The sequence below is a fragment of the Thermobia domestica genome, chromosome 5, assembly GCF_964235325.1.
Source record: "Thermobia domestica chromosome 5, izTheDome1.hap1.1, whole genome shotgun sequence".
Classification (NCBI taxonomy): Eukaryota; Metazoa; Arthropoda; class Insecta; order Zygentoma; family Lepismatidae; genus Thermobia; species Thermobia domestica.
The window spans coordinates 13,405,426-13,540,938 of record NC_137458.1 but is presented as its reverse complement, the minus strand read 5'-3'; the positions used below and the strand labels follow the sequence as shown (position 1 = coordinate 13,540,938).

Sequence of the window (135,513 nt, the reverse complement as noted above, 5' to 3'; positions counted from 1 at the left end):
CTAAGCGGTTAGCGTACACGCCTTTGGCGCGGGAAACCGGGTTCGATTCCCGGTGGGAGCTCAAGTGGTTCGGAGTCCACGTTAATCAGTAGGCCCACGTCTCATATAGCCTCGCTGCTGAACATGACGTTAAACTCAAATCAACTCAATTCAACACTATACACTTAATAAGCCAAAAATAAGGACCACCCGCTACTTTGTGAATAAAGTTGTTGGGCTGAGGTATCTTCCCACATTCAAATCGTCCGTGTTCGTTTGAATTCAAGCAGAAAGTATACCGTAACTGCATTCATAAATAACACTACAAACAAGCCATCAATTGCACAAGTGTGATGTCGATGGGACGCGCGTTCTTCAATCGCTAAACTTACACTATAAAAGTATAAATATGGACATACTTCGCTAATATCTATCCATAATAATATAAGTATCACTAACCAAAAAAAAAAAAAGAAAGAAAACATAGTAGTCGTCCTTTTAAATAATCTAACATTAAATCAGTGGCGGAGCCAAAGGAGGGCCTGGGGGCCAGGCCCCTTGCTCATTTTCTTGGCCCGCTAGTGCTCCCCCCCTACATACACAGAATGATACTCATAGGTCGACAAACGGTGAGTTGATAGTGGCCACAACTGAAACTACTACCGAAACATCTCTCGAAAACAGTTACCAACTGCAGAAAACCGTATGTTGCAATAGTCTGCATTCCGAGTAAAAAGCTCCAGGCTCGTTTTTGTTTGAAGATCTAATTCATCGAAACCTATAAGGCCCATGCATTGACCTCACCATCTGTATGTTCTTTTTAACCTCCGTCCCTTACCTGGTTATCTTCTTTGTTTTCGACAAAGAACCAGAAGAAAAGCTAAATCAATCGGCATTCTCATTAGTTTCAATATTGAAAGTCTTAGTAAAATAAGAGATGCTTACTTTCATTCACTGCAGCAAAACATTACACTTGTGTTGGACGAAAGAAGGCTTCGTACACGAAGTAATTAATTTCCATTGATTATGGCAACATAAAACAAATGCATAGCATCCATTAAATAATTTGGTATTATTATTATTATTATTATCAAGCAAGGGCGCCCATCGGGGGGGCAAGGTGGGGCTATCGCCTCCCTTTAGAGGAAATTGTGCTTCGGAAGATCGAAAACCCAATAGATATTTTAGAATAGTTACCGCAAAATTTGAGCCTACATTTGAAAGTCGCTTATAATTGAACCTTCCCCTTGGAAACCACAACATGAGCGCCCTTGTTATCAAGTAATATCGAGCCGTCGTATTTAATATACAGTAAAAGAAGAGAACAGAAGTTTTTATTATTTCTGTCATTTTCTCTGTTGTTCGTATCGTATTTGTTCGAGAAAATTAAGATAATAAATACTACCAACACCTACTGTTTGCTACTGACACTGGTTCTCCTTCTCGACTACCTTCTGGTCTTGTCTCTAGTGTGTCTAGTTTCCTACCGCTCTTGGTCGTTGGAAACTCTGTAGAAACTTTCTGTAGCTATGTTAACAAGCGATACGAGCGATATCCAAGGAAAACGGAGTCAGCACCTGGTGGACCTATACTATTAACTAAAGCCTGGGGAAATGAGGCTAACAGAAACTAATAATTCTTTGTAAATAAATCGTTCAGAAGTATTTTCCTTAAACGATTTTAACTGTAGCTTAATCCCAAAACTGCCACTACTACAGAAATTCCGAAGTTTATCACAGAGCCAGTGCTACAATCTCCTGATTACTAATCATCAGTTAAAATACCGGGATGATACAACTTAGTTGCGGCAGTAATGCTATTTTGTGTACAAGTGGTAGTTATTCCCGTGGTTGTAACATCTCATTATCCGATGTTTAGTAATCAGAGATATATCAGGAGTTTGTGAGACTGATCCACACACATTCTATTCAGTAAGTTCAGTCAGTGAATATCCATTTTTATCACATATTTATATTTGTTCTTCTTCAAAATATGCATTTCTGAGAACATTAAGCAGTAAGCATTTCTGAGAAAATTACTTTGTAGGAATTATGCAGAACACTAAATCACTGGTGACATGAATTTTCAACATGGTATACTAATTAATGCCCCTCCTTCAAATCTAATCTGCAAACTAACAATATTAATTCAGCATCGACTACAGGATAGTAGCGTTAAGTTATTTCAACTAGTACATTTGAATTTATTTTAAGGCTTTGAAACATCCGAGACTCAGAGGATAGAAATGAGAGAATGAGTCAATAGGGCAATACAAATTTTCCTAGTGACACCAAGGAATCTTGGCAAACTCCTCAATCGAAATATTTATCCACGAGGGATCGATCACACCAACTTCCTAATCTTAAGCTGATGTTCTACCGCTGAGCTTTGGCCATTCGGTGTGGGTGTGAAGTGTTTATGTATTTGAATTTACGTCAAATTCTAAAAACTAATGAAGGTAAGCAAACGAAAGAAAAAGGCCACGTATACTTCTTTTGCTGTAAGGAGTCCCGATTGAAATGTCTGTTCTGACACTGTTTGATATTAGGGAAACAAAAACACGTTTCCTCTTTTTGCTTCAGAGAGTGTTCCCTTCATCATTTTAATGAAGTAAAGGCAAATTCATTACTCAGTTTTAGAGCTCAAGGGTAAAATAAACCAAAAATAATTGCACTACGGCCAGATTGAAACAAGATGTTGTAACCGAGGCAGTTGCCCCGGGTGCCAGCAAATAAACCTGTCTGTTTATTGGTGTAGATGCAGATGAAGGGGTGCCAATCGCAAAATATGCCCTGGACACCAAGGGCCTTATGCAGAGTCATTTTGAAATATGTTTAGCGTCATACTAAAGGTCTCATTACTGCAGGAAACATATGTTAGTCTGACTTTAGTATGTCACTAATCACACGTCAGAACGACTCTGCATAAGGCCCCAAATGTCTAGTTTCGTCACTGGTTAGGCTACCATATTTTTAGAGCCTGAAATCAGGACATTTTTTCTAAAATATTAACAATACATGATAATTATTGACAATTTACTTTAAAGTAAAACTTCAGCTTCAAGAGCAAGGCTTAAAATTTAAAGTGGACTGGAACATCAAATCAGTGCCTTGTTAGAATTCAGCTCCTGTTTCTGTGCGGTGTTCGCCTCATAAGAACATTTGTTCTTGTCCATTACTTTTTACTTTATTATTATTATTATTATTATTATTATTATTATTATTATTATTATTATTATTATTATTATTATTACAGTATTAGTAAAGTTTATCTAGCAAACAACTATTTATAGTATTATGCGGTATTAAACCAAATCTGGAATTTATTTAAGACTTACTTCCATCATTCTATCCGGCCAATAGTGTGATATGTATGAGAAGGAATGTTTTCGCGCTGTTAAAATTTGAGATGACTGCTGCCATACTGTAACTTTGAGCTTCACCATGCAGATATGTCGGAAGGTTTGATTCTTGCAGATTCACTAGTTCAAACGCTGTCGAAGATAAGGTCTGGAGAATAAAGTTCTCAAAGAAAAACATTCGAACAAATTTATCAGGAATGTTTGGAGATAGACTATGCAAAGAAAATTGTCTTGAAATCTCAGAGCCGGAAACAGATAGGGGTTCCTCGTGGAAACGAACTAAACATTCGCCATCGAAATATCACAAAATCATTTTTGATGAATCTCTTCCTTCATTGGAGGCAGAAAATGAATTTTCTATAGATAATATACTGAGAGATCTTTTTCTGCCTACAATTGATAAGGTAATCATTGCGACGGAAAAACGCATTGGATCATGTAACAAAATCCAAAATCCAAAATCCATTAGAGCAATCACCAGTCTACATCCAAAAAAATAAAAACTTTCTAAATTACAACATTGTGGAACCTATGGCCCAGGAGCCTACGGCCCAGTATTATGTAAGTGATCTGGAAATATTCAAATGTGAACTCAAAATCCCTCCAAACACAATTAACTTGTATGAAGACGAGAGAAAACCAAAGTTGATTTCTTAATGAATTTCATTGATCTTTTTATGTCTATAAGATGCATTCCTAAAAACCTACGAGCTAGAAATCATCTCTGTGACTATATCAGTTTCTAGTGCTATATGTGAAAGGCCATTCTCATGTTTGAAAAGAGACGTATACGCAATTCAATGACTGATGATAGGTTGAAAAACTTAGGATTACTTTATATTGAAGAAAATTGCTAAATCGTTATATCTTGAAGAAGTTGTTGATAAGTTTGTTGCTGCCCACAAGAATGCAAAGATCATTCTCTTTTAAGTAGAACTTATAAGTTATTTTCTTCACCTGCAAATGTATTTCTCTGCTTCCACTTAAATCAACCAGCCACACATATTTTAAACGCAGTGATTAAGTAACTACTTACTTATATTAGAAATCAATTGTATTAATGTATCCTAGTTGTTTGAAGTAGTAAATTTTTACATTTTCACTGTAAAAGAGTAAAATCCTGAACAACAAAAATGAAAACATTCACTCTCTCTCTTTCTTTCTTTCTCTCTCTCTCTCTCTCTCTCACACACACACACACACACACACACACATATATATATATATATATATATATATATATATATGAATAAAAATTTTTCAATCATTGGAGATGGCCCCTCAAAATTTTCTTGGGCCCGTCATTGGCTCCCCCTGAAAAAATTCTAGCTACGCTACTGTATTAAATACCAAGTGTCATATAATAAGTGAATTATCACTTACTAGTGCATAAAGTTTTTTTTTATTAACATAGAACAAAATGGACAATTAAAATATTTTTCAGTGCGAATAGTCAAAGCATCCAAAAATAAGAATAACCTGAGGCCAAGGTTGTGTGAACTGGAAAATAAACTTTCCCATAACAAGCTATAGCATAACACCTAGCTGACCTCGATAGGTGCATCGGTGATCTCACAATTGTTTGCAGGAAAAGTTAAAAACACAATATTAGTCCAGGAGCATATGTCAGTATTTCCTAGTCCGTGGGATTTTGAATGAAGGGATGTTGCGGGTAGGTGGAATATCTTTATTAGGAGGTACCTAATCATGTGGTACCAGGTGGCAAGCCGAAAACCGTGGCAGGAGACCGGGAGGGGGGAAAACAAAATGGCCGCCAGTGACAGTTGTCTCTCTGGCTTTAAAGTGCTATAACTTCTACAATTTTTATATTAAAACCTTGAAAGTTCTTCAAATATGTAAATAACACATCAAACATTCCATTTTAGAACAATTTGGTGCAATGGCGACGCCATATTTTAAATATGGCGCCCTTAAATCCCAAAATTCGGTATTATTTATTTCTTTTCTTTATATTCAAACGGAAATAACTCGTAAACTGCCACAGATAGGCGAAATCACCTCGAAACAAATGTTGTGGGTCCGTGTAAGGGCTTTCCAACGAGGTATATGTCATTTATGTATCTTTAAAACTAACGGAGCTAGACTAGTTTATGTTACGGTATGTGTATACCTTATAGCTTTTAATATAGGGCTAGTAAAATTAGGCAAAACCTGCATTTGTAAGTTCGTGAGTTTTGTGGGAAGGATCTTTACGGGTTGAGGGAATGCCTTCACTAGAAGGTACCTAATCATGTGGTACCAGGTGGCAAGCCGAAAACCGTGGCAGGGGACCGGGAGGGGGGAAACAATATGGCCGCCGGTGAAATTCGTCTCTCTGGTTTTAGAGTGCTATAACTTCTACAAATTATATATTAAAATTTTCGTGATTGTGCAAATATGTAAATAATACATTATAATTTTTATTTTAGAACAATTTGGTGCCATAGCGACTCCATATTTTAAATATGGCGCGCTTCAGTATCAAAATTAGATTATTATTATTTATCCATTTCTTTATATTCAAAGATAAACAACTTGTAAACCGCCACAGGTAGCCGGAATCGGCATGGAATAAACTTGTAGGCCAGATCGCTTTCTTTAAAATGAGAGATTGATGTAGTATCTTTAAAACTAACACAAAATGACTAGTTAATGTAATGGTATTTGTCAGACTTTGTGGGTTTTAATAGCGAAAGCACAACACAAACATAAACTGAAAAGAAATGCAACATAATTAACCTTGGCTTTACGTACCTATATCTAATATCTTTAATATGATGCTCTGTGATACAATTAGTTTAGAAATATATCCTTGAGTTACACAGTTTTGGATGTAAAAGAGTTACACCTACAGAAAATATATTTTCTTCTGAGACTTTTTATGTAACTAATAAGTATATACTATTGTTTATAATATAGATTAATTCACTTCATTTAAATCAACCTTGGGGTTTGATTTACTTCATTTATCTATTATTTAAAGAACTCACTTTCTATCTGACCTAATTGGTCACTATAAAAAAAAACACTCAGTTCTTTAGTGGGTTTTTACTACTTGGTTTCTCACCTTAGCATTCTTTACACTGTATTTCTAAGGTTTCTCCCCTAAGATGTCACACCTATGATTTCTCACCTGAGCATTTCTTACACAATATTTTAAAGATTTCTACCCTATGATGTAACACTGAGGTTTTTACACCTGAGCATTCCTTACATCATATTTTTAAGGTTTCTCCCCTACGATGTCACACTTATGGGTTCTCACCTAAGCATTCCTTACACTATACTTTTAAGGTTTCTCTCTTATGATGTCACACCGATAGTTTTTCACCTGAGCATTCCTTATATACTATTTATATTTCTAAGGTTTCTACCTTACGATGTAACACGTATGGTTTCTCACTAGCCATCGAGAGTCTCATCACTATCATCTTCTGAATCTTCCCATCGTAAGTTATAGTTTAAACACTGATCTTCATCTCCTCCACAAAGACACAGTTCCGTACACCGCCTGGCCCGAGATAGACATTTGCATGCCAAAGAAGATTTATTTATTGTGCAACCGCAGCGAATCAACTGCAATACAGTCTCTGGAGCGCAAGGTAGTGTGCACATCACAGGAACAATATTATTTTCGTCACTGGTTTCTTCTTCCCATCCACAATCTAGTGGGCTTGGCACATTTGGATGTGATTTTCCGGCGCTTTTCCACACTAGTACTTGGACGTTCACCCTTTTAATGAAAGGTGTAAGAGCCGCCGCTCTGGTTGGAGGAAGACCTGAGCCTTGAATATCCCTTTTCGTGAATAGCCACCATCGTAATTTCCCAATATCTTGAATTTTAGTGTTCGGCACATAAACATTGCAAATGAACTTCTCAATTAGCCTTTCATCATCATCATTGAACTTACTAGAACCGAGGTTTCCAAGAGATGCAAGCATGTCAACTCCAGCGTTGTAAAATGCTTTCCAAAACATCTTCTTTGACTTCCTTGAAACTGCTCCAGTAATATCACACCCTGAAATAGCATGGAATCCAAGTAAGGCTTCTAGTCTAGAAGATCAAAGAGAGGTACGGATAGTATGAATATCTATCTTTCTCCTATTAACTCCAACTCCGGTGACAAACTTCGTATTGGCAGGTAAGTGTCTAGACCACCACACACAAAGAATAAGTATATCAGTATCTTGGGACATTATGTGGATGGTCTGTGCCCCTTAAGACGCTGCATAAAGACTCTGAAGTATTATTTTTGTATCTGCTTCTTCATGAGTACCTTTAACTCATTGATATCCTTCAATTCTGAAGATTTTGCTTCTGTCCTCCAGCCGGCAACTAAGCGTTTTCCGTTCTCAATGTTATGTGAGCATCCACAGCCCTCCTCACATATTTGCCAGCAATAATTTTAGAAAGTACGTTCTCATCGTAAAGTTCATTCAAAAATGTCTCAAGTCCAGTTCCATCCACAAAAGAACCAATACTTCGTAGCATAGACATTAGTATATGAAGCTTGCCGGGTCATGAGATCCATTTCTTCAATTCTTCTTTCTTCGCTATCGATAGTTTCAAAGTAGGTCTGTACAAACCAACATCAAGTGTAACAATTGTCTTTGAATTTGAACCCATAACTGACGTTGAAACATCTTCAAGTCTTTTTATAAACGTAAGCTGAGTTGAAGCATTGGTCGGACTGCTATCAATCAAAGGTAGTCGACAAACTCTCGTTTTGGGCATGGTCTTGCTAAGAATCGAATTGTAGGCCGACCATGTCGGCACCACAGGAGATTCAGAGTTTGTTGTAGTTCTTCCAGAAGATTTCTTATACTGTTCTTCTGAATCTTCAAAATCATTATCAGCATGCGATCGGAGAAATTGCAAACTTGGCATCATCCAGACTATGTCATCTCGTTCGCATCTTTAAATCAACTCAGAACTTTCTTCTGGAGACTATGCTGAACTTACCAGAGAGGTATTTGACGGTCTTAATGATCCTGAGATGACGGGAACGCAAGGTAGCATTTTAGACATTGATTCGAGTATCTTCTTGAATGATCTAGTCGTAGGTTTTCCTGACAAACTGATTTGAGAAGATACATCTTCCTCCTGTTTCTCTTGATAAATAACCATAACAGTACCATGTAGAGTCTCTTTACCATATGGCAAGTATTCTTGGAAGTCAATATTATCTGCCGCGCAATACACAAACCTTCCTGGAAAGGGTTTTGATGGTATATAATGTCCACCTGAGGAATCCATACTCTTGACAATTACATTTGCTATTTGAGTCTCGATACGAAGAATTTTGTTATATTCGATAGACACACTTGCGTGATGTAAAAACTGTACAATAAATTTACTTCGTGTTGCTGAGCGCATAGTGAGCCCAACTGCCACTTGTAATGGCAGATCATGAGTGTGGCGTACAGTGGCTTTAGAGCTTTCTTTTGCATATGCTGCTTGACGAGGAGACAATATTTCGTACATAAACGTCTGTGATAGTCTTTGACTTCTTTCATTGATTGCAAAATCTGCGTTTTCACATCCGATTTTATTCTCTCCTTTGCAACACAATTTGAAAAAATAAGAGATCTCCTCTGGAATAGACTTCTTTACATCACTTTCACCCACAATCCCAGTAAACAACCACTTTTCACTTTGGAAAGCATATTTTCTCAAAACATCTGCTGCTTTAAAAAGAATCTTCATATTTCTTCCAACATCATCAGAGTCCTGCTCAGCGTTAGCTAGAGCAATATCGTTTGTAATCTTTAAAGAAATTCTTTGAGGCTCATTCTTCCTCTTCGGATGGGAAAAAACAACACCAACATTTTCCAATTCTTCCTCTATCAAGGCTTTTAACTGTTTTCTAATCAGAAGTTTATCATCACTCAAATTATTGCTTTTAGCAATGGAATTAAAAAGTTTCTCTACCTCACCCATTGACGTAACACGACCTTCGTGAAGGAATTTGCTTAGTGAATAAATAAATTTTGTTTGGTAGCATCTTCACTCACAGAGCTAAGACCAGAATCCTTCTTTCCTTCGCTTTTCCGCAACATGTTAACAACATGGGTATTCCAGCAAGACTTGTGATAGGATATACCCTGTGCATGAGCATCTCCAGGATCAATGCAGTTACTTAATCGTATTTTGAACACTTTATTCTTTGACAAACTTACTGCTTCTTTCAAACGACTACCGGATCGATCGTAGACGATGACATACAGCGGGTTTCTCCGTTTTCCTTCTTCGTCACAGAAGAAACATTTTGTTTTCTCATAAGTAGTTATTTGTGATCTTGTAATATATGAGTTTGAAGCCTCCGAGTCTTCATAATGTGTAATGAGGATTTCCTGTTCCTCTTTTTCATACGATCTTCTAGTTCTTTCCATCATCTTCTTGTGTGTGCAGTTCTTATAGCAATCAGCATGCCATGATGCATTTTCATTTCTTAGATCTTCACTTGTTACTTCACTCAAACGTCTATTCATTTCAATGTATTCTTTGTCCATCCATTCTGCTCTCAATTTTATACATTGTAGCGCTTTTTCATAATTGGAGGGTTTCTTTGTTTCCACTTGACAAAAAATACACATGGAATAGTTTGTACTTAATATTATTTTCTTCGCCGAAGGAGGTAGATGCACTTGCAGATGACTTTTGATATTTTTCTCATGTTTTTCCACTTTTCTATTTCATTCTACTATACTGTTTATGCCTGCAACAAAGAAAAAATCGTTCAATGCCAAAGAAGTAATGAAAATAAAAACTATTATAAAACTTCACAGAGAGAGAGAGAGAGCGGTGGGCATATTGTTTCCCCCCTCCCGGTCCCCTGCCACGGTTTTTGGCTTGCCACCTGGTACCACATGATTAGGTACCTTCTAGTGAAGGCATTCCCTCAACCCGTAAAGATCCTTCACACAAAACTCACGAACTTACAAATGCAGGTTTCGCCTAATTTTACTAGCCCTATATTAAAAGCTATAAGGTATACACATACCGTAACATAAACTAGTCTAGCTCCGTTAGTTTTAAAAATACATAAATGACATATACCTCGTTGGAAAGCCCTTACACGGACCCACAACATTTGTTTCGAGGTGATTTCGCCTATCTGTGGCAGTTTACGAGTTATTTCCGTTTGAATATAAAGAAAAGAAATAAATAATACCGAATTTTGGGATTTAAGGGCGCCATATTTAAAATATGGCGTCGCCATTGCACCAAATTGTTCTAAAATGGAATGTTTGATGTGTTATTTACATATTTGAAGAACTTTCAAGGTTTTAATATAAAAATTGTAGAAGTTATAGCACTTTAAAGCCAAAGAGACAACTGTCACTGGCGGCCATTTTGTTTCCCCCCTCCCGGTCTCCTGCCACGGTTTTCGGCTTGCCACCTGGTACCACATGATTAGGTACCTCCTAATAAAGATATTCCACCTACCCGCAACATCCCTTCATTCAAAATCCCACGGACTTACAAATGCGCCTGGACTATATCTGGTGATGTTCTGGTGGACAAATACACGGATTTTCCAAAACTGAACGGAAAAACAAAAATAACCTTTATATTTGTATACATAACAATAATGTTTATTAGGAAACTATTTTTTGAGTGGTCTAAGATTCAAAAATATAGTGCCAACTAGTTGTGACAAACAAGAACATTTACGAGTATAAAAAGACAGATTTTATAAACCAATCATACATTCTTTTGGAATCATTCATTCGGAATCCACCATTTCGGATTCACTTCGTTCCGTTCAGAGCTTCGACATGAAGTCTCTGAGTAGCTGTCGTCAGGACATTAAGTATAAACTCAGAAAGAAAGTATAACTAATGTATGGTATAGTATGACAAGTCAAAATTATTTATTAGCAGTCTACATGCTTTTGTAGTTACTATATGCTTCTTTCTTTTCGTGTTTTACTTGTGTATTTGACTTATGTGTAATTGTTTCTTTTATTCTGAATATTAATTAATTACATTGTGCAATCTTATTATTTTTATTCAATCTCTTTTATTTTACTATCTGTCACATCTGAATGAAATGTCATGGATCATTTGGGTAATGGTCTCCATGTGACAGGCAATACACTATAACTCTAATCCCACTATACTTCCCGTTCCATTATTGTGGTATACTAATACACTTTACCCATTACACCGTTGAGAATTAATTTTATATTTATTTTTTATATGTGTTACAAGTTATAAAAGTCAAACGTGTTGACTAAGTTTGTACACTCGAAGTAATATATATTTTCAATCTCAAAATACGTTTGGCAACATTGCACATGCTCAAGGGTAAGAGCATCAGAAGATACTGCAAGATAGATGAAGTATTGGTCATGGCTTGTGTATTTGCCTTCCAGCTAGGTTATATACAGGTTGTGTGTGCCTTTTGGATCTCTTCCTCTATGCCCCTTCCTGTGATTGTATGTTTTTTTCTATGTTCATTGGATTTGTCTTATTGCTTTGCCCACTGTGTCTCTGATCACCCTTGCTACGTGACTCAAGCGCGAAGTTGAGCAATCGGCGGGTAGTGGTGCCCCTGGCATTGACAAACAGAGCTATATCCAACCACATACGGGTGAATATCTGCTTCGGCGATAGGGTTATTCGCTATAGTTGTAAACAAGAAGTCCTCCCAGCTCGGACCCACAGTTAGTGTGTCACGACTTGGGGACTCTTGGTGAAATCAGAGGCGAATGATCCCCTCAGAGAGCTTGAGAGTCCAAATTAGATTTTCCGGTTTTTCCGTCAGGGTGGTCAGTGCTCTTACCTCCTCGTGGTCGGGACTGTCCACCATCCAAGGCAATAATTCCTTGTGGATCGCAGGGACGACCGTGTGATCAGTTAGGCTGATCCCACTCTGGTCTCGGGTGACGCTAAAGGTACAAGCTCCTTGGAGGGCTAAAAGAGCTGTACATACCCCATATACCTTTTCCTTATATCCTATCCCTTTGTCCTTATTTGTACCTTCCTGTAACTCTTTAACATCATATTCTCTCCATAATGAAATTGCCAAAGAACATCAAAGTAGGGTGCTTGACCAGACTTACCGTGTTTTGTGCTGATTAAAATGTAGAATGCAGTTGGTGATTCACACATACTTTGGTTTTAAGTTCGTTAGCGGGATCGATGATTACTTACCGGACACACGAAGTTGTTCGCCGCTCTAACCCTATTCATACTATGATCATTAGGCGCTTTCTTAGACACAGTCACCATCTTGGCGGTCATTTTGAAAACTGTGTACCATCGCGAATACATTCCTACGAAAGCTGTTTAATATTAAGTATTTAACGAAAGTGGAATTACTCCCCCAAATTTGCTATTTAAATTTTTCATTTTCGCCCAGTATACCCTTCAGGTGGTTCCGGAAGTCACCCCGATGTGCCTTACTCAGTTACCTACTCCAGTTTTACTTCTGTTGATTTATCTCCAATCGCTTTCATACTACGGGTACTACATTTTTTCTCTGACACGGATACTGTTTCTGCGGCCTTTTGAGAACAGCGCCATTTCACCTCAATCGTTTTCTCCTGCAAGATGTTTGATTTTGCAAGATTTATCGAACGAGGTACCACTCGACTCATGTTACTATTTGAAATTTTGAAGTTAGCCCCTTCAGGGAGGCCGCTGGGATCACAGGGACCACACCATTCGCTATGCCCTATGATATTTACGTATTTCAATTTTGTTCCATTCATTTACCTTCCATGGTTTTCATACTACGGGTACTGGAGTTTCCGAACCATATCATGGCGGCCATTTTGAAACCAGTGCTCCATATGGAACATCTTTTGATACAGCGTTACTTAGTTGTCTAAGACCTTTCAAACGAGGTATTACTTGACCCATGTTCCCATTTGACATTTCAAAGTTACCCCCATTTAGGTAGGGCGGGGAGGGATGCTTTTGGCGGAATTGGGTTTCCCCCTTAGCAATATATAACGTGTACTTGAAACACTTCTTCTATGTTTTATCATTTTTCAGATATTTCCGTGGATTGATTAAAATGGCCCACCCTGTATATTACGGATAGCCAAAAACTATGCTATTCTAGTTAGGGATGGTACCGAGATCGAGACGGACATTTAAAAATCAGACGAGACCGAGACTAAACTTATCGAGATTTAATCGAGACGAGACCAAGCCAAATCTCGAATAACGGAAAACTGTCTTAAACGGAAATATTTCACGGTCCCATGAATTTTGGAGAACAAAGCGTGTAAAAAGTCCCTTCACTAAGCGGAAACTGTGTTACGCGGACAACGGAAAAAAATAAACATTTAACGGAAAATTCTGAGTTCCGGACTACAGCGTTTAGAAGATGTTTAGACATTTTGTGAGACATATACATTACACTGTCTGCGATAAAATGTTCGTTCTTTTGTTAAATATTTCTGGACAGTGTTTACCTTCCCCAACCACTACTCATATTCACCCCACAAAGTGTCCTTAATTCCCGCAACTTAATCAAGAATCATACGAAATGTCGCAAAGAAGAAAACGAGATAGAGGAAGAAGAGGAATACGATACCGAGTTCGAAGAAGAGTGTAGAATAAATACATATCAAGATGCTCTCAGAAGTTTAAAGGAACTGCAAAAATTTGCCTTACGGAAAAATGATTCTGATTCACTTAGTATAATTACTCAGGCTAAAGTGTATGCGGAAAGTCAAGCAGCCAAGCAGCAATGTACACAGAAAACCCTGCTTGCTATTAGAAAAATAAAGAAAACGTGTGCATAGTATATTTTGTATTCATTTTAATTTTTTTGTGTATTTATTCGTAGAAGAAAGAAGTACTGTAATCGAACAATGTATGTACAGCAATATATTTTCTCAGTATGCCCCTTTATAAGCATGTATTTAAAAAAAAAAAAAAAGGAAAGGTCTACCTCCACTAAGCGGAAACCTGACTTTAACGGAAATTTTTGCAAGTCCCGCTCGATTCCGCTAAAGACAGGTTTCACTGCTTAAATTTCCTCTACTCAAAAATCGTTGTGTTGTTAAGTTATAAAGATAACCAAGAAAGTTCTGTCGCTTTTTCACCCACCACCTTCGAACATCGATATGCCACCTAAGACCACCTGGAAGATCAAAAATAGTCCCTATCAGCATCGACGACCTTCTGCCAACGATTCCTTTGCGGTAGAACTTACCGGACCGTAAAGCGATAAAGGTATCAAGTGCATTTTGCATCTCTACTAGGAATTTGAACGGGCATTCTCTAAAGTAATTCTCCAAGGAATGGAACAGGCGATAATCGGAGGGTGCAATGTTCGGGGAGTATGGCGGAAGCAATAGTGTTTCTCATCCAACGTGTAGAATGGTGTCCCGGGTCATCCTAGCCACGTCAAGCTTAGCTTTGTCCTGTAGCAGGATGATCCCTTTGCGATTAAGAAGTGCTAGCTCCAGAGTTTTGAGTTTTTCTTGAATACGGCTCAACTGCTGACAGTACAGAACTGCATTGATGCTCTGACCAGCTGGTAGCAGTTCCCGATGCACGATGCCAAAACACACAGGAGGACTATCTTCTGGTGCAGTGCTGCTTTCGGTTGTTTTGGAACGATTCATGGGATGGTAACCAATGATGACGGCGCCGTGAAGCTTCGTACAGAATCCACTTTCATCACATGTCAACACCCTGTCCAGGAATAGCTCCTTCCTCAGTCGAAACAGCAAACAAACACAGATGTCTGCTCGCGTTGCCTTCTGATCTGGAGTCAAATCATGTGGGATTCATCGACCCAACTTGTAGTGCTTCTCAAGTTGATGGAGGTGCTGCTGAATGGTTTCTCCACTCACACTGACTTGTAGCCCCAGTTCCACACATGTCTGGTCACTGTTTGCCTCAATTGCTACCTGAAGATCTTCATTTTGTACATGTGTTGGTCTTCCAGCACGTTGTGCGTCTTCGAGTGTTTCGTTACTGTCCTTAAACTTGTTAAACCACCGTTGCACTGTCCGCGTAGTCACGACACTCTCACCAAAGGCCTGGCATATCATCCGCTCCGCTGCAGCAGCGTTTGACCTGTTTGAACTCGTACAGCATAGAAGCCCTTATGACGCTCTATGTAGGTCCCATGTTCCCTCTGTCCCTACGCAAGTTCACGGTGTAACTGAACTGCTAGAACCAGGTAATTTGTTGGATATACCCACACCAACAACTGACTTTTGCCTTATCTTAATTCACATTCAACTCACGGTGTGAGGGCCAATTGAACACAGACCTTCACAAAAAAGCGGCAGAACTTTCTTGGTTACCTTTATATATGTAAGGTGATGGAAAGATTGTTCTTGGTTGGCTGCAGTCATAGGCATATGCAGATAGAAAGAGCAAGTGTCAGTTTGGGGGGGGGGGAGAGCAATTGTCAGTTTTATCAGGTGGTATATCGCAAATGTTTATTTATTTATTTATTTTGAGTTCGGATTCAAAATATTTTATTCTCTTTCCAACATTTTAAATGTACTCAGAGGGCAAGTTTTCAACATATCTTGAAACTTAATTTTGTGAAACAAACACACAAGATCTCAATCCTAAACATTATATTTCTTCACACAGTTCAGGAATTTTTCAAGAAAAGAAGTGATAAAAGATTTCTTGTTCTTTCACTGCAACCGTTCTTATAAGGAAAAAGCATATGAAACTTTGGGAAAATCTTCAGATTCGAACAGACTAAGGGCAAGTATTTCGGAATAACATATTCCAAGATGCAAGAAAGACAAAAAGCATCAGACTAAATCGGAGAATTGATTAGAACTATCAAAATGCTAACACTATATTTTGTGAAGGCCATTATATTTTAAAGAACACTTTATATTTTTAAGAACAATTCCCAGGGATCTCTTCTATTTCATCATCATCATCATCATGATCATCACTGTCTCATGTTTTACTTTGAATTTTTACAATATTCAATTTTAGATGCGAAGTTCTGTACTCTCTTCATATGTTTTTTCTTCAAACAAGTCAGAGGATGCTGATGAAGATTGTGTTCCCAGGGAAAGCTCTGCTCCCACCTGCAGAGGTTCTGTGCTTACAGCCACCAACGATGAAAACTGTTCCCGGTTACTCTTTCACGGATACCAGTAATGGTGTTGCTGACGCAAGCTGAGTTGATTTTGAGTTGTAACGTTCCTTTCAGCAGCGAGGCCATATGAGCCGGGACCTACTGATTAACCACCGAACCGACCATGGAATCCGAACCATATGAGCTTCCGTCGGGAATCGAACGTGGGTCTCCCACGCCGGAGGCGCATACGTTAACCGCTTAGCCATGAATCAACTCGCTGGTGCAAGCATAAACGATAATTTTCGTCCTGCATATTCTTAAATCAAGCGATGCTGATGTCACTTCAACTTCGTACTCCACATTTAATAGTATAAACAGAATTTTCTCAAAAATTCAAAGCATCCATATTTAAATGCGATTAGGCATAGCGTGATCTTATTCTTTAAACCACAAAATTCAAGAATATTTACCCCCAGCTATGATAACCTACATGACTTGATTTATTCTTTCCTCTCTTCTATTAAGCAATTCGTTTCTGCTGAATGATTACAAAATGCTCTTACGAATATATTAAATTAGGAACATGATAAAATATTATTTCCTCCCACGCATGTGTGTGTGATTTTCTCATGGATATTGTACCATGTTTAACGTCGCACTACTACCGAAGATCAATTACTTCCGGCTTGTCAGATTTCGCTATACTTTACTACTCATGTGTGCGTGTCGTGGGGAAAAAATGTTCGTTTTCGCAGCAACTAAATCTGGTAAGCATAAAGCTGATTTTTGAGTTTAACGTCCCGTTCAGCAGCGAGGCTATATAAGACGTGGACCTACTGATTAACGTGGAATCCGAACCACACAATTTCTCGCCAAGAATCAAACCCGGGTCTCCCATGGTAAGCGTAAAGTGCAATTTTGTGGAATTTTAGACAATATGAATTGGACCACCCTGACCTATATGTCAGGGGTGCAATTGCCCAGGGACATCGTTTGTGGAGGATAGAGCAACTACCCTCTTCCCCGAGTCTGAACAATATGTATTTTAATTACTTGTATACTAATAACAAACGTTAAATTCGTATGGTGGTGGAAAACCTTGTCTCCGGAAGCATTACGTTTCTGCAATTGCCCTTACATAATAGAATAGTCATATATTAGTGAAAAACATGAAGCTACAGGAAGGGCGCCCATGTTGTGGTTTCCAAGGGGGGCAAGTATTAGCGACGTTTCAAAAATAGTTTCAAATTTTGCTGTAACTAATGTAAAAATTCTATTCGATTTTCGATATTCTGAAGTACAATTTCCTCTAGGAGGGACAAGCGCTCCACCTTGCCCCCCCCCCTGATGGGCGCCCTTGAGCTGCAGTACTTACATAGTGGAGAATCTTGTGCTCCTCTCCCAAGCAAAACCTGAAATGGCACTCTGCTATGTGTATATCACAGATGCGTCCAAAAGTCAAGCACTTTCGCATAGGTTTCTTGAAAGAGATGGTAATGATCAGCCATGGTTTTAGGGGGTGGAAACTCTCCCTTTTCTCGAGCCAGGGGCATTAGTTCTTGTGTGTGTGTGAATGTGAGTTTTATTGTTCTTAAAAGGTGAAAAAAATCTGTTAGTTTTTCTTTACTTTTTCTGTGTGTGTGTCCCGACAGAGAACGAAATGTAAGCGAAAATTTACATGAAAACCACATTGGCTTTATAAGATATGTTTCCTGGTTTATTGTACTTTTTTTCATGTGTAGCACTTTGACTTTAGGAACCTGTACAATATATGACATTACAAGATATGTAACTTTCAAGTTATTTCATAAAGTCGTTAGGCAACCAAGGAAATGTCAACTTGAAAACCAATCAAAGTTGCCAGCTCCGGACGAAAAATAGGACTCACAAGTAGCGATAGTTGTGAAGGCTTTTTTTTTTTTTTTTTTTTTTTTTTACTTGTAGAACCTACTGCAGGAAACAATGGTAGTAGATAGTTGAAAAAGATCACAAAAAGAAAAACAAGCGAAAATTTCAAGATTTCTTTTTTAAAAAGCTGGCTTCTTTGAATTTCTAATGCTCCCATAGGAACACGATTTCAAGACCAGAGATTGAAGCAGTTCTTCAAAAGATTGATTAGAAAGAGGTGAACAATGACATCAATCTTAGAGGAATCGTAACGCAGATCCAATACAGACGTTGTGTTTGCGTCGCGACTGCCCACGGTGATTTCTGTGGTGGGTACGAGAAATTGGTTTCCGGTAGAGTGTCTGCCGTGTGTTGAACTTCGCTGCCACTTGTATATTCGCATGCCCACCGATTATAAGGATGATGTCAATACGGTCCTCTAAGACCAACATAGCCCTCCTCGCTCGTGTAACGACTAGCATGCGCCTCTTTGCTGCACAAGGTCTTAGGTTCCATTCCAGGTAGGAGACTGAAAAGGCATTACAATGGTTCACATTAAATTGCAGATTTCATCGTATTACTAGTCAACATGTTGATCTTCTTGACTTATATATATATATATATATATATATATATATATATATATATATATATATATATATATATATATATATATATATATATATATACAGGGTGGGCCATTTTAATTAATCCACGGAAATATCTGAAAAATGATAAAACAAAGAAGAAATTTCTTAAGTACACGTTATATATTGCTAAGGGGGAAAACCAATTCCGCCAAAAGTACCCCTCCCCGCCCCCCTAAATGGGGGTAACTTTGAAATGTCAAATGGGAACATGGGTCGAGTAATACCTCGTTCGAAAGGTCTTGGAAAACTAAGTAACGCTGTACCAAAAGATGTTTCATATTGTGCACCAGTTTCAAAATGGCCGCCATAATATGGTTCGGAAACTCCAGTACCCGTAGTATGAAAACCATAAAAGGTAAATGAATGGAACAAAATTGAAATACGTAAATATCATAGGGCATATCGAATGATGTAATCCCTGTGATCCCAGTGGCCTCCCTGAAGGGGTCTTGTGGGCTAACTTCAAAATTTCAATGTCCGACCGGACAACGGTTCGGGCGTACGCTTGACCTACCCAATGCTGTTTAGAAGGCAGACTTCATGCATAGAGAATTGGTGCACTAAGTTAACGCGGATGGCCACAGTTACATTTTGATTAACTACTAGCATGCATGTCATATTGTGAACTTGAGGGACGAAACGGTGTGTACGTATATCCCCGAAATGCTTTCTGAATAACCAGCACTCATTGCATAAAAGTTTCTCTTTTTTTAGTCACTACAGCGTCATCCTTACAAACAAATGTTTCAACCACATCATACCTATTTGTAAGGTTAGCCTTAATTTACGAATTAAAGTAGAGTTCTCGTTTGAACTTTCACTTTACTTTCCACCCCACTTACATACAGAGCGCAGGGAGAGATTATTTTGCAGGACTTGGATTTCTCTCTACACATTATGGCAATTTTACTCTAATATTTTTATCTCTGTTGTATTATTCTCGAGCCTTGGAACGCCTCCGTGGTTTTCCTATTTAATTTTCGTTATTTTCATTTATGTCTAACCGTATTCATACTATGGGCACTAGACGTTTTCTTAGACACAGTCACCATGTCTTTGCGATCATTTTGAAAACGGTGTCTCATGTCGAAAATTTTCTTACAGAAGCTGTTTGATATTAATTTGTCTATGTAACGTGATGTTACTCGCTTCAAGCTGCTATTTGAAATTTTCAAGTTGGCCCCGGATACCTTTCAGTTGGCCCTTGGAGTCACCCCGACAACACCTCTCGATGTGCCTTACGTCAGTTAGCTACTCCAGTTTTTCTTTTGTTGATTTATCTCCAATCGCTTTCATACTACGGGTACTAAACCTTTTCTCTGACACGGATACTATGTTTCGGCGGCCTTTTGAGAACACTGCCATTTCACATCAATCGTTTTCTCCTGCAATATGTTAGATTTTGCAAGATTTATCGAACGAGGTACCACTCGACTCATGTTACTATTTGAAATTTTGAAGTTAGCCCACAAGACCCCTTTAGGGAGGCCACTGGGATCACAGGGACCACACCGTTCGATATGCCCTATGATATTTACGTATTTCAATTTTGTTCCATTCATTTACCTTCCATGGTTTTCACACTACGGGTACTGGAGTTTCCGAACCATATTATGGCGGCCATTTTGAAACCGGTGCACAATATGGAACATCTTTTGGTACAGCGTTACTTAGTTTTCCAAGACCTTTCGAACGAGGTATTACTCGACCCATGTTCCCATTTGACATTTCAAAGTTACCCCCCGTTACCCCCATTTAGGGGGGGCGAGGAGGGGTACTTTTGGCGGAATTGGTTTTCCCCCTTAGCAATATATAACGTGTACTTGAAACATTTCTTCTATGTTATATCATTTTTCAGATATTTCCGTGGATTAATTAAAATGGCCCACCCTGTATATATATATATATATATATATATATATATATATATATATATATATATATATATATATATATATATATATAAATAGGTAGTTTGAGTTGTCCTCACGACATTGGGTGAACGCCGCCTGGTATTGCTCAATGGTTAGTCACCCAAGTACTGACAGATCCAACATTGCTAAACTTGAGCGGCCTCGCAAGTATTGGCTGTCATAAAGATATGAAGTCAGGACGTCTCAAATAGATGGGACATGACGCTCGCTCGGGATATGCAGAGAATTCTTGAAGATATACCTACAGACGAGCGCGAATAGATCAGAGGAAATATAAAACGAAGTAGAATCTTCCGTAGTGGGTAATAATGCAAACTAAATTGGCTCGAAACAAAATAAATACAGACTCCAATAGCAAATTTTGCTTTTGTGATGAGAACATTTACGTTCCTATTTCTTCGTAAATGTTGAATAGGTAAATAAAAACGATAGCTCTCTGCTTTCCTTGACATTCTAGCAACGAAAGTTCAATCGACATAGGCAAAGTATTGGTGTTGCTCTATAAAACTCACGACGTGTAAGTAAAGGCCAGGAAATATTAATTTAACCCAAAATAATTGTTTCGCCTGAGCCCTTGGTCCATTGTACACTTAATGTTGTACTTATAAAAACTGACTGCCTACATTTAACTTTTTTTTTTTTTTTTTTTTTTTTAGACCAACCAACCAACTTGCGGTTACATAAATACGAGGGTATCAAAAATTATCCGCAATTGTGACATAACTCTACTTACATTGTTCATACTGAATTCTGTTCTCATTTACTTTGTTATTATGTTGTTGTGGTCATGCTATGGAAGTTTGATGCTAATTCCTTTATCCGTCTTCCTTTTGTTGCAGATAGATCAGCGTTTCCCAACCTTTTTCAACTTGCGGCACACTATGGGTGTAACTTGAATTCTCGCGGCACACTATGGATATAACTTGAATTCTCGCGGCACACTCATAGTTATTATTCTTTGTAAACATACATAATACCGTGGCATTTTTTCTGTGGTTACTGATCTTCTCACAGAGAAGAAAGCTTAATCGCTGGTTCTTCCCCGTGGTAAATAATTATGCTTATTTTTCATTCTAATTTAAACATAGAAAACAATTATAATGAAATATTATAATAAAAAATTCAGGTTTTTAAAACTAAGCTTTCTTTATCGAAAACTGTATCCAACCTTTCACTAAGAAGAAAGATCACTAAATAACGAACGGACAAACAAATCTCTTTTAGTTTAAAAGCACAAATGTAGGTAATTTGTATGCATGTTTGCTTTGTCGAAAGGATTGAATTATATTTTAAAATTTCAAGTTACGAAATAGTCTGCAGCAATAAAGAGACAATAATAGTCGTAACAATGATAACAAATATTTTTTCAACATTAAAAATGTACAGAAAAGTAACACGGTATGAAACTTAAAGTTGTAGATTCATAGTAGAGGTTCATAATAATGTGAAATACAAGTATACATTTTTCCTTTGTCTTGCAATTTGATTGCTATAGAATTAATAATTTGTTTCGATTTCCTCGCGGCACACCAGCGGCCCATTCACGGCACACTGGTTGGGAAACGCTGAGATAGATCATGGCCACTCTATTAGAAGTTTGCACCAAAGAGGAACAATGAGCAGTATTCCGGTTTTGTGGTCGGAAGGGTATGAGGGGCCGCAATCCATCAAAGACTCAGCACAATAAGGGAATAGTGTCTTGCTGCAACGGAGTGTCTAGGAATGGATTGAAAAATTCAAAAATGGTCGCACAAGTGTTACACACGAGGAAAAAGCCGGACGAGCAAATGATGACAACATTGAGCGAGCACGTGAGATGGTTCTGTTAAGACAGACGAGTGACTATTGATGAAGTGTCACATCGTCTGGAAATTAGTCATAGGCCAAGAAGTGAAGGACGGTGCATGTGTATGTGTGGCTCACTGTTCAGTCGAAAACGTTTTCTGACAACGACGGACCAAGTGCATTGAAAAGCAAGGGGACCAAAATGAAAAATGGTGTTAAAGTAAGTTTCCTATTTGTATTGCGAAACAAGTTATAGTTACATTCTGGATAATTTTGGACCTTACCCTCGTATGTGTATTAATGGTCAAATCTAAAGATGTTACAATCCATGTCCTAATAAACAGCAAACCCCATTCATGTTCAGTATAATCACCATCCACTTTGAAACAATTAAATTGAAATAATACACATCTGGGTTGTAATTAAAATCAGCCAATTGCTTGCAAGCTAGAGATATCTAGTAGCGTGAAGGCAGCGACACCTATTAGCAGAACTGTGTACTATTAAGAATTAGTGTGAAGCTCCGAAAAGTTTTTCCTTTTATAATTAGGATACTAATGATCTCAACTTATATAAACCATGAAACATAATGTGTAATGTTAAGAATTAGTACCAGAACTACATTTGTTACTAAGCGTCATTTTATTAGCTGATGTACTCTACCCTTTGGCCACAAAAAACCGCAACACCACTCCGTCACACTACGTAAATATCTTCTATAATTCCATCAAGTGAATATCCACTATCGTCCCAACAGCCTTTAATATAGTTAAGAGGGCAGTTCGAAAAACAAACCTCCGTTTGCGCATGTGTGAGGAATAGTCGGGAAGAATGACGTCAGTAGTTCAGTAGACAGTGAGCAGTGGAAGGAGGAGGATGTGTTGCAGTTTACTCATCCACTATAACAATTGAAAATGAATGCTCCCAAAGAAAATCACGCCAGATATGAAGTGCATATGGTAATACGATTCCTGAGTCCGAAAAAAAAAAAAAAAACTGTGAGCTGCTCCGATTCATCGCAAACTGTGGTTTTAGGGATTTACATTTCTGGACGTTCAGCATCTGTGGCCATTTAGCCCATCACGTTTGAGGGATGACGTCCCTCGGCGAGCACACAATCCGGTGAAAGGGAAGGAAGAAAGGATTGGGGAAGGGAAGGAAGCGGCCTGGGACCTATAAGTTAGGTGCCACCCCGGCATTTGTCTGATGTGAATGAGGAAAACCCAGGAAAACCTTATTCAGGGTGGCTGACCTGAAAAGGCGTTTACACTTTTTCGACTACGTGCCCTGCACCGGGAATTGAACCTGCCCGCACCAAAGGCGAGAGCGTTAGCGACTACGCTACGCGGGGCCATGCAATTTGTGTGGTGTTTACGGACCAAACGTGATGAGTGAAGGTTTCGTACGTGAATGGTGTCGCATGTTTAAAGTAGGATGAACTGATGTGCACGAAGCGGAAAGAAGTAGACGTCCATATGCAGGCATCGAATTTGGCTGCACCTCTTCAGACACATTGAAACAGTGGCGCACCGCTTCAACAATGACAATGTGCTTCACAATGCTGTTAGCGGCAGATATTTGCAAAAGGAATTTCAAACCTTGTAAAACGTTATGACAATTGCCTCAATTTAAATGGTGAATATGTTAAAAAAAATAATGTAATGTTGCACTTTTCTAATGTATATAATCAAAGTTCTCCATCTGAGAGTGTATATTATTGATAACCAAACGGCGTTTTTTTCCGAATTGTCCAACTTCTATAACAACCACATCATCTTTAATCACAGACTACTTAACACATAATTTTATCATTGTTGCATGTTTTCACAGTTTCCAGCATTCTTTTACACAATTCCACTTATTGTTTAACAGTTCCCATTCTCTCTTCAGGGACGTCCCATTTTACAAACTTCATGCCTCCTTGTTGGTTCAGTAATACACGCTCCACTGGGTCAAGGTCCGTCGACCCTACTGTTCCTTTCCTCTTTTAAGGTCGCGTCATAACTACCCTTCTTTGAAAACCGAAGATGCAGTAAAATTGTGACGTCACGGCGGGAGCAGAAACAGTTTTCGCCCAAGGTCCTTGTCATTCACCCTTGCTTGTTTCTTTTATTTTTGCAGGAAAGTGAATGATTCTTGCTTTCCTGTATTAAGAAAACATTAATTACTGTAGTGCTCGTGTTAGCCTATAAGTATGGCGAATTGTACACTAAGTACTTGTCACAATTATAGTAGAAATACTACGGGTTCCAAAGTTATTTATCATGTATTTCCCTCGGATCCTTTGCGGAAAGTTTCGCAAAAGAAATGCTGTCGGAAAGACATCTTTAAAGTTGAAAACGCCAGCGTTTATTCCGATAATTTTATTCCCGAAGCTTATGGACATAATTTAAAATATGAGCTTCTAAATATTCTACCCAAGAAAAAGTTTAAACAAGATGTGCCTTCACTAAACTTACCATTACCATACGGAACCGTGTTGATGTAAATAATGAAATAATTAAATGTACGGAAATTAGGTGTTTAAAGAAAAAACAAATCAGACATTGGGGTGCAGAGATGAAATAGCTATTGTGACTGAAACAAAAAATAACTCTTTGTTTATGTTATTTTTCGTTTGTTTTGTGGAGAGTGAGGGGCATAAATCAAAAGAAGAGCTCTCCTTTTTGCGTAAAGAGAACGAAAAACTGAAGTCTAACAGTATGTACAAAGCCAAAATAATATATTTACAAACGAAGTTAAAAGAATTGGAAAGCAAATATACTAAAGAATTAATTTCAAAGGCCAGTTCTAAAATATAATATTGTGATCGTTTCAATAAAGTGGTTAATAACCGGGTGATGATATATTACGAAAAAGTTTTACACTAGGCCAGTGGTGCCCCCTCACCTTATGTCCATGACGCATCCCCCCCAATTGTCTATCCATAGGTGTCCTTCCATGAAAAAAATCATCTTTTCGATTAATTTTTACACTCCCTCAAACATATTTATACAGATTTTTAACTTCCCCAAATATTTCAATGACGCACTTTGCGTCATAGCTCCCCCCCTTGTGGGCACCCCTGCACTAGGCCAAGTATATATGCTAATAAATGGCAAGAAAAAACTAAGATGGATTGATTAAGATATAATTCGTGCATTAACGCAACACGCCTCATTGATAAATTATACAATCATCTGCGGTTACAAATTCGAATCCCCGTATCCAATGTGTCAACATTTCGACGTTGTATGCAAAAATTGCCGTTTTTTTTTAAGTATTCTTACCCCAGTTTTGAAAATTTTGACTTAGCAAGGGCGCTACTTTAAGAGTGTGGAAACATTTTCGGTGCTTATATTTGATGAATTGAGTGTTAATAGGCGCGTATGCTATGACCAAGAGGTTTATTTATTTTTAGGACCACACAGAAATGTCCAGGTGGCAATGATTCGAGGCTTAATAGATGTGTGGAAACAGCCAGTGCATTATGATTTCGATAAGACTATGAAAAGTAAAACATTACTCTTCGAAATCATATCGAAAGTTGAAGTCTCAGGATTCAAGATAGTTGCGATTCTTTCGAAGTTCAATGGTGGCAATATGAGGCTATGTGGTGGTCTCGTTTCACCTTCTTCCAGGTGGATGGAAGCAATAAAATAGTATAAAGTTATATTTCGAACATTTCACAAAAAACTGTGAATCGAAGAAAAAGAAAAAGAATGTGATTGGCCGACCGTTTTATGTCCTAAGAAAAATAATTCGCTCTTGAAACTATTCGACAAGGCTAAGACATACTTCAGAATTCGGTTTTTGAATAGAAAAACACAGAAACTCCGCAGGAGGAATGTTCTTTAAGATAGTGGATGCAAAGCTATTCTTCAAGTGCTACTCAATGCTATAGTGAGTACATATTGTATCTGTATGTAGTCTATTTTTATTGCATTTAAAAATGTGTTTTCCTTTGCAAATCGCTACGGCGGCACATAGGCTTAGCACACGATATTTGTCCCTGCTTCACCGCGGTGACGTCACACTACAGCTGGAGAAAGTGGCTACGCAGAAACACGGAGTTATGAAGGGACCTGTAAAAGCGCGGAACAGTAGGGTCGACGGACCTTGCCACTGGGTCATGTTATACAAACATTGAATTCAAGTAAGGATGCACTGAATAACGTAACTATTTCCCATAATTTCTCTTGCTACAGTACAATCTTGTAAAAGATTACACTCCACAGGTTAGGACCTATTGCATTTCCCAACCGGTGTGCCGCGGCACACTGGTGCGCCGCGAATGGACCGCTGGTGTACCGCGAGGAAATCAAAACAAAATTATTAATTCTATAGCAACCAAATTGCAAGACATAGGGGAAACTCATGGAAAAATATTACTATGTATTTCACATTACTATGAATTTCTACCATGGAAAAATTACTGTAATTGTAATATATTATTCTACATCTATTACTGGGTAGCAGACAGTATATCGGCTTGTGCACATTTCCACAGTTAGCTGCTATGTTACGCTTCAATTGAGAGTCATACTAACACCGAGAAATGGAAGCACTTGTACGGTACGAGTCAAGTGAACATTCGTAGAACACTCATTGGCACGTGAATGATAGAACAACACTTTGCTCAACAGCAGTGTTTTGACTTCGACGCATCGCAAGCTGTGTGATTGCAATAATATGCACCGGTTTTGGTTAAACAGCAAAGTAAAAGTACATGACATTTTTTTGTTCGTTCCTTATTTAGTGACCTTCGTTCAAAAAGAAATCGTATTTTTGAAAATTAGAGTCCTATATTTCATTTCAATTGTTTTCTATTTTAAAGTTAGAATGAAAAATAAGCATAATGAATTAGCATAGGGGAAAACCAGTGATCGAGCTTTCATCTTTGTGAGATCAGAAATCACGGGAAATAATTACCATGGTATTTTATATTTGGAAATAATAATAATATCTATGAGTGTGCCACGAGAATTCAAGCTACACCCGTAGTGTGCCGCAAGTTGAAAAAGGTTGGGAAACGCTGACCTATTGTATGAAAGAAAATAATAATCTTAAACAAGCAGAAATGTGATTGAACAAGTTTATTAATTTGTGATAAAAAATACATTTTACATGTAAAGTACATTGATAAAGGAACAACTTTTAGGTGTACGTAACTCATTGTTTTTAAAGAAGTTACCACTTCTATGTGCTTAGGTTAAAAAAAAAAATCACATAATGAACTTGCCCTGCAAGTATACAACCAAAAAGTTCACTGAGTATATCAACATGATGCCTACTAATTTCAGGTACTGATTAATAGCTACGCATCTGATTGGTTGGTTTAGATACCAGCATCCACTTCTGTTTCGATAATCTTAAATCTGCCAGGAACAGCAGCAGTATCTTGAGAACTTGATTTGGATGCACCCCAGACTAGATCACTTCTATCTGTTAACATTTCCAGCTCCTCGTCAGTAAATACTGAAACAAAAAGTAATTATGAAAGTTTTCAAATAATTAAGAAATTACATATATATAATGTACGAGGTGTGATCGAAAAATACGGTGAATAATTTTATTAGAAACAAATTTGATTTAATCTCCTTTAAATTATTGTCCATGGCTAGCAATGCACTTATCCCAACATTGAATCCATGCCTGGCAGTATTTCCGGAAGGCTTCTTTTGGAAGGGTGTTCAGCTGATCTGTCGTTACCCTCTCAATGTGAAGAATGGTGTCAAAACGCTTTCCTTTAAGCACGGTTTTAATTTTTGTAACAAGCCAGAAGTCGCATGGTGATAAATCTGGTAAGATGGGTGTGGACAGACAGGAATATTTTTTTTTTCGGCCAAAATACTCGCGGATCAAAAGTAAATGTGGATTGTGCGTATTCGTGATGAAGGAAGAAGTCCCATTTAATCGGCAGTTAGAATGCTTTACACGCGCCCGTACGAGATGTATAGTTCTTCGGAAAGCTCTCGGATAATCATTCGCCTATCGGAACGAATCATTGATGCCATTTTTTGCACGTTTTCATCTGTTTTGATGTCCCGATCATTGCTTGTTTTCAACCGACTCCCTGCCACTTTTGAATCACTTGAACTACTTGTAAACAGTCTACAATGACATTGCTTAATAGCCATACACTGATTTTAACATTGTGCGAGTTTCTTTGGCTTTTTTTTTTTTTCCTGCTTAAAACTTAATGTTGACGCGTGACAGGTACTCTTAACATGTCCTCACTGTTCTGCCTCTAGAAAATAACCGACACGTCACAATTCGTTAAAATTCGAAACTGACTATTTCAAAGGTTCAGGCTATCGGGTTTATTTGTTGAAATGGATAAAACGTCGATAGGTGGCGCTGTGCAACTACTACATTTACCGTACTTTTTGATCACACCTTGTAGGTATATGTATTATCAGGGCTTGAAAAATCTTTCTTACAAGTACTAGCCAAAAAATCTACAGTCAGATGGAATAGAACACGTTTTTGATTGATCGGACTTTACTCGCCACTGGCGAGCGGGCGAGTGGATTTTTCAAGCCCTGGGTATTATTCGAATCTTGTATCTATATGTGGTTCAAGTTATTATTAAATATATAGCTATGAATCTTATTCTGTTCTTCAGTTAAAAACACAGTGGTATTTACAAAAGATGAAGGTCGCAGAAGAACGTAAGCGATAACACGTGCACCGTAGTCGAGCTATGAAATTTAGAAAGAGTAGCGCGGTGAGTGAGCCATGGTAGCGGCAATTGAGGTGATAGGGATGTGTAAGTCTACGCAGCACAGCACAGCACGCGCCGATTATCAGAACAGTGCACGGTCAATTAAGCCAGTATCGTTTGCATTATTCAACGCAACCAGTGGTAGCTGTCCGAGTTACAGCTCCTGCATCACCTCAATGACAATCATCTAGATAGACGAATGGAATTTTAAAAAGTTACTACAACAGCAGCTCCGTGATGATCCCAATTTTACTCGTATATCCTGTTCACCGACGAGGCGGACTTTTATCCGACTGGTAAAATCAATCACTAAAATTTGCTGTTTTCTGTAGTTCACCGACCTTTTTGAACGCCGAGGCTATGTGAGACCTGGACCTACAGTTTAAAGCATAATCCAATCCACTGTAATGCACTGAATGCTTTCTTACCGGAAATAGAATCCAGGACGAGATACACCAAAAGCGCGTGTCCTAGCCGCTAGACTAGTGCGAAGGACTACTGTACTAGAATGATACGAACTCCATTGGATCGACCCTTTCAAAACCAAATATAGTGGAAAGTGATGATGTGATGTAGGTTTTCGGATGCTAAAGTCTTAATTGATAATTTCTTAACAACAAAGCTTCCCTTGTTCTAAGATCCTGTTAGTACTAATCGCAAACGGTGCATTTTTAATCTTTTTTTCTAGAAGAGTATGTTCCTTGCTATGACCCATGTGCATGCCAGTGGAATGTTGCCAAATTTCCCATTCACGGGTTTAACTTTCCGAAGCTAAAGAAACCCACACTTGGAAGAATTCCGGACACAGCGCGGCGTTTCGGGAAATCAGTTTCAAGAATGTTTCCTGCAGTGGTATAATAGTGTAGCAAAGTATGCCACTTTACAAGGGCACGACTTTGAAAATAACAGTAGTTGCTAATGGATGGGAAACGACAGTCATGTAAGAAGGTGCGCCACTTTACAAGGGCACTATTTTGAAGGTGTCGGCAATCATTTGTGCATAGGCAACTACAGTCGTTTAACAAAGTGTGTCGCTTCAACAGAGCACTGCTTTGGTGATAGCAATCGCTACTAGATGGGAAAGCACTAATTTCTTTTAGCAACTGATTTCGGTAATTAAAACTGTTACATCTTTTGCGCACAACAATGACAAGCCAATTAACCATAAACCACATTGGACCACTTAAAGGGGCACCAAGGAAAAAGAAGTTCCAATCCGATGAAAAGGTGTGCGACTTGTTAAAAAAAGGAATTTTGTAGGCGATACGAACTTGTATTCAGCGGGGGTAGGAAAAAGATTATGTACAAAAATAAAAATTCGCGTGTTTTTCATTTGCTTTAGAACATCAAAAGCAGTAAAACGTTCCGCCGTGATGGTAAATCGGACAAATATACCAGATTTACAACTTGCAAAAGCAGTAAAATGTTCGAGTTGATATACTGCACCCCTAATATATTATGAAGAGAAGAACAGGAGAAAGCTATACGAATACCACCTTAGACGGAATCGTTGGAAGTTTGTCGAAAGAAGGGTATATCTGTTGGGTTGTAGTTTTATATATATAACCCCCTACTACTACTGTCGTAATGTGATTAGATGAGTCGTTCTGACTGTGTACGTAAATATCCTGAAAGGTTTCCACGCAGCATTATGGTTATTGGTGGCTGTTGCTATAAAGGAAAACTTCTACGCAAAGTGAACAAAAAGGTTAAAGTCACTAAGTCAATGCAACTTAAAAAAATAAAATAAATAAATAAATAATATATATATATATATATATATATATATATATATATATATATATATATATATATATATATAAAAGAAATTGAAGACACTATACCACCATAATTGGTGGCAGCGACACATTTTGCGTTGTGATTTACCAAGTTAAGGCGCTCAGCAACAGAAGAAAGTCGGAAGTCAATAGTGACGTATATGGATCAGATAGCATGTAGCGGGAATTCATGCAATCCCTCTTACAGATATTCCTGTGAAATCTACTGATGCCTCCACCTTGGACTTTTGTGAGTTTCCGTAATTGAAACGAGCTTTGAGACGTTGAGGCCGCACACTTGGTAAGTTTGCCAAGAGGAATAAACAGACTTATCACAGTGTTATTCAATGTAGTTTCCATCAAAGTAAATTCAGATGGATAACGATAGCTGACAGAGTGCTTTCACATCGAGCACAATCGCTAGTGAAGCCACGGAAATCAAAATGAAATCAAATCTATAAGTTTTACGTCCCACGGTTATGCCGGCTAGGCTACAGGATAATGAGAAAAGAATGAAATGGCGGAATGAAAAAAATGGGAAGAAACAGCAGAACCCCGAGAAAACCCACGCACACGGTATTTGTCCACCACAAAGTTCACTTGGTGCGAGCTGGGATTGTACCAAGGACCCCATGCACCAGAGGTGAACGCTCTACCACTGAGCCACCGTGGCCCGAGGGTGAAGCCAAGGCAAAATTTCCAATTATTTATGAAACATGAATTACATAACTTTTTCAGGTTTTCCAGGTCACGATATACACATTTCCAGATGCTCTTTTACTGTATATATAATGTAAAAGAGCAACTATTTTTCACTTTATAAAATATTCCCTACCAAATAGTTAGGTAAAGGGAAAAAAGGAGAGAGGAACATGTTTTAAGAAGAAAAATCCATACTTAAAATTCCCCACTTTTGCAGGTTTGTGCTAACCCTGCATATTTCTTTACAAGGTACGGATGACAACTTTGCTATCAACATGAAACGACTCTGAGCACTCGAAACTTGCTTATACAAACATTACCTCATTATCGACAATATGCTTTACTCTATTATTATTATTATTATTATTATTATTTAGATTGCATAATAAAAGAAATTTAAAAACACACCAAAAGCAAATATTAATTGTTATTGAGATATTACTATAAGAATAAATCTATTGAGAAAATACAGGGTTTTCATAAAAGAACGACGGAGTCTCATGGTACTGCTATGCAGGAGTGTTGATAGCACTTGGGCGGTTGATAGTAACACCGTTTTGTATGGCAATTCAAATAGTTTATTCACACTGCAAAAACAAACGATGCTATTGGAATCCACTATAATTTAACAAAAAGACATGTTAAAGTGCGTTCCATGTCAGGATCTATTCACAGCACGGCACACGTCCAGGCGATACTAACTTCTCACCAGAGTCTGTCGCCTCGTTGATTTTTGCTCTCAGATTGTTCACGTTATTGATTTAAACACAGTACACAGTCAAAACGTAGAAACAATCTGACAAAACATGTAAACGCACATTGAGTTTATATATATATATATATATATATATATATATATATATATATATATATATATATATATATATATATATATATATATATATATATATATATATATAACAGTATAGTAGCTTCTGATAGCATTACATTTGTTTGTTTTTACACTGAATAAACTGACTTTGTCAACAAAACGATTAGCATTCAACCACCCAAATGCCATCATTCTTGCACAGCAGACCAACGGAAGCGAATCTAAGAGAGCTTCTACCATTCGACCCAACTAGCGTTTGTGTATCTGTCAGTTTCCTAACTTTCGTAAAACTTATTCAATCTTAATAAACTTGGTGCGCCTTTCTACAACCTTGGAAAATAAGCCTATTATTTAGAGTTCATTAGGAATAGGAATAGGGATGTCAAATTCACAACATTATATATAAATGGATAATGTAGTAACATCTCCCGGTTTAATTTTGGGGAAAATTATTTGGTTCTGATGCAATACAGTGTACATTTTCTTTAGGAATTCCTGATCATAAGGCTTGCTGCTTGAAATGAGTCAACGGTAGAAGTTTTCGGATTTAGATTTCTGGGCTTTCGGCATCTATGGCCATATTATCCCGTCGCCAGGATTAGGATTAGGAATTAGATTTCTGGGTTTTCGGCATCTTTGGCCATGTTAGCCCGTCACGTATGAGGGATGACCTCCCTCGGCAAGCACACTATCCGAGGAGAGGGAAGGAAGAAAGCGCCCTGGGACCTATAAGTTAGGTATCACCCTAGCATTTGTGTGAATGACGAAAACATCATTCAGGATGACTGGCCTGAAAAAGCTTTTTCACACTTTTTCGACCAAGTGCCCCCACCGGGAATCAAACCTGTGACCACTCGCATCGAAAGCGAGAGCGTTAGCGACTACGCTACGTGGAGTCACACTCAATGGTAGAAGTCGATAATTTATTCCAGACTTCAATAAACAAATAATTGTCTACGATAACTTCCGTAAAATGTATTCAATTTTGATAAAATACGATATTTTAATTAACGCTCTCAATAATAACCGTAACTTAGGGTTGACATCGATTAAGATTAGAGTGAATTTACTCCGTCTTAAAAGTGATCCACAATAAATTTCACAGAAGTTCTCCGGTTATTATGATACAAGACGTTCTATTTTAGACTTAAACCTTACTACTGTTATATGGGCATAACAAATTTAGCTATGTCCTTTCTACAAATTATCCGATTTTTATGAAGCATACGGGTGCTTTCTTCGAAGCTTAACACAGATTCCTTGACCAATTATCTTATCATTTATTGTTAATGTAATTTTTCCCAGTGTAAAATAGTTGTAGCACTATTTGGTACTTGTTATACATAAAACAACCACAATAAAACTACTTAATGTACGACAGTACACATTACATATGAAAAACGAACAATTCACACGGTCATACTTACATGCTTTGTCGGCTCGAACAACACTGTCATGGTCTTTGTGGTTGAGTAAATCTACAAGCTCCGACAACGGCACACCACCAATGGTTTGTTCCAAGCTATTTCTGCTCAATTTGAATTTACCTGAAATATGAAAAATAAGATAATTATTGCAATAGCAGAGATAGGTTTTGGTGTTTCATCTGCGAGTTAAGTTCATTCTCAGTTAAAAGTGAAGATTTTAGATTTAACGGAAGTAGTATTAAATATTTCCGTATGTTGAAACGTGAGAAAAGTTTTACTCGTCTTACCAAACTTATGTGGTCGAACAGTTAATGTTGACGCCTCGTAATCACAAGGCGTGGCTTAGAAAAAGTGAAATCTTTAAGTTTTACACCGTACGGTTATGCCGGCCAGTCTAAAGCAGCCGGTGATTATGAGAAATGACTGAAATGGTGGAATGAAGAAAGTGGGAGGAAACGGGAGAACCCTAGAAAACCCACGCACACGGTGTTTTTGTCCATCACAAAGCTCACTTGGCGCGAGCTCGGATCGAACCAAGGACCCATGCACCAAAGTTGAACATTCTACCACTGAGCCACCGCGGACCAAGATGTCGCTTAGAGTTCCGCGTTCTACTATCTGATGGTTTTTCTTCTGTTACACTAAATGGATGCCAGAATAGGAATAAAGTACAAGGTATTCACCTAAAAACAGTGGGATTTCTTAAGATAAGATGAAAGTTGTTTACTACTTCGTACAGTATAACCTGTGCTGTTAGCAAGAGATCAAGTGTGAGTGGCGTTGATCATAATCTTTCAATGTCTGCACCCTTATACCACCTGTTACATTCATGTGGTGGTGTTCTTTTGAATAACAGAACAACGAACTACTGCAGCACCGTACAAATAGATTTGGATCCGTCGAATTTCAGTAAACACGATACCATTCGCTGAGTCACTTTTTGCGAACTGCGGTTCCGCAGTGACTACAATGAACTAACTGTTGGTAACGCATCTCGAACTTGGAGAGCTGTCCTCACTAATAGCACCACTTTCATCCGTGTAAAAAAGTTATTCACTAACGAAAGCTTATCATTTCTGTATATGCCTTGGACAAATTTGTCCCAAGACGTTTCTGTAACCTTTCATGGTTTATGTCTCAGGAAAGATAATAATAATCCCCTAGTCTCTTCTATCCGGTCCCCTTAACTACTTCTGGGGTTTTGGTGTTGATCGAACTCCTCCACTTCTTAATTTCTTCTGATTTCTCTAAGTTTTCTTTTAACCACACCTGTGACCAAGTAACTACTGCGAATACTGTATTTACGCGAATCTAAGATGCCCTCAAATGTAAGACGCATCCTTGGCGTAAGACGCATCCAATGAAAAAGACCTACACTGCAGGGGCGTCATTTAGGGGGGGGGGCAGGGAGGGGCATTTGCCCTCCCCTGAGTTTGAGATGTATATAGATTTTATCAATAGAATAGTAGTAAATGAGTGAAAAACGCGAAATTTTACTTATATCAAGGGGTCTTCCCCCCCCCCCCCCCAAGCAAAATCTGAAATGACGCTCCTGCTACACTGCATTGATTTGCTGAAGTTTCACCAAAATGTATCACTTTTTGCTTGAAAGAGGCAGAATAATGAACTCGCTTGTCACTCACCATGCAGCCCGTAAACTACCGGCATCACTGAAAATCTCTCACCAGTTATTCTCTATGAGATGGCACAGGAACAAATGGTAGCCATACCACTAACGAACAGGTGTTTTCGAACGGGTCACAATGCTGGAAGGCGTCAACTTTAAAACTGAACCTGCAAATCTTCGGAGAAGCAGGCTGTCATTCCCAAACAATGACACACTCACACGCGCCACTCCACTCTATTCCAAACCTGTTTGTGCTTCCAACTTCCTGATTTGCAGCATTTTTAAACTCCTTATTTTGTTATCAATTGTTGTGCTTCAAGACGAGTGACTCATTTGTTTGTGTTCTTTAAACGGAGGAAGACACCAGCCACGGTATTTGGATGGAGAAGGAACAATCTCCGCTGTCGTAAATTCACAAGAATGATTCCTCTCTTTCATTTGCCACTGGTTTGCAGGCTAATTTTAAAGGGTTTTTATTTGGTGTAAAATGCAAAATTTTAGTTCTGCATTCTGTTCGTACACACAAAATACACATTCTTTACAGAATCGTGACTAACGGGATTAGTAATTTTTGATAAAACTCCATCTAATCTGGACTAAATTTGCATAACTCAAATCTAAGACGCACATTGATTTTGGAGGCAAAAACATCGACAAAAAAAGTGCGTCTTAGAATCGTGTAAATACGGTAACTTCTGTTCGTCTGGTCCCCGGTTGGATTCCGGTGAGAATGCTTGCTCCGGATAAAAAGCTGATGGTGTAAGTTGTAGGTACTGTCTCATACAATATCGGAGATAAAAAGAATTAAACTCTTAACTAATCACTTTATTAGTCAGTCAATTCTGTTCTTAGTCAATCTCTTGTTTCATCCATCTTTCTGTCATTTGTTTCTTTTCTTCAACGCTTCTTTCCAGACGTTCCTCTATTCAATTCTTTTCACCTGCTCACACCATTGCAATATTTTCTTGCTTATATTCCCAAACAAACTATCCTTTCTCTCTGCTTTTCTCATTGTTTCATTTATTAATTTGTCCTTCCCTATATTCATCAAGTTACTTCTTAGAAACTTGGTCTTCGACTTCGATGCTTTCTGAAACAGGGTCTCCTTAAAGAGCCCTATTCGGTTACAATGTGAACAGACTTTGGGGAAGAAGGTTGAAATTCAGTTCAGATGTAGAAGAGACTATGCAGATTATATATATTCGAAAAGCAGATTGCTCTAAAATGGATGGAACATAGTCAGCAAGCACGGAACATTAATGTTGATGGAAAATCAATGAAAAACAAATAATTCCGCCACTTATCTCAAAAATCAAAGGAGGGAGATGTCTGAAATTAAGCTTAAATGTAGACGACATTATGTAGCCTATATTCCAAAAGCAAATTGTCCTAAACTGGATGGAACATAGTCAAAAATCACAAGACATCAACATTAAAGTCAATGGAAAATGAACGAAAAAAAATTAAAAAAAAAAAAAAATCGTCCACATATCTCAAAAACTATATAGTATGGAGATGGCTAATTGAAAAGGTTTATTGCAAAGACATAATGAAGAGCTTAGAAACGATGTATAGTACGGAAGGTAAATATGGACAGAACCAGGGGTAAAAGTGAGGGAGAACTCGAGGGGGGCGTCGTCCTCCCACCTCCAAAAAATACGTATGGCGTCCCCCCAGTTTCTAAAAAATTACAACGGGCGAAGATAGGGCAAAGGGGACGTAACCCCTTACCTTTTCAGATCCACTTTTACCCCTGGATAGAACAATGTCAAAGGTCAAGTTGTTTGTGTAAAATCAATAATAATGGTAAAATATATGCATCTTCTGCGAATTACCCAAGGCGCCCCAAGCGAAGGTTACGTGCTTGAAATATCTCACATCTCGATTTCGAATCTCCAGACTCGATTCGGCACGCAACGTGACTTTTGACCTGACGAAGTGACACAGTCTGATCCTTACCGCAAACCGGGTAGGCTCTTTTGTTGGAACTTTTAGGATCCATATCAAGTCACTCACTTTGCTGGTAATACTTCGTTTGTTGTGGATTTTTTTTCATCTATTTGTGTATTTTTACACCTTCTGATATTAAACTTCCCAAATAATAAAATTCTCAACTATTTTTAGGTAGGTTGCAATTTAGAGTTTATTTTTCCCCTCCTCATTTTTCTTACTACTCACTTTTATTCCACATTATTTATTTAATATCCATTTCACTTATTATCGTAAGTATTTTGCCATTATTGGCAGGTTACTTGCCGCAACTGAGAAGCTTCCATGCTCCACGGTGTTCCACTAACCTCTTCGCCTTCACGTACGATTTTTCTATTTTGATATACTGTAGTCAATTAATTCTAGTCTCTTTCCCCCCACCATACCCTCTATCACGTCCCTTATGATACAATTTCTACTTAGCCAATGTCCTAACCAGTTTCTCTTTCTCTTCTTAATAATATCTAAAACTGTCCTTTCCCCCCCACCATTTCTAAGACCTTCTGATTCGTTTCCCGCTCGACCCAGCTAATTCTCTCCACTGCTCTCCACACTTACATATCGAAACTTTCAGTCGTTTTTCATTATTATTGCGTAATATCCATGTTACTGACCCATACAATACAATACTCCACACGAAGAATTTTATGAGTCTTTTTCTCCACTCTTCATTCAAGGTCTCACAAAATAATCTTTTCTTCCTCGTAAACGCTTCTTCCGCCATTCCTATCCTTGCTTTTATTTCACGTTCACATTTCGTATCATCACTAATAATACTACCCAGGTATCGGAAACTAGTCACCTGTTTTATTTTCTCCCTTCCTACTTCTATATTTGACACCGATCCCTTCGTTCCAATCATAATGGTTTTTGTCTTGCTAACATTTATTTTCAACCCATATTCTTCACAGCTCTTCCTCAAGTTTTCTATCTTATTGATTTTCTCTTCAGATTCCGCAACAAGCACCATATCATCTGCAAACCGTACACATCTATCATTCTACCTCTTACTGAAATGATGTCTTCATTTTGTAGGCTCTTTTTCACTATCTCTTTTAGATAGATATTAATGTAGGAGAGAGACAGCATCCCTGTCGAACTCTCCTTCCAATTGCACTCTTCTCTGTCATTTCCACAATCTCTGCTAGATAGATATTAAATAATGTAGGCGAGAGACAGCATCCCTGTCGAACTCTCCTTCCAATTGCACTCTTCTCTGTCATTTTCACAATCTCTGCTAAATAGATATTAAATAATGTAGGCTAGAGACAGCATCCCTGTCGAACTCTCCTTCCTATTGCACTCTTTGTCATTTCCACAATCTCTGCTAGATAGATATTAAATAATGTAGGCGAGAGACAGCATCCCTGTCGAACTCTCCTTCCAATTGCACTCTTCTCCGTCATTTCCACAATCTCTTCTAGATAGATAGATATTAAATAATGTAGGCGAAAGACAGCATCCCTGTCAAACTCTTCTTCCAATTGCACTCTTCTCTGTCATTTCCACAATCTCTGCTAGATAGATATTAAATAATGTAGGCGAGAGACAGAATCCCTGTCGAACTCCCTTCCAAGTGCACTCTCCTCTGTCATTTCCCCCCTATTCCAACTCTTATTCAGCTCCTTTTATTCTTCAATACTTTTTTTTTTCACTTAAATTTTAATAGCTACTCTAAAATAGACGGATCATTTCTGTCTTTATGTAATAATATAACGCAAATTGGAAAGAACACTTTATTATCTGATGTTTTTAAATTAAATTATGTAAAAGCGATTGTTTTTGTTATGTAACCATTTTCCCATTTTCAGCAGAAACAAAAATAAACTGGTAAGAAAATCACGCAGTTGGAGTGGATTTCACTACAGTGTATTTTACACAGGGATCACACATGAGGTTGACTGAACTATCGCGGTTTACGCTTATCTGGAATGTATTTAAAACTTCCAACAAAATACACAAATTTCCAAATTTTAACTCCAAAGTATCCATTACTACTAGGTCGAAAAGGTACACACAGCCTCAATAGCAATGGATACAACAAAACTTTGAAATATTATTAAAAAGTCAATCACCCAGTAACGAAAATGAAATGAAATCTTTAAGTTTTACGTCCAACGATAATGCCAGCTAGGTTCAAGGAGACCGTGATAATGAGAAATGAATGAAATGGTGGAATGAAGAAAGTGAGAGTAAACGGGAGATCCCCGAGAAAACCCACGCATACGGTGTTTGCCCACTATAAAATTCACTTGGCGCGAGTTGGGATCGACCCAAGGATCTTATGCATAAGAGGTGAACGCTCTACCAACAGCCACCGCGGTCTGGCCCATTAACGACGTATATGTATGATTCCATGTGGTGTTCTTGAGGAATTGGGGCTTCTCAACGAAAATTTGGAAGTTGGAGAGTATTCAGGTAAATGTAAATTACGAAGATCTATTCCTTACAAGACTCACGAAGGAGTAAACAACGTTGGTCTTTTATTATTATTATTATTATTATTAAAAAAAACACGAATTTGCATAAATAGAACGTCAACTCGATGGTGCTGGAGCCCACGAAAGGATAGACAGATGGCGCACATTCAACTGCATAATGAAGGCTGCGGTGGCTTAGTGGTAAAACACTCAGCTCTCGTTCATCGGGTACTTGGTTCGATCCCAGTTCTCGTAAAGTGGGCTTTGTGGTGGACAAACACCGTGTGTATTTTCTTGAGGTTTTCCCGCTTCCCTTTGCGTCAAAGCATAATCGTGGAACGTTGAAATGAAATAATAATAATGCGTGGTTAGCACCAGGCCCCAGAATTACTTCTGCTTTACTTTTCTAATTCAAGTTTCTCTCTAAGTGTCTCATGATACTCAGTTAACATCGAGCATTCGGTGTACTTACAGGAATCGAACTCAGGATCGCGCATACTAACAGTACTTGAGAGCACACATACAAGGTACAATAAATAAAACTGTTAAAAGAGGCCACCGTAACAATAATAGTAAAACAATATAACAACTTGCTGCATTCTTTAGAGCTCAAAAATATTTCAATATAGACACTGCTTAGTAGGAATTTCAAGTGAGTGGTAAATTAAAAAAAAAAAAAAAAAAAAAAAAAAAAAAAAAAAAAAAAAAAAGCATAATTTTCCTCTTTATAACCTCAACAGTCATTTTACAAGTGTTTTTCATTGGCGAACACATTCAACAAAACTAGTTCTACATTACAAAACGTAAGCAAAAAAAAACTTTCATGTGAGTTTCCCATAGCTACTGACAAAGATAGCGAATACCGCTGAAACAATCCAATCAATGTGGATTTGGACGCAGAGAAGTTGTTATATCATCTACTAATTATGTGTCAAATCATATTCTTAAATAATATTACAATAGGGTTGCCAGATTTCTGAGAGAGAGACAAGCAAGCAAGCAAGAAATAAACACATAAATAAATAAATATAGATAGATAGATAGATTTTATGCTTTTTAGGGGGGAAAAAGTAAGAATTTACATATAACGAACACATGTATGGTTGTACACAATAACGTACCATAATTTTAATTGGTAACCGGGACAATTTCATTAAAAAAATAATTGGAATACATAGAAAACACACACACACTATGAGATTCTTGTCTCATAGTCTCGGTGCTAAAAGAGACGTTAAATTCAAGTCTAAACAACCAGATATATTACACAAATCTTTGTTGCTTGTTAAGTGTGTTTAAATGGAGACTTCGTACCTCTTAATGCTCACACATCCTTTTCCGAACGTTCAACGAAATCCTTGCAGAATATCGAAATTTACAACCATTTGGATTGGAGTATTGCTTTTTATTAGTGCACAGTAGCTTCTGTTCCTGGCAGCTTCTGTACCTCGGATGATCGAAATTGTGATACGGTTATAACCACCACCAGGTTATAGAAGTATTTTTTGTGGACGCTCTGTATATTTCGTAGACAGTGATTATTTTTTCGATTTATACTTTATTTTGCGACGAAATAAGTTCTTTTTTCGGTGGAAATTGCTTCCTTCCCACGCAACTGGACAAAGAAGTCTCTCATTGTTTTTCATATATATATTTAAAACATTGCTTTTTGGCGAGAACATTTCAGTGAGCTATGAACGTTTTCAGTGTTTCTCCCTGACTTATTATTATGCACAGTATATATTCTGCCGTTATTTGGAACTGAACTAAGTGCTTTCTTTAATCATTTATGGATATACTAGCTGACCAGATTTTCAAGTGACCAGAGTGACGCCAGTCACATTGCTTTTGCAGTTTCTTATCTGTACTTTCTCACGCCCGAGTTATCACAATGTCTCGTGCATCGTGACCAGTGGACTAAATTTAACATAAATGCTTTTCCGTATTCTGTTTGCATGTACATACAGGTAATTTAACTGAGTGGTTTTTAGAATGAACTGCCAACACTCTTCAGTCAACCATTGCAGCTCGTATCTCGAACCTTTGCGCTCGAGGAGTTTGACTCCGGAATTGTGTGCAGCCACCACGCACGTCGCGTCGGGAATTAAGTATGACTTTATATTAAAGGGGCACAAGCTATTAGCCGGTGAAGGACGTTTTCTTACGGCTAGCCCCAACTAGTGAAGTCCCAGGTTCACAAACCTTGTGCGCTTAAAAGTTATAAACGCGCCCTCCAACATTAACATTCCACTTTGGAGACATTTTGCTGAAAACTCATCTCAACTCTTCAGGACTGTTTGGAGCAGCAACTGATTACTACGTGGGATTATCCTGGCAACTTTTCTCCAGTGCTAATCGACCTCAAGTGCGTCAATGGTGTGAGAGAATTTATAGTGGAATCTCAATTATAATTTTTCTATATATAAATCAAAGTGATAAAGGGCTATAATATAGTGAAAAGTAAAGAGCGATCGTTATAATGGAGATAATTATATATGTATCTAGTGTTGAGTGTTGTGATCATTTCTCTTCGTTCTTCTTTTAATAGTATTCTAATTAATAAGTATAGTGTCATTAACCCAGTGTGTTTTTGTTGTAACTGTGAATGATATTTGTGTGCGTTATGGTCTGGATGACCGTCTGATCGTCCGTGAGGTTTTCGAGACGAGACATCCGAACCTCTAGGCACCTAACGCTCATCTCATCATTGAGACCGACGAGCGATTTGGAAACAATTTGTAATTCCTTCTTGGAGAGGTCCTTCATCATCCTACCCAGGTAAGTCCAGGTCTCCAGCAAATACTCATTGGCAGGACCACGGAGGACAGACTGCTACCCGGGTGGTTACAAATAAATGTCCGCCCGAACAGCGCCCGATCCCCAAATTGGTTACATGGTTCACAGTGGAAGGTAAGATGTTAAAGCAAAATTATTTTTAAGCATTAAGTTGGGATGCCGGTTAGATAGGAGATAAAAAAAGCAACCGTTGCATTTTCTCTTTGAATAGAACATTGGGATGCGTTATTAACAGTGTATTAGAAATCAGTTCCTCTAATTAAAAAAAAAAAAAATAACATAGCGTTTGTCCGCAAAATAATGAGACTGGATCTGGTAAAAAGAATTTATTGAACCGATCAGTATATATTGTTAAAAATTCTTCCAAACAGTCTCCCTGGGTGTCGATACACCGCTGCAGGCTCACTGGAAGTCAGATGCCATAACCTCTTTCACAGACTGTGTAACAGCACGTTGGATAGCTGGAATATGGTCGAAACGGTGACCTTTCAGGTTTCTCTTGAGCTTTGGAAACAGAAAAGGCCTGGTGGGCTCACATCGGGACTGTACGGTGGCTGCGGCAAGGCTGTAACCCCTATCGGACACAACGAATGTTCAAATTTTCAGAAACAATTTTGGGAACCGTTGTTTTGCACATGTTGAGGTCTTCGGCGATTAATCTTACACTCAAACGACGGTCGGAGTCCAGCAGAGTTTTCACTTTAGCCACATTTTTGTCCAAACTATTCGTTGAAAGGCGTCCAGATCGTTCCAGTCTTCAACGTCTCCCGTCCGTTCTTGAACTCACTGAACTACCGGAAAACCTAGGCCCTTGACAGGACATCGTCTCTGTAGGCTTCCTTGATCAAGGCAAGCATTGTAATAAACTTATTTGTGCATTCTTTTTGGTGTGCCCAGCTCAGACAATTTAATCATTTTATTTTAAAGGCTGCTGCTTCTCCACGCATAGTGTAACTAATCGTTGTATGTTCTCACAACGGATATATCAGCAGCGAAGCAGACGATAGTAGCCGACGGCCTTGGCTGTCGCCAGCAGCCAATCACAGCCCTACCTGTTTTTACGTCACTCTGGTACGTGGGACTCACGTGAGCAGCAGGAAAAGGAAGATGCATGACGTAATCAACATTGGGCACCGACACTCGATTCGAGACAAGCACTTAATATAATTCGCTGCTCAAAACTATTCATAGAAAAGTTAGCAAATACGTGAATCCACTGTATATTTCATTTATCTTATGCATCTACACATTTCTGTAATTTCAATGTAATCCCCTTATTGTAAAGTTATGTAAGTATAACAGTATTTAAAATAGAACATTTATTCTACTAGCAATCTAAGTATCAGGTTGATTGGGTATTGCTACCTCGTGTTATTTCATTGTTTACGCATGGTGCAGGATATATTGATACAAACGAATAATTGTTTTATGTTCTCTTCCAGTTCAAATGATGCTGAAATTTTATTCTATTCATAAGTTTAAGGTTGTTGTTTGAATTTTTGCCTACGTGTTGTTAGCGGTGAAAGAAACTATTACTCTAGTGGTAACTTGTTTCGTCGTTAACGCTCGGGCGAAATATTCGATCAATGACTACCTAATGTAATGCTTACTCTCCTTGGATTTCCATCCTATAGGGTAAACATTACAGCATCTCGGATGCGGTTTTGCCCAGGTGAAAGCAAAATTTATTCGCATAGCGCTGTTCCAGCGAGCTTTTCACTTTTGACATTTTCTGTCGTGACAAAAAAATCAAAAACAGCTTTTGCGCCACGCATGATCCTGACTGCGTCATAACTTTGACGCGACTGCCGCCTGGTTTGTTGCGTAGCTTAGACCCTCCCCCATCACAAATCCTCCCACCGGAAAGCGTGTTGCTAGCGACTGGAGCGCCGCCCGGCAGCTAGTCTCATTACTTTACGAACAAACCCTGTAAACACATTTTAAAAGTGTACTAGACTATAGGTTCTTTTATTTAGTAAAAAGACGGAAGAAATCGTCTTACGGGGAAAACGTAAGATCAGGTAACTCTACGTAATGTTTTTTTTTTTTTTTTTTAAATCCAACATCACAACTAACACACTATTTCTAGGAACTATGTATGAAAAAAGGAAGGAAAAGAACTTACTCTGATGAATAACCATCTTCTCTAATTTTCTTTTCGCAGAAGCACGATCCACAATCCTCTCATCAACCGTACGAGCAGTTACGAGACGATAGATAATAACAGGACGAGTTTGTCCAATTCTGTGGCATCTATCCTGTGCCTGAAGGTCCGCTTGAGGGTTCTGAAATACCAAGCACAGGTTTTACATACACATATTTATTAATCATAATTTTAAAAACAAGTCATCTTCACAAACTTTCCATCCTGCATACACATGATGACATTACTTTCAGAGGGGGAAAAACGAGAACAAACGCTGTTCTCATAGCTTCAACAAATTGTTTCCGATCTATGGTGACGAAATTACACACGTTGTGCAGCACCTCCAAGCGGGAAGAGAAGGAAGCTGCCAGTAGTGTGGGCACCTTGAACCACTCACTGTGCGAGACAGGTGTGGTAAGTGCTAATCGGGACAAATGCAGTAGAAAATAGGTACTTATTGGGAAGGATACATAACTGCTCTTTTCGACGTGAACTACAGTTATAGTGCCATTATCAAATTGTACAAGGCGATGCGTGGGATGATTCTTGTGGGGCAGAAACAGGCCAGTCTCCGGCCTGCCACTAGCTGCACACAAGCTAGAATTCGGGAAGTCGGGACTCTGGTCACCAGGGAGAATCCACCCACACAAAGAGTATCCCGAACCGGCTAGAGACATCACTGAAGATAGTGCACACCATCATTCGCCGCGATTTAAGGTTGGTCAAGTGGCAGAAGGGGCGTGTTCATATGCTCTTGCAAAACGCACTCAGGAACGTCACACCAACTGTCGAAAGCTGTATGAGCGTACTTGGCCGGTGAAAAATGGAAGTTTGTTGTAACACTGGAAGAAGCATATCTTTATCTAGATGATTGTCATAAGCCACGTGTAATTATTTATCGATCGCCAGGTACGAGGGACTTTCAAAGACGGTTCACTGAATGCAAGGAAAGTTTTGGCACAAGTTTCATGATCATTGCTAGTTACTCGTACCAGGGCAAGCTGACCATACATCGTGTAGCCAACAATATGAAAGTGAATTCGGAATATTATCAGGCTAATGGCCTGACACCCATTTATCACCATGACATTCACGGGAGGGACAAGAAGCGTGTGTAAGTGAATCAAGACAAGGCGTCAAGTCACACATCGCGTTCAACCCACCTCTTCCTCCAACAAATGATAGGCAGAAACTGAAATTCGTGCCATTCCATCCACAGCCAACCCAGTGAAGTCCCCTGATGCGTCACCGATGGACTTATGACCCTTCGGCCTCCTGAAACGAGCTTTGTCTCATAGGAGACTCCGCACCGTTGAAGGGCTATGAAAAGCTTGTCACGAGGAGTAGTTGCGTCTTGATATGACTACACTGCGTGCCAAGCTTCTATGGAAGCTTCGCTGTCGGACAATTGCCCAGATGCAGGGCCACCAAATAGAGCTTTCTCGATGGTGGCTAGATGGTTTCTCTTAAGATTGGTCTAAAGGAACAAGTTTTGCCGATAGATGTAACTAGAGTTCTCGTATCTCTCCCATATATTTTTTAGCTTTCACGAAAATTCACAATTTCTCTTACAAATTTCAAACTACAAGCTTCGAATTTTTAGAGAAGGAACTTCATAACCTATCGAAGACAAAAATCCGTGCCGATTTTTTATTTAGAATTTTCTTCATTGTTGAAATGGCTTAATTGCTGAAATTGGATATCCTCATCTTTAACAATATACTGTTTTAACAATGAAGAAAATTCTAAATAAACAATCGGCACGGATTGTTGCCTTCGATAGGTTACAAAGTTCCTTCTCTAAAACTTTGAAGACTATAGTTCGAAATTTGTAAGAGAAGTCGTGAATTTTCGTGAAAGGTAAAAAACACATGAGATACGAAGACTGTAGTGATATCTATCGGCAAAACTTGTCCCTTTAAACTAACCTTAAGGTAAGTGCAGTTTGAAATCGTCACCATAGATCGGAAACACCCTCTATATTACACCGGTCCATTATGCCTTGTGAGCTGCATGAACTGTTTAATCCCACAATCCCTTAGACGTCAAAGAAATCTATTTTCTGCTACAGTAATCTAGGTAAAATCTCTTTTCCCACCCAGAAACTACAAGCTGTTTTTCCTTTTCGACTACTTTGGACAGATATTCTTTACATAATGAGCTCTTGGTTTCCCTGAACATCACTCTACATATACTGACTTCTGACCTCCCGACTGAAAGCGAACATTTGTTGCAACTAGAATGAAATGGTTTGTTAATTATTAGAAAACATGAACATAAAAAAAAAAAAAAAAGTTTTAATGAGCCTGAGATTTAACTAAAATTATCCGTTTTGTCTCAAAGGTGACAGAATTGCCGCCAAGAGGTTGGTTAAATACAACATTCAAAAATAAATAAATAAAATAAAAGCATTCTTTACGTACCCAATCGGAATCATATATTATGACTGTATCAGCAGACGTCAGATTGATGCCTAGGCCACCGGCTCTTGTGCTGATCAAAAATATAAACACATTGGAGTCAGTGTTGAATATTTTAATATTCTCCTGCCTTTCTTCTATGCTGTAAGATCCATCCAAGCGAACATACTTGTGGTGACGCATGAGAAGGTACTCCTCTAGAAGATCTAGCATCATTGTCATTTGAGAGAAAAGCAGAACCTGAAAAAAACAACGAAATTGAAACGGGTCAAGAAAAGCACTCAAATATCAACAGAAAATTGGTACAAAAATAAAAATTATACTTTGAAAGCTAATTTCTTTGCGGATTTTACATTGACAATCTTAAAACCACACGGAGTTTCAAAGAACTGCGTAAATCCATTTATAAGTGCAGATTTCTTCCCACCAACTGATAGACAGCATGATTTGATGCCTCATTTTGATGATGTGTAAGTTGTATTACATATTATTTAAAATGTTACTTTGTAGTGTCATTTATAGATCATAATGATGATAGAAGAAAAATTATGGAAATTTTGAAATAGAATTAATTTAAATTCCAGTTTTGTCCCACTTTATGCCTTGTGGGGTAAAGAAGACGGATGATTAATGAAAATAAATACGTGGGAAGAAGCGTCAGAACCTCGAGAAAATCCACGAACATGATGTTGTCCACCACAAACGGAAATGGACCAGGATTGAACGAGGGACCCCTCGCACCAGAGGTGAGTATGCTACCATTGAGCGAATGTGCCCCGACGGAAGTTTTGAAAATTAGAAGACCACATTCGGGATTCGATCGTGCAGCATATTGTAACCTACAGTTACAGTTGAGATAGAATATATTTTTTTTTTTGGGGGGGGGGGTCCGAAAAATTTTGACCGTACTGTGTATTATTAGATTTTACTGTATAATTTTCAGTTTACGTACTAAATCCGTTGTTTTTTTGTCTAAATAAAAATTAATCCAGAAGCTTCTGAATAATCAAGAAAATTATATTTCAGGAAATAATTTCTTTATTCATATATTATTTTTCCTTCGTAAATTTTTGAGAAAGGACAATTCATTTGGATGATTATAAAATTGTACATTTTTATTTCGATGTAATTCATAGATTAGCAATTGGGTAGAATTTTCTGAATTTTCCCACCAATCCAATAATTGGTAGGATATTCTAGACCTCCACACCCCCCCCTTCACCCCGATGAGATATACATATTCTACTACAATCCGGTTTGATCCAGTTTTCACTAATTTTCATTCTCTTTATATTTTCCGCCGCGAAATTTTCTGCGCTGTGATTGGGAACTATATTCTACCTCAGTGTTCTGGTGCGTCTTTACTTGGTCTTTTGTCTTGTGTCAGCCATCGGAGCAACATCGCCGGTCGCATCGATGAAGTATAATTCAATAAAAGGACAAGAAATCCATTAAATAGACAGATAATAGTAATTGCATTTAATAAGCAAACAATTGGAAAGCACATTGGAGTCCTAATCCATTTGAAGTACATCGAAAATTAACGAAAACAGTGAAATTGTGTCAGGATCGCCATGTTTAATTTCATGGACAGGTGTGGAGTGCATTGGCTTTTAGGTTTTGTGTGATCTTCAAACTAAGATTTGGTGATTTGAAAACGTTTAAAATATTCCCTTCACCCTCCCACATTTAGTTAGGTTGCCGTAGCCTGTCCGGGTTGTGTGTGTGTAGTTTATTTGATTTTTTTTTAAACATGGCGGTATACGTAGGTTCTGTAGTAGTCGAGTTGTTTTAAAATGTCAGAGTAAACTCTAACAGGGACTCCTATTTTACTCCTGATTTGATCCAGTTCCAATCCAATGTAGTATGGGTTAAATAGGCCGTGAAGGTTCCTTTCTTTAATCGTTTTTGATATGTCCCTCCCGGGTCACCAACAATATTATTATAATTGCAAAAATGGGTTAGTTTTGATGCAAGTGCCACCTGGTCCTAACTATTCCCTTCCCTTTTAGCGTCAGAGCCGATTAAACTGAGTTGATGTTTAGTGTAGATATCTGATAGATGGTTTTGTGTAGTAATATGTGTTATATGTGTAGTTTTAGTTTGTTTGTGTGTATTGATGTATGCGTGAGAGTGTTATTAACTTATTTAAGGACAGTGTATTGTTGGTTTTCTTAATTATTCATCTCTTCTGGCCTACGCTAATAAGTAATTCGTTCATAATTTAGATCCATCGTGATTTTACACAGTTATTACGTAATATACCTACAACACGTAGCTAGTTTTTAATAGAAAATGAAATGAAATCTTTAAGTTTTACGTCCCAGGGTTATGCCGGTTAGGTTAAAGGAGACGATGATGAGAGATGAGTGAAACGGTGGAATGAAGAAAGTGGAAGGAAACAGGAGAACCCCAAGAAAACCCAGGAGCACGGTGTTTGTCCACCACAATGTCCATACGGCGCGAGCTGGGATCGAACCAGGGACCCCAAGCACCGGAGGTGAACGCTCTACCACTGAGCCACCGCACCTCCTAGCTTTTAATAGAGTACAAAGCACGTTTTCCCAGTGCAAAGTTTATTTTCATATTATAGCAACACCTAACGTCGAGTAAACAATCGCCCGTCGTTAGTATTTTGTTACCAAGAATAGTTGAGGCGATATGTGATCTCAAAATTACCCCTTTTCCACGATTATTTGGAAATATGTGGTAGCTATAGTCCATGTGAGTAGTTAAATCAATAAAGTACCTTACTAGTTATCTATCCTCAAGATTATTATACGTTCTGTAGTTTAATAATTAAATAATAGATGAAATTCAACTTTGCGTTCGTCTTTAACTACAAGCCAATATACAAGAACGCTAGTCCATCGTTAGATCCTAGCTTTAAAATTTTTCTTTCTTTGCTTTCTGCAAATAATCCCATTGTTGATTTCAGAATACAAGCATATTTAACAATAAGTACAGTACAGAATTATGACTGATTTTACACAGCAATTTGCATGTGAAAAATGTGAATAAAGTAAATAATACTGAATTTTTGTTGCGTATATACAATCATTAGGCTGCAAAGTGTAAATATGGGGTGGCTTATATTGAAAGAAGTGAGTCTTGGTTCATGCTAATTTTCATGTATTGGTCAGTGTTCGAGAATTTTATTTAGTAGCATGTAGATTTTAATTTATAGAATGTGACTGTTTTGAATAGTCTTGGGCGTTAAAGAATCGTGTGTCTTAAAATGAATCTATCATATGCAATGTGAATAAATATAAGTGAATAATAATATATATACAGAATATAGTGAGTGTAATTAAATGATAGGACACCTTAATATATATGTGAGCCCAGTTTATTCTTTTGCCACTCGTTAATGTATTGACTGTTTATATATGATAATCGAGCTGTGACCTCTACATCAGAAATTCGTATGGAAAGGAGTGTTGTGTAGGAATGACGGACTATGTTTGCACTTCGTAACTTATTGGGTAATTGTAATTATTTAAATTGAACCGAAGAAGTGTTTTAAAGGAATCGTAGTACTGGAACGATTAATATTTCGTAGATTTTATACAATTTTCCTTCGCTTACACATTTTAGTCACTTAAGTGAACTTGATTGGTAAATATTTGTATGCATTAACTGCCTACCCGGTCTGACGATGTGAGTGGTCTTCATCCAGTAAATATATTTGTATAGTTTAAGAGCAACTACAGTACGGTATAACTGTATCGCAATTAGTGCAGTTCAAGTACACTTGTCCAACCTTATATTCGCGTTAGTACTTGGCTGCTTTTGAGATCTTTTTTCCTCCAACCTTACTTTACTAAATTGAGTTCGTCACCGTTCATAGAGGTGACGGTATGAATAAGAATGAATAATATAATAGGTTTATTACAGTAGAATCTTATTATTCCCATACCAGGATGTCGATGAACCCTACCCACATTATCTTCGTTTTTCCTTACTTCTGAACGATGTAGTCGAAGTCAATCGGCATCTCAAGACCTCGCGTGTCTTGCGGACTGGGAGCGATTGGCAAAATTTGGCTTGCCAGTACAAAATTACTTTATTAAATTTTTTTAAAATTTTGGCTACCCTCGTTTTCGGAATCTCTTCACTTATTGAACTATTTCTCCATACTTTAGCCTAACTGTTCTCAGTTTTCTGAGGGGTCTGAGGGGTCGGATTTTTTTTTTTTTTTTTTTTAATTTTAGAAATTTCAAAATTTAGGGCAATGTCGCCTCTCCCTTCCCCCTTTGTTTCCTTGTTGGCTTGAGCCGGAGACGAAATACCTTGTGAACTTCTTATTTACAAGACACAGACTTGCTTCTTGGCAATAAGGTTTCCCAAGTTGGCTAATCAGTTTGTAGGCCACCTGTTTAGACATTTTAAAATACATATTTGACTCTGAAGTCGATGATTGTCGCATAAAGTTTAGATCCGACCACTTTTCTTTGTAGTATCTAGCGTTCTATCTTTTTTTCTTTGGCGCGCCTGTTTTCTCTAGCTATCTCTCTATTCTCCTCTCTAAGATTTTTTTAACCCCTCCTCCTCCCCGTTTTAACTTGCCAATTCATATAACCATTTAGTATATTTGATTTGAACTTAAATATTCGATTGAAATGTTGCAAAATATAATTTATAGGGTTATTTACTTTAGTTATATATCATGCTAGTTGACCCGCTATAGTTGTGAGCGATCATCCGCTAGACGGTTTAACTTTGCTTCGTTTCTAATGTATTTTTAAGACGCTTAATCGATTGAAGGAAAACTCTTCTCTTTACCTATTACTGTTTTGGCACTATAGTGATCAACGTTAAACCGAAAATCGTCGATTTCTACCACTTCCGATTTGATTATAACCTCCATCGACGAATTTGATTCCTAAATTTTAATCCTCTACATCTTGATCAAAATTGAAGGTTATCCATCAAGCAATTCTTTAATTTTCTGTCTCTCGGACAGACGGACATACAGGGTAAACCAAACTCTTATGAAGGACGAAAACAAGATTTTGCAGGAATACTGACATAAAACTAAATAAGAAATTAAAACTTGAGTAACTCTTACCCAGCTTGACCGTGCCAGGATTAAATTTAATGTCAATATGATATGAATGTTGGACTTGAGAAGATTAAGTAACTGATAAAAGAATGAACTGGAAGCAAAGTCAAGAATCCTATGAACTTTCTGGATATAGCACCAACCACTGGCGTGATAGCCCTTTGTGGGCCTGAACCGCTTTAATGTTATCTGTTCGCGACTTGCTGAACTACGTCTATCCTAGTGACGAACACGTGGCCAATGTGTTGCGTCACGCACGGTGGCTCAGTGGTAGAGCGTTTGCCTCTGATACGTGGGATCCCTGGTTCGATCTCTGTCCAAGTAAGCTTGTGGTGCACAACATTGTGTCCGTAGGTTTTCTACGGTTACTCTCGTTTCTTCTCACACTCTTATTCCATCGTTTTCTCACATCATCATTCACTTGCCTTAACCCTTGTGTACTACCAAGAACACTGTTAAACACAGGAATTACCATGGGGTCTTCTAGAACCCCATCTAAATTATGTTCTTAACGCAGAACCATCAAACAAACAATTGAAATGTTTAGTAGGTATCTTTAGCATACAATCGACATAGAATGCAAGAAAAGAGTGAACTGTAATATGTATCTGTTTAAAAGATGTGTAACGATAAACACCTTTGGGGTCCCAAAAGACCCCATGGTAGTACACAAGGGTTAATCATTGTCCTCTTTAGACTAAAGGGCATAAACTGTAAGACAGACGTTAAACTGAAAGACTTTTTTGTATCAATATCTCAGGGTGTCTACTAAGTTTCATTTTCAAAATTCCAGTATAATCAGTATAACTATCAGCAAAATTCCAGTACCTAATACAATGATTTTTTAAAAAGTTCTTTAGGAATAAACACATTCTTGATGATTTCGGGTTTGTATTTGTTTTACCATCAAAAGAATATTTTTAATAAATTTAGTTAGCCGTGATTTTTTGAAATTTAATAATTTTTTAAACATTGTATAAAGGGTCTCACAACCCCCCCTCACAGCCCTCCATTCGACCTATTGCTTTACATGTCCAATTACAAAATATATACACAACTCTTTCTTTGGAAAAATTTACAATCTCAATCGATACAAAATTGTTTCTAAGACGATTAAAACAATTACAAAAAAAGTATTTTTGATAAATTACCAGTTTCATGGTTTTTCCAGTATGTGGATCAAAATTTCAGTATATTTCCAGTATCAGTAGATACCCTGTATCTCAATACGCTTTCTAGACTTAATGGGTGTCACATTTTTTATTCACGTGACTTCTGTTCTCACGACACTAGGTGGACGCCGAGTTTGAATTCACCGGCCGGGAATCGAACCCGCGACTACACGGATGAGTGCAACGCTGTAACCAGTAGAGTAGAGTTGATTTTGAGTTTAACGCACCTTTCAGCAGCGATGCCATATGAGACAGGGCCTACTCCGAACCATCTGAGCTCCCACCGGAAATCAAACCCGGGTCTCCCACGCCAAACGAGTGTACGCTAACCGCTTAGCCACGAAGGAGCTCACTGTAACCAGTAGATTACGGAGCCCCCTTGTTTATAGCATTACCCCACCACCAATCTGTCTAAGCAACCTAGAACTGAGCTTGATCACGTGTACTTGGAGTCAAGTCTCTACTATAGACTGGATAATTCAGAATTTAATATTAAACAAAATCCAAAAACTCACCTTATGTCCCTTCTCCTTTAGTTTGGGTAACAGCGCATCCAAAACAAGCAGCTTGCCAGCCTTTTGGATAAGTTCTTCGTCGACTCTCATACCACCTGTCTTCGGGTCCACTGGGTACTGGATTAAATACGGGTGGTTAACTAATTTCCGACACTGCATCGTTGCATTCTTTTTTAAATTTGTCACATAAAGCCCCTTCATTTCATCCTCTTTCTTCCTATCAGATTTGGCACTGAAAACGGAGACAGATAAAACAATAAAATCAACTGATGACAAAGTAATTTTATTTGGCTACTCTTGATTAAATATGGATGGGGAAGTAGTAGATCGAAGAGGAAATATTATTAATCATCAGGGATTGAAAAATCTTACTTGCAAGTACTCGCCAGCCAAAAGATCTACTAGCCAGACCATTTTGCAGTCACAGTGTTTATAGAAATAAACAAAAATCAGTTTGCGACACAGTAAACATATCAATACATTTTTTATTTTGTTTATTGCGATGTCTCTTACAAATAATTAAAAAAAGGGACTTTCCTATTTATTTCTTGAATTCACGTTTTTGATTCATCGGATTTACTGGGCAAATGTAAAAAAGTACTCGCCACTGGCGAGCATCGAGTGGATTTTTCAAGCCCTGTTAATCATGCAGGGTGTCTGCAAAGTTACTGTGCACCATGAATGCATCCATGTTTCTATCTAAGTACTTCCTGTATAGCCTGCAAAGCAAACTGCATTCATATATACCGGTATATATATCCTAAGAAAGGTTTTTCTACACTATAGCAGGGTCAACAAGAGAGGGTCTCTGAAGTTTCTTACCACACGCGGAGGGAAAATGCAACCCTTACTTAGGTGCTAGTGTTACCAACCACGGTCACACTATTGCCATTATAGATGCGCCTAAAAATCCTGACACATGAGTAGTGGCAACGCCGCTGCGAGCTGTCAAGAGACCTCTTGCTGGTTCCTCTGTAGCATACACCACTGTATGCAGACATGTTTGTACGTCCGAACTTATTTCTACCGTTTCAAAATGGCGTTACTTTTAGTATATAGAAGCTTTCGAAATATTATGTATAAATCAGAAAATCGCGTCGGTCTACTTCTCAGCCACATTCATATTTCATCATTTTTTATCGGTATTACTTAAGGATTGCCTTGAAGTGCTCTTTTATTGACTAAAAAAAGTGAAAATCACAATGAAGCTACAAAGATGCGGAAGCATAAACTGTTTTGGTTACTGAAGTTCAAATTGTTTAAAAATTTTATATCTGGTGAATTTCTTTATTGATTGGTGATCGTAAGACCTTGAGTTTGAACCCCACTCAGGGCATGTGTATTCATTTCTCATCGTCTCCTTTAGCGTAAAGAACAGAATCGTGGGACACATGTTACAGATATATATTCCAAATTATAATATACAAACATGTTATGAGATGAATGAATCTACAACGAATTAAGTTGCTATGTATAGTAGAGAGAAAGTATGTCGATCGACGCCATTTGTCTAAATATGGCGAGTGCTCTTGTAATCCAGCTCTTGAAGGTAAGTTAGTCTGGTGGGGTTCAGACAATATATGAACACGCTCAGGAATTTTAACGATCATTTTACTTATATACAATTGGTGAATCCTGAAAATCTCTTGTACGTTTTAGTTTTCAGCCCACTCCTAGAGCCATGTTCACGGAGGATGAAAACATGAGTAAAACAAAGGGAACATATTCACCGGAGTAGAGCAGTACGAACAATCTCTTGGTCTTGGCAGCCAGTCGAGTGTCGAATGGTGAAACAGCACAATATGTGTGTGAAATGGTGAGCTCAATATGTATGTTCCTTTTTTCAGGAAAGGAAGCATGCCAGCTCATGCTGATGTTTATGTTTCAGTGCCAACATTCTAAAGTATGTACTCTTTAATTAGGGTCACCAAGTCTGAGCCTTAGGTGGGCAGGTCATGTAGTGAGAATGGAAGAAACTAGGAACGCTTTCAAAATTTTAACTGGAAATCCAATCAGAAAAGGTAAATTAGAAAGACCTAGGTACAGATGGGAGGACAATATTAAGACGGATCTCGCAGAAATAGGAATACAAAGTAGAAAATGGATCCAGTTGGCTAAGGATAGAAGTTCATGAAGAGCTTTTGCGAACGTGGCATTGAACCTCTGTGTTCCATAGGCCATGGAGTTAGTTAGTACTCTCTAATCACTGTCTCCCATTCTTTGTTTCATCAACCCTTATCTATGTTAAGCTTTGAATTATTTTTTTCCTAAAGGAAAATGAACAAATTTTCGAAAACAAGCTTTTCTATTTCATTCTTGGCTCCAAACAAAATTCTTGAATCAGCAATATGATGATGTGTTTCTTTTAGAAATTTCGAGAGGCCTGAAACCGGGTGTTCTTCTTTAGTATCTCTCATGTTCTTTGATTCGTACGTTTTAAAATTTCTTCTTGTCATCCTTACATAACTCTCCAGGCAACCACTTTATCTGGTAAACTCCTCACTTTTCATTGGGTTCAATGTAATAAAACTGACTGATATTGACAAATTGAGCTCACAATTTCATAGTATGATGTGACACCATTCGACACGTGAGTGGCAGCCAAGACAAGGTGTTCCTTGCACTGCTCTGTTCCAGTGAGTCCATTCCTTTTATTTCCCTACTTTTTATTATTTTTTTCTTGTTTTTTATCTTGCGTCAAGAAGGCAGTAGGGAAGAGCCGAAAGCTAGGACGTACATGGGATTTTCAGGAATCACAATTGCATGTCAATAAAATTAAGTCCGAAGGGCTGATACTTTGAGAATAGATCTTACAGGATAGCCTGTGCACCCGTCAACTGCACCGGATTTAAGCAGACGTTAACAGCAAATCCTGTCCTTTATAACCTCGGGCGTTGTACAGGAAATAATACACAAAAACTATTAAAAATAGAAAGAAAAACTGAAACTCTTTGTTTATAACAATGCGAGAGGTGGAACAGGACATCTCAGATTTTCAATAGCATGGCTCACATTTTCATAGAGGTCAGAAGCGTGCTGAATAGGCGACAATCAAAAGATGAATTCGCCGTGCTGATTGTAAACTACTTTTTTGTTTTCCACATTCGCCAGACTTACGCCCTATGATTTTTTCTAGGAGTCTGTAAGTCACACTGACCAGTCCCATACATGATTTGCAAGTAAGTATCAATCATAAAAAACATTGTCTCAGTCGATCGTGATATGTTAAAACGTATCTGAAAGGAACTCGACTCGATGTGTATTGAGCGGGAAACGAAATTTACAACAAACACCTCTGATACGAGAACCAATTCTGATGGCGTGAAATAAAGCAACTTCTTTTTCCTGTTATACCATCTTTATCTAGCTGATTGTCATTAAAAGTGAGTTGTAAGTGAAGAACGTTTCTAATAACTCTATATTGGCACAGTAATCCCGAAGTAGGAGCAGAAAATGAATTATTTGTTAGACAATAGTAAAACACAATCACACGAACTAAAAAGTACGCAATACGAGGTGTTTCAAGATTATTTGAACGATTTCGGCCTCTAGAATCAAAGTCTCGGAATCACGCATGCAATATCTCGGGTAATGAACAATAGATATTTCTCCGATTTTTTTTCTTGATATTATCAAAAGATGAGATGTATAATTAATAGTAATATCTTTTAGCATGCCTTTATCTATAATACAAGACGAAGCGACAGTATAGAATTGTAATACAGGAAAATATTCGCATCTCGTATTTTTGTTTAAATCACGCTCCCCTTAAGGAAAACATATTGCCTGTCATCAATTAAATCTGCAACTTTCTCAGCATCTTATACCCATCAGTGAGATATATTTTTCTTTTCTTTTTCGATCGATGGAAACTACTTCAAAGAAATCTATCATTGTGTAATCCCCTACATTATCACAATTACAAGGGGAAAAAAATACAGGTCGTCGACACGTAGGAACGAAATATGCTTGCCACGCTATGTTCACTTATAAAATAAATCGCAGGACCTAATTCGAGATCAGTGAGTGACCCATCATCACTCAGATACGCCATCTGTCAGATAGCGGAAGCTCTTCAATGTAACTTCAGCGTAATTCTATCTAAGACTGAATATTTGTGCTCTTGGACTTCATTTCGCTAGTATTAGCCATTCTCGTCAGATTGTGTGCCACGTATTACTTCAAGTGATTAAACAGAACATTGAATGCGCCTCATGAGCTTGATGATTTTTTGGTGATGCTCCTATCTTCAAAAACATTGCGTGAGCACCATTTTAAATGAGCAATTAGTCATGTTGATGGAAAATCTATTCAGCGATCTAAAGTGCAACTATCTGTCCACTTTTTTTGATTCAGGTTTAATTTGAGATACGCGACGTTTCCCTAATCTTTCTCAAAATTCTACTGCTTCTATCTCAAAAGACGAATCTAATTTATATTTCTTTCACACTCGCCTGTGCAATTCTACTTTAGTTTCATATTTGCTTGAAGTATGTCTCTTTTATTCTCTCTTTCTACCGAAACGTTTTACAGATTAGCTCTACCGATCTTAATTATGTTCAAATTCATTAGCACATTAATCTCTAACTTCTGACAGGTAGTTATTAGAGGACTGCGAGGACGCTAATTGTACCCAAGGCTGCTGCAATTACGCGTCGCAATATTTTTATTAATTGTGAAAATTACTTAAAAATTTACAGATTATTACGTACTATTATTATCCAAGTTTTAGTAGCAAAAATTGTAATACAGTAACACACCAATGGTCGACGTGAACCTCATTTGTTAACCTGCATACATGAATTCGGTAATCTAATTTCTTCCATACCTGTTTCAGCATGTTTTTATCTACAGTTTACACTGCAGCAATACTGTGCTCTTGCAGTTCTACAACATCTTGGGATAGACGTGGTTTTACAATACCATTGATATCTCCATACAAAAAAATCGCAGATGTTAAATCAGAGCGTAAAACATACTCAAACTCTCTCCACATCTGCCTCAGACTAGGAAGCCTACCAGGCGATTTTTCCACCCAAATGCATCCTATTATCTTGAACTGTTAATACCACTTGCGAATGGAATTGTTTGATGGTGGTTCTTTACGAAATTTTAAACAGACTGACTAATGTGAAAATGTAGGACGCAAGCAACATCATGCTTTATCTGCACCACAGGCAGCCATTTTCAACTTGTCAGTGCCATCTGTCGGAAGAATTTCGAACTATTACGATCGTGCCAAACAAAACTCGAGGATATGGTTGCAAGTATTTCAATACAATTTTAATCCACGATAGAATTTCAACACTCATGACACGATTTCTTATAGTCAAATCATTTTGAAACACGTTGTATTTGTGTGTGTGATTATATTTTTACTATTTTCTGCTAAGAAAGTCATTTTGTAATAACCCTATATATATATATATATATATATATATATGAAGAAGCAATGTCTGTAGTCCCACACGACATAACTGCAACTAATTAATTTTCAGTAAGTTAACAAGACATTGTACTAAAAAATAATAATAATAACAATGATAATAATAATAATAAATCCTCAAGTTACCAAGATCTTTACTCAAAAATTTTCGATTATCTATACGTACCGACCGAGTTTAAGTTGCTCGGAAAGCGTAATCCAATTTTCCAAACTATTCTTACTGTTTTTATCAAATAATAACTTGTTCCATTCTGTCATCGACGCAGTATTTCTTTTTGGTCGAGGTGCATTACAATCAACTGGGGCCTCTTCCTGCAGAAAAAAAAAAAAAAAAAATCAGACTTAATTTAATAATATTGTCTACTTCTAGAACAGTTACCCAGTTACCAATTTGTAGTTTGCTTTTTTACAGTTACTTAGACTGATCGAAGTTCTCTTTTCACTCTTGGAATGCTTAATCGATTGTAGGAAACCGTTTCTCGCTACCTATTACTGTTATTATTCTATAATGATCAATATTGTAGTGAGTGATTTTTATTTGATCAAAGTCGAAATGATTGATTTCTACTTGATCAACGTTAAAATGATTGATTTCTACTTGATCAACGTTAAACTATTTGATTTCTACTCGATCAACGTTAAAATGATTCATTTCTACTTTATCAACGTTAAAATGATTGATTTCTACTTGATTAATGTTAAAATGATTGATTTCTACTTCTTCAAAGCAGTCGCGGCCGTTGGATTGTGGTTTCGGGTGTTGCAGTACGAATTATCGAAGACAGAAGATATAAAGTGGGCTCCAGGACCGTATCCACGAGGGGCTAGGGGGCCGGGCCCTTCTAAATTTTTGCTGGTCCCCTAAAATTTTCACGGTAGGCTTGCAAATGGACTATAATATGGTGTGAACTATAATATGAAAAAATGAAATGAAATCTTTGAGTTTTACGTCCCACATTTATGCCGGTTAAGCTAAAAAAGACGGCGATTACGAGAAATGAGTGAAATGAAGAAAGTGGGAGGAAATGGGAGAAAACCCACGAGCACGGTGTTTGTCCACCACAAAGTCCACATGGCGCAAACTGGGATCGAACTAGGGACCCCAAGCACTGGAGGTGAACGCTCTACCACTGAGCCACCGTGCCCTCGAACTATAATATGGTCGGATCGGCATCTCTAACTTCTACCTCCCTCCCCCCACCATTTTTGGGCTTGCTACGGGTCTGGTGGACTCATTGACTAATCAGCATAACTTTAGATGCAAATGCTATGTAACTTGTGAAATTAAATAAAACTCTGTTTAAAAAAATAAAAAAAATAATGCAGAATATTTTATCCGATTAGTCATCTTATTTAATTGGTAAGTTTATTTTCCTTTGATTGGAGCAAATCTGCCTAATACATGCTGGTTGAACTCTGGTATTCTTATTGTCAGATCTTTTTCGATGGAAAATATAACCAATGGTGATAACTTTTCTTGCAACATTCAATTCCTTGAAAGTGCCAGTTCTTTTCGATGTGGAAAAAAAGCCTTTCTTTTTATGCTGACGTCATAGGTACAATTAAAATTAATTTTAGAAACTTTGAAGATTCACTAAATAGTTTTTCTAGATTATTGCGATGAATTCATTCTAGCAAACTCAACTCACTCCCTGACAGTGATCCAAATTCCTCTGCAGCGTATACTAAAGACAGTTCGTGGCAGAGATTAATGTTTTATATATATGAATGTAAATTGAACACACTTTATTCACAGTTTATCTAGGAAAATTTAAAATAAATTGTAGAAATATATCTAGTGCAAACAACATTACTGCCATAAGATGTCCTGTGAATTTAAACCGGATTTTTTTCGAATACTCTCCTGAATGCCCTTTGCTTGTTTTGTCTAAACTTTAAAGAATTTTTTACTTAGTTGAAAGTTGGATTTTTTGTAAGTTATTTACAGAAGTCATGGTATAGAATTCATTCAGAATTTGTAGGTTATTTATAGAATTAGAGCATACACAATACAATTAAATCTAATAACTAAAAACCAAAACAGCTGATACAAAAGAGGTACCGGTATATGAATTGCGAATGTCACATATAAATACATCAACACACACACACACACGTGCATAAAAGAAAAACTACACTTCAAGTCACCAATCTTGGTTAAGCAATGCACAATGAACCCAATATACTTCCACACGAGGCGAAACAACGCTTATCAATGTCATACGTTCTGAAAAGCAAACTTTGAAACCCGCCAGATGTAGGATCAGTATTAACAAAAGCCAAAAGACAAAGAACGTCAAAACAACAGCATTTTCAGTTCTACATCCAGAAATGTTTGCTGGGAGGGGTCCAATACGTCTATGCAATAACGAACCTGTCTTATTCTGCACCCGAAAAGACGATAAGTAATTCTTAATTACTGTCACCTATATTCTTTGCAAAAAATAATTGAACGATTATTCTTAAGAAAATAAAGAGTACATTATAACGATATTGTTATATACAATTTGAACAACCCTCATATATGCTGATTAATTTCTTGGAAGCCCTGTTCACCGAGACAAAATTCTTGGAAAAACAAAACTGCGAAGTTTTCCTCTCACAAGTGTTTCAATGTGTGTGTGTCGTTGCTCGCCCACTTCTCTCTTCGCATAGCCTAACTTGGAAGAAGACTTCGTCACACCGTAGCTCTCTCCCCACTCCTGTATAAGGTGAACTGCGGAGCACTGGACTATATTTTATAATTTGCATATTTCACATTAATCTGTAGTTATTCATTTCATTCTCTGTTTAAGTGTAACCAATATACTGTTACTAACGCAATAATTAAATATCAGTTCCTATCAGAGGAGCCTACCTAAAAAATTGAGTGTTTTACAGGAAGTATTTTTTGTTATAAAGGTGTATTCATACGCGCCCATTGTGTGGGAGAAGAGTAGCGCTCACACAAAGCGCGAACAGTGGGATTTTGGATGTGCTTCGATATGAACAACTTTGTCATACATCCCACATAAATCCATTATTTTGTGATTCTAGTGTAACGAATATATAACAAAACTTGTGAAAACATTATTTTAAAATACTGCAGTTCATCATCGTTAAATTTAGTACCGTCAATTTAGTTCAAAATGTGTTTTGAAGGAAATAACTCAAGACGGGAGTAAAAGAGGAGTCATTCTTTTAGTGGAGCTGTACTTTCCCGATGGATAGTGGAGTAGCAATCTACAAGGAGGAAATCAGTTAACTCAATGAAACAAAATTTCTTACTTTCAATCAATGGATAAGTTTTCTTATTGTGGATTGTGCTTACGTTTTTTTGGTTATCCGACCCTCAATACCGTAATTACATCTATGACGCGAGCAGTGCGACTAACATAATATTCGCGTGCGATCTTCGGTAATTATGATGGGCCATTAATCTCACCCACTACAATTATTTTCATTGAGTGAAATTGTATTTCTGTTTATAAAGTGTTAGTACAACGGTATGTTGTATACTTATACTTGTATATTTGTATTCTCTTCGAGCAATACTTGGTTTATAAATAGGTACAAGCCAGTTTATTTTATCGAGGACGAAAAAGAAGAAAATAATATAAGATTAATATATATATTTTTAATATATAATTGAATGTTGTTACGAAGAACGACGAACTGAAGGTTGTCATAGAAACAAACAAACAAGATATAACGTTATGTAATGTCATAGTCTCGCTGTTATGTTGTATGTGAGTAAATGTTTTACGAAGCTTCAAAAGATAATAAAAGATTTAACAAGCTAATTTAGAGTCGGTCAATTTTTACTAATTTACGAACCAGTGAGTTTGTGATTGATAAATATATTTTGTTATATTAGTGCTTAAAATAAATTAATACATCCTATGTTATTTTGATTCTTCCGTTCTATCAAAATCTGTATGTGCAGTACAAATGGAATAGGCTAAGTTTTACAAGCTATGTGAATAACCATTTATTTATGGTTTGTTATTTATTTGTTTTTGAAATCAATTCGTATATTTTATCGAAGGAAGGATATTTCAAAGAAGCTCTGAACGTGTTTGTGTGGATTTTATGTTAATTTGTCTACCATATAACTGACATGGTACAGTGCAAAGATACACTTTCTACCGACACAAACATTGAGTGTTCAAGTTAATTACGTTTTAACTCTGGATTTCTCCCGGAGGTTATAAGAGACGTAAGAGATAACTGGACCAAAGATATGTGAGACTTTTGGGACAATTAAGTTCAATGTACGGCTGTAACGACACAGCGAAGTCCCGGCAGTGGGTATCCTGATTAGACCCTAGTTTCCGTCATGTCTTGACGTTCCCTCACAGAAACATACCGGTTCGAATCCCAGTCTTCTAGTATATCTTGACACCCGAATCCTAAAACCGCCATAACATGATGAGGCGTAAAATAAAATATTCAGCCTACTTTAATCATTTCTCTATTAAACAAGTATATTTCGTTAAGAAAGTCTACAAATGTTAGTCGAGTTTCAAAATTTTTTGGAAGTCCGGACCCGATGGACCTCCCCCTCGTGGCTGCGCCCCTGAGCATTGCTAACTAGTCCCAAATTCAATATGGCGTTTCCCATCATACAGTTTTATATGGAAACTTATCAAGAGTATAAATTACACTTATTTTATAAAGGAAATATATATGTACTAAAATACTATCCCTAGAGGGGGATTCTAATATTGACTTACTAATATTTGGTTTACAAATTACTGTACAACAAGCCTTGATTATTTATATAAGCTAAGAATTAACTTGTAAATGCGGGTCCACTTTTATTTGTTTGCTGCTCTACTACATATTTTCTTTCTTATTTTGTAATTCTACAATCACTTTTTAAAAATTGAAATTATATTGGTTTGCTTCAGCATAGTCCCGTAATTTAAAAATATGAATGCATAAAAATAAAGTCAATTTGTTAATTGGTAGTGAAATAAAATTCAGAAATCTTATTTAGTGCGAAAAACCTTCTCGTTCACTGGAATCTGTGCGGTATTGCAGAAGTACTGCAACGACCAGAGCCATTAACTTCTGAGATAAGGGAAAGGAGACTTAACATTCGCTCCAATTGCCGCGCTGCAGAAATCTGATCGTTGTATGCTCGTTGCAGCGCAATATGAATTACAGACTCTGTGACAGATTGTTTTTCGCTTTTTAAAATGGATTAACGGAACGGACAGTTACGGAAAAAAAGTATATATGGGAGTATTAGAAAGTACTTTTTCTGTTCTCTTCTTCTACTACTACTAATACTACTACTTTTTTTTCTTGAAATACTTTGGTCGTTGAGCAACACTAACATTAGCCGCCACCGCTTCAACGTTAAAATGATTGATTTCTATCCCTTCCAGTTTTCATATTCCTTCCATCAACGACCCATCCAGTACCCGTTAAGATTTTTTGTCTCCTGGACAGACATGGGAAACATAAGAGGGTTATAGTAAACCAAACTTTTTTTAATAACTAAAATATCTAAAATAACAACACTCCCGTTTATGTGAAAAGAACGAGGAGGAACCTTTAATGCCTCATATGCATATTACTGTTTAGACCATAAATCTTCATATACTGTAACGATAGACCTACAGGAACAACATAATTTCTTCTTACCTCCTCCAAGCCAAGGACTTTCCGAATCGAATGATCCACAATTGCTCTGTACATTTCTTCTTGGATAGGAGTGAGTGGAGCGTACACCAGGATTTCTTTCTTGGGAGGGATCTGAAGATCAACATCCGCCTTAATCCGCCGCAACAGAAATGGAGTCAAGATCTACAAAATTAAGTAATATTAAGTGCATCCCATATGACCTTAATACTAAACTAAGTAGACTCTTAAGTTAGCCTAATGAATAAGATTCAAACTATTCTTAAGTTAGCCTAGTAAACAAAACTATTAATGTGTATGTCGTACACATTAATAGGGTAGAATGTAAGACTGACGTCTTGAGCTTATCAGTATATATAGAAAATAGGTATACTATGACTAGGTATGTAATACCTTTAGGCCGTACATCCTATGTCACACCAAATTTGGTATTAATATCGACTTTTATTCTGTTGTTACAGATCCAGAAAGACAGAAGAATGAGCAAAGTGTGACCAAATGAAGAAATTGAAGGCGAGACATGTTACTGAATATCTCCAAAACAAAGGTTTAAAACCGACGGAGATTCACGCCGACATGGTTGCTACTTTAGGTGATAGCGTCCCTTCATGTCACAGTGAAGGAATGGGCAGCCGAATTTAAGAGGGGGAGAACCTCCCTTGAAGATGACACTTGATCAGGAAGAGTCGTGGAAGCACTAACTTAAAGAACATTGACAAAGTGCATGAAATCATCATGAATGATCAGCGAATGACCAACAGGAAGACTGCTGAGACAGTAGACTTATCTACTGCAAGAGCTGACCGAATTATCGCTTAGCATCTGGGAATGAGCAAGGTTTCCGCGAGATGGGTGCCAAAACTTTTGACACCTGATCAAAAGCTCACCAGATACAACATTTCAAGAGACAATCTTCATCTCTTCCAGACAAATCTAGATGCCTTGGGTCCATTATTACTAACCAGAGTCCAAACAAAGTTCCAAGCAGTAGAAACTCCCCTCATACCCCCTTCCGAAGAAGGCTAAGTCAGTGCACTCAGTTGAAAAAGTGATAGCTAGTTTCTGGGATTCGGGCGGGATATTGATGATGGATTATACAATGATTGGGGAGTACTACGCAGGTTTTCTACGACAGTTGCGTGATAATATTCGACAGAATCATCGTGGGAAACTGACACTAGGTGTGCTTCACCATCAACACAAGGTCCCTAGCCGTAAGTCATCGCAATGGCAGCAATTGGAAATACCATCCATAAACTCTCTGCTGCTACGTTCATAGCTAAGCTTAGAATTTTTGTAACAACCCTCGTATATGCTAGAACGGCTTATTACCAGTAGCGCGATAGTTCGGTCAGGTCGCAAATTTTAGGAAATATCCTCGTAATTAAGTACCTTAAACATCACTCTTCTCTTGTGAATTAACAGATTTTATCTGCAAATTATTTATTTAACAATCACCAGATACAGCTCACAGGCCATGTTAAACTGGATATCTAACAATGGAAAGGATTTGGGAAGGTATCGGCTAGGGCCTGTTTAGTAAGTACCATACTGACATTTGCCTGGTAGGACTGAGGAAAATCCTGGAAAACCCGTCAAAATGGTCGGCAGCAGGAATCGAACCTACGACCTCCCGAATGTGAAGACAACGCTCTACCACTTGAGCTACTCTACTAGGTAAAACACATGATCCCCCCTCCCCACGAACATACACCAATTCTTAATCTGCACCACATTTTTTTTTTAAACAGACAATCTCATGTTTCCATACTACGTATTAAAGAAAATAATTACACACCTGATGCAGTGTTGACAGAATCTTCTGCTGTTGTTCCTGGGCAATGATCTTATCACTGCCACTGGCTTCTTCAAGGTCTTTGATTTCAAACCAGGATTCAAACACATTCAAATCGTCAAATATTTCAGGCAGCAGAAAATTTAGCAATGACCATAATTCCGATAAATTGTTCTGCAAAGGTGTCCCCGTTAACAATAATCGATTGACAGAATGGTAATGTTTAAGTTCCCTGAAAGGAAGTACATTAGATTAAACAGTTGTACTCACGAAATATGATTATTAACAAACAACCAAATTATCCTAAATAAGCTTGTCTACTCAGTAATCTTCAAGGTTAATGCACTAAAAATTGAGAATAACGACATCTATATTTAACGAAGAAGTACAATTTAATAACTTTGTGTAGTTACAATCGTGTTAAGAAAAGGTAAAGGAAAACAAATCCATGCTACTAGCGACAGTTGTAACATCGAGGTGACTAACAGGAATATAAGAACTAAAACAAAACAAGAAACTCTACTTGATTGACTTATTACTTACCTAATTAATCGGCAATTTCTATTTTTCAGCCGATGGCCTTCATCAACAATAATATACCGCCATTTATGTTTTGCAAGATACCTTCTATCTGTCATTGCAATTTCATACGAAGTAATGACAATAGGGTGAACGTATTTTCCTAATATCTCTTTGCGTTCATTGATTTTTCTCCTTAGAACACTTCGCACAGGAGGAGTTCCGTGATACATTACGGTGGGAATCTGAAAAAAAAAAAAAAAAAAAAAAGAACAGGAAATCAAAAGTAGTACGGGAGTAAACGTAAAAAGATGAAGAAAAAAAAAGTTTGCGATGGAACTTAAACAACCTAAATGACCTAATATGGAAATACCGAAAATAACCTAATTCCATATTCGAGGTATTTGCATAAGCTTCGTCCCATCCCTCTTGGAAATATCGGGTGTATCAAAAGTTCGGAGCCAGTTCAGCAAGTTGTTCCCTTGATCAACGTCATACCAACAATACAGCATTGTTGGGAAACAGATTTGCACGTTCCTCATGATTTACAGGCCCATACGTTCCGTTCGAACAATATGTTGAACTGGAAACGTTGCTTGTCCACGTTCCTCGTGTCATTTGTCGTGTCCTTACGTTCCGTTTCAACAGCCTGTTGAATTGGATTTTTTTTTTAATCCAACATGGGGTGTCTTAAAATATGGAGTCCAAACGAATGGTGCGACTGGAAAAAAATTAACCATTTTTGATTGAAGCCCGTTTATTTCCAGCAACATTCCTCTCTTTTTATTTTTTCTGTGTCTTTAATCATAACGAAGCTGGCCTATGGTCCTAGACTTTTGATACACCCGATATGAGAGTTGATTCAATTGAAACATACACTGGTGTCCCAACTTGTACTATGTATTTGACAACATACACTATATCACGACGACAGCATATTAATAACAGTTCGGGACTTTTTACAGAGAAGCATCGCAACCATTCAAGGAACTGTCCCAACGCTTATAGTTTCTCTATGCCCTCCGCAAAGGAACACGCTGTTTGCTAGTTGAAGTACAGTTGCACAACATTATGAATCGTTTAATTGGAGTTGGAACGTTTACTCTTTGAGACTTCTTCAATGGATCAAAAATGTAAGTAGCATTGAGTGGGAACCGTATTATAAGGCAGGTGATAACATAATGGCCTAGCAAAGATGGTGGAGAATGTCCATTGTTGTGGTAGTACAGTCCGCAGCAAAAAACCTGCAACATGAGCATGTAAGTTTATTGTAAAACGACGAAGTCTTTTGCTCCAAAAATAAGTGTGCAGGGGAGGACGCCGGGGTTTCTCCTGGCGTGATTCGTACCACTTAGACGTTATGTTGATTCCCTGGGCTGTTATACGTAGTTTCACAATAAACTTACATGCTCATGTTGCAGGTTTTTTGCTGCGGACTGTACCATGTGAGTGTGTTTTTGTGAAGCTTAGTACAACTGGGGAATTTTCCAGGTTGTTTTTCACGACCCTTTGAATTTTAGAATTAGATTTCCGTGCTTTTGCCATCTATGGCCACGTTAGCCCGTCACACATATGAGATGACGTCCTTCGGCGATCACAATGCCCAGGGAATTGGAAAGGAAGGAAGCGGTCTGAGACTATTGTTAGGTACAACCCCGGCATTTGCCTGATATGAATGAGGAAAACAAAGGAAAAATCTCACTCAGTATCGCTGGCCTGAAAAAGCTATTGCACCTTTTCGATCGAGTGTCCCCACCGAGAATCGAATCCGGGACCGCTCGCATCAAAGGCGAGAGCATTAGCGACTACGCTACGTGTGACCACAAGGACCTTTGGAGTTTGTACAATGTGTCAAAATTACACTGAGTGTTGTTCGTAGCACCGAACGGCAGCTACTTTAACAGAAGAGATTCACTGAAATCGTAAAATCACCGTCAACATAATCTTGTCAGCCGAAGCAGATGATTTTGGTTTCTTTGGTCTTTGTAACACAAGATGTCCGATTTCGGAATCTTCCCCTTCACTGATGGATCAAAATGATGGCACCAAGTTTCATTACCATCACGACTTGCTTCGAGAAATCCTGTACGTCCGTGATATTGGATCAGTTCCAGGCATAACTCCATCTCTACAGCTTTCTGTTTGTCGGTGTGGTGACGTGGTACCTCTGTACCCGTTGGGCACAAACTTCTCCCCAATTCTATGTGCAGAATACCATGGATGGATCCGAAGCTAAAGTCTACAGCTCACATACAGTTATACAACGATTACCTTTACTATTAAGTCCAAAGTAGCAATCCTCTCTTGACTGATTATAAAAATCCGTGTGGATCGTGAGAGCCCCCCCCCCCCCCCCCCGTGCATACATGTCTCCATCTCGATATTCAGTATACTATTTGAATACAGTCTTCGTTTCAAATATGCATAACCGAACACCGCTTGCATTCGACGAAAGCACCTTCTTTGTACAGAAATCGAACGAAAAACCTTGTCCTCGCTTGGACATATCCGTAACACGGGGCCGATGTGGGTCAATGGTAGAGCACTTACCTCTGGTGTGTGAGTTCACTGGTTCAATCCCAACTCATGTCAAGTGGACTTTGTGGTCCACAAATACCGAATGCGTGGATTTTCTTGCGGTTCTCTCGTTTCCTCCCATTTCCGTCGTTCCACCATTATCATTTATCTTATAATCGCCATCTACTTTAGCCTCGGTGCATAATCGTGGGATTAAAGAAAAAAGATACACTACTTTTGTTGTTAATATTTCTATATACAACCTTTCTATTTCTTTTATTAATTACCTCTGAACGAAACAGAAAAATAAATGCTACTAGGTCTTACAATTTAGTAATTTTATCTTTTATTTACTGCTAACTGTACACTAGAAGATCAAACAATGAAATAAAGGTTTTTATGAAATCATAATGAGAGAACTGGTTTCCTGAAGCCTCCTGCCCTTGTTCCGAATCAATTCCAAGAGTCCAGATGGAGAACCTTATCTATTTTCAATGTCAATTCAATCCTTTATTTTGGTGTTACCTGCAATGTTAACTACCTCTTACAATGCGTCTGCTACTCTGTATTCTACATATCATAAAGACAATTACTTCTGCAACCGTCTTATTATTCCTTTAACCATATTTGAACACACACCATCACGTAATTACTTATTGAGCGCATGGAGCACATTGCATTAATAATAGTGTACTGTATGACCTGTACTGTTTCTCAACTCAACCCAACCTAACCTTCGACCGAACTCTTCGTTTTTGTACTTTAATTTAATATCTTCCATTCCAACTTCCCAACTTCCATTCCACCTCAAAGCCATGAAATATTCAAATTCATCATCTACTCTTAAGAAGAACATACAAGACGAATATGATGAACCACTTAAACACACACAACGTTGAGCAAAGCGTTAACTATTACGAGAGAAAACCAGAAGACTATTATGATAGAAGAAAGAATAGACATAGAAGGGTTCTCAACCCCACCTTGAGAGCTTAAGCATTCACCAACCATCCACTGTGCTTTAGAAAGAATAAAAGCTGAAGTGAGAATAAAGCTGACTGTTTCACATCTAGTAGCAAGTACTGAAGCTTTAATGAGTAACAAGTTTCTGCCTTTTTCCATTTATTTTTATATTTTTCTTAGAAAACTGCCAATGTAAAACATAAATCACACGAAAAAGTCATTTTAAATCCAGAAAAAAGTAACTTTTAGTGACAACTTGAAACAAAGTAACTCTCAGTTATATTTAAAGACTCGATATGAGCCTTGTTTCAGCATATTCCATATAGGAAGAAATATGGTAGGGTAAGTTCAGATTATCTATATAACAACTCCTTTCGGAAATGACACGCTCTTCAAAGAAAGACACATATTGCATGCTGGCACAAGAAATGTGAGAAGTGGCGCCATGCTGCTGAAAGTAACCTCCTCGTTATCCAACTGTTTTACGAACTCGTGGGGAATACCCGTGTAGGCTTCTGTATCTATTATTGTGAAAAAAAAAAAAAAAAAAAAAAGACTAGTAATGCGACGCCTCATAAAGCGCATCATTTTTTAATTTTCTTTATCATAAAGAGGCTATTTCGTACGGAGTATAAAGGTTCTCAGCCGAGTATTATCTGAACGCACGACCCAACAAATTCATGTTCACATCATTGGATTGTAAAATTGTGCTGAAACACTCATAATGTTTCCCAAAAGTCTCGATGCAATTGAGATCGTCCTACAGATTGGTAATGCCATTAGCACCAGACTAATAATAGTGTGTGTAGAGAAATTAACACTATAACAATCGTTTATCGTAACTGTTTGTTTCAGTTTGCACAACAGCGCTAGAAAAATATACTGAGTAATCTCACTTCTCCATCTACATCAGAATTCAGTTTCTGGCCTCCATTCGTATAATTCTAGTGTTAAATTACAACAAGCAGGTGAAAGACGCATTTAGGACAACCTTCTCCAGACGCCCAGTGCCACATTGCAACGCTGTACGTAACCTTCTTAAACGTACTGTTTCGAGAAACAGGAGATGTGTTAGATGCAAAATACAGCGGGAGGACATCTGCATCAGAAGAAAGTTTGAAAAATGAAATGAAATGAAATCTGTAAGTTTTACGTCCCACGGTTAGGCTAAAGGAGACGGTGATGATGAGTAATGAATGAAATGGTGGAATGAAGAAAGTGGGAGGAAACGGGAGAACCACGAGAAAACCCACGCACACGGTGTTTGTCCACCACAAAGTTCACTTGGTGGGGGCTGGGATCGAACCCGGGACCCCAAGCACCAGAGGTGAACGCACTACCACTGAGTCACCGCGGCCCCAGAAGAAAGTTTGAATAGCAGTTATTAAAAGGTTGTACAGAGTCAATCAAAATCTGTCAAAATTTTTTCACAACAGACTGGCACGCTAAACAGTATATTGCATAGGGTTCTTTGGGAGTAAATACGCATCTATCCAAACTAGTGGTGGGCACAAAAACAGGTTTTTCGGTTCCAGTCTTTTGAAAAACCAAAACCGGTTTTTGAAAGTTTTAAAAAACGGTTTCGGTTTTCTTCAAAACCGGTCCAGTCTTCACCGAAACTGGTTTCGGTTTTCTTCAAAACCGGTTCCGTTTCCCCCCCAAAATTTGTTCTATTTCTGACCAGAATAGTTTTGTTGTTCTCCAGAAACCGAATCCGTTTTCACAGAAAGTTTTGTGTGTTTTCCAAAAGTTTTCACCGAAACCGGTTTTTGGAGAAAACAGAAATGTCAGCTTTTCGGGTTTCGGTTTTTCTAGAAACCGAAACCGATGTCCGGTTTTTATAAAAAACCGGTTTTGTCCATCCCTAATTCAAACACGGTTATTGTTCAAGGGTTGGAAGAAAGGCACTATGAATCTGGTCTGAAAACTTTCTTAGTCATATTAGACGAAGGTATTCTGGATGTGACGTTCTTCACTGATGAATCATGGTTCGATCTTTCTAGTTATGTGAACACCCAGAACATACGGCTATGAAGTACACACAATTTGTATGCACCTCACGAAAATATCAATGATCAGAAGGTTAGGTGGTGTGGTGCACCAACTGTCAACGGACTATAGATTTTTTTTTTTTTTGACACCATAAATACGGAACATTACTACGGTGACATACCGTATTTCTACGAATATAGGCCGCGGTATTAAATTTATGAGAAAGTTCGATTAGACAGTACTTTGAAATGTATCTGTCTCCTTCTCCTTCTTCTTTAAAACTCTCGCATAACTAAGGGTAACTTATGAAGATGACCTTCTTTGCGATAGTGACTGAGCAGCATTCTCAATAATCTAGCGGGGGTAAGGAATCAGACACTGGTGATGCTGAAATGGCGGGAAGTGACTGTGCGTGATTTGGGTGGGTACAAAGAAAGTTGTTTTCTTTTTTTCAAGAAGAGCTACTATATATAAATATTTCGTATATATTTATATATACTGTATTACGAAGACTTGTATTTCTGGTAATAAAAATTTTAAGTCTACAAGTGCTTTTTGTGCCAGTGTAAGGTGTTATCGGTAGCCAATGAAGGTGGCAATTTTTGCGAACAAGATACGTTTTTCTGCTGTTTTCTTCTTAAAACTTTGATGATTTACAAACGTAGCTGCAGTAACTTATAATGGTATTAATTTCAACCCACAACATACGTGTCATTTTGAAATTGACGATTCATGATGTGAAGGGGGCAAATCTCGATTATAGGCCGCACCATGATCTTTCAAGCCAAAATTTAGGAAAAAATGTGCGGCCTATACACGCGCAAATACGGTATTACAACCTTTCGTTGGGCATCTCTCTGAGGCTGAAATTATAAGTGCTTGATTTCAGCAGGATGGCGCCAAGGTGCACACAACCTAAACATCCATGGCATTATTGAAATATATTTTTGGAAATCGCATTATCTCACGTAGCATTTGTCTGTATGGTTTCTTGATACTTTTGTCTTGAAAATCTCATTAATGTCTTCAAGAACATGAAGCAACCTGTTCAGATCTGCTTCTAGATCAATCATTACTTATAATAGGCACACTCCTCATGTACCACGATACGATACTGAATTCCACATTCCATGACAATCTCTACAGTTAGACACGAGTCCCCATGACTATTGGGACACTATTTTTTCCTTAGTTGCGTCCCTCTGATTTTATTTGACCAAGGAATGCACTTCGAACAAAACACTACTTAAAATCCTCTTATATCATAAATAGGGCAACCCAAAAGCATTCAAAGAAAAAATGAAATGAAATCTTTGAGTTTTACGTCCCACGGTTATGCCGGTTAGGCTAAAGGAGACGGTGATGATGAGTAATGAATGAAAGGGTGGAATGAAGAAAGTGGGAGGAAACGGGAGAACCCCGAGAAAACCCACGCACACGGTGTTTGTCCACCACAAAGTTCACTTGTCGGAGGCTGGGATCGAACCCAGGACCCCAAGCACCAGGGGTGAACGAGCATTAAAAGATTAAAAAGCATAACAGCAATTTATACATATGGTTGGTACCTTGAACAAGGCTGTGGTTGTCTAAAGGTCCAGAAGAAACTAATTTTAAAAGCATAATTTTAGAAAATAAAGCATAATTTAAAATATATAGCACAATTCTTGAAAAATTCTCTTTAACTGCAACTTTAACATACTGTATTAATACTTTTAAAAAACAATATTTACAATGCAAAATCTTTGAGATCATAACAATACAACACTGAAAAGCTTATTTTTATTTCTGTAAACTTTTCGGTGTAATCTTCTGAAGTGGAGACCTCACTCCAATATGCACACAAGTGGTATAAAAACTGAGTCGAGTAAAGTACATCTCTTTACAGTGCATTCAGTAGAAAGTTCATTAAATATGAAAGAAACTGTTGCATAAAATATTAATAAATAGATCAAGATGTTTAGAGTATTTAATATATAGTAAGTACTATACATTATAGACGATTAATGTAAAAAAAAATGATTGACATTAACAATAAAGCAAAATGTGAGTTGCTCTAATGATAAAATTATATAATTTTCAAAGAAAAAAAATGTAAATTTGTGCATTGAAGAAAAAAAAAAAAAAACATGAAGAATCTTTAAACCCCTCAGAAACTACAGGAAATTAAATAAACATAAGAAGTTCCTTCCTTACCTTTGGGGTAAATCTTTCGAATTCGATGATCCAATTAGGCAGAGTCGACAGCGGAGCAAGTATAAGGAACGGCCCAGGAACGCTCATTTCTATTAAATGACATACAAGACCTATACACTGGATAGTTTTCCCTAAACCCATTTCGTCGGCTAAAATTCCATTTACACCGTTCTCATAAAGAACCTACAAAGAGAATAATATGTATGTTAGTATTTGATTAAGACATGTGTAGGCGAACGACAATCGCCAGTAAAGGACAGAACATTTTCTACAGATTACTAATGTATTTTTAATATTTTTTTTTTTCAGGCAAATTTAAGAGACGGATATTGAAACTATGCTCAAAGACAAATTGAATAAATATCAAAGAAAACTCGTGCGCTTTTTTTAAAATTGTTTTCTATCGTTAACTGTGGAGAGAATCTTATTCTAGATCTAAACAACGTGTCTGTAATACAGGGTTCAAACTGAAATTCTGGTATTGATTTCCCTGACACGACATTACTGTCTAGAGTCACGTTCAGACCAAAAAAATAAAATAAAATAATTTTCATAATCAGTCCCCATCATTCCCACAGTAGTCCAATGTCCCCCCCCCCTTTTTTTTTAATACAATAAGTCTCACTTTCTTAGTGCAACTGTTTGTTATAAGTCAAACTTCCTGTAATCGGAATGTAATAAAACACTCGTATCAACCAATAATTGTACACTAACGATATTAATATCATGGCATTCTGAATACTCTCATACAAAAAGTAAACATATACATGAAAATGAAATGAAATGAAATCTTTGAGTCTTACGTTTCACAGTTATGGCGGTAGGCTAAAGGAGACGGTGATGAAATAATGAATGAAATGGTGGAATGAAGAAAGTGGAAGGAAACGGGAGAACCCCGAGGAAACCCACGCACACGGTATTTGTCCACCACAAAGTTCACTTGGCGGGGGCTGGGATAGAACCCGGGACCCCGAGCACTAGAGGTGAACGCTCTACCACTGAGCCACCGCGGCCCCTATATGAAAATGAAATGAATTTTTTTCCGTTTAGCGTCCCTTGATTATGCTCCTTAGGTTAACGGAGACGGATCATTAAGACAAGTGAATGATGGAAGAATTGGTGGAATGAAAATGTGGGAGGAAACGGAGGTACCCCGAGAAAACCCACGGACGCGATGTATATATTATATATATATATATATATATATATATATATATATATATATATATATATATATAAAATTTGGTTTGCATATTTGATTACCCACAACAAACAAACTTATTTTTCTTCTGAAGCATTTGATTTCTTTATTTAATTTGTTGTTCTTTCACAGCTTGTAAGCTTGTAACACCTTTCCGTGTTTCTCAAGCTTCTTTGTTTCTAATTTTATATTTCCAGCATTTTTCTTATGATTATCTTTTCCCCTTAAGGTGCTCTAGATATTTTCTGTAGGCATATATATAAAATAAAAACATAACTTCTATGAAATATAGCAGAATTCTCTGACTTTCGGCATAGTTTGAAGCATTTACCTGACTTTCAAGTTTAGTATGAATTCTCAATAAGTAAACTCTCCCAATAAACATGAAACAAGAAGGAAAAAAAAAAATAAAAAACAGTAATACTTCTTAGCTTAATGATTCAATTTCCAAGCTGCAATATTCATCTCTTGGATCCGGGGAGGGGCCGTGGTGGCTCAGTGGTAGAACGTTCACCTCTGGTGCTTGGGGTCCTTGATTCTTCGATCCCAGCTCGCGCCAAGTGAACTTTGTGGTAGACAAACATCGTGTGCGTGGGTTTTCTCGGAGGTTCTTCCGTTTCCTCACATTTTCTTCATTCCACCATTTCATTCATAATTCCATCACCGTCTCCTTTAGCCTTACCGGCATAACTGTGAAACGTAAAACTCAAAGATTTCATTTTCTTGGATCGGGGGCTGAACTACCGTGAATACTGTCGGAAAAATGCTAAAAATGTCTCAGGACAATACCAACTGTGAGAGGATGAAATGAAATCCTTACTTAAACGTCCTACGGATGGAACGAATAACAAATGAAAATGGATATGAAAGAATTCGTGGAATGAAACTGAAGGAGAAAAGGGGAAAATTCACGGACACATTATTGTCGAACACAAACTGGCATGGCTTGGAATCAGGGGTGTATACCGGAGTACATGGCGTATACTTACGCAATATTTTTATATTTCAGTGTATTTTTACTTTCAATTCACGAAAGCACGAGTGCATAATTGTACCAAAAATTCTAGCATTACATCACTGTTTGGAATCGAACCAGGAATCCTTTGCACCAGAGGTAAGTGCTTACCGTTGCTTCAAACAACTATGAAAAGATAGGACAGAAAAAGAAGTACTATTACAGTTTCATGTTTCTGCTAGTGATGTAGGTTTCAAAAACCTACGTTTTCGGTTTGTTTCCAAAAGTCCATCGAGACGCTTTATTTTCAGATGATTTTAAATGTTGAAGTGACCATAATCTTTTGTCGTGAGAAATGAAATATTTCAGTTTAACGTCCTACGATTATACCATTTTAGACCAAGGGAGACGATGATTAAGATAAATGAGTGACGACGCAAGAATTGGTGGAATGGGAAGGTGAGAGTACCCCGAGAAAACCCACGGACACGATGTTGTCCACCACAAACTTACTTGTTCGAGGATCGAACCAGGGTCCCACGCACCAGAAGTAAGCGCTTTACCATTAAGCCATTGTGTCCCCTTTTGTTGTCAATTCTACTGCCAAGCTCGTAGTATTGAATGCTGTCTGTGCTGGAGTGGTCTATGTTACTGAGAACTTAAAGGGCGCCTAAAGGAAAATGTCGGATTTTCGACAGAACACTTATCACTCAAACCACTCAAGTGATATTGAAGCAAAACTGTTCTATCACGAAGGAAGGATAATGATATACTGATTTTTTTTTTTTTTTTCTCCTTAAAAATAGGTTACTTCGGTCATTCATTATAATCATATACGCATTACATTTTGCAATCCAACTTTCCTCTTTCATCGCATGGCGATGTAATACAGCTTTAAAAGAACAGAGCTTCCTTACCTATATAAATAGACAGGGTGTCTACTAAAATTCCAAAATGAAATTTCGTGACTTTTTCGTGGTCTTTTCTTCACCAAATCATAAAATTTCCTAACATTTTCAAGAGCAAATTTGGGTGCGAATTAGGCCGAATTTTCATCCATGCGATAGAAACGTACTTTGCTTGCGATTTGGTAGCGTCTAAAGCAGACCATAGACATTTTGATGGTGAATTTTGACGTTTTATAGAACGAAATTTTCCAATCTATACTTACATTTGTACAGTTTAAAAAAATCGTGACCCAAAAGCTAAATTTCGTGACTTTCATGACCGTTTTCTGATTTCGTGACTACGTGTCCGATAGACAACCTGATAGTCTGAAACAGAAGTTATCTAAAACGTTTACAATAACTTACACAATTATATATGCAATAAGTACCAGTAGGCGATGAAATAACAGGTAAAAGGATTTGGCAAGTCCAACAGTCTATTTCTTTCTGTGATGATGTACCGTGATCAGATATATTAAGTGTGCCTGTATACTTACTCTTAACCAGTTAAGTCCCTCTATTTGGTACGGCCGCATTACAGCACCTTCGAGTAATCGGGGTTGATCAGTGGATACTACTAACCCATAATCTGTGACTCGCTCTTTAGCTTCACTAGTTTGTTTCTTCGCTAATGGCTTTACACCGTCATCATTTAAGAATACCTTTAAAAGAATAAAACAACATATAAGTGTAACACATAAATCACTAAGAATATATGGAAGATTAGTAAAAACAATACTACGTGGCTCTGGTAAACTACTAGGAGAATAGCTATCGTTGCCAATTGAGGCGTGATTTACTGACAACGCCGAAGGGAAAGGAAGCGAGTGCATCCACAGTGGATACGCCTGCCCCACTGGTATTTTGTATTGTAACGTAGGTGAAGTTATATAGGTAGAGTCCCGAAAACTCGGCCTAATGTAGACCGAAGGGTGGCAGAGTTTGTGAAAATGCCAGGTTATCGGGAATGGATGTAAAAAGGAAAAAGTACGAGTGTTTCCTCAGAAAATACAGTACTGTGCTTGTATGTATTAGTTGCTTGAGAATACAACAAAGAATAAACTGACCAAATATTCTCAAGAAATCGACTAACCCTGGCGAAGGTTGTGCTGGTAAACTGAACGGCTGAGCGAGCGCCGGGGCCAGACACGTGATAGAAGAGTGGCAGTGTGATGCGAGAAAAAGAAATGCGGGAAGAGGGGACACACGCACACTTGTTATTACAAGATAAATACAATTATTATTTAAAAAATAGTTAACAAGGAACAAAGACAACATGATAAGTCATCAATTACCGTAAGAGTTCATTTTTCTAGTTGCTGCCTTAACCTAGACTTTTGGGCACGGTAATTCAAATTCTAATCACATTTTAATTTCTATGGATGGCAACACTGAAAATTCTTCCGATTCATATTTTCGGCTATAGAACAACATTATCTATTATTGTGGTAAGCTACATTTCATTATCTCTTTTCACTTACGAAAAACGGGCAAAAGAAAAATTGTTAGCTTTTGAAAAGTATTTAGTGGTGTGCTCCCTTAAAATGTAATTCGTAAGTAACGAAGATAAATACTCAATACAATTAAAAAATAGATTCAAGTATAGAAAATGTTCAAAAAATATAGAAACATAACTGTTTGTTAATGTCTTATTTTACCGTATATATAAAAACGAAGCTTGACGTGTATTCCATGTATATTTGGTGAATACATTCTATACAGCACTTTATCACTACAAATAACAGTCCAAATTTTATACACTTATCAGTACACACAGCAGTCCAAAGTTTTACTGCATCTTTTCTTGAAATACTAAATTATATATTTTCCCCAATAAAGTTTTATTTTGAAGAAGACGCATAGAATAGGCAAAATAAAATTGTCTTAAACTGAAACTATAACCGCCATATAAACTTTGAAACGTTATTTTTCATCGTATCTTTAATGTTAAAGAATAGGTATTTTGCCTAACATCCGCTCTCTAGTCATACTAATAAGCACACCGGTCATTCAACTAATACACAATTGCTCGTAAAATTTTTTTATATGGTTTTTATGCAAGATCTCACCTTTGAACTTTGGTTTGGAGATTCGTCATCCAGTTTTCTCTTCTTTCTTTCCTCATTACTATTCGCCCGATTGGGACTTTGGCTTAATGAACCCGCAGAAGAATTAGCAACCGAACATCCTTCTTTCAACAATCTATTACTACCTTTATTTTCTTTTTCAGCACGCTGACTGGACAATCTGAAACAAAAACAAGATTCTACAGTTGTAAATTACAAACATATATATAAAAAATAAATACATCGCTTATGTTTGAAGCATTTGAACACTTTAATTTTATTTTTTTAGTAACTTCCAAATAAAGGAATCGACTTCTCTAAATTGACGATGATGATATTTACCTAAAGACATGTTGAAGTTAATAATTACAAACGGTAACAAGCACGAGTCGGTATACGGTTAGCATTCTTGGATTGTAATCGGGAGGCCAAGGACTAGAATTCAATAGCCAGGATTGTTGGCTGAGAAGTTTCGTTTCATCCCATCAAGAGAATAAAGGGATAGTACCTTTCTAGGGCATGGCAGACTTCCTTTCAGTATTTCTTCTCGAGCTTATCGTTGTCGTCTTCAGTGTGATATGGTCCGGCTGTATCATAAGCACATCCTTAATCTTTTACATAAATAAAAATGAAAGCGACTACGTGACTTAATAACTCTTAAACCACCCGACCGATCTTGATCAAATTTTCAACATAGATGAGGTTTGGCTCTGGAATGGTTTTTATCATTTCACTTTGATGGTGCAACTTAGGGGAGGGGGCAGATATATAAAAATGATCGAGAATGAGCGATATTAGTGTCGAATCCATAGTTTTCGGTATGAACAGTGACACTTCCGATGCCGCTTAAATCCAAATTCAACCCCACAACTTGGGGGAGGGGCCGATATCAGAGAGCGCTTTAGTAATAGTAAAACGTGACTGACTAAAGGAACATATTAATTTTTCGTATTTTAACTCAACAAAGCGGGTAATTGACTGTTAGCACTAAATAAACATTGACACCCATCCAAAGCTTATACATGGTCTCGAAAGTTCTGTTTTTAATATACGAGTTACCGTGAATCTTAAATAGATTAAGTAGAGAGGTTCTGTTTAAAAAGAGAAAGATAAATTACAATCTACAGTGGAATCTCTTTAATTCGAAGTCCAAGGGGACACGAAAAAAATTCGAATTATCCAAAATTCGAATTAACCAAAAACACTCATTTTAAAGTAAAATTAAGGAAACAAAATAATTATACTGTATACGAAAAACTAATTAACTAATTAACACCTTATCTTTAAAGCACCACGTTTTTGTATGGAATTATAATATGAGCCGCAATTCGACATTGTGCATAATGTACGCCAATAGATCACAAACGAATCTGGTTACCTTTTTGGCACTGCTTTTAGTTCAGTTAAAAAGAATTCCACAAATGTCTCCTGCAAGTGATTTGGTAGTAGAGGACAGAGTTCAAGGTAGTTCACACTTCTGCAGATGGGATGGACACTTCCAGGTTATTGAGGAGGAGGAGAGAGGCATACCAACCACCTTCTGTAGGATTCTCTATACCAGGAGGGAGTCCAGCGGAGGTGGTATCAACAAACGAAGCTTTCCCTTTCCCACGGCCGCCTCTGGGTAAACAAGAACCAGTTGAAATTGCATTGTTCTGTTTCCAATCTGTCGGACACTGCAAATTTTTTAATTGTAAATACTTCGAATTATCCAAACACGAGGTTCAAAAGTTCGATTTATCCACGATTTCTTACCATTGTTTTTAATACAGTTTTCAAGGGGAATAAACTTCTGTTCGAATTATCCAAGTTCGAATTAAAGAGAGTCCGCTGTATAAGGATTTAAACAACATACGAAAAGAACTGTTTCCGCCAAAAATTCTTACTAGTAAAACGACTGAATCAGGCGCAACGTTACCAGATACCACATTGTGATAATTTTAGACTTTCATGTTAAGCTCTATTTTTATATATAAGTGTGGGAAACCTTAAAGAATAATTCTGTATGTCCGTTCATCTGCTTATCTGCCCACATATCAGTGCAAAAACGATGGAAACCTAAAAAACTTTGATAAGGATCCAGGATTCCCAAGACTAAGTGTCATATCCATCCTAACCCCTTTATTCAAAATCGGAAGAGGTATACTTAACTACTTCCGGTTTCAATACTGGATTTCCGTAGTTTGATATTCCATTATATTTTTTTTTTAAAAGGTGAAACGAAAGTTATTTATTAGAATCAGACAGTGGGCCTTTAAGATCGTACTCTTAGTGCTTCAGTTCGTCCGTTGGCTCGGTTACAATAGCTCTGTGAACGAAATCTTTTGAGTTCAACGTCCCACGCTTATACCCGTTAGGCTAAGGGAGATGGATGATGAAATAATTGGTGGAATGAGAACATGGGAGGAAATAGGATTACCCGAGAAAACCTACGAATACAACAACATAGTCCGCCACAAACTAACTTGTATGGAGATCGAACCAGGGACCCTACATACCAGAGGTAAACATTCTGCTACTGAGCCACCGTGCCCTCTGCTACATATAAGGAAGGACTTGCTCAAAACTGAAACAGAGAAATTACGAATTGCAGAATAAAGATTCAAGTGTAATATTGAGAAGTCCTCGAACTTAAAAGAAACAATCCCAGCTATCCAGGTTACTTTTATACTTTGCGCTTGTACAAATCTGTAAGCAACAAAATATAATATGTTAAGATTGGAGGTTTTTTCTAAGTACAGTATTTTCTTTGTTTCCTATTGACTTTTAATTTGATTTTCTTTTTTCGTGCAATTTCTTTAAAATTTACCAAAAGTAGTTATATAATTTTAGAAGTAAATTACTTTTGTCAACTTTGAAAAAAAAAAAAAAAAAAAGGTTTCTGATTAAACTCCAGGCTTTTTCCATGTACAAAAGTAAATTCCCAATTAATTCCAGGTTTTTCAGGTCAGAAGACACCCTGTATAATCAAATGTCTTTCGGAATACTCTGTTTTCAATTTTCTTTTACAGGACAGTGCAATAAATCACACCAATAACGGGATTTCCAACAAAGCAGATAAACTAATCGCAGGTAAGATCCCAAAGTGGACAGAAATATTGAGGTTACTGGTGCACAGATATTAGAAACCAGCAGTAAGAAGGTTAATTGTATTTAGGCAACTACAACTAAAGAGTTAATAATATAATCTAATAGACGCAGTAAATAAAGTTTATAAATTATTATACACATGCGTCATTTCATATCCTTAAATATATTAGCAGCGTCTAAACCAGAAGTGACGAACGCATCGACCGCACCACTCTACTAGCTAGATGATCATCAAATCATGAGAGAAAACCTGTAGTTATACTGTCTGCATCGGTTACTTTATTATTATTATTATTATTATTATTGTTGTTTTTTAAGTGTAGCATGCCGACCCGTAATCCTAGTTTTTCGAGGTTACGTTTTGGTTTCCCTGTGATTTTAAGATCATAATTAGCACTTACAATCATCTAATTGCTCTATTGTACTCTATTTAATTCAGGTCTTGTTCATTGTTTAAATTGTTTCTTTCTATTTTTATTCATTCTGTGAATTTAACTTAGCTTGAACAAAATCTAAAGTTTCCTGTTTGCTTCCTAAGATTAGGAAGCGATTTGTCGTATCTTTTTCTCCCTCTTTTCTGTGTCGAAAGAGAAGTGAGTGTAACCTTATAACCTCTGAATCACCACACGTGTAGAGTATCCAATCCTTGTGTCTTGTAAGCTATGAACAGGCAAATAAATATGAATATGAATATCTGAAAGTCATGTGTGACTTCTGAATACTCTTATTGTTCTCTGTTAAGTCCAGATGTTTGCTAAGAGTTTTCTAGACGCATAATTAGAGTTTTGTCGCCACCGTTGACATTTCTAGGTATTAAAACTGTCCATTTTTGACACTACGTAATTTAAGCGTCTGATGCACATTTGTTTTATTGGTATCATTGTGAAACTGGTAAAATCTTGATAAAACACGATTTTGTCTGTATTATCAAATTAACCTTTAACTTTTAATTGGAATATTTTGTGATAAATCACGCGTAAGTCTTATATTATTTAAATTATAGCGCACGCGTGAATACTTTAACCAACACCCCTAATAGTCGTTCAGATAATATGCATCCAATCTAAACGCAACTAATAGTTTTATTGCACCCGGATGTTCTTATTTCTGAAAGACACCTTTTCAGTATACGCCCATGTTAGTGACGTGTGCTGAAACTTCCCCGAATACAAAACGGTTCTCCAAGCCTGTTTCGTGGGCGAAAATCAACGTTACTTCTGGAGGCACAGGTTGCTGCCTGTCACCCTTCTGGAGGGGGCTCCTGCCCACCTTCTCTCCGTCCTTCGCCCGTCGGACTTCATTTCTTCTCCGACTTTATCAAGAGTCATAGAGAGAAGAAACTTACAGAGCTTATCAGTGTATCTTTACACTGCTTCAGTGGAGAACTTCCATAATCTCCGTTGTCCTTTAAGTGGACCTTCCGACATTCATTGTGTGTGCATAATTTTACGAACTGTGTTGAACTTTGTCATTAGTGAAATCTCTGGTTACGTTAAGCAGGCAGTTAAATTTCTATATTTTCATTGAACTGCTCTCATTTGTCTTTTAAGTCTCATTACATTCTCGATCATATGGATTTCACGCATACGCCACTACAAACTCAGGCGTCACCTAATATTGTTTCTTCTGTAGAAAGATTTATTTATTCAAAAAGATACAGAATGCTCTGTGCTGTACCTACGAAACAGTTAATAAAAAAACTCATACTACTTCTAACTCGGCGTTCCAATCATTTTAACGCTTGTCAAAACCTCTCAAGTTATTGCCTTATTTACTGCAAAATTCTCTTACAAGTTATCTCCGAAGATTGCTATTCGTTGATGTCGTTCTATCACGAAAGTTGTCTTGTTAATGTTTGAGCTTTGCGAACTTCGACTACGTTCACGCCTGCTAAAGACTTAGCGCTTCACTCACGTTAATGTTTGTGAAGCTGTGTGAACTATCACCATCTTGTGCCCTGCGATTCAATTTCCATCCCGACATTCACCGGTGAAAATTCCCCTTGGAGAGAAGACTTCGATCTCTGAAGGAATTGGCAGCGTCTACCAGATCTTCCGCTCGGATCTAGCTAGATTTGGCTTTTTTGGAACATCGACTCTGTGAAACATTTATTACCGCCACGCCACGATCAACTTCAACATCACCTCGGAAGGACAAGACGAAACGAGGCCACCTGAAATTGTTCTTCATTCTCCGCATGTTTTTATTTGTGAGGTGAGCGATTTAATTTGTTTCTGTGAATTAGAAATGTGCTTTGACTCTCAGAATCACGCGCCCTTTTGCGCACCCAACATCTGCATTCAATAATTGTTCTTACACAAGTGCTTCTAACAATCTGAGTTGTTGGTGATAAGTATCTCTCCCGATCTATCGCTTTATTTGACAATTATCACTAGGCTAATTTATTTCATGCCGTTGATTGATTAAGTATCGCTTTTAAATGACTAATAATAACCAGAGTCTGACCCCTCTCTAATTACATTTTTGTAGACTGAGTAACCGTATTACTAACTTAGTCTTTTCATTGTATTAGTTTTGACCTAATTAATATTTGGTGTGTAGCAAGTGCCTGATTGCTTGTTGTTAAGTCAAGCTGTCGTCCCGCTACAATTTTTTTTTTTCGCACTAGCTTACACTGTTATTTTGTTCTAGTGCTCAGATTAAGCTCTTTCCTGTCGCGCTTCACGCTAAATGAACCCGTGTGAGTCGCCACTGTCATACTGCGTTCTGGCATATATTTGTGGGACACTTCTAAATCAATGCTAATCCGAATTCCCATTAAACTTGTGTTATTGTCTTAAGTGATTAATTATTTTATTGCTTTTGTCATAAGTAGACACTTGTAAGTGTCCTGTTCTCTTCCTTTACAAGATTGCCTCCCCTATGTTGTCGGCAGTTGTTCGAACAGGACTGCTCCATTTTAAGGAATTGAGTGTCGAGCTGAAAGATAGCTCCTGTCATTTAAGTTTACCTGTCAAGCGATTCTTGTAAGTAAATGGCATTCAAACGATATTCTCATGGTCATCACCTAATTACACTTTCAGTTTAATTTAGCCAACCTACAATACAGATGCGCGTCGCTAACAATTCTAAATGTTCGTGACTTACGGTAGGATCGTTCCATAGGTGGCCACAGCGGTTTTTTGGCATCCTGCCGCCGGCCACGACAAAAGTTTCCTCAAGCGGGCTATTGAACAGAGAAGTAGACCGTCAGTGATTTCTGAAATGAAAAGTAGCCCACAAACCTTAAAAGGTTGACTACCTCTTTCACTCTCAAGCTGTTCGGACTTTCTAAAACGGAATTTGAAATCTTTTATTTCAAGTATCTTCTCAGCTGCCACAGAATGCTGGGTCGGCACAGAAGTCAGTTGATACATCGAGAATAAGAACCTGAACCAGAGCCAGGACATGTCGGTCTTTCACGCTGAATTTATTTGCAGCTTCTTGGAAGTACCTCTGAAAATATAAACCAGTGGTTCCCAACCTTGTTCACATAGGGACCTTTCCCTTCTGTCCTAGCCACTGGTTGATCTGACCGCTTTTACGATTTCGCATTCAGTATTGAATTATCAAATCACCAATAACAATAATAATGTTAATTCTCACCAATTTATATCTTTCCAGGAAAACTTCTGCATATCATTGTAGTGCAATATTATTTTGTGCCAACTTGCTCCTAATGGAACTACAGTTCATCTTAATAGTTATTTTAAGTTTATACGACATTTAATTTTATGTCTGTCTGTTACAACAATGAACAAAGACCAGAAGCCTCGAAATAAGGGTGTGAAGAAGAATGCGAAGAATTAGCTGCATCGAATGGCAATCAAATGAGGTGTTATAAATAGTGTGGGAGAAAAGGATAATTTTAGATGTAACTGAAAACAGGAAGAGAAACATGGAATAGTTGGCTGAGATGGAATTGTCATGAGGGACGTGTTGTAGGGTGTGGTGGCGTGAAAGAGAGGTAAGGGCGAAGGAGGCTACAGTTGATGGACTGTATCAAAGCAAAAGAGTATGAGGAGAAAAAAAGAGGCTGAAAACCGTGGTACAAGGAAGCTTGCGGCAATAATGACGGAATACTTATGATGACTATGAAGAATAACTTAAAAATTAACAGACCAGCCACAATTTTAATATTTGCAATTACTAATGTAGTATATTTTTGTCTGTAGCTTGCGCCCCCACCCTTCTCGCTTGGGAACCACGGTCTAGTTAAATAAATAAATAAAAGTACTTACTTTTGCTTCTGTAGTTTCTTTTTGGACATTTGTTGCTGAGACTCGATTTTGTTGATAAGGAAATCTGTGTAAAATTTGCTTCGTGTTAGCAGCTGCAGCAATTTCTGGAACCTCTTCTCCTTCTCTTCTTTCTCGCGTTTTTCCTGGAATGCAGAAAAAAATCACTCACGTGTTAAAATAAAATATGAGAAAATGGCACTTTAAGATATGAGCACTTCAAAAATGGACTGTACGAATTATACGGATGCACATTACACGAACGATCTATAATTATTCGAACATTCAAACAGCAAATGTCTTTCTAGTAGACATTGGGTAATATGCATAAAGATGAAAATACAGTGAAACCTGTCTTTAGCGGAATCGAGCGGGACTAGCAAAAAATTCCGTTAATGTCAGGTTTCCGCTTAATAGAGACCTTTATTAAAAAAAAAAAAAAAAAAAAAAAAAAAAAAAAAAAAAAAAAACATGCTTATAACGGACATACTGAGAAAACATATCGTTCTACGTAGCTTGTTCACTTACAGTACTTCTTTCTTCTACTAACTAATACACACCCAAACACACACACAAATTAAAATGAACACAAAATATGCTATGTACACGTTTACTGTATTTTTCCAATATTCAAACAGGGTTTCTGTATGCATTGCTGCTTGGCTGCTTGACTGTTCGCATATGCTGTAGCCTGAGAAACTACACTAAGTAAATCAGTCGTTATTCCCTAAGGCAAATTGTTCAGAAGGTTTAACAAAAGAACGAAGGATTTATCGCAGACAGTGTAATATATATGTTTGCCCCTCATACAATATCTAAAAATTTTCTAAACGCTGTAGTCCGAAACTCAGAATTTTCCGTTATTAGGTTTATTTTGCTTTCCGTTGTCCGCGTAACACAGTTTCCGCTTAATGAAGTGACTTCTACATATTTTTTAACTCCAAAATTCATGGGACCGTGAAATATTTCCGTTTAAGACAGTTTTCCGTTTAATAAAGGGTCCGTTGAAGGCAGGTTTTACTGTACTAGTGAGTATAATCTCATCTCTTGAACGAGATTAATCTACAAGTGAGTTCTTAGTCGTAATTCGTATGCATAAAAAGAACGAATAGAAATGAGATTGTTCTCACTGTGACAGGCAGTTCCGTCTCATGTGAACTTGGCTTTGATGACGTAATGAATACGATGTTTATTTCCTTCCCTTTTCTAAATTAAGGAATTCACAGGTGTGTAGCAAGTGAAAGCATGTCAGTAAAATTAAAATCCGTAGCGCTATTTATGCAGCACAAAAGCACGACTTTTTCTTCTGTTGGATTAGATTTGTAGTGGTTTTCAAACTTTCCGACAGCGCGGAACCCTGTTCATTTGAGAAGTGATCTGTGGACTTCCTTGCAATGCTATCTGAAATTTCACATTGCATTAAAAATATACTAATTAGAATAACTACTGATAAGAAAAAGATCAAAAAATATAATGCAATAAGTAATTTATTCTAAAGATACATGATTGTTTCCTAGTGAAAGACATTTCAATTCAAAATACAGTACTTTCAAGACTGGATTTTTTTTATTATTTTTATTTAATAAGGAAATCCACTTGAGAAACAACGTTCTCAAATTAGGGGGTTACTAATGTGAGGAATGAAATTGTCCATAAATGCATTGAGCTCGGGAATAATTTTTGTCACCATCAATCTTAGGTCGGATTCCACATTAAAACGATTTCGCTTTCAAGTTTCAACACTGCAAAGAGCAGAAAAAGTCTGCTCACATAAGTGGTAAGGAAAGGCATCAAATGTTACAATGCCTTTTTAGACAATTCTTCATACTCACAGCGCACACGCAAACCAATTTGACTCAAACGTTACTCGCAGTGGCGGACCTAGAAACATATTTTGGGAGGGGTTTCTCATTTTTTTCTTTTTAAGAAATCCCAGAATTGGGGGAAGCTTGATGTTTATAAGCATAGGAATGACTAACATTTACTTCTTTTTCTTTTTTAAAAATCTGAAGTTGGTGGCATGGTGTGAGCTTTTCGTCACTTGAAGATGAAATTCATGAAATTCCGAGGTGTCGTGCAGTTAATGTACACTCATGTCCAAAATTATTTTCGCATGTCTATAAATGTGTTGTTGTACGAATATAATTTGATAACGAATTCGCCCGGTATTTCTTATAATGTTAGTATGTGTATAACCGGCAAAGAGATGTACGTGGCAAATTTCATGTCAAAAGAGCAGTAAATAAGAACAATAAAACGAAAATAAAACTTTCTTGTCTATTTAGCAACATTTTGTTTCACTCATTCTAAGTTTCTTATTTATAATTCTTTTGCTACGAAATTTACAACAAATATACATTTCCCGATTATACACATAGTATCAGTATTAAAAGTACCTTGCAAAATGATTATCAAATTATATTCTTACAAGAATAGAGTTATAGATATGCGACAATCATTTTGGACATGAGTGTACAACTGCTTTTGAAAAAATGCCCTAACAAAGAAGGAGCTTCTCTCACTTGAAGTAGTCCTGTATAACGGTTGATCAATTTCAGAGCAGAAATTTAGTAAAGTACAGAACATTTTAGATATAAATGTAGAGAACAAACGTAGATATATATTTTTTAAGTAACTGAAAAAACACTTCTTGTATAACAGCTGTGAGTTCTATTTTATTAAAACACATTTCACTTTTTAGGCGATGCGGACCTCCTGGCTAAGTCCCACGAACCCCCAGAGGTCCGGGGACCCAACTTTGAGAACTACTGAATTAGATTGATTGAAGTACGGCTACTTTCGTTTGAATATTCCAGCATGTAAAACAGTGACGACCAAGTTCATTGCACTATACGGCCACAACTCTTGTTTTAATTTTGACGAACCAATTTGGGAACCCTTTTGCATAAGTGATAGGGAAACAAAACGAAAGTGCTAACTCATGCAACAGTACAAAAATGCAATGTAATCTTACAGTTTAACGTCTTACTATTATACCATTTAGACTGCGGGAGACAATGATTAAAGCAAATGAATTATTATGGAAGAATTAGTGGAAGGAAATGGGAATACCCCGAGAAAATCCACTGACATGATGTTGTCCATCACAACCTCACTTGGCCGGGAATCGAACCAAATACCCCACGCACTAGAGTTAAACGCTCTACCACTTTTTTAAAACTTAACTGATTCACCGAACAAGTAGCAGTAACTTAATTTCCTTAATTTTACTATACTTTTACTTCACTGTACAGTCTACAGTTTTTCCAGTAACTTCCTTGACGACAGAGACACGAACACAGAACCATCGAGGACAGTTAAAATTTCAAAGGCTCTCTCGCCGATAATCGAAGCCGGAACCCCGTACACCAAAGGCGCACGTGCTAGAAACCAGACCAGCGGGAAGAACACTACTGAGGCACCGTGCCCTTATCTCATGCAACAGTGTTTGGGGTTTCCGCGGATTTTGAAAAAGACATGGCGACCTCGGTTACCCGAAAACTTCTAGAAGAGGTTAAAGGACGGGAATCAAAGTTTTAAAATAAGCAGAAAAAATTCGATTAGCTCACAAATTATAAGAAATAGAAAAAATGATCAACTGCAATCTTGTTCCTCATAAAAGGATACATGGAATCTCACACAGCGAGTATTAGAGCGCACATGTTGAAATCGGAAATAGACGGGGAACCAGTGACCCTAAAATGGAGTCCACTATGAATTACTTAACAAGAAGTGGTTCCTCCGTACATCACCATATTTATTTATTTATTATATTTATTTTTTAACATTTAGGATATAGGAGTTTACATTTTTGAGCTTTGGGCATCGAAGGTCATTTAGCCCGTCACATACATGAGGGACGACGTGGCTCGGCGAACACACTATCCGAGGAAAGGGAAGGAAGGAAGGAAGGAAGCAGCCTGGGACCTAAAAGTTAGGTACTACCCAGGTATTTTCTTGGTGTGAATGAGAAAAACCCAGGAAAACCCCATTCAAAATGGCTGGCCTGAAAAAGCTTCTCCACTTTTTCCACCGAGGGCTTCCAGTGGGAATCGAACCCGGGATTGCTCGCAATGAAGGCAAGAGCGTTAGCTGCTACACTAAGCGGGGCTACTATTTATAACTTGCTTTAGTTTATTTACTGTATTTTTTATCATTGAGAGTGCAACATAAGAGCAAAAACTCTTCTTCTCATTATTCAGAGCCCCACTTCTGGTTTCCAGTCAATTCCCAAGCAAATGCTGTGCCATCATGCACATTAGAGCCTCTTCGAACTTTGTACACTTTTCTTCTTGGTTACACATCCATAAATTCAGCCATTTCGACCCACTCTTAACACACTATGGGACAAAGTGAACTAGGTACTGAGGTGGTTCACAAAATTTGGAGATTAAACTCAGCTAGTTGAGATTATACTCAACTTTATGCAAACGAAAAGTGAGAAATCACAGTTTGATTCATCAGTTCCGAGCATTTAGTCAGGTACTTGAGATTATACTCAAATGACGTCACGTTGTCTCGCTTTTTATGCATACAATCTTGAGATTAATATCAAAATCTTAAACGAAGAGTAAGATCTCACTTTTATGCATATCAGCCATTACGTAGTATTCACGATAGACGAAAGCACATGATTAATTAAGTTCTTTCAGGAAAGACCTGCAAAGGAATTATGTAAGAGATACTTCTGGCACATCTTTCAAAATATTACAAATTATTAGCATCTAATGAAAAAAAGGAGGGGGGGAGGAGTCAATGAGACTTCTACCACTGAATAGAACTAGTCCAGCTGAACAAAATAATATGAAAGATTCCAAATCCCTATGCGTAGGTTTCGAGAAAAACTATTTTTTTTTTTGCCAACTTACATTTTTATAGTGTACGATAAGCACGTTACCTATGATGAAACTGATACTATACAAGGTGTTCCACATAAAACCGGTATGGCTCATTTCCACTTTGGCGTTCATAAATAAATGGATGTTGGCCTCGCTGCTTATCAGGCTAATATACTTGACTACACTGAAATATCACATTACTTCTAGCGAGACGTAATAGTTGTGTTAGACAGTTTAAAAGTAATTTTGGTGGAAATTGTGTAGTATGCAATTGAACGCCGAATTGATATTATGAAATCTTACATAATATGCTGCATTAAAGAAACTAAAGAAATGTGGCAACATACCACATAGCCGCAACGGATCAAGCCCTCATAATCAGAACAATTCAAGTTCTATACAAAAAATGGAGGACTACAGAATTCGTTGGGAATGTAATAAAAGACGGGTGTCCAACAGCAAAGAACACGGTGAAAACAGAAGTCGCAGTAACATATTGAGAAGCCCAGGAAATCGATAAGGGAATTATCTCAAGTTCGTGTATCCCGCACAACATCCCATCGAGCTCCATTTATGACCATTTCGCGTGACTGTAGTCCATCAATTGCAAGAACCAGACAAAGCTTAACGAGTTACTTATTGCAATTGAGTGTTATCTTCAACCCTGATGGTTACTTGAATCCCATGGTCTTCTTTATGACAGATGAAGCTATTTGGTTACGTTAGCTCACAGAATTGCAGATGTTGGTCGCAGGATAATCCAGGGTTTGAAAAACTCCGGGCTTTTTTGAAAAAGCCAAACTCATCTGGGCCCATATGGGTATTTTCGGGTTTAATTGGTTTTTTTCGAAATATTCCAATGTCTTTGGGGTAAAAGTGTTAAAATGTGATTTATATTTCAAGATTGTCATTGTCACAACTTGCAACAATTTTCTACTCGCTGGTGTTTTGAAAAACATGGCCGCCATTTTGAAATTTTACATTCAATCGCCCAGAAAATCTATTAAGCAAATTTAGCATATCTCGTGTTTCCACCGTCAAAATTTCAACTTAAAAGACTGTAAATTGCTCTTCGTAGCGTGGATAATCACTGGTTTGAAAAAATGGCCGCCATTTTAATATTTTACGTTGGTATGCCGCCAAAATCTATACAAGAAATTTACAGTGTCTCGTGCTTGTACTCTGAAAATTTTAACTTAAAAGGCCGAAAGTTGTACCCTGTAGTGTGTGTGGTAAAGGCAGACAAACGAGTTGAGTTGGTGTTTAACGTTCCTTTCAGCAGCGAGGCTATATGAGACGGGACCTACTGATTAAGGTGGAATCCAAACCACATGAGCTCCCTCCGGGAAGCAAACCCGGGTCCCACGCCGAAGACGCGTACATTAACCGCATAGCCTGAAGCAGCTCGGCAGACAAACGAACAAATGGAGATCAAGTCATCCAGAAGCCTGACTGACGTTCGCCAAATAGGCCTATGAATACCAAAAGGGGTCTATGAATTTAAAACAAAGATACAATTCATGTTGTATGAAGTAAATAAATGGTTTAAAATGTCTTATATGAAATTAACATCTTACAGCGTAAATAAACCTGCCATATTTTCTCCATGAGAATACGGGACACCTCAGATTCCCCTCCCCCCTCAACTTTACAACACAATGCAATGAACTGTAGTTGGGTTATGAACAAAAGTATAATAGGCCGCGGTGGCTCAGTGGTGGAGCGTTCACCTCTAGTGCATGGGGTTCTTAGTTCGATCCCAGCTCGCGCCAAGTGAGCTTTGTGGTAAACAAACACCTTGTGTGTGGGTTTTCTCGGGATTCTCACGTTTCCTCCCACTTTCTTCATTCCGTCATTTCATTCATTTTTCATCATCACCGTCACCTTGAGCATAGCAGGCATAACCGTGAGACTAAAAGATTTCATTTTAATTTTTTTTTTTCAAGAATATAATAGGCGAAAGTTCACTAAGCAGCAGCTGCTTTTCTCTATTCGTACCCTGCAATTAATTGTACAGACTAAAGATGCTTAAAAACTTAAGATGTGCTATAAAAATGCTTTACAGGAAAACAATACGCAAATTATTTAAATAAGTGGTACAATCTACCTTCACTATTCTTCGCGCGTTTAGCAATATTTATTTACATGGCTGTATTTGCCAAAATTACGTTCGTCAGTTTAATCTGATGAAAAGCTGATTTTTCTCCTTGTGTCGTGTGTAATTGTCAGGATCAGATTTACATTTTTCTAAGACGTGGACCAAAGCGCAATTCTGTGCCCCTAGCCTCTGAAAAGGATTATAATTCTTGTTAACTTATTTAATGTGTTGCTGGAGAAAAGTTCAGTCATCTTCCCTGTGTTTGTAAATGTAAAAACACTCAAGGCAACCCTTTTTTCTTTTCTTTTTCGGAGTGTATTCGAGTTTCCATCAAGTGCAATGGAAAAAGTAGCATTGCAAATTTCGCTCGCTATCAAGTCGAACAGGATGGTATAATAACTTCCTCGAAACTGTTACATGAAACAGCGTACTGTTCATTCACTAATTACAGGATTCCCAGCCAATGTCAGAATTTTTTGTTTCACTTTTCGAATAAGCTGATATTGATATCAGAAATGGAACGGAGTTAAAATACGGGACATTTCCCTGTTCCGACTAAATTTACGGAGACGCGGGACACGTGCCCAAAGCGGTATTATCCCGTTTTTTACGGGACGTAAGGCAGGCTTAAGCGTAAAATAAAAAGTTTTATTGTTGAAGTATTCATTTCCGATCCTTCTGCGTTTAATTCGGGAATTTCCCGAGCACTTCTTTCACGGCGTGTACATAAAATCGTCCACTAGTACGGAAATTTGAACTCAGCACTTGAAATAGTACGCGTTACATAGTCTTCGGAACCCCGAGCATTAAGCTTCTTAAATTTGACAAGAATTTTTACGCTATTGACGGTGTTGATTTTACAGAATGCTTATCTGAAGAGTGGCAACAAATGACTGAACTAAAGTGTTATTGTTGGAAAACCAAATATTAGTTGAAGAAACTTGTGTTTTACATCCAAGATAAGAAATAATACTAATAGTTCTACTAATGTATTTACATATGCACTATTAGTACCGGCACCTATGACCTTAAACCCGTCAAACGTATGAGTGATAATGTCCTTCGCTGTCGCCAAGTCGACGAGCACACTATTCACGGAAAATATTTTATAAGCACAAAATTGCTCATTTTACTTCAAATACGCTATAAGCATAATCCATACATTAATTTGTTGTATAACTATTTCAATCTAAAGTAAGTTTTTTTTTTTTTTTTTTTTTAAATCATTTAGTGCATTCAGAACTTTATAAAGGTCTTATGTTCAATGTTGTTGTATACCTTAACGTTAAAGCCTCTAATTTGCCCAAGGAAAGCCTAAAATCTGATAAAAATCACTTACAATGTGATCACCTTAGTTGTACCAATAATATACTAACAAATATGTCAAAAACCCTGGTGGGTTTTAAAGTGTTTTTTTTTTCAGGTGGGTCCAATCCGATTGGGCAAACCCTGGGATAATCCCACATTGTGCACGAGTAATTTCTTCACTCAGAGAAGACAAGGGTTTGGCGTGTAGTGTTGTGGAACGTGCTTTATCAGTCCAACTTTTTCGAACAGACGATCAACAGCACACGGTATCTGCAGATGAAAACTGAGTCGTTTTAAACAAAATTAACAGAAAGTGAATAGTATGGCGTCTTTCAACAAGATGGTCCTACCCACACACCCAGAGTATGGCTTGTATCAGTGAAGTGTTTTTTGAAAGCAGGTTTAACGGCAAAAACTTGTCGCCTTCGCGAACGCTAGGCTTAACATCTTGTCTTTTAGATATATATATATATATATGAAGCTCTGAAAGACAAAGTGTGCGATAACAACAAATTATCAGATCAAAACTGAAAGAGAACATTACAAATGAGCTGCGTAAGAATTACAATGCGTTTCTCAGAACATGTTATTACGAGTGCACCAATGCCTGGATGCTGATGGATGGCACTTCCACGACTTGTTATAAACCAGAAAGTTTTGCATTTGAAGTTTATGGAAGATGTAATAATATAGCGAAATATTATTTAATAACATAAGATGCCTTCAAGTAACTGAGGTTTATAATCAGAAGTACTAAAATGTTTACAAACGTAAATGTCACAAGAATTCTTTTTAAAAGTCTAGTACTGCCAAAATTGGAATATGCGTCAATGATCTGGGCAGCTAAATGTAAAAACTCAAGAAAACCAGATAGAAACAATACAATAAAGAGTTCTAAGGTACTTATATTATAAGAAAACAGGACAGTCTGCTCCTGTAAATAGAATATCTTACTCTAACTTGTTCTGTGAATGTCATTATATTAAATTTTTTGATAAAGCTAATCAAAAGTAGATTTTTACCGAATAATGGTACAGAATAAAATAAATAGCTATGGGCGTAATTATGGACTCTATCTATATATTGATACCTTCTTGCTTGCACGTATATGTGGGTGTGTCTATATATGTAAACATATATGTAAAACCTATATACGTGTATGGTATGTACTTAAATATGAGTATCTGGAAATATTCGGAAGCATAAACCTACAAGCAGTTTATAGTGATATTTATTATCTAACTTTGTGTATATGAGAAAAATGTTTTTTTGCCATTTTTCTATTTTTATTTTTCATTTTTACTATATTATTTTTCTTTTCTTTTCTTTTTTGTCAATATCAATACAATAATTGTTTCTTTAATGCATGTACGAGACTAAGAGTCTTCCGTAAATGGAGAATTTTTCTCTGTTGAAAATAAATAAATGCATAGTAATACATACATTGTAAGTCTCTAACTTTGCGCTATTCATATAAGTAATGTAAAATATCTTTTGCGTGCAAGCCAGATAGGCAGTGAGTCGTTAGGTTTTATGTGGGTCACTCTGTATACTAATCAAACTCAGACTACGCACATAAGCAGTCTCATAAGCATAAGTTTGTTTATTTGCTTGAAAACAGACATAACGGGAGAAAAAAAAAAAAAAAAAAAAAACTGATTGCTTTACATAAGAGGTTACCTCCATTTCTTTCCAAATCCGTGCTTCTTCCTCTTCTGATTTCTTAGCCAACTCCTGTTCCTCTCGTTCAATTTCTGCCGTTATTAAAATGCTCTCACCCACGCAGCTTTCTTCTTCGAGCTTCGATCCAAATCCACTGTCCGAATCTTCTCCCACATCTTCATCTAAACGAAAGGAAGAATAACAGACTGTAGACTTATTTCACAAAATAGCATTTGCATGAGGGGTAGGAAGTTAACTCGTAAAAGGTACTACGTTCAAACGTACTTCAATGTTTACAGTGTTATCAGTAATTTTACAAGAGCTTTTTAATGGTTAACACAATTGCACAAAACTACTTTTAGATTATCAATGAAGTTCTAATGTAAAGTGTTTGTAGTAGTAATAGATTGTTCGAAAGGAGAGTTGTTTGAATGAAATACAATGAAACTTCTATTTTACGCGTAACATTCCACGAATATACACCAGATTAAAGGAGATGGTGATGATTAGGGCAACCATAAAGCATAAAAAGCAGTAAAAGCATAATGGAATTTTTCACCTATGGTTGGTACCGTATCTGTGATTTTGACAATTTTACATATACAAATTTGCTAATCTCATAAGCATAATAAAGCATAATTTACAGAAATAAAGCATAAAGCATAATGCTTTTTATTCCAGAACCCTGCGTATGTGTACAATAAAGAAAAAATATGTTAATATATTTTGTACCACAGAAAAAAATCAACAAAGGCCGCTATCAATGCAGCAAATAATGGAAATCAACTGCCAATTGCCTTTATAGGTAACAGTGGAAAGTTCGAATTCCTCCTCTCTCAGCACCTTCCGCTTAGGATTTTTTTCCCCCTCACTTTATGTTAAAGGCAGTTAACACTGGCTGTGCTTATTCCAAGATGCCAAAATGAAGAGTATATGCAATCTCAGAGAGTAAGAGAATTCCCGATTGACCATTTCAAAGTAGAAGGCGGGAATCAATTTTATACTCTTTGTGAATTCTTTAAATATCAGAAGTCTACTGTGTAGCCATGTTTCTTGTTCGAAACATCGCTTAAGAAAAACTGCACAAAATGAGGTAGTATGTTGTATTGATGTAATTTTTAGGGGGAAAATTAATAGTTTCATATATATTTTTGATGCTTGTGTACTAAAAACGAGTAAAATAAAACAAATATATACTGGAAATGCGTAAAAATGAAGTGTAATTCAAGGAACAGCATATTAAGACATAATTTAGGAAAAAGCATAATAAAGCATAACGTTGGTTGTTCTAGTGATGATGATAATGTATTAAATAGCGGAATGAAGCAAGTGGAAAGAAGCGGGAAAACCCCCAAGCCTACGAGGCTTGTCCACTGTACAAAGTCCACCATGCGCGAGCTGGGATTGAATTTGGGATTTCACGCACCAAAGTAAGTTCTCTACCAATGAGCTAACGCGACTCCTAACCAGTCCAAGGAATCTACATACACTGGGCACACGAGAAAGTTCAAAATGACATTCTGCGAAGTGGAAAGGCTTCTTTTCTTCCATGCGAGTTTCTTCAGAGCTGCTGACGAAGATGATAGAGATTGCTGAAACAATTACAGTACACTTGGACGCAGTAAATTATTATATTTCTCACAAATTACATTAAAAATGCGCCAAATCATATTGTTCAATAAATACGGTAGAGAAGATAAGTATTTACAGATGGTTGCTATAAGATGCATATTTAATATCTAAAAGACAAAGAACAACATACCCTTCATCCTTGTAAGAAATAATTCCAAAGTGTTTCAACTTAAGAAATGTTTTCTGGAAGAAGTGAATTGAGTGAGAGTTAGTGCTAAATTTTTTACATCTATTTTTTAAAAATGTTTTACATTTGTTAAGTTATTTGGGACAGAACGTTCTCATGCATAATAGCATAGATACATTTCATTCAATATAACAAATATACAGAGGAATCCAAAAAAAATATACTCATTGTTTGCTGGTCCATATCTCATAACAAATTTGACTTGACATGACAATTTTAGGCACTGGGAGAGGGTTATGGTCTGTGCTAGAAATGACGACCAGCAGCTTTTCTACAACATCCATAGCACCGAAGTACACACCAAACTACGGCTGTTAGTGTATCTGGCGTAAAGACAGCATATGACTATGATCTTTTCACGTAGCTCGTTGATTATTGCTGGTTTTTTGTAGATACACATCATTCTTGACGGTCCCTCAGAGGTAGAAGTCCACAGGTACCAAATCAGAGATCGAGGTGGATACTCAACAGTACCTCTTCAAGCAAACTCGTCATCTGGGTAGATTTTTATCGAGGTACAACCTGGCACCTCGGTGGAAATCAGGTGAAGCTCCGTCTTACTGCATGTAAAAAACAATATGGATTCTTGTCTGAAGCATATTAATATACGCTTCACCGGTTACGATACCCTCGAAGAAAGGAACAATCACATCACACACTGACAGACTTCGGTAGATTCACTGCCCTGTCCACAGAAGTATCAGGATTTTTAGGAGCCCAGTAAGACACAATGTGGCTGTTCACAATACGGTTAAGTTTGAATTGTGTCTCGCCAGTCCACACAGACTTCCTGCAAACTTCGAATCCTCATCAAACATGTGCTGAAACCATTCACAGTACTCCATCCTTCGATCTGAGTCGTCCTCATTCATCGCATGTAGCAGTCTTGGAATGTACACTCTCCACTTTGCCCTCTTCAGAACGCGTCTTACACTTGACCGGCTTACCCAGCTTTCGTGCGCTCTTTGATTCAGTGATTTTTGAGATGATCGGGTGAAATGTTGCAAACACAGCACCACTGGACACTGGATCTTTGCTTGTGCATATATCTAACCATTCCATCGGCTTCGAATTTGTCACGAATACGGGCAATTGTTCGACGTGTTGATGGCGGTGTTCCAAAGCCGTTCTACCTTGTAAATGTTCTGGATGTTCACTACAGCCTTGCGTTCAATAAACGGTAAGCGAACCTCAGCCATTGCTGTTACTCGATTGGCCAATATGACTGGGTCATTTCAACATCAACCACCCGCGCACGCGCAGCATAAATTGCCAGCTCCATCTACCACGATAAATTTAATACCTTATATTAAACTACGCATTAAGTTAGTGAGTGTAAGAACCTTTGTTTAAAAAATATTTAATTACAAACAGTGAATACAGTTTTGGACCTCTATGTACACTCATGTCAAAATGATTGTCGCATATGTATAACTGTCTTCTTGTAAGAATATAATTTGATAATGATTTTGCAGGGTATTTTTAATACTGATGCTATGTGTATAATCGGAAAATGTACATTTGTGTTAAATTTCACAGGAAAAGAATTATAAATACGAAAATGAGAAAGAGTAAAACAAAATGTTGCTAAATGGACAAGGAAGTTTTATTTTCTTTTTATTGTTCTTATTTACTGCTATTTTGACATGAAATTTTCCACATACATGTCTTTGCCGATTATACACATACTAACATTATAAGAAATACCATGCGGATTCGTTACCAAATTATATTCCTACAACAACATATTTATAGACATGCAACAATAATTTTGGACATGAGTGTACATTCTTTAAATATATTCTTTCTTTGTTTCTTATCCTTTTAATTGAGACCTCAATTGTGCTATACTAACCATACACAAGTGTATATTTGCTTAAACTGTGTATTTCTTGCTTGGATTTCTTTCAGCTTTATTTAACGAACATTCAAGTTTTTTCTATATAGGTTTTTCTTATAGTGATCGATGGAATTTTCCAGAAGCTTACGACGGTTGCTCGCATTCAAAAGACTTTTTTGCGGTATTTTAAGCGAAAATAAAATTAATTAAACTAAAAAAGAGAAGGGTCTTCGATCATATAAAAGGAAGCCTCTCGGATCATAGCGGGCTGGATAACTATGGCTGTTAGAGCTGTTCTATGTTGAAGGTCCTGCCTCGCCTTTATTATTATTTTTTTTTTTTCAAACTTTCCTATCTTGTAGGAAACGGTCTGAACGATGACCGATGACAGACAATAAATGATTTCTCTGGAGCCTGAGTGACGGCGTTAAAACTTCTGATTTTATAAGGAAATAAGTAGGGACTGGCCTATGTGATGGCTAGAGCAAGGAATGAGTGATTTCCTTCGGTCTGAGTGATGACCAAATTTGTTAACATTTAGCTAGCCAAGTGATAAGCTCGAATGATAGCTTATTGAGATTAGTGATTCCCATTATTTTCTAGATAGGAGAAAGTAGGATATAAACTTTTTTTTTTCTAGGCCAGACAAGCCTGAGTGATGGTCTTCTCTTTAGAAAGAGAATCTTTCTTTGGGCTAAATGATGTCCATTGACAACAAGGTCTCTAACGTTGTAGACGGAAAGTTGTAGTCAGGCTTTCCTAATAACGGTAGGCGTCAGACAAAACTGTGAGGAAGTAACAAATCGGTGGAGTCTGACTAATTAAATTTGTAAGAGTCTGTTGGTCTGAATGATGACAATCTGACTTAGGGGATAGGGCTCTGATTCCTTTTTTTATTATTTATTTTACCTTAAGGAATTTTATCGAATCATTTTTCAATTTAATTTATTATATAAATAAATATTTATTTCCCTTGATAAGACTAATTTTCATTTGAGAATACGACAACGCATATATATTTGATGGTAATTTTTATTATTTGTTTGTGGTTTACTGTGATTGGATACTCTTAGAGAGCCGAAACAGTCTGGAAGAAGTGAATCACAACAATTATATATATATATATATATACACAATGCGATTAAAGTCTCAGTCCTATTTCTTTATTTTAATGCTACACAAACAGTGACAAAAATGTATGACTGAACCAAGACTCCAATCCAGGATTTTCTGCGTACCATCTCGATGCATTAACCCCTACGTTACCCACTCCACTCCTTGAACAGCCATACATTCCTTCACTCTTAAAGAGGTGTTCATTCACTCAGATCACATAGTTTGTAATACAAATCCTGTTGTACTTGGACAATCCAGTGTCCACATTCAGCACACACACATTATCAAAACTTTTCCTGTATTGTACATTTTATAAAAGCATGGCTTTTATTCAATTTTTTACTTCGAAAACCTTTATATCCTGACAAAGAATTGCTTATGGTCAGATATATATATATATACTAATTGGTCTCCAACAATCCTATAGCCGTTCAACGCACTTTTTTTATTTTTGGAATTTATTATAACCTTACCTTTTTTTTTTTTTACTGTAAGTATTTATTAAAAGTCAAACTTCCTGTATTTGGAATATAAGAACCAAATGATAACTATACACTAACGATATCCTTAATATGTCCGCAATTCTGAATACATTCATGAACAAGTAAACAAATGTCATAATTCGATCTTCCTCTTTGATTATTATCTACAGTTTACAAACCAGATTTCTTCTGTAGCATTTGAATTCTTTAACTTTTTTTTCTTATGTGTAACCTTGAAGTTTTAACAGCTTTCGGCATTCCTCAAGTTTATTTCTCAATATACAAGGTGTTTCAAAACAACCCCGACAACGTTTGGGCGGTGATTCCTGACCCCAGGATACGACAAAAAGTATAGACCAACTTGGGTGCACAAATGCTTCCTTTTGGAGTTATAGGCTGCCGAAAACATGAAAAAATCAAATTTAAAGGTCCATAGCTCCAAAACTATGGGATCTACTGTAGTCGGGTCAACACTCCACTTACGAACTAAGTTCCCTATCCAAAAATGGATATTTCAGAATCCTAACGTACTCACGCAAAAATTCTTATAGAGGGAATTTGGCTACGGTCATATAATCTGAAGTACTCACCAACTAACTTTATAAAATTTTTTGTGGAAGTACCACTGGATTCTGAAACTTAGATATCTGGATAGGGCACATACTAGTTCGTAAGTGGAGTGCTGACCCGACTACGGCAGGTCCCATAGTATGGACCTTTAAAGTTCATTTTTTCATGTTTTCGGCAGCCTATAACTCCGAAAGGAAGCATTTGTGCACCCAAGTTGGTCGATACTTCTTGTCTTATATTGGTGTCAGGAATCACCTCCCAAACGTTCTCCGTGTTGTTTTGAAACACTATGTATATATCAGCGATTTTTTTAAAATTTTTCTTTTTAATAATTTACATTTTGTGTAGCAAATTGTGATACAAGTTTCAATTTTTATCGCATTTTGTAAATTTTGTACCGCATTTTTTGTACTATAATGAGTAATTATAGATTCACAAAAGAAGTCCAATAAATACGGAATACTGATGTTGATTTCTACAAGAGGCGTAAATGGGCATCCGGTATATCAGTACTTGAAATAAAAAGCGAAAAAAAGAGAAAGACTAGTGTATTTTTCTATATTTTCGGCGCTGAAGAATGTTGTTACTGTTCCAGTGATCTACTGCACGCACTTCTACGTTTAACCAACCATTTCCAAGCCCCACTCATGTTACACCATATATCGGCTAGGTCCAATATAGTTCAAACTTAGTTTTCTGTGCTGTCAATGAGCCTTTTCTCCAACCTTTTTTTTTTTTTTTAATACACATTCAGAAACAAGGATAGGATGACCCACTAGCAAGAAACCGACAAAGGGAAGGAAAGAAAGACTTTTTTAAACCCTAAGTTGAGGATTTTTTTTTCTTTTGGTAACCGACTCTTCAAAGAAAAGTTTTTTGAAATAGTACTAATATTTTTTCAGCTTCCTCTTTATCCTAGATTCCTTGGTAATAATGAAAGATGCATCGCAAATTGCAATGTGATACAGCTTTAAAAAACGCTGATATATATATATATATATATATATATATATATATATATATATATATATATATATATATATATATATATATATATATATATATATATATATATATTACATGAAAACTTGCAGAGTTGGACGTCCCACGATTATGCACTTTAGACTAAGGGAAACGGATAATTAAGGCAAATGAATGATGATGGAAGAATTGGTGGAATGAGGTTACGGACAGAAACGGGAGTATCCCGAGAAAATCCACGGGCACGATGTTGCCCACCACAAACTTACTTGGCCGGGGATCAAATCAGGGACACCATGCACCAGAGGTAAGCGCTCTACCACTGAGCTACCATGTCCCCTAAAGATAACTTTCTTTTAACAACCCTTTTCTTGTCTTTTTGAATTTGTCTTCATTCTTTGAAGCGTTCTTCATATCTTCTGTGGGCAACTAAAAAAAAAACTCCAACTCTCCTGTAAACAACTCGTCAAAACACTGAGATTTGTACAGTTTAGTTGATACTAACACGAATACAACTAATGACAAAAACACAAATAATACTCACTTTTCGCCATGACTGACGTGCAAGATCTTTCTTCGCCGTCTACGGCCGCAGGGATTGTTTCTGCAACTATATTTGTGCGCTCCATTGTTAGAGGCACCTAATAAAAAGGAGAAATACCGTATAAGAAAATACAATTTAGAACGTGAGACAAATTTTATCATATAACTACACATTTATTATATTTTAACAGATTAACATTCAACCACGAATTGATTGACATTACTGGGAACATCAGCAGCGAGGCTATTTGCTCCAGCCACGATACGGTGAATGGCCGACAAATGATGTACATTAAAATTAAAAACATAGGGTGTAGCCAAAAATCTAGACCGGGCTAAATATTTTTAAGAAACTAAAATTGCAGTCGATCCAAAGTCAATTGGGATTAATGTTGGTAGGAGGGGAAAATTGCCATCCGCTATCTTGGTGGCCGCCATGTTGGAAGACTTTTGTGGTAACTTGTGGTTGTGCTTGCGGAAGGGCCTGTTTCTTACGAAGGGTATGGGTAAGGGACGTTTATCGGTGGCCGCGACTTTAAACTGTTTTTCTCATTTACACACACGGTTCTGTTGCCGACTCGAAAGTATCTCATAGCTCATTTTAAATACGTCCATTTTAACAGCAATATAAGTAATTTAAGATGCACCCCCAGCTAACACTACGAACCTGGGTTTACTCTAAGTGGTCATGCTACACTCCAAAGTACATTTTAAAGGAGTAACAATCCAGGCTCCAAAAAGAAAACTTACAATGGTTACGTTTTGCACTGACTTGTAAATATTATAATGGAAGAGAGAATTGCAATTTTTTTACAGTTTCTGAAAGAAGAAACTTTTAAGAACAAAGATAAATAAGGGAAGGAAACATTTACAAGAAAATAAAGTAAAATATATTCACCCTATGATTTCTTTATCTACCAGACGTATTGCTTCCAAATGAAAATATGAGTTTTATATCCTTGCAGATAGGTTGAGAGCGGAAGTGACGAAATAACTTTACTCATCCATGCCATCCGTAAATAAAATTACATTTTTACCCCGTTGGCCACCTGGATAAATGCAATGTTAGTCAAATACAAATTTTACACAATAATATACCATTTTGAGCATTTGAGTAAGTATATAAAATTTATATTTATACAGTAGCTTACTTCAGCTGGAAATTAACCCATCAAAATACATTTTTCAATATCAAATATCTAGATGGTACAGAATAGTTTTTTTTAAACTATGTGAGAAATGAAACCATTTTTTTCTAGATCGTTAGTAAGAAAAGAAAACGCTTTGATTAAAGGTATTCAAAGATTAATGGCTGTATAAAGTATTTCAGCGTAGAAGGAATAAGTCTTACTTATTCTAAATTTCATGTCCTATCAAAATAAATATAATGATCTATTTAAAAAAGTATATTTGTTGGATTTTTCAGTTTAGTGGTTAAGATTACAAAATCTTCTAAGAGTACGAAACTTACAATTCTCCCGGTACTTCAATCTAAAAGTATTCTTTGTGTTACCAAATTAAACTAGATTGCAAGAATACTTAAATATGTAGCGTCCGATCTCAAATATTTTTATTTTTGTATAGTAATAATTCACATTTATATTCTATGCACTATCTATTACTTAAAATATTTGTTTCATCAGGATGTGTCTCGGTTTCATTTAAGAAGTTTCATCACTCCATTTTATAGAGGCTTCAATGAGATGCACTCTTTCTCTGTTGCAACTCTACCCGAGGAAAAAGCTAGATGGCATTTAGTATCTTCGCCAATTCGCTTCATGGCTCCAGAACCGAGTACTTTGTTTTCGTAAATTGTGATAAAGATAGAAAAAAAATGGGGCCTGCTGGGCTTCTAACCCCCTTCGCTCGCTCAGCTATATTTTATGAAGTAAGTAACACTGGAGATTTTGTATGTGCAAAATTGGAGCATTCTAGCATCTTCTACCAAAGCGATATTTAGCACCTAGCATTCTAGCATCTTCAACCAATTGAGTTCCGAAACTGGCTTACAGAACATACAAAATATTTTACCCTTGCACTATTACGTTACATACATAAATGGCGAAAGTTGGAATATGCGTATGTATAAAACTAATATTTGCGTAAACGAAACATTTTTAGTCTAGGAACATGCATAAAATTTAATTATGATTATTTTAAACTGCCACTTTTGATGTACTATCGTTTCTCATCAATATATAACACAAAAATAATAATCACAATCAGACTCAATATTGTCAAACTAGAAGTACTTCTTTTCTAACCTTACTACATCAGAAAATTTAGACACTAAAGATAATCAAAATTGTCTCATACCCACCTTATGGTAACAATCTTCGATAACCTATTTCTGTTACCAGTTTCTTGAAGGAAATGGTCTAAGAATTAATTTTAAAATTAAATTAAAGAGATATTAGCTTCTTTGCTTATCAATACTTTGACAATTTTGCTCTTGCTTTACACTATGATCACTAAGTGATATAAAATCATTAATTCATTAATTCCTCATTCGCGTCATACATGATTGACAAAACTTGAACAAACTTGCATATTTTCATTATCCTTTATCCCGCGACCCGCGTTAGCAGGGTAGCCAGATAAGTCATGGTGATCGAAGCAGGAATATCGGCTCGTATTACAAATTCTTCGGAAATTCCGGTGATACATAATAATAATAATAATAATAATAATAATAATAATAATAATAATAATAATAATAATAATAATAATAATAATAATAATAATAATAATAGATTTTATTGCAAAACATCTACGAACATCAGATGTATTACAATCGTCGGAAATAAATAGTTAAAAGTTAAAAATTTTAGTGCTTCATATATAACATACCATAATACGAGTATATACAAAGACCACTGTATAACAGACGAAAATATTTTAACTATCAATTTTGAGTTCGAAAAATTCGTCAACACTGTATATACAATTAATAATAAGTAATTTCTGAACTTGCTTTTTAAAGGCCAGAAATGGAAGTTCTCTTTAAAATATAAGATATCAATGAAATTTAACATATATTCAGAATATGGGTATTAATATTTCACAAATCTACTACTACGTTCTTGGAAAGAACAATAAAGTAGGAACATTAGGCCTGTTACATGAACTGTGTAATCATGCGCACAGCAAAGTTTGATTATATTGACATAACTCACATGTAGCACTCCGATTTTGATAAAATTTGGCAGATAGATTCTATACATAAAATAAACGAATGTGTGTTTTTTTAAAATTTTCTGTGGAAAAACGGTTTTAGGGAGCAAAAGCCCCACTCAAAATTTTTGAAAATTGGCATCCGAAAGGCAAGAAGAAGTGGACCGAATTGAATGAAATTGTGCACAGATATTGCAGACATAAAATGAAGTTATGTGCCTCTCCAAACAGTCGGGGACACAACTAACAAGTATTTCCTACTTTCAACCATCTATGCATTGGGAGATATTCATTATTTTAACATCTGGCGTTTCCTACCTACAGCGTATTTTATAGTAATATTTCAGGAGGGTTACTCCCTTACAAGGTTTTCCGCATAAACAAAAACGTATCGATTTATTTTCTGTTTACTGTTGATGTGCCAAATTTGAAGCAAATCGGATGGGGACACTTGGAAACACAAATTGCCTTATTTTATACATTCAATATCTACACACAATTTCATTCGCTTCGGTTCATTCCTCCCTGCGCTTCTAGGGTACCATTTACTGTTTTCGGAGAGATCTTTGACCCCAAAATTGTCTTACCGCAGAAAATAATAATAATTTTAAAAACATGTATTCGTTTGTTGTTCGTTTATTTTTCCTACACAGTTTCGTTGCAATTTTTCATGCCCTTTAGGCACTTCTGAAGGAGGGTATATACTTTCTCGCATTTTTGATATGTCGTGATCAAAGGTTTTTAGGGTCCTGTGCACCACCCAACCGTTTCTTCCAGGAAAATACGAAACACGTATTCCCTCATTTTACGCTTACAATATCTGTGCAAAATATCATTCACTTCTGTCCATTTGTTCTTGCCTTTCGGGAGTCAACTTTCAAAATTTTGGGTGAGGGCTTTTGCCCTCTAAAACAGTTTTTCCACAGAAAATAAAAAAACAAGTAATATTCGTTTATTTTACGTGTAATATCTACTTGCCAAATTTTATCAAAATCAGGGTATTACACTTGGGAAGTGTTACATGTCAGTTTTAACACAAGCCAGTTCAGTTGAACTTCCTTGTGGCTAAGCGGTTAGCGTACGCGCCTTTGGCGTGGGAGACCCGGGTTCGATTCCCGGCGGGAGCTCATGTGGTTCGGATTCCACGTTAATCAGTAGATCCACGTCTCATATGGCTTCGCTGCTGAAAGGGACGCTAAACTAAAATCAACTCAAGCCAGTTCAGTGGTCCTAGCGTGACTACCACTTTAGCATGTTATTTTAATAACAAGAATCCGGTGTTGCAGTTAACACAGGCCAGTGATTCTAGCATGTTATTTTAATAACAAGAATCCGGTGTTGCAGTTAACACAGGCCAGTGATTCTAGCATGTTATTTTAATAACAAGAATCCGGTGTTGCAGTTAACACAGACCAGTGATTCTACCATGCTATTTTAATAACAAGAATCCGGTGTTGCGGTTAACACAGGCCAGTGATTCTAGTATGTTATCTTAGTAATAAGAATCCGGTGTTGCGGTTAACACAGACCACTGATTCCAGCATGTTGTTTTAATAAGAATCCGGTATCGCGGTTAACACAAGCCTGGTATTAAAGATTTGATACAGAGCTAAATTAGACAAAAATGTTAATTTTGCAGTGTGAAAATAACGCAGCGGTGGTATTAAAGGAATGAGGAAATAAACGAAGAAATGTGGAAATAGGCACTACTCCATGCTTTTCTTTCAAAAAATAATATGTGCCAGTTCAGTTTATAGAACCATAGATTTGTAAAATTTAAAGAAATTCTTAATGTTATTTCAAGAGATAAATATACAAGTGTTCAAGTTATTTGGAGATCTTACCTGTAACATATCTAATAATGTTTGAAAAAAAAAAAAACAATTTAATTATATGCTTTTAATCACGTAATAGTCCATAAGGAAGTCATGATGAACTGAATTCCCATGTGCGTGCAATGTGTTAAGTCACGAATCGTAACAGTAAACGACAGGTGAGGCCTCTAGTAACATGGGAAGCACAATGTGTTTTTACTGTCCTCGCTTACACGCATACCTATCATTGGTGACCCACCAGCTTTGTCCTGCCTTTACGCTCGTTAGACACAATTCTTGCTTTTAGTGGCCGTCGCTTGCGTCTAGCAGAGATTGGATTATATTTTTGCTCTGTTGTTTTTATTGCATATGTTTGCACGTTATATTTATATCAATATCAGTTAAGCCCTTCTCAAGTTAATATGTAGCCAGGAATGTAACTCCTCTCATAAGAAACAATTTATAAGGTACTGGGAATGATGAAATATTTTGTGATGAATGAAGTAAATAAGTCATGAATTCACGAATGATCTCATAAATTGGAACTGCATCAAAAAATATGTACCCTTTGTGTTAGTATCATCAGAGCTCACATGGTGAATTCAAGCTACCGAGATACTACAGGGTGTCCAATATACAATGCAACCCAGAGTTTGGGATAGTAGAACTTTTGAACCTGAAGTGATACACAAATAATGGTTAAACCAAAATGAAGCCTTGTTCATGCATATATTTTTAAACTAGGAAGCAACGATTAAAGTACACTAGGAACAACACAGTGTTGCCAGATGTAACCGAAGGTATATATATATATATATATATATATATATATATTTATATTTGCAAAACATGTAAATTGACTCATAACTCATACGTATGGATGTTCTGTCATTAATTTTCAGTTTGCTTAGTGGAGTAGCTTGCAAAATATGGAGCAGAAAAAAGAAATTTTTCATTTCCACCGATAACTAATCGGATGAGGCCTTTGTACGGGGGAACTAGGGAAATCGTAGTTTTCATACATTAACACTCTGAATTGGCAACCCTGCTGATGTTTCAGTGCATCAAAAGGTGTGTTAAGGATCTGTCTACATTATGCAGTTCCTGGGAACTATGAAAAACAAACTTTGAAATTATCATGATAAAATTTTTACTTATATGCACCCGGCAATCTCCGAGTCTTAGTCCATTCGATAAACATAACAAAGATATGTTCATGGACATAAAAAAGGAGCCATGGACAACGGAGTAAGTCCCTGGGGCCCATTAACCCTGTTAGTATGAAGAAAATCGTAGACTCGCAGTGAAATAGCTATTGCATCAACACAGTTCATTGGAAAGTCATGGTTTATAGTTCATTCTCTTCAGCATGAAACAAGCTTTTTAGAGGTGTTATGTATTGGGATCCCCTAACGTACTTAAACAGGGAAAATTGGGAGAATGTCGGGAAAATTCCTCCAGAAATCCCTACCATCAACTTCGGACCCCTCTGAAGTAGTCCAGGATAAAAGCACACAATTCAAATGTATCTCAAAAAATACTATAGGAGATAAGAAATGTGTGTACCAAGTTTTGTATCGATAGATAGAATATGTATGGGGGGAAAGCCTGTATTGGTATACAAACGTTTCTCTGATATCTATTCCGTCGAGTGAGTATAAGCAAAACGGGAATAGGAAACGGAAATAAATATTTTGCAATCATTAAAAGTTTTTTTAACAAAAATATTTTTTTATTTTAAAATATCCTTTCAAATTTAAATTTAAACTATCACTCTCAAACTTAAATTTTATTTTTTTTAAGTTTTGTTAAATTTTTTGAGCACTGATTTTAAGTTTTGTTTCAACATCTTTAAAGTATAAAATTTTTGAAGTTTGAAAATTTTTGGCACTCATTAAAAAATTTTACAAATTCTTTTGATTAAATGATTTAGTTTAAGAATTGTTTGCATTTTTTTGAAGATTTATTTAGAAAGTTTAGTTTAAAATTTTCATTTCAATATTTTACACTACCTGTAATTTTCTAACTCAACGACAAAAAATACATACCGAAGAAAAGAATCATTTCTAAAGAATGAGAACTGTTAAGAACAGAAAGGTCTGGTAAAACTGTATACAAGAATGGCGTCATCATGCAATAGTACATGCTAGAACAGCTTTATGCATCAGCAGAATAGTATAATATCAATTTATATTGCTTTTTATACATTTGTGTTGAAATGAAAAACAGAGATTAACTAAAATTATAATATGTTTTTGTACTTTCTTATAAGCACAAAATCCACACAGGGACAATGAAGCTACAAAGTCAAGACAAAAGCATGACAATGATAATGAGAGTACCTTGGTATAGAGATTTCAGAGTCTTAACGTGTTTTGTACAGTTACATATTAGTGATTACTAGCATCAATTATCTGCTTCGCTGGGTTAAATTAAGATAAAGTAGTAACATGTTCTGTTAGACAGTCACTTTTCACTATTACCAAAGCGCTCTCTGACATCGGTCATTTTCGATGATTTTTATATTTCGATCCCTCCTCCTTCCTCCCCCACATTGCGTGGCTGAATTTAGATTTAAATGGAACCCAAAGTGTCACTGTTCATTACAGCGACCTCAGAAATTATGGATTCGGCACTAATATCGGTCATTTTCGATTATTTTTTCCATGTTGCGAGACAGTGCATCGAAAGTGTTACTGCTCATCTCGCGACCCCGAAAACTATAGATTCGACACTAATATCGGTCATTTTAAATCATTTTTAATGTCTCTCCCCAGGGCCGTGCCGTGGAAAATCAGCGCCCGGGGCGAGAGTATACGACGGCGCCCCCACACATATATTGCAAGCAATTTTTCTTATCTTTTTTCCTTTTCTCTCCCTAATTTTTCACCCCCTTACTTCGGCGCCCGAGGCCATCGGCCCGCTCGGCCACCCTACGGCACGGCCCTGTCTCTTCCCTTCCCTCAACCCTAAGTTGCGCCGTCAAAGTGATTTGACAAAAAACATCTAAGTTTCAAACCTCATCTATGTTCAAAATTTGATCGAGAACGGTCGGGTGGTTCAAGAGATTAGGAGTCACAAACATAGTCATTTTCAATTTTATAAAATACTAGCAGCGTTCACCCCGCTTCGCTGCGGTCACCCCGGAACGCAATAAACTTTGTTACTTAGATAATTTTTACTTTTTCGCTTTCAAGTGATATGATAAAAACCATAGAAGATTGCAGTAAATCTTAACATTATATCGCCTGTCATTTATGTTAACCCGCCCCGCTTCGCTGCGGTCATCCCGGAAGTTTTCGCTTTCAAGTGATATGATAAAAACCATAGTAGATTGCAGTAAATGTTAACATTATATCGCCTGTCATTTATGTTAACCCGCCGAGTGACACGGTCATGCGGGTTGCATATAAATACGTTTATTTTTACCTATGATGAACTAACAAAGGATTTGTACGTTATGGACACTTGAATGGTCAATTATCTCAAGACACTGGTAATTAAAAATTAAAGTGATATGATAAAAACTATCTAGGGTCCAAATCCTAATAACCCCCCAAAAATAAAAGAAATTGGTTCAGCCGTATTAGCGTGATGAGGGAACAAAGGATTTGTGCGTTCTCTTTTATATAATAGATAGATTAGCAAAAAACTGTAAAATTGCAACAAAAGGCATTGCAACAAATTGCAACAACAATAGATTCAATCCAATACTCGTTACTTCAAGATCAAGAATTAGGTCAGATAAAATTAAATGACTGTCAATAACCTACTGATTATAAAACTAAATACAGGGTGTCCATAAAACTACTATCATATTTTAAAATGGTATTATGTCGCTTTGGATAATCATATTTAAATGAAATTGGTCACATTTGAAATAAAAAACTAAAATATTTTTGGACATTCAATAATGGACAATAATATCAATAATGAAGGGGATCAAACACAGAGAAAGTAAATTTACTCATGTTTACTTTGTGCTCACTGATTGGTAAGCACATTTGCGTTTATATGCTCACTTATTGGTTATTTTCACAATTGGAAGAAAGCAATGGCTTTATTTTGGAACAAGATGGAGCACCTCCTCACTGGCAATTGCATGTTTGGGAATATTTGAATGAGCGGATTCCAGGAAGATGGATTGGACATACCGGAAATGATGATAATGTCTTTTATAAGTGGCTGCTGAGGTCGCCTGATTATCCGGTCTGTGGTTTCTTTTATGGGATTACGTAAAGGCTTGTGTCTATCTACTCCCATTGCCTCAAAACCTGCAAGAAGTGCAAGTTCGTATCAATGCTGCAATCTAGTCCATTTCATCTGATATGTTGGAGCGTGTGTGGCGTGAATGGGAATATCGTCTTGTTGTCTGTATCGCCACTCGTGGCAGTAAGTACGCCAGAAATTTTTACTTGGGGGTGTTCAAAATAAAAGGGGGGTGTGCCCTCAGAATAGTGATATAATTTTTAAACAAACAAACAAGAAAACAGTATATTTTGTTACGCAACTATTGCAACACTACTACTACTACTACTACTACTACTACTACTACTACTACTACTACTACTACTACTACTACTACTACTACTACTACTACTACTACTACTACTACTACTACTACTAATAATAATAATAATAATAATAATAATAATAATATCAGCTCTTTGCAGTGGTAGGTTCAATAAAGTAAGTTTACACATTTAAGCATTTATTATTATTATTAAACTAAGTAATAAAGTGAAACCTCTCAAAACGGACATCGGTGGAACCGATTATTTGTCCGTAAATTAGAGGTGTCCCTGAAAGGAAGGGCTCTCTCTCATAACACCACACCACACATATTTATGGCATGGAAGAATAAGAAAGTTTGTCCTCTTATGAAGGTGTCCACTATTGAGAGGTGCCCGTTAAGAGAGGTTTCACTGTATTAGGAATTAACCTCCACTATTTTACCCAGTAATTACATGTGAATTGATTACATACAAATTGTTGTAATTATTTTGCAAAATTCTATTATTTCAATTTATTCCCCCCAGCAAGTTTTAGTGGCTGATTTTTTTTTCCAAAATATTAATTGGGAAAAATTCCCTCGTCCCATGCTGAAATCACATTCGTTTAGTAATTAATACTGTACATAGTTGCAATTTCATTATTTTAATATTCTAACCCTGTTGTTAACGTTAATTGTTGTAATATTATTTGATCTCTTAATCTCCGTTCCTGCCCCTTCCTGGCTACGTTATTCGCTCTGAATATCTTTCATAAGAAAATTATTCATTGATTTAGTTGTTTTCCAGAAATCCAGTTTTTCAATTTAAAAATATTTTGTATCTTACTGTTTTGTCTTCTTTAATATACCCTAATTTTAATAATTCCAGGGCTCATAGTGGTCTGGTCTCTTGTAAATAGTTGAAAAGTGACCAAAGAATGGCCAAAAGCACACGAAAAAGTGACCAAAATCTCATCATGCCCCTTTTTTCCTTTGTCAATTTCTCCATCACCTCTCTCTTTGTTGTTTTGTTTCTTCTTTACTTCTTCTTTTTGAGCTTCCTCCTTTCTTAGGTTTTCAAAGTATGCTTTGTAGTTACGGTAAGCAGACTTAGCAGATGTAAAAAGCTTCTGAGTAAGTGGAACCAGTTCTGGCCTATTTCTGAATTTCTTCATCCCAGACATTATATTTAACTTCGCATTAAGAGTTCTCAAAAACGTGAAATATTCAAATTCATCACCTACTCTTAAGAAGAACATACAAGAAGCGTATCACAAGACGAACATGATGAACCACACACACACACACACACACACACACACACACACACACACACACACACACACACACACACACACACACACACACACACACACACACACACACACAACGTTGAACGGAGCGTTAACTATTACGAGAGAAAACTAAAAGATTATTATGATAGAAGAAAGAATGGGCACAGAAGGGTTCTCAACCCCACCATGAGAGCTTCCCACCCCACCTCAACCACATCCACCAACCGTCCATTGTGCTTTAGAAAAATAAAAGCTAAAGTGAGAATAAAGCTGACTGTTTCACATCTAGTAGCGGGTGACATCCAGAAGTCCTAAAGTGCAGAAGTCCTAAAATGCAGAAGTCCTAAAAATATGGGCACTAGACCTAAATTTTAGGACTTCTGCACTTTAGGACTTCTGCACTTTAGGACTTCTGCATTTTAGGACTTCTGCACTTTAGGACTTCTGCATTTTAGGACTTCTGCACTTTAGGACTTCTGCATTTTAGGACTTCTGCACTTTAGGACTTCTGCCTTTTAGGACTTCTGCCGTTTAGGACTTCTGCCATTTAGGACTTGTGCCTTTATCATTCACTTGCTTTAGTTCTGAAATTCGCCACCACCACACGAAATTGGGACGATGCAGCAACTAGTTGGCAATAATGTTACGAACGTATCTAATTCCAACAGTAACAGCTATATTTGTACTACTAAGATCGTTATTATCACTATCTGTTCTGCACTTATACACGAATTACATAATACAACCTATTTCATTCTAAGAATTAATTACATAATTTGTTAAGAAATTCGTTTCTTTCGAATGGAGATACGAGAATCCCAAGACAAATTCCTAAAACAAGAATAAATAAATAAATAAATAATAAAAAAAATGTTTAAAAAGAATATTTTACCAGACTTCTGAAACCAAGCAAACATTCAGAATTGCAATATATACTGTGCGGAGCGTATTTTATTAAGAGTAGGACAAAAATCCACCAAAGTTTACTTAATTAGGAAAAAAGCACACTAGACATTTCATGAGTGAACATTAAATACCAACTGTATACATAAAGAACGCAGTAAATTTAAAATTGAGCAAAGAACATTTATTATGCAATACAGTGGGTGACATTAATAAGTCTTAAATGGCACAAGTCCTAAAAATATAGGCATTAGACCTAAATTTTAGGTCCTGTGCCATTTTTGCAGAAATTACTACATAGTCATTTAGGGGTGTAGCCTGCAAATTTTTCTAGGGGAGCATGATTTTTATATATTAAAAGCAAATCAAAAGTTTATTTCCAGATTACGAAAGCTTCAATAAGACAATAAATTTATACATATTACACATGTACACAAATACATGATATTATTATATTTCCAGTTAGTTCCTTTTTGAAACCTGGACCTTGACAGAGCGTAAATTTAAAATCACAGCTTGTGGGAAATGTACGAATCAGGTAGTTATAAGAAATCGGAAACTGTTCATGGAAATCCATTTGTTTGACTGTATTTATCTTCTGTACTCTTATATAAAAGAGTAAAGATGAGTGATTTTTTGGGCATACTACTACAAGTAGAGTCGTTAAATTTTAATTATAAAATATAATTTTCTTATGAAAGCAGGACATAAGAAAGAATTTTTGGAAATAAGTATCGTAAAACGGGTGGGGCAAGATTTTTTTAAAGGGTAGTGTATCTCGCAAGTTTCTGAAGCTAGTAAAATGAAACTTGGCATATAATCTTTCCTGTTAAAAAAAAACTGAAAATTGAACACATAAAAAGGAAAGAGCAAAGGGAGCACTTTTTTTAATGTTCGAATTCCCCATTACTTACTCAGAAAATATGTAAATAAATTAAGGAAGGATTTGTTTAAGCTAGATGCGTGAAACTCGGTATTTGAACTTTTAACTAAAAGTAATAAAATACTATATGTTTCAGTATCTTGAAAATTACACTTCTAAGGGGTAGGAGGGTCAATTTCTATAATATTAAAATATCCCACTGCTTATAAGATTTGGGCAGAAAACTCTTTTCCTTTAGGCCTCGGTTATTCCAGTTAAGCAAATGAGAGTACAAAGTGGCTAATTAATTAGGTTCTTTTAATTATTTTAACATGTTGACGTAGTTTAATTCTTTTAAAACTGTATTCTTTCAAATTCTATTATAAACATCCTTCATTTGCTGTAATTATTAAACACGTTTAAGAACAAAAGAGTAACTCATAATAGAAACAATTTCTGCAGGAACAACTGGTAGGATTCAGCCTCTTGTTGTGTTCTTTAGGCCGTTAAAAATTTTCTTGAGACATTTTTCTGACACTGTCCTTCTCTACAACTATAACATGAATTTACATCTCCGTAATAATATAATTAAGATCTCATCACTGATTCATAATCAGTTTTCTTTTCCTAGATTTGCTAATCTTATTGGGTATGCATGATATAAAAGCGGTTATTGGAAGAAAAACCATCTGTGAAAATTTTCTTTCAAAGATTGTGCAGCATTTTGCGATTTGTGCACAGTTATTGCCGTAATAAGGTGTGTGTGGTGTACACAATGTTTATGCATCACACACTTTTTTACTATATATCATTACCGTAAAACGTTTTCCCAATCAATTAATAATTATAACATTTGAGGATATAAGAAGTTCTGACATAGAGTGAAGCGAGGGGACTCACTATAAATAAGTAACCCTTGCCAATTACAGAAACATTTAATTTTTATTTTATTTATTAATTTATATATTCTACTTCGTGAATTTATTTCTCCCTAACGAATAATTTTCATTTTGAAGAGTAGACGTTTCGGTGTAAACATTAGAACTTTTACACCGAACCAGCCTGACCTTAACCGGCGAACGTCCTTACACCGAGCAATCCGTACACCGAAACGCCCTGCACCAAAACGTCCTACACCGAAACAGCCGTATCCCAGGAGTAGTTAATTACGAATATGACAATTATTTGCTACAGAAAGACTTCTGTACAAGAAATATATGTGTAAAAATAATTTACTTCAAAACAACACAAGGAAAGCAAAATTTATGACGTACATAACTAAAACACAATATTATGTTACTAATGGTGTGGAAATAGAGAAAAACAGACATTATGAAAGATCTGGGAATCACATTTGGTAGAAAGTTAAAATTTTGTCAACATAGAAATATATCATGGAAAGAGTAAGAAAGGACAATAGGCTTCATTTATTTATTTATTTATTTATTATTTCAGAACGATAGAATATGTATTTATACAAATAACTTGTAAGAACTAAGGCTCTGTAATATGAAACAGTATATCTAAAACTTGACTAACAGATTGACAGTATTCTTCTTACGGACGCGATGGTAGCGCCACAAGAGATTTTTAGGACTTCTGCAATTTAGGACTTCTGCACTTTAGGACTTCTGCCTCGGTATGATTTTTAGGACTTCTGCCTTTTAGGACTTCTGCATTTTTGGACTTCTGCACTTTAGGACTTCTGCATTTTAGGACTTCTGCACTTTAGGACTTCTGCACTTTAGGACTTCTGCCATTTAGGACTTGTGCCGCGAAATAATTTTTAGGACTTGTGCATTTTAGGTCTAATGCCGTTTAGGACTTCTGCATTTTAGGACTTCTGCCATTTAGGACTTCTGCCGCGTCCCCCTAGTAGCAAGTACTGAAGCTTTCAGAAGAGTAATGAGTAACAAGTTTCTGCCTTTTTCCATTTGTTTTTATATTTTTGTTAGAAAACTGCCAATGCAAAACATAAATTACACGAAAAAGTCACTTTACCTCTCAAAAAAGTAACTTTTAGTGACAAATTTGGAAAACAGTAACTTTTAGTGACCAACTTAAAAAAAAAGTAAATTTTAGTTAAAAAAAGTGACTCGCTGTGAGCCCTGTTCCGCTCAATGAATTTACGTGAATAAAAATATACTTTACAAAAAATTAAGCTAGCGCCAAATGCGTTCCTGCATAACACTAGACTCAGCCTAAAATATATATAATTCTTACTTCGATCGATCTCTTCATTTCTAAAAACGTTTTGACTACACCCTTGTAACGTGTGTCCGTTGATATACCACTTGCAGAGTAGGTTCGAAACCAGCCACAGAGTTTTGGGGGGCCATGAATATGTTAGAAGTGGCCAAGTCATTAGAAATTATCTTACAAATATCTAAATTGTGCATTTTGTATTGAGGTCTGGAGGGGACGTGAAGAATTTAGGGAATTCCAGGCCCTCCCTAGTTCCCCCTCTGGTTGCGAGCCTGTTGCAGAGTAGCACTTACCAACTGAATCTGGTATAGGCTTATTGCTATATTGTCATATTTTTCCTTATTGAGGAGGAGGTACGTGAATGACCGCTCAAGACGTTGCCAATTTCAGTCATCTGCATCTGTCCATCAATCTCTTTTCTCGGAAACGACCGCGGAGCCCAGGAGGGTAGGTATCAGCGGTCTGTTTTGTCAAACGTTTCGATCGAAACACCGCCCGAAACAATGTCATATGGTTCTCGAAGCCACGCAAGAGAACGAAGTCGCTTCGTATTTTGAAGTGAAATAAATAAGAATATTGCCTTCTTTCTTAAACGCTAAACCTTTTTTAACTTGATGTAATAAATAAACTATATGATACTGATTGATACAATTGGATTTGGGGGAGTATTCCTTTTCCATCCAGGGGTGTGTGTAAAGAAATTTGGAGGGGTGTAGATTACTCCCTGACTCGTGGGACCCACATTCAATGTCTATGAGATATAGTAAAATATTTGTGTTTTCACTCAAATGTAACCAACAGGGGCCGCGGTGAGTCAGTAGTAGAGCGTTCACCTCTAGTGCATGGGGTCCCGAGTTCAAACTCTGCTCCCGCCAAGTGAACTTAGTGGTGGACAAACACCGTGTGCGTGGGTTTCCTCGGGGTTCTCCCGCTTCCTCACACTTTCTTCATTCCACAATTTCATTCATTGCTTATCATCACTGTCTCCTTTAGCCTAGTCGGCATAACTGTGGGACTTAACCCTTTCAGACCTGATTTTTTGTTTACTCTCCGGTGTTATTGTTATTTTGAATTATTATTCTTTATGACTTAACAAATGAAATACAACCGCCAATTCATTTGCGGATGTCATATTTAGAGAATTATGGACGAAACATTTTGCGTGCATTAGGGCTGAAATACATATGTAAAATAAAAATGGGATTAATCGAACACATCATTGTGATCTATATAGTTTAGAAACTCAAAATACATCACTAAAACAAAAGGATAATTTATTGCAAATAGCTGGTTTCGCCAAGAATAAAACAGCCTACGTGGGTGAGCTTTGTCCATTGTGACAGCTCCTGCAAGTAGTCTACAAGAAATGTGCATTGCTTCCTGACAACAGATTAAAACACCACAGAAATAGTGGAAAGTGATTTAGAAAAGTTCAAAGAATTCTGACATAAAAACCCAGCCATTTAGAATCATCCAGAGTAATTATATTAAGCTTAAAACTTAATGTACACAAATGTGACCACCAGGTCTGAAAGGGTTAAAAATGTTATTTCATGTCTTGATAAAAAAAATCGTACAAATAAGGCAATTTGGCCGATATTTGATTTTTGTTAAATGCAAGGTCAAATACTGAAAACTGTTGCTTGAAGACCGGTTTAAGCAGATTTAGCACACTGATTATGTTAAAAAAAAAGTAAGGTTTCTAATTTTTACCCCAAAATACACTGAACATTTATATATATTAAATATCTGTCTTGTCTAACATATAGGCCTATATGTCCACATGTATGATTCTATTTTTCTATTCACATACGTGAACATACACTTGCTTGTGATTTTCCTCTATAAAACCAAACGGAATGTTCTGCTCACCTCTAGCTAGGAAAGATATCAACAACGCCTTTCGACCAGAAGTAGCGAATGAGCGCACCATGTTCTGTTGTTGTTGGTTTCTGAAATTCTATGCCAGTGACTTAACATTGAAATATAAGCCCATATTGCATGCAGTTAGGGATCTCCACATTGCACAATCTGTTCCAACATTTTCCTGATTCATCTAAATTTACAACGTATTTGTATTGACTAGCTTTATGGATCTACATATTGCATACAACGTAATACAAAATTGCAGTGTATAAAAGAAGGCCTTTATAGATTTTCGTTTTAAAACTTTGATCATCTCAGAAGTTTAAAAATATAGTATAGCACATGAAACGTTATATCATTTAATCACCCTGTATCATTTTAAATATTATAGATTCGATATTGAAAACGCGTATTTCGGTGCTTTAGTTAATGGAAAACCCAGTAGATGTCAGGAGAAGTCAGTATCGGATTCGAATTTGCCACGAAATAGCATATGCAAGATGGCGGATAACGACAGGCTGTTTCGAACAGAAGGTGAAAGTTGACAGTCTGTCTTTCAACAAACAGATAATTCACAGATTTTGTCAGCAATTTGAAGCCACTGGTTTTGTGTTGGAGAAGAATTGATGGCGCCCATATAATATCCGCACACACAAAGGTAGACGCCAGGGACCTCCATATAGCCTGGACATTAATCCATGTGATTTCTTTTTAAAATTTTATTTGAAATATAAGGTATTCACAAGCAAGTGTGCATGGTTGTTATCGTGCAGTTGTGCCATTCAGTTTCGGAAGAGGTGTACCAGAGAGTAGTGATAAATGCAAAGGTTCATTTTCAAGAGATTGAGAAATAAACTGGTCGACATATTAATATATATTTTGCACTAAAAAAAAAATTCACTTTTTATCCTCAGATAAATACGAGGGTTAAGTCAGGTTTTCCTTTCTAATTGGGTATAACAGGACAGATCGAATATACATGTTGGGAAGTTTATAGAATGGAATGTCGAGTGGTCCACCAGATGGCGTATGTGAGTAGAGCTGCATGTCTGTGCACGTCCCGAAATTTTGAAGGGAGCGACAGTAATCCAGAATGGAAGTCAAGAAGAGTGAACAACGTGCGTATGTGAAAGTAGCATTTCTCCGCGATAGGAATGCACAGCAATACCACACAGTTATGGAAAGTATTAGGTGCGCGAGCGTGTATTCTATCGAGTAGTGGCAAGTTGGATAGCGGCTTTCAAATGAGGCAAAGTGTCTACTGCCAATATGCCGCACGGTGGGCGTCTCGTATCCGAGGACAAGGATGTACACGGGTGATGGTACTGGAGCAGTGCGTACGCGATTATATGCGCTGGGTAAAGGGGGAATTAGAATCGCAAACAGGTATTTCGACAAAGACAGTACACTGCATTATACAAGAGGACCTGAACATGTGGAAAGTTTGTTTAAAGTGGGCGCCACATCAAGTAAGTAAGATACAGAAGAGTACTCACTTAGGAAACATGTCACATCAATATAGAGACATTCCAGGAAGAAGAGGATGCTATGTTGAAACGTATAATTTCAGGTGATTAAACATGTATGCGTGAGTATGAACCAGAACTCAAGCAACAATCCAGTGAATGAGGTTTTCCTGTGTCACCGCGGAAACAGAGGTTCCAACAAAACCATTCACCAACATAAGTCATGGTCATTCTAGCATATGACTATGAAGGTGTTCTTGTGTGTCATGTAGCGCATGAGGTGAACATAAATGCGCATTATTACAGATATTTTTAGTCACAATTCCGTCGTGCAGTACGTACTAAACGGCCGGAACTTTTGAACAACGCCATTATTCCACACGATAACGCAACAGCGCACACAGCAGATAGTAGCAATCTCTTTTACAGCGGTGGGGATGGGAGGTTTCTCTACACTCACCATGTTCTCCTGATCTTAGTCCATGTGATTATGATCTAATCCCCAAAATGAGGCAGACATTGCGTGGGAAATGCTTTGCTAACAAACCAGACACTGTAATAGCATTTCGAAGCTAGTGGCTCACATCAGCACTTTACATAAAACAGATGGTATTCAATGCCTTCTTCATCGCAGGCCACGGACTGTCGATGAACTTGGAGACTACTTCGAAGGTTGTTGAACATTCAGTGTTCTTGCGAGATCTGTCCTGTTTACTATTATAAAGTCTGTGTAAATAGTTTTGTGTAACCGTTGCTCATATGATTATAAACCAATGTTGTCTGGTTGTCTGTGTTTCGCTTGGTCCCCACGAGGACCTTCTTCATTCAGCCTTCCTCTGGTAAGGCCATTCGACGACCCATGCCATAAGCTTTCCAACGTGTATTATCGATTTCCCTGTTATACCTCATTCGAAATTTAAAAAAAAAAAAAAAAAAAAAAAACAATGCTGTGACTTACGATTTAAACCGCGTAACTATCCATTAATCTTGTAATATTTCGACGCTAAATAAATACAAAAATAATATGACAATTCATGTGTCACCCTTGCGGAGAGTTATTTGTTTCTTTTTTTAAACTTTATTCTCAACACTTGATAAGATTCAGAATAAAGTCATTATCAAACACGAGGGATCGTTGTTGCCAATAGCCATTTCAATGGAGTAAGAGAGATGCCTGAATTACTTCCGTGCAAATAACGGATTGTTTGAAGCCAAAGCTCAATGCAAGTGAAGGTAAACTTACTTCTCCTAATAGTTGGAGATTGTATATACACAAACCGTTGACTGAAGCTATTCACATATACTACATATGTCAACATTGAGAGAATGGAATCGCTCAAGTGGATGTTTATGTGTGTACACTTAACAGTTTAAATATTGTACAGTACTTTACAAAAATAGTTCTCAATCTTTAATCAGCAAATCCCAAGGAACTCATGAAAAGAATTGAAGTGACATTTACGTTTTTTTTAAAAATCTGAACAAGACCATAATAATTGGTATTTGTCAGACACTAAAATCAGGGATTTTCCCAGAAATGGAGAAGAAGAGGTCTTTGGTTAGTTAAGGCCTCGATAGCAGAACTTTCTTTGTCTTTCTGCGGTGAGCTTTTGTAAGTCAAAAATTTTCTGCAGCAATTCCAAAATAAAAAATCAAGATGATACTATCATATTTTTGTTACAGCATTACATGGCAATTATTCTGCACAGGCGTGGCAGATTTTCTGCGATCACATTGCAGATCGCGGCATGTTCTGCTATGGAGGTTACGACTATAGCATTTTACTTTAGATTACACATAAGTGCTAGTGGCGGAGATTATAAAGGAAGGCTGGGTCGCGAGGTTCCCTACTCGAGAACCTTGGTGTTCCAGTGATTTCTTCCTCAGTAGTGGTCATCTGGCTTCTACCTAAAGTATTGATATACGTAGTATAAATAGATAAGTAGTTTGTACTGTCAATCGATGTACAGGGTGTTCCGGAATAAGTGCGAAGTAAGGCAGGAGATAATTCTTTGAGACCAATAGATGACATACATTTTGTTGCCATTCGTATATTACAATCCTGGCAACCCTGTAAAGGGAAAGATAGCGATTGGTGACGAGATTTCATAATGACGTAATACACCACTTTGAAATTTCTTGTTAATATACCTCCTTCTGATGGTGAAGAGCTTTATCATTTCTATGGTGTGAATCTTGGGTATTTAGAAAGTAATGAAAAGCGTATTTTGTGGTTTATCGTGGATTCTAAAATTGGATCTCTTTTCTGTGGATGCATTCCTTCTATATTAAGCTTCGGTTGCTGTGGCCAAACAAATTCCAATTGAACGTGTGGATTTGTTTTGATTGGGATCACTCTTATAATGAGCACGGTCTACTTTCCGAGCGAAAGGATGCCGAAAGTGGAAGAAAACTACTATATATCGAGCTTTCTTCGAGAAACAATCAATGCACGCCTTGCGGTCCATGAGCAGTGGCGAAGTGTAATCCTACAAGTAGGGTAACCCCACAAATATTTTGAAGTGCAGTTCATATTTTCTTCTGTCTGGGATTTGCATGGGGATGAAGAGAATTTCCTCCTCAATTGTTGTTTTCATTTCCTGTATGATTGAAAATGAGAGAGAGGAAAAGAAAGTATATTCTTACTGTTAAGTGTCAAATTTCTTGGGTAAGCGTTTGTTACTTGCATCTACCACTTTAAAGTAAGTGCAATACTGCATTTAATTCATGCATCACGTGATAGTAACTTCACTAGAAATGTTAATGCTCATAAGGAACTTTATTTGAATCAATGCAATATATTTAATATTGTATTCTATGCAGTGGCATATTTAAAGGGGTGGTTTCCGGGCTAAAGCATTGACCTAAATTTTATCGCAATTTTTTTATTGTTTTATATATATATTGCAGAAGATTCATATTTCCAGGAATAAAGTTAGCAAAACCCCTCCCGAAACAAAGCCCCCCGAAACAAAATCGTAAATACACCACTGATTCTATAAAATGGAAAACTCAACTAAAATTACAAACAAATATTATTTTATTACGTACGGTAGCGTTTGGTAAATTTATACATATTTTAAATGTATTAGAATTACATTTTTAAGCTATTATGGACCAGGCCCGTGTAGGAGGGGAAAACAGCTACTCTGAATAACTCCTGAGAGTATATACCTAAATTAAACAAGTTATCACTAATAGAAATACCTAATTCTACATAGAAACTTCTTACTCTATGTTAAAGAAATAATTTAATAACATTAGCATTATTAGATGCCTTTAACGCTAAAACTAAATTCCCAGAGGCGAGCCTTCGCACATTCCCAAAAATGCGTCCAATCCCCAACGATAATAGCACTGAACAGCATAGCCCGTAAGCAAAATGGAGCAAGAGAAACAAGCAATAACATGTGTTACGGCCTTCCTTTCCGCAATAAGTTTAATATTTTGAAAATAGTGGATATTTTATATAATTTAGTGTAGGGTTAACTGGCAATTATGGACTCATGGAAAAAGAAAAAGATAATAATCATACCATTCGAGACGAACGCACACTTTTCTCAGAGACGAAACTTGGCAAGTCGTTGCAGACGTTCTAATGAAGTAAGTGACCAGCAACATTTGTTGGAGTGCAGAAAGCAATGAAGTTTCACATATGGCAGTTAATTTTGGGCTCATGCTATGCCTAGTGACGACTTGTCCTTCCCCTGCTACTGTTGGTTCTCCCGTGATTCTGATGTACTCTACCCGCACACATGTAGTTCAAACCTATCATAACGCTGTATTCTTATCTGGTGTTTTCCAGAGTTTCTCTTGCCTTATCAGCCACATAGTGGTTAATACACGCACTAGAACATGTCCTCATTTACTATATTTTCGTCTAGGCATGTCATACCTCCACCTTACGATGGACATATGCTACAAATGCCTAACAATCCATGCAGAAGCGATCTCTAACTGTGAGGTTCTTTGCATACCAACATAGCAGTTCTCAATGGTTAACCAACTATTCATAACATTTAAAACTTCCGCCATATTGAATCTTATTGCAATATTGACTTGCTAATAGTACTGGGTAGTCTTAAGGAAAGACGCTCTGAGTGGATGAAAATGGCGGGAAATTGGTAAAGTCACTCAGGTAATTGACCCCGATCACGTGATATGACATCATAGAGACACGTGGCTCTAGTCATCGACCCTGGAGACACGTGGTATAACGTCATGGAGATTGATAACTTTAATTTGGTAGGTGATGGTTAGTCTATGGAGTGTACTTATGTATTTCTGAAAGTTTGAGGGTCTTAACTGCTTCCGTTAAATGGGTAAAACATTGCCAAAAATTGAAAATTCCTGAGTTTTTGACGTTATTTGTCCTCTATGATGGATGTTTTTAGTCATATAGAGAGATACCTCAATTTTTTCAAGAATGTTGAGTATGAAATGGATATCCCTATGTTTTCTTTGATGCGTGGGGTGGGCCAACTTTGTATCTCTTATGTTCTAAGATGAGGGCTTAGGGGCTGTCCACATATTACGTAACGCTATTTTTTACCATTTTTTTATCTCTTCCTGCCCCTTGTCACACTTCGTAAAGCAAGGCCGAACTCTCTCCCCTCCTTTGCCGCGTTACATAATATGTGGACGACCCCTTTCTCTGCTCATGTGTGAGTGCTTATGGTCTTATGAAACGTATTTCACTCTCTTTCATATGTGTCAATAATCAGTTACGTATTTATGTGGTTACTTTGAATGAACAGAGTTGGCAAAAATGTTCACCCCTTAAATTTTAAGATGGGACCTATGGTCTTATGATTATGTATGGGTGTTTTTGTGCTATAAAAGGGTATTTCACTCTATTTCATGGCTATTGAGTACCAGAGACGTATCCCAGTGGTTCCTTTTGATGGAAAGAGTGGGCAAACCTTGTCCCCTTATGATCTAAAATGGAACATAGTACTATGATTATAATTCTTTCTGTTCATAAGTATTTACGTCTAGTTACGTACCCTTGTGTTTCCTAAGAATGGGTTTTACTCGTTCTCTTTTTACTTATTCGTAAAAGTTGCCAAAATTCAATATTTCAATGTTTTGATGTTACTTGTCCCCTAAGATGCGTATTTATAGTTCTATGGATGAGCGTCTTATTCTTTTTGATGTGTACTTAGAACCGAATAAGTACCTCCGTGGTTTCCTTTGATGGGTCTGGTGACTGCACCCCTCATGCTCTAAGGCGAGTGTTGACGGTCCTAGAGATATCAAACTCTATGGATATGGCTCGCTCACCTTATTCTATTTGATGGGTTCCTAAGACCTGACACGTACCCTATGGTTTCTTTGAATAAGTATAAGATTAGGGTAGCCCTACACCCAATGTCTTTACCAGTCGGACACCTTAGTCTGTTTTATGAGCATTTATGATCAATCCCAACATAGATGCACACACACACACACACACACACACACACACACACACACATACATACATACATACATACATACATACATACATACATACATACATACACAGGCAAATTGCTCTGATTGTTTGAAATCATATGAAGAAAGTCATGCGATTATATTGTATATATGTAGGCATATAACGGTACCGGGTTCGAAACCCTGGAGGGAAGAGCCTTTTTTATAACAGTACGGCTTTGCGTGTCTCGGAATATCCATCATTTAGTGACTTCCGCAGAGTCCGCACGGTTCTTCACCCCCAAGCAATACAGCCTTGCACTGAATTACCTGTGGATTCAGAAAATGCCTCACTTTCCGTCAGTCGCCCAATGACTTCGTTAAACGCACTCTTCCTTACCGTCTACGGTCCGGATTCGGGAGGTCGCATCCATAAGAAGATCTAAAATGCAATAACGAGAATAGACGAAAGCATCGTCCACTCTCATATACTTGTTACATCAAGTGACACTCACATGCACTCACATGACGTCATACTTCCTGGAAATAGAACAAAAAATTACAAATACTCTCAGTGCCATTTATTGTCGAAACTAAACATATCTGAAGTATTACATGAATTATTAGAGTAACCTTTGCCCCAGTAAAGTAATTGGTTCGTAGAATAAATTCGAAGGTTCTAACAAGTTCAATGTCTTAGTCCAGTTCCACACGTGAACGCTCACAATTACGAAACAATTTCCATTTTCAATATCCACTCAATCTTCTTACAACAATTGTTCGTATCGCCACATCTGTCAAAATGTAAGACGTCTACTCCGGATAAACATTGTAATAAGGTTATTTCACGTTCAGTTCAAAGTATACTGAATTGTAGAATAATTTTGTTGGAAGATTATCTAACTCATGTCTTCTTCTATCATGGTTTTGCGCCGAATGCTTTGTCCACCCAAAAGCAGTGGCGAAGGGTGATAGTTTCAAGAGAGTAGGCCCAATGTTCTATTACTTCTACTCAGTGGCGTATTTACGATTTTGTTTCGGGAGGGGCTTTGCTAACTTTCGGGAGGGCTTTGCCTGAAAATGTGAAAATTCTGCAAGGTATTTCATATACTTTACTATAGTAAGTAAGATTTCGGGGGGGGGGGGGGCTTAAGCCCGGAAGCCACTCCTAAATACGCCACTGCTTCTACTACTACTACTACTACTACTACTACTACTAATAATAATAATAATAATAATAATATTAATAAATGAAACAGATTAGACAAATATTTTACTACAGAAACACATGAAAACAAATTCACATAAATTTAACGTAATTGTAGTCCATCAACAGCACTTATTTGATCCGGATCTCAATTTTCATAATGAAATTCACGCCATGTGACTCATAGCTTATCTTAATTTGCCGTAATGCAGTTTAATTATTTTAATTGGGCGTGATCGGGTGGTGAAGGTGAATTATCACATTATTTGCGCTTTACAAGAAACATATGGGGTCTTATTCAGAGTTGTTCTGACGCGCGATTAGTGCCATACTAAAGAGCTCCGCTAACATGTTTCCTGCTGTAGTCAGGTTTTTAGTACGACGCAAATCATACCTCAAAACTACTCTGCATAAGGCCCATGTTGTTTAGTCTACGACTGAAACAAACTCTGCTTGTAAAATTTCGTCGTTAATTATATTCTTCAAAACACATGACAAGCATTTAATCAAGTCATTTTGTGTGTCACTTAATTCCCCTTCAAAATCAGAATCATACTTAAATATTTTTTCATAAATTGCTCTTTATATGTCAACAACCCCAAATATTTTTTGTACCAATTCATTCTGAACTCTCATGCCCTCAGTTTGTTCTATTTTCAACACAGGCGTTAGTCTTCGTTCCTTAATAAAACGAATTTTCGTAAGACCACTGATATAGAAGATTCTTTAATTGGAATTATATTACGTTCATATTCTCCACTTCCTGACATTTTCTCTCATTCACTTTTGCGAATGTAAGAAAAAAAATGTCACTGACAATATCTCGAAAACACACACTCTCTACTAACAAGGGAACCTTCCGAAAATGATAGTTGCAGTTAAAGATGTGAATTATGCCAATTGAAAGAGCTGTAACAAAGATGTTCATTCCCAAAAAAATAGCTGCCCATAGCAATAGGTTCAAGAAATATAAGGGGTGGAAGTTCGGGAAACAGCAAGGTTGGACAAATGGGGGAAAGTGCAAATTCCGCAAAAAAGGGGGGCACGGCAATATACAATGCTCACAAGTGATGTATAGAAAGAGACTTGCCACAATAGGGAACAAATGAAGGCCACCAGTGGGGTTAACAGTGTTGCCAACTGCAATGAAAAGTACATGTTTTGCAAAGAGAACTATATGAAGTGAGTGCAATATTCAGCGTCAACCTGTCATGTAGAACATAAGATATGACGTGTATAATCAGTGGTACAATCTAACAAAAGAAAATAGAAAAACAGAAGTACGAAAAATATGGGAAAGATGGAGTTGACCATAATGCGCCACTTTGATCACGAGCTGTGCATATTAGAATGATCAAAACAATGCAGGAAACCGACGTACCTAGAGTCGAAATGAAAAACGAGTTCCAAAGTTTCAACACTGGCCATGAAAATCCAGACAAGTCTAATATAGTTAGGCCACTCGCTTCACAAAAAGAAAATTCCGGAAACAGGCATCACTCGGAATGCATCAATGCTAGAGTGATTGAGGCAATATCAAGTCGGGGAAGATGAAATGGTTGGGTTGAGCCAACAACCGATAATAGAAGTAGTGAACATTATGTCATGGTTGGGTCGTATGTGGGAATATACAGGGTGTCCCACCAAACTTTGTGACCTGAAAGATTTGGGAAACGAACAAAAATGTGATGGATCCAGTTGTGCAGGAATGTACCAAAGTCAGGGGGTGATAGAAGTCTGTGAGAAGCAAGTGCTCCCAGGATCTTCATCATAGGGACCCAGGAGCCAACTTCAAACTTTCAAATGACAACAGGGACCGAATGGTACCTCTTTCGATAGAGCATCGAATGTGCAACAACACCTATAGGAAATATTTGCTATATGAAGCATGGTTTCCAAAATGGCCGCCACAAATATATGTTATGTTTTAACATGGCATCGAACATTGTGATCTCAAATTGCTCCGAAGCAAAAAGAGATGTTGCAAATCCAATTGCACATGAATGACTCATGTCGAGGGCCAAGAAAACTGTAAGAAGCAAGTCCCCCAGGGCCCCCATCATAAGGCTCGAGGGGTCAACCGCAACATTTCAAATGGGAACAAGGGGCGGATGATATTTCTCTGGATAGATGCAACACCGTCTATAAGAAACATTTGCTATATGAAGCACGGGTTTCAAAATGGCCGCCAAAAATGCACGTTGTTCGTGTCACCGAGCAGATATTTTTGGCGGCGAATTTGAAATCCCATATAGAAATATTAACTATATGTCTGATAAGCATTGTTGCATATTCCAAGATTTATCGAAAGAAATATAACTCGACCGATGGTGCTATTTGAAATTTCCAAGTTGGTCCCTGGGAACTTTGATGGGGGACACAGAAGTTGCGTCTCACAGAAGTTTGTCGCCTGCTGACATGGGTACATTCCTGCACAACTGGATGTGTCACATTCTTTTTTCGCTTTGAAACTATTTCAGTCGCAGAGTTAGGTGGGACACTCTGGATATATCATATAGGCGGTGATAGTACTGCAGACAGCAGCACACAGCAGATCAAGCCTTTGATTATGTTTGCTTTCTATAGGTGTGGATATGTGATAGAGAGACCACCAAAGCTTCCGACACCTCTAGAGCACTGTTTCGAGACATTCACAGGCGATCTTTGTACCATGTATGACGGATTGGCAGTATTCCGCTGTGCTCACTGCAAATGTATCTTCTGTTTGGACCATTGTCTCATCGAACAATTGCACGTACAATGTTGACGAGCATGCACAAATGATGCGAAGGCTAATGCCTGTTGCCGGAATTTTCTTTTTGTGAAGTGAGTGGCCTAACATATTAGAGTTGTCTGTATTTTCATGGCCAGTGTTGGCAACTTTGGAGAACTAGTTTTTCTTTTCAACTCTAGGTACGTCGGTTTCCTGTATAGTTGGTGCTTTCTTGCTTTGTTCATTCTAATATGCACAGCTCGTGATCAAATGTGGCGCATTATAGCCAACTTCGTCTTTTCCGTATTTTTCGTACTTCTGTTTTTCTATTCTCTTTTGTTAGATTGTACCACTGATTATACACGTCATATCTTATGTTCTACATGAAAGGTTGACACTGAATATTGCACTCACTTCATATAGTGCTCTTTGCAAAACATGTACTTTTCGTTGCAGTTGGCAACACTGTTAACCCCACTGGTGGCCTTCATTTGTTCCCTATTGTGGCAAGTCTCTTTCTATACATCACTTGTGAGCATTGTATATTGCCGTGCCCCTTTTTTTTTTTTTTTTTTTTTTTTTTTTTGCGGAATTTGCACTTTCCCCCTCTTGTCCAACCTTGCTGTTTTCCGAACTTCCACCCCTTATATTTCTTGAACTTATTGCTATGGGCAGCTAATTTTTTGGGAGTGTACATCTCTGTTACAGCTCTTTCAATTGGCATAATTCACATCTTTAACTGCAACTATCATTTTCGGAAGGTTCCCTTGTAAGTTCTAATGAACTCAACGAGTCTGATTTCGTACAGGCTTGCGCCAACGTGACGGAATAAAGGGGCATGCTTTGCGATAATAGGTTTAGCATCTTTAGAATTGCTTATTCTACGAGCTTTTGCGTTTCGTTAGAGTTTGCAAAATTAAGCAAAGTTGGTACGGAATGGGGCCCTACATTCTCTTGCTCTTTATTTGTTTGACATATCGAATCGAAATCGAAGGTCTCGAGAAAGCGCTGAGGCCGGTCTCATTCGCAGGTTATTACCAACACGTTTTCTCGCTGGATTTTCTGAATAGCTTGGCGGTAGTTCTACTGCTGCCTGAGACACCGCTCGGTGAGCCTCCTAGCACTGGTGCTAACCACGATTTCTTTATCAAATAATATTTATTTTTTCAACTTAAAAAACTATCATACATTCTGCACAAAGGAAATGGATTAATTATAAATTATAATTTTCTGAAAATAAATGGGTAGGCCGGGCCTCAGGTCCTCTTACGACCCTTCGCCACTGCCCAAAAGTATCTCGTCCTCACATGCCTTTTTATCACGAAGTATGACGTGGTAAAGTTTATATGGTTTTGAAACAAAAATGTATTGTCTATTTTGTAATATATATATATATATATATATATATATATATATATATATATATATATATATATATATATATATATATATATATATATATATATATATATATATATATATAAGTATATATATATATTTTTAGAACTAGATAATGATGAACAAAAAAATTATCAAAACATTTTAAACTAAAAATTTTAGTGAACAAAATTTTGAAATTAAAATGTTTTAACACGTAGGCTACCATGTTTAAGAAATTTCATACACACGGCTCTCTCGAGCAGCACCACTTGTATCGTTTTCCATTTCCATACACAAACAATATATTTCACTTCTGTCGCTTTTGTTTTATAGATATTATGTAATCACACACACATAACTTAGAAGTCAAAATTGAACATCCATGCCTCATGTATGAAAAACCACACACAGAGTAAAGTATTCATCTATGTGCCTAAAATAAAAATGAAAAGAAACTATTGCTGATGAACTGTTGCTGGTTGCGCACAGGTGATAAAGGTTAATATATGGTGGCAGTTCCGTATTAAACTTTTTCTTTTGCGGATAAAAATTTTTAAAACTAAACTTTTTTGCAGGCGAAATTTTTGTTCAACTAAAAATTTAGCAAAATATTCATAAATGTGGTTATAATTCTTAAATGTTAATGTTTCATTACAGATATTCAAGAAGCAAGATTGAGGCGTGACAATGACACGCCCCGTTACCTCATAGACAGAACAAAGTCATTGGATAAGAAGAAAAAGTATCTTACTACAACAAGGAGGATTTTTTTACTATAAATATACCACATTGACTTGATCCCTAGTCTTCCGTTGCAAGCGCTGCTATCGGCTGAAGGAATTCCACTCGCTTTCTCTCGCTTAGCAAAAGCTGAACCCTTATTGGCTCAACGCGTGGGTGTGTGAGGGTGTGAGCTTTAGTTCGCATTTTTGCCACGGCTCAAGACATTTTGGCAGCACAATAGTATAGCTTGCATTTATTGCATCTATTGACGGGAGTGTTATCCACTCTACTGTTTAAACATTAATTACCATGGAACATATGAAGAAAATGGTTTTAGTGCCTCCGGAAGTGCTTCAACGAATACACGCATCACTTAGTGTGACGGGAAGACATCAATCTAATCTTGATCAAGAAATTCAAACTATACAGGGTGACTCTTAATAGGGTTTACAACTTCAATCAGTTATAATTTTTTATTGAAATCACATACAGATTTGGTTTGTATGTCATTATACTGCAAAACACTTCAAGATTCTTTTTTTTTGTGACAAATCCATTATGGCTCAATGTGTGCACCTGCAGTCGATTTTCTACCAAACAGTAGCCAACGTTTTGGGGGTAACGTCAGCGATGGTTGTCGTGAGGCGGTGTTTCAGTTCATTAACATTGTCAGGTAGGGGAGGGGTGTACACTAGGGTGGAGCGAAAAAAACTTTTTTTCACCAAGCAAAACGCCTGGGGTCCAAAAAGTTGCGTAGTGGCCTGGTGTCAACGGGTGTAAAATATTTCCTTGATCGGTTGATATCTTCAGGTTGCGCATGCGCACTGAAGTTTGGCGAAAATGAGGAAAATTTGAAAAAATTGGATATTTTAATTTATTTTCTTTTATTTTTTTTGTCACCAAGCAAAACACCTGGGGTCCAAAAGGTTGCGTAGTGGCCTGGTGACAACGGGTGTAAAATATT

At 37.1% G+C, this 135,513-nt stretch overlaps 1 protein-coding gene across 1 annotated transcript; it reads right to left on the bottom strand.

Moving 5' to 3' along the window:
• Positions 1-27,689: 27,689 nt before the first annotated feature.
• LOC145685722 (lymphoid-specific helicase-like) lies at positions 27,690-107,618 on the bottom strand. Its single transcript, XM_081758210.1, has 16 exons — positions 107,355-107,618; positions 105,036-105,132; positions 97,702-97,865; positions 87,781-87,923; positions 80,453-80,630; positions 78,881-79,045; positions 75,281-75,463; positions 67,640-67,860; positions 67,100-67,328; positions 65,305-65,466; positions 59,837-59,982; positions 54,225-54,456; positions 47,476-47,712; positions 45,032-45,191; positions 34,075-34,194; positions 27,690-28,086 (listed from the first exon to the last, which is right to left on the bottom strand). Exons 2-16 carry the CDS (start codon positions 105,118-105,120, stop codon positions 27,947-27,949), a joined length of 2,565 nt encoding a protein of 854 aa, XP_081614336.1. The 5' UTR covers positions 105,121-105,132; positions 107,355-107,618; the 3' UTR covers positions 27,690-27,946.
• Positions 107,619-135,513: the final 27,895 nt, after the last annotated feature.

Excerpts from the sequence above, each read along its gene's own strand:
- LOC145685722 (XM_081758210.1), bottom strand. The coding sequence starts at position 105,120 with ATGGAGCGCACAAATATAGTTGCAGAAACAATCCCTGCGGCCGTAGAC. Across the intron at positions 47,713-54,224 it reads TAAAGGAGAAGGGACATAAG|GTTCTGCTTTTCTCTCAAAT; the intron begins GTGAGTTTTTGG and ends TGTTTTTTTCAG. Across the intron at positions 28,087-34,074 it reads TGTTCGAGCCGACAAAGCAT|TATTTACTGACGAGGAGCTG; the intron begins GTAAGTATGACC and ends TTTTTGTTTCAG.